The 144179-nt window shown below is 36.9% G+C and overlaps 3 protein-coding genes, 2 non-coding genes and 1 pseudogene across 7 annotated transcripts; 5 read left to right on the top strand and 1 right to left on the bottom strand.

The window, feature by feature from the left end:
• Nucleotides 1–37383: 37383 nt before the first annotated feature.
• On the top strand, nt 37384–37538 carry LOC129239935 (U2 spliceosomal RNA; annotated as a pseudogene).
• Nucleotides 37539–39656: 2118 nt separating this feature from the next.
• LOC129237744 (dolichyl-diphosphooligosaccharide--protein glycosyltransferase subunit STT3A) lies at nt 39657–45863 on the top strand. The gene is made up of 7 exons (XM_054872665.1): nt 39657–40101; nt 40446–40774; nt 40929–41318; nt 41551–41838; nt 43893–43997; nt 44057–44425; nt 44617–45863. Exons 1-7 carry the CDS (start codon nt 39990–39992, stop codon nt 45169–45171), a joined length of 2148 nt encoding a protein of 715 aa, XP_054728640.1. The 5' UTR covers nt 39657–39989; the 3' UTR covers nt 45172–45863.
• On the top strand, nt 41396–41477 carry LOC129239949 (small nucleolar RNA Me28S-U3344). The gene has a single exon (XR_008581986.1). It is a non-coding gene; the product is annotated as a small nucleolar RNA Me28S-U3344 (small nucleolar RNA).
• Nucleotides 44465–44546, top strand: LOC129239948 (small nucleolar RNA Me28S-U3344). Its single transcript, XR_008581985.1, has one exon. It is a non-coding gene; the product is annotated as a small nucleolar RNA Me28S-U3344 (small nucleolar RNA).
• Nucleotides 45864–62632: 16769 nt separating the features above from the next.
• On the bottom strand, nt 62633–95300 carry LOC129238563 (cystathionine beta-synthase). 3 transcript variants are annotated; one of them, XM_054873623.1, is made up of 6 exons: nt 95190–95300; nt 66763–66888; nt 66551–66657; nt 63311–64349; nt 63059–63246; nt 62633–62995 (listed from the first exon to the last, which is right to left on the bottom strand). In XM_054873623.1, exons 2-6 carry the CDS (start codon nt 66876–66878, stop codon nt 62889–62891), a joined length of 1557 nt encoding a protein of 518 aa, XP_054729598.1. In that variant the 5' UTR covers nt 66879–66888; nt 95190–95300; the 3' UTR covers nt 62633–62888. The 3 variants fall into 3 exon arrangements, with proteins under 3 accessions (XP_054729598.1, XP_054729600.1, XP_054729599.1); XM_054873625.1 differs by having other exon boundaries at nt 66763–66879; nt 95190–95272; XM_054873624.1 differs by lacking the exon at nt 95190–95300 and adding an exon at nt 94956–95148.
• Nucleotides 95301–104470: 9170 nt separating this feature from the next.
• On the top strand, nt 104471–104997 carry LOC129238162 (protein BUD31 homolog). The gene is made up of 2 exons (XM_054873197.1): nt 104471–104564; nt 104641–104997. The coding sequence occupies exons 1-2, from the start codon at nt 104471–104473 to the stop codon at nt 104979–104981; spliced, it is 435 nt and encodes a 144-aa protein (XP_054729172.1). The 3' UTR covers nt 104982–104997.
• Nucleotides 104998–144179: the final 39182 nt, after the last annotated feature.

The raw sequence follows: 144179 nt of genomic DNA on the forward strand, positions 1-144179 counted from the left end.
CTGCGGACCTTTTTATTGATAACGTCTCGTTCATATTTGAGCAGAAGGTATACATAAGATCCTCTAGCTGGAGCATAGGGTGTCTTGACGACTCGTTAGCATATTGCGTTTTAGGTAAGTAGGTTACTAGCTCGCCTACCCTAACGTGGTGATAGTTGAACTATCCGCACCTCCAAGCAGGTGTTTGTCTGTTTTGGTCCGCGAGTGGTATTTGATTTCCCACTTACCCTGCATGATCCTGAGCTTTCCCCGGCCCTCCGTCTGAGGACGCGTCCCATGGAAAACAGACAGCTCCACACTCCCCCATTTGGGGTAGTGAAAATCTACGAGTAAATGAAGGACATTCACAATTAATTAAGGCTGTTACGGTGAAAAGTGAACGTTACTGTGACTTTTTATGACCTGAATTAGAGGATATGGACTTGAACAATTTGCGACTTCAAGAGGAGGGTGCTGATAACCTCTCATCGCATGAAGCAATGACCTTATTGCTAACGAAATTCCCAGAACACATTTTAACACGAAACAACGGCGTTAAATGGCCGCCGAGATCTTTCGATTTGACATCATCGGACTTCTTTCTCTGAGGCTACTTGGAAAGTATTGTCTATGCCAAAAGGGACCGAGGCGATTCCTAAGCAGAAAAATGAATTCCTACACTTCATAGATGATCTACAGCCCGAACTATGCTAAACACCCATGGAAAATTGTTATTTACGCATCCTGTGTGGGTGACCGCCCTAGCCTCTCGGCATACAGTGGCAAACCTCCGAGTGTATTTCTGTCATGAAAAACCTTCTCATAAAAAATTATCAATATGAAACAGGATATTCACTTGAAGAGTCCTAGTTGGCATTTAACGGATATTTGGTGTCATATATAAAAGTCAAAGACTAACAAACATGACGAAAGATAACAAAATCGTTTCACTAAAGTTTGTTGCGCTTTTTTTATAAAAGAAAATCTACCGTCCTATTTAATCACCCTGTGATTATCAGACTCTTATTGATCCATCCTCGAATAGATATGTATGTCGGCTTACGATATCAGTAGAGAACGACCGAACTTCGGCCACAAAAGTTCTGTTCGATTTTGGCTCGGCTATGATTAAAAACGAGCCGAATTTTGACTGAAAATTTCTTTCAGCTTTTATTTTCGTTAATATTTTTCGAATAATGGAATCAAACAGAATTTTTTTAATTGCATTGAAATATCCTCTGTTCCTCGATCGAGTGTCACTATTCATAAAAATACTTGGATAATAAAATAATCTCTGTTTGTTTATTAATTGGGCTCTTTAAAACATTCTATTCGATTTCGGTTCGCCTTCGGCTGAAATTGGCCGCAGTTCAGTTCGGATTGGCCTTAACCCCTTAGCCTACACGATATCTACCAATTGCGCGAGCTATAATACGCAAGAAATTCGTTCGCGCGCCGTGCCATTCAACTGTTCAGCCGTGTACCCGAACTGGCGCAAAGTGTATACTTTTCGTAACATATATATTTCAATGCAACGAAAGGAATTGTGAAATAATAAACAATGTTTAGGTACAAATAGTAATTTTAAGATGTCTAGGAAGTAATCATAATCAATTGATCACAAAGTCTTTACCACGAGTCAGACTCGTTGTTTTCGCTTATGGCACAAATTCTTTACCACGAGTCAGACTCGTGGCTATAGGCTAAAGGGTTAAAACTCATTTTTCGGCCGTTCTATAGATATCAATCACATCACAGTCACTACCACTCAGCGTGTTTTAGGGCTTTAAGGTCTGCGCCCTGCTACATTGACTGTACAAAATTTTTCAACCCCTCTTGCACTTGCAGTTCTCCAATACTATATAACTTTAAAAGTTTATTTCCCGTATCCGCAATAGTTATTTTTAATTTTTCTTTCCAATTTCAATTATAAGGCTGCATTAGTTGAAGCTCTCTCTAAGCTTCCTGATCTTTCTTTGATGCGCAAAATCGAGCTTACCGCAGTTATGTGTCCCATTCACTCTCAGCTTGCTTTGAACTTAAATATGTATGGATGTGTGTGTACTGTTGCTCTGATCGCGATTTGTTCACGCACTCTGCTCAATTCCATATCTCCTTAACAACCTCCGCTCTGTGCCTTATTCTCTCTACCTCTTCACATATTTTCCTTCTATTTGAAGCTCAACTCGCTTGCTCCATGCTCAACATATAGCTCTCTTTTCTGTATACTGCCCGGCAACCGGCCTTTCTATGACTCTCAAGTCAGCTGCGCTGTTAGCGTAACTAAAATAGATATTGTTGCCCCGCATTTGCGCCTGCTCGTTGCTCTCTGCATGTGTTAAGTGATTTACCTGTTTACTTGTTGTTAGCAACGTCAAACAGCAAAGTAGATAGCTTCCCCGCACCTTGTTACGTGCCGCCTGCCCAGCTTCGTTCCGCCGTCTTCCAATTTCGCTGTGCCTCACTTGGCCTTTAAATTCTAGTCAGCAACTTTTTACGCGCGTTCTTCGATGATCCACTACTTGCTTGTGGGACATTTATTTTTCATTGCCTCTCTTTCCAACATTCTATTTTATACATTATTGTGCATGTGTGTGTTTTGCCATCCATAATTCTTTATGTACATACATATAATGGTGTGGATTTTGCAGCGTTGGCGACCTTTTTTGTGTGGCCCTCAATCTTCTTAACCGGCGCTTGGAAAATTTTTGCTTGTCATTTGCTATTCACAAGTGTTTCATAAATTGATTTTGCAGGCCGCTGTGGTGGAGACTGAGCGCCAACTCATACACGCATATTTTTTGCTCGCTATTGGTTCAATATAATTTATGTACATATAAATAAAGTGCGTTTCATAACTAAAGCACAGGGACGTATTGACAAGTTTCCACAATTCATTTGTTTCTTAATTTATTTCAATAATTTTTTAATGAAAATATTATAGTTCATTCTACTTCAAAGAACATATATAAAAAGCCAAGTTTCAAACTTTGTGCGAATGAAAATAAAAAAGAAAAATAAAAAACTTTCATGAAAATTTCAAAGAGTTAAAACTTTTCTTCAAAGTTTTAAGAAAAATGTTGAGTATACGGGATTATATCCCATTTAATTTCGGTTTGAAATGGTTCGATGCTGTTGCCTTTCATATAAAAAAATGTCGAGCATTCCTTAGACGCTCCGGAAAACAATCAACAAAAAATCAACAGAATTTTTCAGCAACTTTAAATTTGCACTTTATTAGGTTTTAGGTTCAACTGTCGCATCGCACATAGAGACAGCGATGCCACATCGACCACGAAATGGGTTCGTTGTGAGCTGCTTTTTATAAAGTTAATGAACTAATAATTAATTAAAGATTAATAAATTATAAATAAAATTAAAAAAATTCTATGAAAAAGTAATGGGAAAAAGTTCAAAAATTCAATGAAATTTTTTTTTATTAGGTGCGCAACTAAGTTCTCGCTGTTTTTTTGATGAAAATACAACTTCATTTTGAAAAAATGGTTACAAGTGAATCATTGAAAGTATTGCCCATCGCTGGCTACTTCTTTTTCCATCTTTCTGGTAGATCTCGTATACCGTCGCGGTAAACTGTTAATCTTTTGACGTTATCCACGGATCAAGCCATTTTTTGATGTCTTCATATGAATGGAACTGCTGGTCAGCTAGACTATGTGCCATCGATCGGAACAGGTGATAGTCGGACGGCGCAATATCTGGAGAATATGGTGGGTGGGGTAGGATTTCCCATTTCAGTGTTTCCAGGTAGATTTTAAGGGGTTTGGCAGCGTGAGCCCGAACGTTGTCATGCTGTAGAATCACTTTTCCATGTCTCTCCGCGTATTGCGGCCGCTTCTCGCGCAGTGCTCGGTTCAATCGCATCAATTGAAGTCGATACCGATCCCCAGTGATGGTTTCGCTTGGTTTTAACAGTTTATAATAAATAACACCAACTTGGTCCCACCATCGGGCATCCCGATGATTTTTTTTTTTTTTGATTGCTGCAATGAATCCATTTTTCATCACCCGTCACGATGCGATGAAGAGAACCCTTCCTTTTTTTGACGCTGGAGCAGTTGTTCATAGGCGAGAAGACGACGTTCAACATCACTTGGTTTTAACTCATAAGGAACCCAAGTCCCCTATTTCTGAATCATTTCCAAAGCATGCAATTGCTTGGAAATGGATTGGCGGGTAACTCCTAATACTAAAGTAAGCTCTTCTTGTGTTTTAGACTGATCCTCATTGAGCAATGTCTGCAATTCGGCGTCTTCGAAGGTTTTTGGCCATCTTTCGCGTGTACGGTCGTCAATATAAAAATCACCGTCTTTCAAGCGACGAAACCAATCTCGGCACGTTGTTTCACTTAAAACAGCATCTCCATAAACTTTTTGTAGCTCTCGATGCGCTTCAGCCGCAGTTTTTTCGAATGAAAATCAACACTTTCCGCAAATGACGATTATTCGGCACAAAATCAGACATTTTCACAAAGCCAAAAGTATATGACACCAAAACGAAATCACTAATGTGTCGAAGCAGTTTGTTTACCATAGGTCTAAGCTTGGTTTATGACGTTTAGGTTATCTTAGAAACGACTAGCACACACTGCTGGCGGCATCTATTGACAAACAGCGGGAACTTAGTTGCGCACCAATAATTTGCACAAAGTTCGAAACTTGGATTTATATGTTTTTGGCTGTTTGATTAGATATATTTTAATAAAAAAAAATTATTAAAAAAAAAAAAAAAATTTAAGAAAAGTAGTCAAAACAGTTCAAAATATCGCGTTTCTAATTAGTTGACCCCAGGTGTATGTTAAATTTTATGGCACACTTTGATTTTTATTGATTCTAGCAGCTTGCAAAAATTTGTTCGAAATTTCTGGAATAATGGAGTTAATGAGAAATCTAGGCAGCTTAAGAAATACTGAATTTTACAATCACTTGCTAAAATGATAATTTTTGTCAAGATACTCACCACGCAACTCCAAACAAAACTCGCAATTATGGCAGAGTGCGCGAAATAAATAGTTCAGTATTTGAAGATTTTCCAAAGCTCTGCAATTTCACACAAAAACTTATGCCATCAAATACTCCTCCTACTGCAATAAAATGCAAACTTCGACACAGCTCCGTTATTTCTGAATAGTTTCATCGTCTACGCTGTTTCATAAACTTTTTCAAGTATTTTCCAATTGCTTACAAATACCAGTCTACACGTATCTTTGTCTGTATGTATGTATGTATGTGGGCATTAATGTGCAAATTTTGCCGGCACCATAAATTATGCCAGCAATGGTTGGCATTCAAATGAGCGATTCTAACTGCTGCTGTTGCCACTTCTTTCACTATATTTTGTTGCACTTGGCTGCCATCTTCTTTATTAGCAAACAGTTATTTTCCGCATTGTTGTTGTTGTTGTTATTCAGGCCAACTTTGTTGCATTGCAGTGTCATTCAAAAACTTGAAGTACGCACGTCTCAGACACTTTACCAACATGTTTTATAGCGCTTTTAAGTACTTTCGTACAATTTTTCCAACATATTTTATTTGCTTTCAAAATCTTTGCTACATCCAAAATTGCGTGCTAAATTCTGTCTAAAATATTATACGAATTTTGCATATTTACTGATGCTTCGCCGAACAAAATTATGTGCTTTTAACACGTTCGTAGCAAAGTCAACAAAAAACCAAAGCTTCGGCACAAGCAAATACAACAACAAGAAGAGGGAAAATAATTAAAGCACTGCAAGCCGGAAAACTGTTTTTACCAAACTCATAGAAATTTGCAGCAATGTCTGCCAGTCACTCGCTTTCATTACATCTACTTTTTGTTTTTTTTTTTTTTTGAGAGGGGGGTTTTGGTTTTCTTTCTCTTCAAGGAAATTTCTACTTATCAAAAGTTTTAAATAATTTCTTGCTCGGCTAGTAAGTCAGTAAGTCCGTCAATCAGGCCGTTCGTTAGTCTGTCAACTGTTTCTTTTATGATTTTCGCTTTTTGCAGATTTGTTGCTTTTCGCAGAGAATGTGTTAAGGGGATTTGGGCGAAGGAAATGCAATTAAATGAGTGGAGAGGTAGATACTAAGTTTGGATGGAAGAGAAGTTCATAACGCTAGCGCACACTTCAAAAATATTTACAATATTATATAAAGGGTTTTCCAATAAGATAGAAGATTTTTTTAATAAAATGATCGGATGTTTTTTTTTCTTTTTTTCCTATTTGTGGCGTTCGACTTGATGTTGTTCCACAAATGGAGGGGCCTATAGTTTCAAGCCGACTCCAAACGGCAGATATTTTTTATGACGAGCTTTTTCATGGTGGAAATACATTCGGAGGTCTGTCATTGTCTGCCGAGGGGCGACCGCTATTAGATAAAACGTTGTCTTCTTTTTGGTCTTTCACCGAGATTCGAATCTAAGTTTTCGCTGAATTCTGAATGGTAGTCACGCACCAACCCATTCGGCTACGGCGGCCGCGGTATCTCGGATGTTTATTTCTTTACAAAGAGGAAGGTATGCCGTTAATAGTGGAAAATAACATCAGGCAATTGACCACCACGACCACGCTTACAGGACAATATCCTTTTTATGAAATTTATCATAACCGAATTGCAAAGTGGCTGCCCTATGTCCTCGTTAGCCTCACGAATTCCACCTTCGAGGTCTTAATCGACCCTGCGCTGTTGGCGTACACCTTCTCTTTCACGTGGCCCCAAAGAAAAACTCACAAGGTGTTAAATCACATGATCTCGGTGGCCAATTGTGATCACCTCTTCGAGAGATAACACGGTCCGGAAACTTCTCCCGTAAAAGATCAATGGTTTCGTTGCTTGTGTGGCACGTAGCGCCGTCTTGTTGAAAATAAACGTTGTCCAGATCAGCCAATTCCGGCCATAAGAAATCGTTAATCAGCTCTCGATGGCCACATATATTTAAATAACACCTGTTATTGGAAACCCCTTTATACGTCGGAGATGGACGCAAACATTTTTCATATCGCCCCTTTTTGCTTTTAATTTTTGCAGAGAATGTGTTAAAGGGATTTGTGTAAAGCAAATGAAATTAAATAAGCAGAGAAGGCTCTAAATTCCGGCGAAAGAGGAGTTTATAACCCTGTCGTCAGTTCATCCGATTATCGCGCCGAGAAAGGGCAGTTTCAAACTGAAAAGATCGGTTCGGAAGCTGACAAATAGCATTTAGGATGCAACAGTGCGGCTATCTGGAAGATTCCTGAAATTAGTTTTATCATTTTCACAGTCGAAAGTGAAAATTTGATCTCCACAAGCCGTATATGAATATAAGAATACCACATCTGCCACAGGGGCTGAGTTTGTAATTGAAATTTGAAAAAAAGGCGAGCCAAGAAGCACCGAGAGATTAGTAACCCTTAAAACACTCAGGCTGAAAAGCCCAATGCATTCAAAGCTCTGAATAGTAAAAGAGTAGATAGTAAAGAAGGAAAGGAGAGAAGTAGTAGAAGGAAAGAGATAGAATAGAATAGACACAGAGATAGCGAGTCCTGTAAGAATTTTACAGATTCTTTGGCAAATCTGAAAATATCCTCCAGTTTGAGTGAACGAATATTACTCTTTCTCATGACATTTGTACCCAGAGAAAACGCTTAGTGCTATCCGCCTCCTCTAAGCAAGACAAACAAATCAGGTCCTCAATGATTCCAATGGTGGTCATTTGCTGACCTTATGGGTTGTGTCCTGTGATAATACCGATAATCAATCCGAAGGTCTTTCCTTCCAAGTTTTAGAAAAAAGTTCGACAGTTCTCTGTTCGGGGTTGTCACAGAACACTTTGCAGGTGTGCCGCATTCTAGACTGCACCATCGCTCCTTATGTAAATTACATACATAATAGCTGATCCAATTCATGATTGCTGTAGAACTGATTCCGAGTATTGACTCTTCACTTTTACTGGGCATGCATCACAGCCTTGATGTCGTCTAAAATCATTGCTTCAGAACCCGCAGAAATGGAAAATTTAAAACAAGACAATTGAGCACTTTCTTTATAGATTGTCAGAAGTATCCAATCATTGCCGTCATCGGAGTCAAACCACCACCCATCCCAGACGACGAGCTTCAGCTGCCTCGTGAGACCCACGTAACTTTGGCTCAATTTCGTTTTGGATACTGCAGCAGATTAAACTCTTACTTATCCATAATCGACCCCGACATACTGAATATATGTCCGGCATGTGAAGGTACCACACGCGATACGTGGTTAGTATTCACATGCCCTCTTAAACCCACTCACCTAATACACCTCTTCCTTTGGAACTAACCTGTCAAAGCAAAATTTTTTATGGGCCTACCGTTAAATGAGATGCATAATGACGGTCGGTTACTACACCGCACTGGCAGGACTTGACGAACTTCTACAACAAAAACGACAACCAATAGACTATGGTACACACATTTTCGATGATTTCGAACAGAAAAGGTTCCCATGCTTCCTGTCTTTTCAAAACATTGAAATATTGCCTCGGCCGTCATTAGTAGTTCGAACGAAGAACAAAAATATAAGGATAAATGGATATGTTGATCAGAGACGAGATTGTCCTTAAAATTTAGCCGCCAAGCAGGCAACAGATGCAAGGCCAGATAAGAAAATAGACAACGCGACTTCCTGCAACCGCTACAACAGGACGATCTAGCAGCGAAAAGTAGTCGACAAAAAGACTTTGGGAGAGTGGCGAGCCGAGAATCGACAATTGATCGCACGATGAGTAGTGCTGCTCCGATACGAGTGTATTAAGTACAATTTCTATAGCTAAAACTTTATACCCAAAGTTTAAATTATATGCAGCTCAGAGACCCAATGATTACTAAATTACTGATTACTAACAGTTCAAAAGATTAGAAAGGTTGTTAAGAGTGAAGTGCTCAATGCTTCAGGCGTGAAAGTACCGCTTGGGGCTTAGGAAAATAACACGATATATTGACGACTATTCGAGAGATTTAGCGGCACCAATTTCGGTATCCCGCTAGAAGAGAATGGGAAGCTCTTAAAGACACATTTCCAAAAATATATAAATCCACAAGGAAACATCTCTCTTTTTGATGGCAACCCTGAAATCCAACGTGGAATCTCTCTTGCCAACAAGTACTACTTTGGACTAAGTTAGCAAATCCTCTCTCGACGAACAAAACTAACACTCTATAAGGTTCTCATTATGCCGGTTGTAACGCATCGATTAGAAGCTTGGACGATGACATCATACGATGAGGCGTCCCTTGGAATGTTTGAGAGAAAGATTCCGCGGAAGATTTTTGAACTTTTGTGCGTTGGTGACGGCGAGTATAGTAGGCGATGGAACAATGAGCTGTATGAGCTCTACGACAGCATAGACATAGCGCAGCGAATAAAGATCCAGCGGCTACGCTGGCTGGGTCCTGTCGTCCGAATGGATACAAACGCTCCGGCTCTGAAAGTATTCGATGCGATACAAGCTGGTGGTAGCAGAGGAAGAAGGAGGCCGCCTCTGCGTTGGAAAGGTGGTAGCAGAGGAAAAAGAAGACCTCCTCTGCATTTGTGGAGAAGAACTTGGCTTCCTTGGTGTTTTCAAGTGCCGCCGGTTTGCACGAGAAAGAAAAGACTGGCGTGCTTTGTTAAACTCGGCCAAAATCGCGTAAGCGGTTATTGCGCCAATTAAGAAGAAGAAGATGACAACCACTTAATTGAATAATATCCGGAAATTTTACTATCAGTTCTTAAAACTTGAACGTAAGTTTAGTCGAATTTTTAGTATGAGTCCGATACCAAAAGATATCGAGTACATCGTTCCGAAACTTTTGGGGCACTGATAACTTTCAACGGCCAGTACTTGGCGGTATGGAAACTACACTAACCTGCGGTGTCCGGTAAATAGTTTTATGACAAGGCCGAACCGGAAAATGTCGCACTTTCTTCTAAAACTTGGAAGAAAATACCCGCGGTTGATGGTCGGTATTATTACAGGACCACCATTGGAATACTTGAGAAACCGATTTGCCTGTCTTGCTTAGAAGAAGCATTTTCTCTGTGAATGTCTTGCCTTCGCTAGAGCAAGACTACGGATTTTGGGTTTCTATGGCATTAGAATGAAAAATATTCGTTCTCTCAAATTGGGGGTTATTTTAAAATTTGCCAAAGAATCTGGAAAATTCTCACAGGTCTTGCTATCTCTGCCTCTGTCTCTATTCTACCCTATTCTATCTCTTTCCTTCTGCTACTTCTCTCCTTTCCTCCTTTACCATCCACCCTTTGAATACAATGGGCTTTTTAGCCTGAGTGTTTTAGGAATTACCGAATCTCTCGGTGCTCTTGGCTCGACCTTTTCAGGTTGAACCTGCGTTGTAATCTCTTTATTGTTATAAGGCTTCTATTTATTTCAGCTTTATAGCTCGATGTGCCTTCAATGTATTGCAAATAACTGGCATTTCTCAAATTTATTGAACCCTGGCGGCCGCCGTAGCCGAATGGGTTGGTGCGTGATTACCATTCGGAGTTCACAGAGAGAACGTGGGTTCGAATCTCGGTGAAACACCAAAATTAAGAAACACATATTTCTAACAGCGGTCGCCCCTCGGCAGGCAATGGCAAACCACCGAGTGTATTTCTGCCATGAAAAAGCTCCGGCAATTCCAATTGCATAGTTTCACTACGCTTTCGACGTACCACTTCATAAGCCGTTTGAGAGCTGCGAGCGAACAAAAAAACAAATTACTTTTGAATTCTTAAAAATATTTCTTACTAATTTTCTAATGATATTCAGAAAAAAAAAATTCAAACCACGAGATGACACAGATAAAATCAACACTTCTTTAAATTTATCGCAATTTTAGCAACACAAAGCAGTTGCTAATCGCTCCACCAACTCTCCTCCGCCCTCGCCTTCCCGAAATCTTTGCGCATCCGCAAATATTTGGAAGAAAAAATTCTTCACTGATTATCAGCGCCAACGCACACGTCAGTGACAACGGGCAAATAAGAAAGTCATGAAGACATGAAGTGCACACAAAAAGAAAGAAGATTGAGAATGAGATAGAAAGAGACCAAACACACATAGAGCGATGATGGAAGTCAATACGAAAACAGACAGACAAACAACAACGCGAACTGGTTTTCGAAGACAAGTCTGAGACTACTGAGTTGGCTTAAAGACGATAGGTAACTCGTTATTGTTGAAGTTAGCTGTGCACTGGCGTATTGGTTGCTTGTCCCCGTTGTGCGGCGACAATTTACATATCTGTAAGTGAGTTTGTAAACTGGTATGGGAATTTTGCTTTTTCCCTTTTGCTTAAGAACCAACAAATAATAAATAAAAAAAATAAAAAAAAAACACATTCTGAAATTATCCAAATGAAGGCGGCTTAAAGCTGTGCGATCAACTAGAAGAGCGAATAAGATTTAAATTTTTCTACTTGGATTTCAAAGCAGCGGTTAGTAGTGCGAAGGAAAGTAGGTAAATACGAGTAGTTGCAAATGTGTGTAATTGGTTTAGTAATATAGCTTTGCTGCCGGAGGCATACATCATTTTGTGGCAGCTGGAGACCAACCTATTTTTTCGACGCGTTAGCAAAAAAAAAAGACAAAAAGTGATTAAAAATTGCTAACTTTGTGGGCACAGTGCGAATGAGAATTTGACGGCTTTGGCAGCGTAGTTAAGTTTATAGCAATTTAACTTTCACCGCGCGCAACAGCATCTGTGACACAAACAAACATAACTGGATAGCAAAAACAATAATGGCAAAACTATTGATGGTGGTAATAAAAAAGAAAAATGAATGGATCTCCCGTGTACCGTAAATGCTTAGTGCTAGTTAGTTAGATAGTTGGACGCAAGCGAGTGAGATATTCGTGCGAAGTTTTTTGATTTGAACTCTTAAGCACAAAACACGAACTATAGCAACTGATTTTCTTTCGCTCTTTCGTAATTTTTTAATTGCACATTCATGCCGCATATGCCGCTATTCGTAATAATAATTTTTTCCACATATTTAATTATTATTAATTTTTTTTCTTCGAAAATTACTGAGTTTTCTACAAGCTGCCATTTTCCAGCACACATTTTTCAATAATTAAGCTTCATCTTAAAAACAGCTGTGCATCAAAATCATTGCACACACACACACACACAGTTGCCACAATTGGCAAACACTTGTTTTGCGTGCATGCCCACATAACACAAACAATCCTGCCGCGCATTAGCACATCTGTTGCAATATCCTTGCTTTTTGCTGCGCGCTATTTTATTTACGAGCGCAATTTCGCATTCCAAATTGGTCTGCATGTATATATGTACCTTCGCAATTTTTACGTTTTCCACTTTTTTCACTCACTTACACACACATGCACACACACTCAAAAAACAAAGCACGCCCAAACTTACTTTATTGCGCACTATTCCCTACGAAATATTCCTGCTTTCCTGGTTTATTGCACAAACATCTCTGATTCGTTTGAATGAATTTGTTTAATACAATTTTTTCTTTGTAGTTGGCGAAAGCGCTACTTTGTGGCGTCCGCTTTCTTTTCCGCTTCCTTTTTCGTCAGCGCCACTTACACTGTATTTTTTTCCTTCCAATTTACTTTAACTTCTCTGTGTTTTTCACTACTGCACTGAACAATAATACATTTTTTTTTACTTTTTTCTTGCACAAATCCCAACTTGCAGTTGGGCACGCACTAAATTCCACAGTAAAACCGCTTTTTCTACTCCGTATCAAGTTTTAATTTTTCACCGTTCAAACGTTATTTCATTTCTAGTTTATCCGTCAAATATATGCGAATATTACACCTTCTGCGGTTTCCCGGCGACTGTGATTGCGTTACTGACTTTCGTTGGATGTTGCTGTTATTTCATCGCTGCCGTTGAGCTCCCCATCAATTTTCCCACATTTCCACCTTTCGAATTCGCCGTGCGAACATGTTGTACGTGCCGCGTCGAACTTGTTGCGTAGCTCAAGCCGACAGTGCTGTGCGTTACAAAATGATTAAAGCCAATAAGAATAGTATGCAAGTAATTCGATATGAAAAAACATGTGTAATGAAAAATTTTAATGTTAATAAAAAAATGTTGCCTTTATTTAAATTTAAATTAAAAAATTTGTTCTTTATTTAAAATAAATTTTCCTTACATAAAAAAGTTTTAAATTAAAAAAAAAAGTGCGTGCATCGTAGTACACATAACATAAGAGAAACTTTCAAGGCAAACAAAGAAAGAGAGAGAGACCCGAGAGAGAACGAGAGAGAGAGAGAGAAAGAAAGAATATATATCTAAACAAATTCACAACATTTGCAGAGAATACAAATAGGCAAAATTTACAATAAACGGAGAAGGGTCGACCGGTGTAGGTAAATGCCGGACACAAGCCGTGGCAACAACGCGCACTACTCCCAGCGTTTATCACCCGCACAAACGCAGCGATTCCAGGACCGCAGCAACGGCACAAATTACCGCAAGGCAATACCAATAAACCCGACGCCGGAATGGATAGCACTTTATAGTACGCACAAGCACTAGCCAGGAAACAGTAATAAGCGCCAAAAAGTAGGCACAAAAAAAACGCCAAAGAAATTGGGACCAAAAAACGTCCCAAACAGCAGGCACCAAGGAAATATAACGCCAAAAAGTAGGCACCAAAAATATGCTTCTTTTAAGTTTGCACCAACAAACAAGCGCCAAAAAGTAGGCAGCGTTACTTCTCACTAGAAATCAGCAACAACAAGGAAAAACTCAGGAAAAATAGCCTAAAATGTGTCTAAGATATATATAAGGTATAGCTCTCTCTCTCCTTTTCCTCTACGTTTTTCTCCCTCGCGGAATGAAAATGCCCAAAACGTTGCATGGCCTTGAAATTTTACTCTCAATTCCCGCTCGCCCATCGACGCCTAAGAAATTTCACTTCATAAAATTTGTTCTTAATTTACAAAAAATTTTCCTTATTTAAAAAAGTTTTAAATTAAAAAAATAAATTTAAATCGCTAAGAAAAAGGAGTTAATGATATAGAAATTATAAACCAGTAACCTAATTCTTAACTAATGACTTAAAAAATGTCGTCAGAAGAACCACAAAATTGAAGCGTGTATCAGCTATGTAAAGAGCGGTGGAAGAAAGCGCGAAATTTGACGTTTTTATAATGGCTATGTTAACTTTACCATCGAGATTCGAAAGCATTAAAGAATTTTTTTTTTTTTTTTGCAAAGCAGAGCTCTAGAAAGAAATTTAATGAAATTTTATTTTTGTTCTTTTTCAAATAAGACATGACGGACAACAACTTAACTCAAGAAATGGGAGAGGTATGCAGTTATTGTCCTTATATGCGCAAATTACACTGATTAAGATATCTCTAATTTTCTTAAGAGCGCCCATTCATTCGTTCATAGTGTTCACCATGAATCGGAAGCATCAGGCGGCTATGTAGAATTCATTGCAAAACGCAATGATACGAGGATCTTTCCGACACTGTTCGATATACAGAATTTATGCAACAAGTGCAAGCGAACATCGACGACGATCCTTTAAAATCAATGAGGGCGCATGCGAGGGTGCTTAATATTTTTGATAGTCTTATCCGTCGAGTTGTCCATGAAGATCTTTAGTATAAATCATATGTTATGCGCAGAAACAGTTGATATCGGAGCAGAGACGAGAACAGCGAGTTATTCAATCAAAACGACTCCTAAACAAAATTAAATATTCTGAAACGCCTGAGGTGTTATAGTTTTTTTTTTGACCAACACCAAAAGATGAACCTCCACAAATGGCAGATGGCTATGTTCTAATCAAGACTTCAAATTGGATGGCTGAAAAATTTCATGATCAAATAACACCTAACCTACGGCCGCCTAACTCTTCAAGTCCTAAACCCCCGGATTACTACGAATGAAGCGTAGTTGAGCATGAAACCGCTAAGCATCCTCATGACATCATTTGGTTTCCGGATCCGAGTTGAGGATACTATTGCAGCTAATGGAAATTTTATAGAATTTTCCTGAATAATTTTTTAGACATATGTATAATAAGTAGAAAATCATTAAATAAAAAAAAAATAAAATAAAAGCTAATTAGTTTTACTCTCAAGTTGACCTCAAATACTGTACATACTAAGCCGGGTCGATTTGTGGGGAGGCAAAAAAATCGCCCATTGCTCTGTGAAAATCATATTCTAGGGATCAAAATAAGAAACTTTGCCGAAGGAACCATACCTCTAAAACGAATTCTGATGTGCCCCAATTTGGGTCGAACTTCTTAGTTTCCTTTCTCATGTAAAGGCCAAAAATGGTGATATTTTGAAATGGTTGTATGGGGAACCCCCCAGGTGAGTTCCAGGGGGTGTGCCACTGGCATGGGTGGATCGGCCGTCCAAAGGTAGTGGGGGCCGGTCATATATTTGGGCTCGATTGGAGCACTCTAAATGGGTCAAAGTGGGATTTTTCGTTCGACCCAAATTGGGGGACATCAGAATTCGTTCTAGAGGTATGGTTCCTTCGGCAAAGTTTCTTATTTTGATCCCTAGAATACGATTTTCACAGAGTAATGAGCGATTTTTAAATCCTTGTACATACCCTATATATTATATAATTGGCGCTTACGCCCAATTTACAGTGTGTTTTTCTACACATGGAGTGAGCTACAGTTTTATGCCGCCTCCAAAGGTCAGATGTTTTTTTTTATGAGGAACTTTTTAGTGGCAGAAATACAATACAGTCTTACATATACTCCGCATATCAATATGTTAATTTCAACATTAAAATAATGTCCAACAGAGCCATCAAGAGTTTTACAAAAAGGGCTGAGAACAATATCAGCAACGCTATGGAAACGCATAGAAACTTTCAAGTACCGATAGTTGATGACGAAAATGAAAAGAGCAGAAAAAAATGTCTCGAAAAATTGCAGAACCAGATAAGGAGATAGACTGTTAATGTTTGCCTGAGTTTTTCTTCTAATAGGTAGTACACGTCTTGGTGTCGTTTTCCAAATGAAAGACCGCACAATTTTATGTTACTTCTAATGTTTTTTGTAAGACACTTTTTCACGGCTTAAATACACTTAGGCTACATAGATTTTTCATTATCTCCATTTTCATTAGCTCCTTTGAGACAAAATATTTTCGTGTACCCTAGTTCGAAACAGCTTAAACTGCTTAACAGCGAAACTGCTTAGTACAGAATAAGCCTGATAATTTTATTATTTTTTATGTTTACTTTTTCGCTATATTTGTTTTTCTGTTTTTGTCCTTTTTATACGAAAAAGTATACTTTTTCGCTCCAATTGTTTTTGGGGTTTTTTTATACAAAATGATTTATCCAAACATTACAAGGACAAGTGAAGAATACTGCGAATGATTTCATATTACTTTGCATGAAGTATTTACAGGGTAATATACCAAATATGTATTAGAACCATTCGTTGTTTTGTTTTGATATTCTTCGACATAGCAAATCCGAGGAGTTCTACTTAAGTTTTGCTATAATGCGTGAAGATGCATAAACTTTTGGATGCGTTTGCAAGCCTCATTCTAACAATGAATCACATCACAACTTTTCGGCCAAGTTCGACTGGGATTGAATTCAGAAAGCCGGCGGAATATGGTGGTTCAAAATGGTGTTGCATCACCAAAATAGAAGCTGATTGATCGGCACACAATTGTTTGTTAATTCACGTATGAGAAAATTAAAGAGTTTGTAGTAGCGGTTCTGCTTGTTGATGCTGATGTTGTAACTGTTGTGAATGTTGTTGCGCTTGTGAGAGCTACCAGACAAGTGGTGGGATGAGAAATGCTGATTAGTTGAATTGGAGTTTGGCATTGCTCATGCCATGAGTGAGGAGTTGTGGGTATAGAGTTAACGGCGGTTGCCAGGTGAGGTTGTACAGCTGATGACTTGCTCTTTATTTCACTTGCCGAGAACGGAACATTGTAGCTGAACTTAGCACTTGTTAGTTGCTTTTGCGCTGGTGAGCGGAGCCTCTCTTTGGGAGGAGAGCGCCCCACAGGCATTTTAAATGCTAAATTTTTTCACTAGTTGTTTTTATTATTTTTATGTTTTTATTTTGTTTGTATTTATATTTGCAAAACAAAGGTTGGGCTAAGATAGCACAAGATGTATTTTGTTGCAGTATTAAAGCGTCTATATCGCTGTATGTTTTTAAATATTGTACGATTGGTAGATTCACTACAAAACTTTCACAAAGCAAGAGCTAATAAAAGCACGTCTGCACCGAATCGATAAAACTTTGAAAAAAAAAAAATTCACGTACAGGTTATATATAGGCCAATGATTTCCAGAATTTAAGTTAATTCTAATAAACTTTATAATTGCAAAGTCGATTAAATTTGGTATTATCAATTTATAGGTCTCTTCTATTCGCCAATTCTCCGCTCGCAACGAAAATCGTCGCTAGCGAGTACAGTTATACCTCACCTCAAAACTGGTATAACTCGCTATTTTACAAACACGTGTAATTTTAGGCAGCTCTATTCCAGCGTTGCCGAGATATGTTCATTTATACCAGCTGCTTCACTTATTCGCCACTCGCTAACGTTTGGCGAAAAGAAGAGGCCTTATGCATAACTTATACTGCTTTACATCCTCGCTTGACGCTTTGTGAGTATTGACTGAGTTATACTCATACAATTTCTCTCACAGCCTTTTGTATGAAAAATCTTCCTCTTGTTCATTTAGATTTGAGTATATTTATCTGAAAATATCAATTATGATGCATTTAATATTTGTTTCAGTTTTGAATGAAACATAAAAATCTCACTTAGAGGTACTCTTCAAAGCAATACTTAGTTGCTACTTGGGCGTGGTATCTCTCCGCTGTCACCTTAACCTACTTTATATTTAAAACAAAAACTGGCCGAAAATATTTTTTCATTGTAGTATCATTTTTGGTATCATTTGGAAATTCATTTTTCCTATAATTTACACAACACTGACAGCAACCAAAACACCCGATCCTAATTCGTATCACGCAAGTTTGAAGCGAGCACGTTTTTTGCCACCGATTTTGTTTTGATACAATCGAACAATTGTTGCTGATGCTGATGCTTATGCCATTCTAGAGCTTTGCCGCGTTATCGCTTTTGTTGTTGTCATATTATTTTGTTGGCACGTCGGTTGTTGTGGTTCATTTTTGGCGGCACGCAAACACTTGTTGCAGATTTACTCCTCTTCTCGCTTCGTCGTCTTATGCTTTATTGAGGCCATATAAAATGGCAGACTACTTACCGGTGCACACACAAGAGGTGGCTATTGTTTGTAGTTGTTTTGCTATTAATGGGAGCGGGTGGTCATAACTATGGTGTTGCTGTAGTAGAATCAAGTTCTCCATGCGAGGCGGCGAAGTGAAAGAATGTGAAGAATATGGCAAATAGTGAGTGCTGTTGGGAGAATAAGCAAATACACGAGAGGGTTAAACGGAAGTGCAATTTTTAACGCCGACCACATTACAAGAATGCATTTGAAATGTAGAAGAGCGGGCATGAACGGGAATGGACGGCAGTAATGCTCGCTTAAACGCAGTAAAGTCACTTGATAATAGGATGCGCTGCCGCCGGATGGGCTAAGTCAGGATAACAAACAACGTTGCTGATTGTTTGGTGAGTGATGATCGCTCTCAGAGGCAAAGCGAATAGTTGGCAACAATAACAACAACAACAATAATAATGATTGCGGTGATATATGTATTGTATGTACGGTGCTGTCTGCGCACTTATTGTGACACAACGCCACTAGTGGGTAGGGCGGTAATTTGGTGATTATTTATTGAACAACTAGAACGTAAAAATAAGGGATTTGGAGAATATGGAGTAATTATTATTATTAAATAATTATCAGGTCATAATGCATTGCGACCATTAATGAGGTATACATATTTTGAGCACAAACCTTTAATAGGAGGCTGGCTGCTGATGTGGTGTAATTAAAGAGCCTTAAAACTTAAGGGGTTGCATACGTCCAGAACTAAAACAAAATCGATTTTTTTCGATATTTCAAAAGTATAGTACCTTAGGAATATACTGTGAAATTTTCGTGCGAAAATTCCCAATATTATAGCTTCTACAGCTCATTAACTAGGCAGCAAGGCAAATCTATTAAAGGTGGTAAAGCGAATCTATTAAAGGTGGTGTTGTTAAATCAGCTGATATATTTTTTTCATTCGCCTTGTCCATGTGGCTGTCAGCTCAGAATGAAGCAAGGCGAATTCATTATTTGTTTTCTAGTTTCTCAATACTTTGCTTTGTCATTCGAACGTATCGAACATTGTTGTTGGCCCAGTGCCACCACCTTTAATGAAAACGCCTTGGACTATAACTACAACTTTATTACAAGAATGTTTTACTTTTTACAGACTCATTAACATTTCAAAGAGAAATGATGCAGACCGTGGAGCAACTTTTTTTCATTGTACTTTAGGTCACGTGACTTTTTATATACTATTTTTTGTAAAGAAAAATTAAATTAAATTTTTTTATAAGGTTTAAGTACTAATAAACAATGATAAGAATTTTTTATATTTATTTCTTTTGTTATCCCTTCTAAAAACAGTTTTTCTTTTAGCGTATTTTCGGCGCTGCTCGACGTATGTAACCCCTTAAGGGGGCAGATAACTGTAAAATTTCGAAAAAATTTTTTTTTTTGTTTCATAAAATGTTAATATAATTCTTTAAGAATATGTCAAAACAAATTTTAGTACGTAAATTTAAATATTTCTTATATTATATTATCGTCAACCGTAACGACTCTATTTGTTGCGTTCGAGCAAGAGGAGAGGTATGGTTACGTTGCCGACTTTAGACGCGTTTTTCTCAAAACTATATTTTTCGAATTGGCATACACGATAACTCGAAAAGTTATTGACCGATTTCCCTGAAATTTTGCACACATCTTTTTTATGATATTACTTTTTATGTGAATTTAAAGTTTTTGAAAAATAATTTTTTCGAAGCAAAAATAGTAGGAAAATTCGCCCCAAAATTCATTTTTTTTTTTTTTTGAAGCATTTTATTCCGCGATTTTTTTTCCATTTTTTTTTATTTATATAGAAATTATGACATTAACAAACAAAACAGATTTTGATTTTTTGTATTCAGGTCACTTACGCCCATGCTCCAATGCCCGCCGATTGAGAAGCCCCGCTGCGACCTTCCTGGAAGAATTGAGTGTACATCCGCCATTTTAAATGATTAAAATAAATAAAAAAAAGTATATTATTTTAATGTATAAATAAACTGTATGCCAATTTTGAAAAAAAATATATTGACTTCTTCATTTTAAATAATTTTAATGAAAATTAGGGAAAAATATGGCCGTTTACAGGTATCTGTCCCCTTACTTGAAGTATTCCAAAAAACAAAATTCTTTACACATTTTAAGTGAAATAAAAGACTAATATCATTAATAGGAAAACTTTGAACAATAATTGTAATACGATATTAATATTGATAATTTCCTAATTGACAACAAAAGCGCCCAATCAAATCAAAGTATGCATAATTAATGCATGGAAAATATTATTAAAGACGTAAAAACCAATCACATGTTCTCGCATGTATCGTTTTGTTTAATTTTGTTTTGATTTTGTCTCACACAGTAATGATCAGAGAATTGCGATTATCGACAAAATCACACGTTCACTTAATTCTCGCTTTCAAGCTGATTTATTACCACAAAAGCGCCTTGTCGTGCTTGGCTAAGTTCCCGTAAAATTAACAGACGTGACAAGGCATACCAGTTCTTTCATAAAAAAGCACACACAAACAAAAACAAAAACAGCAATATAAAAATGAAAATATAAATATAAATAAAAACCCTAATAAAGAAGATGCTATTATCTTTAACAAACAATTCCTGTGAATACAAACAAGTAAATCGTTGAATGAGTAAAGCGAAACATTGTATTTCTGAGGCTAAAATTAGTTTTGCATTAACAAAATGAGAACTTATTTTTTTTTATTAGTTAGAATCATTAATAAGAATAATGAATCGATGAAAGATGTGAAATGAAAGAGAAAATGGTATTAACACTAAACCTACCATGACGGGTCAAATGACCCATTTTAAACTTTTTGTCAGAAGTTCTTAGAAATAGCATTATTAAATCGCCGTTTGCCTTCACGACTTTTATTAAAATATACATCGAAAGTATTTTTCAAGATTTACTCCTCTCTTGCTGATTGTTTGACCGAGAAATATTATATATGTGATCTGCTCTAACCACAGTAACGGGTCATTTGACCCTCTTTGGTAGGAATAGGAATACATAAAGTATCGGTAGGTTTAGTGTTAAAATGTTATTCTGCATTTGTGTATGACAATAAAAAGAGTCGAATTGCCAAATTTGCAACATTTGCAATAGGATTCAGACCAGCTGGGCATTTGTACGAGAATTGTATTGTATACGAGTATTTTGCACCCAATAATGAAAACACAGTAGAACATAAATGGAAATGGCTTTACTGCTTTGCAAAATATTCTGCTTAGAAGTCGATACACTTCTGCATTCGCTTGGGGACCAATTTTCAAAGAACTTTTGCCACTCAGAAGTGGATACCTCCAAAACAAGCTGGTTCAAGGCTTGAATAGCTTCTTCTGGCGTTGAAAAGCGTTGATCTCGCATTCCATCGTGACAACCCGTGGTCATACGTCATATGCCGATCTCAACCAACAGACCCCAATGTTCGATTATTTATCAAGTTTGCAAGAGGAGCTTCTTCGTCAGGATCTTCATCCAAGTCCATTGCTATATCTTCATAGCTATAGTCGAAATCTTCGTCATCAGATTCTGAATCAGAACTTTTAGAATCTGGCTGAAAGTCATTATAAACAATTGAATGATCTGAAAATCCCGTAGCTTCGTCTACACTCGATTTTTCGAGCTCGGCAGCAATGTCATCACGTGCTAAAAGTTTTCTAGACATCTTAAATTACATCTGTAAAACAAATAAATGAAAAAAAAATACAAAAGTAAAAAAGATAAATACATAAAAATATAAAATTAGAGTATGCCCACTGGTGGCCACTTGGACCCAATCTGTATTTTGACATTCTGGGACAACGTGACCACCGGTGGTCCCAAAAATAAATATCACAAAGTCACCCCAATTGCAAAAAAGCAATAAAACGAAGTAAACAAATTTTGGTCCCAGCTTGTCAACTAAAGCGCAACCCTTCGTCAGCACGCGGTCCACCGGTGCAGAAAACAAAATGACCACGGGTGGGCACGCGGGACTTAAAGTGTTAAGGGCTCAAACACCCCCTTTTGTGAGCCGAGACGTGAGAGTTCGCATTGTCTTCGCCTTCATCGGTTGGTTTTCCTTACTCCTCCGAAAAGTTCTGGCAAACAAATGCTTGTAAAGCGTTTTTCAGTAAGAGCGCTTCAACTTTTTTTTTGAATAAAACACAAACGGTTAGACTTTTTTAACTAATTTTTTTTTATTGTCGAGTTTGAACATATACATTTAAGTATGAAATTCGATTTCTCTTGCATGACCACCGCGTGCACGTTTTACGAAGTCCAATCGTTGAACCCAATTTTCGACCACTCTTTTGCATAAATCGGCCGAAATTCCAGCAATTTCGCGTTCAATATTGGCTCTGAGCTCACAAATCGTCGCCGGCTTGTTACTGTAGACCAATAACTTCACATAACCCCAAAGAAAATAGTCTAGAGGCGTCAAATCACACGAGCGCGGCGGCCATTCGACCGGTCCATTTCTGGAAATAATGCGCTCATCGAACTTACTCTTCAACAAATCAATTGTAGCGTGTGCTGTGTGGCTTGTGGCCCCGTCCTGTTGAAACCACATGTCGTCTAAGTCCATACCATTCAATTGCGGCCAAAAATAATCGTTTATCATGTGGCGGTATCGATTTCCATACACAGTAACGTGGCGATCGTTCTCGTCAACGAAAAAATATGGGCCAATTACGCCGCCGGCATGTAAACCGCACTAAACAGTGATTTTTTCGGGATGCAACGGTGCCTCATGAATCACGTGTGGATTGCTTTCTGCCCAGTAACGCATATTTTGCTTGTTGACAAAGCCATTGAGCCAAAAGTGAGCTTCATCACTGAAGATGATTTTTTGGAAAATTTATAAATTTTCATAAAAAATTTGCACGATTTACAATCGTTGCTCAAGTGTGTAGCGTTCCATGATGAAATGTATGCTAATGAAGTTTACAAATGACAAGCAAAAAATAAAAAATTTGCGTCGTTCGCCCTCCCTATCGGCAAAAAGTTGAAGCGCACCTATTGAATAACCCTATATATACAGTGGGTTCTGTTTTTATGCGGTAGATACGTTCCGCAAGAAACAGCATAAAAAAACAGCATAAAAAAAGCTACTAGTTCTATAGTAAAACTATGGATACGTTTCAAAAGTGCTAAAACCGCATAAATCTGAAATAATGTAATAAAATCGCATAAAAAAGGGCACTAGTCCCATATTATAACTATAGATACGTTCCATAGACCGCATGAATCTGAAATAATTAAATAAAATCGCATAAACAAAATATTGTATTTTTGAAAATTATATCTTTATTTAAGAAACGTCAGAATCGAAAAATAAATTTAAGTCAGAAATAGAATCAGACAATACCCACATGTTGCGCATTCGTTTAGGATTTGGCGTAAAATCACTTTCGTCACTTGAGGAAATGTACACGTCTCATCTAGATGGTTATGCAGGCGGTTCCATACTTGTAGGGTTAGCATTTCTGATGTAATCTGTGATGAGTTTTTGCTTAGCTGGTTTAGAATCTTGTTTATATGTACAATTCCCGATAGGTCGACATGCATTTTGTAATTTAAAAAAAAACCGCACTATTTCAAAACCGCATAAAAAAAAGCCGCATAAAAACAGAACCTACTGTATTGAATGTGTCCAAGTGTCTCTAATGTCCAAGAATGCCTCCATCCCGCTCGTTTGTAACATAACTATCAATTAATATCAATTGACGCACAGCACCGATTTTGTCTGACACAATTAACGTTTTCGAACGCCCTTACGAAACTCATCCTGCAAGGAACGACAACTACGTTGGAACTCGTTGTATGAGCGTTTCAGAGTACCTAAGTGCGATACTTCAACGCCAAAAGTGGAAGTAAGTTGATCAATGCACTCTTGATTTGATAATTTTTTGTTTCCTTGTTCACTCCTCTCGGGACTATAGGGCCTCGATCCCGGCGAATGGAAAAAGTAGTATTTGGTGAGGAAAAGAAGTTAAATCTGGATGAACCGAATGGATACAATTCCCATTACCAAAGCATAAGAAAGGAGAAGAGGTATTTGAGTCGACATCACAGCCGTGAAGATGATGTTATGGTATGGCGCGCAATATCGCACAATGGAGAGTTCGAATTCTAAACTCTACACTACAAAAGCAGCTCTGTGAAATCATCTTTTCCTGAGATTCGTCAAGCATTTGAACCTACTAATTGGATCTTGCAGCAGGATAATGCAGCTGTAAACACTCCAAGTGTGGTCTAAACTTGGATTTCGTTTCGAAACCTGCAATTGTTTTCAACTCCTCCTAATTCCTGCAGCTACGACAGAAATCATGCGTGTAAACGCCTAATCTCCTTGCGTGATTTCCTATGAGACAATGTCTTGTGAAGGCCTCTGTTAAGGTCATAATTTGAGGTCTACTCAATTTTATAATATTCTTGGGCAGACGTAGATTGAGTATTAGCACTAATCCATCTTTGGTTAGTGCGTCCAGAACAAGAAGCTTACAAGTTGCGAGAGGTACTCCCATAAAATTATTTATCTTTGGCATACAGGTACCTTCTCTTGCAAGTTGGTTAGCGCTACAGTTCCCTGGTATATCTCTGTGGCCTAGAACCCAGCATAAGATGATACGATATTGTTTGGCCATCTCATTAAGAGATTGGCGCCAATGTAAGACACTCCTTGATGTTATTTGGAATGCATCCAGGGCCCATAGGGCAGCTTGGCTGTCTGATAGAATGCAGATATATGTTGATGATATTCTGTTTATCTCTAACCATTATAAGGCTTTATGAATAGTGTTTATTTCCGCTTGAAAAACACTACAGTGATCCGGTAGTTTAAAGGATTCACTAATAGAAACCCCTTCGCAATATAGCCCTGATCCTATACCGGTGTCCATTTAAGATCCGTCCGTGTAGATCTTAACCCTGTGTGTTGGGTGATGGATCTTCTTCAAGTCATTCCAGTCTAGAAGGGATTTTCATTAAGAAATTCCTTTCGAAGCAGAGAATGGGACGGTGATAGTCGCAATCACTGGGTATATCCGTGTAGGAGTCTAACATGGTTGAATGTCCTTATGTGACAGTATTCCATTGTGAGTTCGCTCTGAGCCTTAAAGAGGAACAGGCCGCTGAGTATTTGCAGAAGAGATCTAGGGGTGGCAGATGTAATATGATATCGAAACCCATGGATGACGTGGTTTTCATGACGCCACATATTGCTAATTCCGCTGATCTTTGTACCTTATTCAATTAATTAGAATAGGTTTTTTCTGCATTACGTAACGCCAGACAACATATCCATATAGAAGAATGGGTCTGACGACAGCAGTGTAAAGCCAATGAGCAACCTTAGGTTTAATTCTCCAGGTCTTACCTAAAGCTCTCTTACAGGCATAAAAAGCTAGGTTCGCTTTCCTAACTCTTTCTAAGTTGTTAGACTTCCAAACCAATTTCCTATCTATGTTTAGTCCCAAGTACTTGGTTTCTTCCGAAATCACAAGAGCTTCCCCGATGAGCATAATTGGACTTAGCTGAGGGATTCTGTGCTTCCTAGTGATCAATATGAGTTGTGTTTTGCCTGGGTTGACTCCTAGACCACACTTTTCTGCCCACCTAGAAAGTATATATAGAGCATTTTGTATTCGGTCTCCTAATGTATACATAGATACAAATTTACCAGAGACAGCAATAACAACATCATCGGCGGTAGGCTATCAGCCTACTCACTAATCTCCTGAGTACCGATTCTTCTAGATTCGCTTCAATGATTCTGCTATTTAGCATTTTGTCAATGAAGCCTACGAGTACCAAGCTCAGTGAGTGCTGCAGTAATTGCCTTCCCTTCAACATTGTTAAGGGCCCCTTCAATATCAATATCACTTTTGATGTTAATAACTATTTTTTGCAATCATGAATTCTCCATGAAAATTTTACTTTTCTAAGCGTATAATGCCAATTCATTGCAAATGAATATACCCTACCTGAAGATATTGGTGTTCGACGTCGATCATATTTGACATTTCTGACCTAGTCAGTTGCAGTACGTAAACAGGCTAGCAATGGAGTGCGTAAAGAATAAAAAAACTATTTCCATCACTCAGAATTTTTTTTTATTTATTTTCTTAATTTAGTAAAAAATGTATTCAAAAACAAAAATGGGTGAATAAGTTTGCGCCAGCTTCTACATATGGCATACGTAACCACGATGTATTCCATCATCTTTGATACGTATGTATGTCGGCTTGTGTACGATAATCTATAATTAATTATAATATTTGAGCAAATTCATTAGACGTGCATTTGTATGTACATAAGTAGATACAGCACAAAGCTTCCAGCGAGGCTTTCGTAAAAAAAATCAATCAAAACGAACAATGAAGCGAAGCTTGTGATTATTACTACTTTTAACTCCAAAAATAAAATACCATTTATATGTACATATGTATGTATGCATCTTTGAAAAAAATTATTAACCACCCACGCTTCATTTGCTTTTGCTTAATTCTCTTTAAATGTTTTAATATTTTTATTATTGTTTTTTTTTTTGTCTTACTCACGTCAAAAATTAAAACTTTTTAACGATTCCACTCCATTTTTTTGTCTAAATACAGTGAAACCTCCCCTTGCGGACACCTCCAATAAGCGGACACTCCCCATAACCGGACAAAAACTGAGGAACCAAGCTTTATGTTGTGTTTTTAGAACGAATTCCACTCTAATAACCGGACGCGGACACTTTTTCTAATATTTTTTTGTTCTAATCACCTCTCGAAAGCGGACGCAGATCTCTCGGTAACGGACAAGCAAAATATATCACTGAACAAATGTGTAAAGAAAACAATAAAAACCTCTCATAAGCGGACGCGATACTCTAATCCACGGACAACAAAGATAGTAGATAGACAATAGTTCAAATAAAAGATATTAAAAGAATATGGATGGGCGGTGATAACGTCAACAAAAAGAAAAAGTTCTTAAACGCGGATGGCTCAAAAATTGACCATTTGAGTTTCGAATGGTTCGTTAAGGCCAGAAGCCAAAAGATACCAATATCGGGTATTATTATAAAGGAAAAAGCAAAAGAAATCGCTGGCCGATTAGGTATTCAAAATTTTCTGCGGCAAATGGAGAAATGGCGTAGGCGTCATAATGTGACTTTCAAAAGAATATGTGGGGAATCTTCCGAGGTTAATTTCGAGGATTGTGTGCCAATATGCTTGATAAAAGAATGGGCTGCCAGAAGAGACAAATTTTATTATTTTTGGACAATGCTACAACTCACCCTTGAGATATTAAACTAGATAACATAAAGTTGATCTTTTTAACTGCTAATACAACATCCGTTTGTCAGCCCCTCGATCAGGGTATAATACAAAATTTTAAGTGCCATTACAGATGCCATATAATCAAACATATTTTGACAAAATTAGGAGACATTCCAATGGACAGACTTTCAAAAACTTTTGACATTTTGGAGGCTGTTTTTTTATTAAATCTTCATGGGACAACGTAACGCCAGAAACAATTAAGAATTGAAGAGTTTTTGTTAATCGACGAAGTTGTTAATACAGAAGACAATAATATTGACGTTGTCATTGACGAAATTAATACGAGGAATTATCTGACGGAGAAAGCGAAGACTCAAATCATGTATGTGTCCAGGATGAATTTCAGATCAAGTCATATCCTGAAGCATTAGAACAACTGCGTCGCATTAAACAATTTCTAAGAGACGTATTACTGGATTCCAATACGCCAAGACTTTAGAATGTCATCTTGAAAACCTTTTTCTGAAACATAAACAGGAAAATCTACGACAGACTACGGTATATGAATTTTTGAAGCCTAAAATATAAATATGTTCAATCAAATATGTATATTCAAATGTGTAAATATATTCATTGTCCCCAATGTAAAAATGTACATACATATATATGTATATATTATTCAATAAATATGAAAAAAGCTGAACGTACCATAAAAAACATAAAAAAATTATTTGAAGAGGTGGGATAGTAATTTTAACCTAGATTTTTTTTTCAACCGGACACTCCCCATAAGCGGACGAAAATTGTGGAACCGTGACTGTCCGCTTGTGCGAGGTTTCACTGTATATATTTTTGTATGCCAATCATTTTTAAATGCTTTTAAAAAAGATTTTGCTATACTGTTTGTCATGTGATGCTGGTACAATATGCTACTTTTTTCCTTGATTTTCATTATTTGTGTAAAGCGCAATAAAAGAAATAAATAATTGGCGCATACACTTCTGTTAGGTGTTTGGTCGAGCTCCTCCTCCTATTTGTGGTGTGCGTCTCGATGTTGTTCCGCAAATGGAGGGACCTACAGTTTCAAGCCGACTTCGAACGTCGAACGGCTTTTTATGAGGAGCTTTTTCATGGCAGAAAAGCACTCGCATGCTTGCCATTGCCTGCCGAGGGGCCACCATTATTAGTAAACACTATTTTTTATAATTTTGGTACGGTGACCGCCTTAATGCGTAATACATTTGGTATTTTTATTCATTCCATCCAAAGCTCATTGGATAAAAGACATCGGAAATATACCAAAAATAAAGACATTGAAAAAATTTGTTGGCACTGGGGTCCTCTCGAGCATTTTCTTAATTGGCGCGATAACCGCTTACGCGATTTTGGCAAAGTTTATGCGAAAATATAATAAAGCCCCCCATTAACCAATTGATTAGACCTTAAGGGGGCAGATACCTGTAAACGGCCATAATTTTCCTGATTTTCATTAAAATTATTTAAAATGAAGAAATCAATATATTTCTTTCGAAATTGGCATACAGTTTATTTATACATTAAATTAATATAATTTTTTTTATTTTTATTGCAATCATTTAAAATGGCGGATGCACACTCAATTCTTCCAGGAAGGTCGCAGCGGGGCTTCTCAATCGGCGGGCATTGGAGCATCGGCGTAAGTGACCTGAATACAAAAAACAAAAAATTTGTTTGCTTATTAATGTCATAGTTTCTATTTATATGAATTAAAAAAAATGGAAAAAAAATTCGCGGTATAAGATGCTTCAAAAAGAAAAATGAATTTTGGGGCGAATTTTCCTACAACTTTTGCTTTGGAAAAATTATTTTTTCGCAATATTTTCGAAAACTTGTAAATTCACATAGAAAGTAATATTATAAAAAAAGATGTGTGCAAAATTTCAGGGAGATTGGTCAATAACTTTTCGAGTTATCGTCGCCAATTCGAAAAATATAGTTTTGAGAAAAACGCGTCTAAAGTCGGCAACGTAACTATACCTCTCCCAGCGCTCGAATGCAAAGAATAGAATCGTCACGGTTGACGATCTATAATATAAGAAATACTTAAATTTACTTACAAAATTTTTTTTTACATATTCCTAAAGGCTTATATTAACATTTTATGAAAAGAAAATTTTGTTTTTCGAAATTTTCCAGGTATCTGTCCCCTTAATAGTGTGACTTCAGATCTGGAAAGTAAACCGTCGGCCAGATATAACGATATCGTAGACAAAGCGCAAGATTTACTTCCTATAGACTTACACACACAGATATATAAGAATTTTAGGATTAAGGATACATTCAAGTCGCATTAATTCGAAGCTCGAGGGGCTCTTAAAATATTACGAGTTATCGAGTGTTTGAAATATTAAATGATACGAAATTTTTGAGAGAAAATAAATAAAACTTCGAATTATCAAGTGTTTTTATTTAACTGCTAATGTTTTACATATTCATAATGTGAATTAATTAATATTTGAAAAGAACGCATTTATACGGGTTTGCTTCGAAGCACATTACTGCTGCACAGACTTTTCAATAATTTTTTTAAAGAGAAAAAAGTGTCTGATATGCTATTTCATCAGTTTCGTTTTGTAGACAAAAGCTTTGTAAGTTATTGAATGAGGCTCTTGCTACCTTAACTGGCACCTCTGCCAAAGGTTCTGATGTATCGTTTTCATCCTGATCGTTGCTCTTTTCATTCGTATCTGTCGCAGATAAAATTTCGCCATTGGTTAATGATCCTGAGACAGTAACATCTTCATCCACTTGGACACAGTCAGAAAAACTCACACCGCTGATGTCAACTTCTGGTACCATTGATGGTTCTTAATCACCCATAATTATTTGCGAATTGTCCTGATCTACTTTTACGAAACCCGATTTTTTGAAGCCGTTGAGAATCGTTAGGGGTAAAATAGCTGCCAAAACCGTAATATTCATAGTTAGCTGCTTGTCGAGGTATTCCAAAACGATCTTAACAATTTCTTTGCGATACAACGTCTTTCAATTATGGATGATCCCTTGGTCCAATGGTTGCAGTTTGGAAGTTGTATTTGGCGGAAAGAAGTAGAGTTCTACGTTGGACAATGTAGGGGGACTGTTGTGGACAGTGTAATTGTCTAAAAATAGTAACATTTTTCTGTTTTGTCGTTTCATGTTTCCTTTAAATGTTAAAAGCCAATTGTTAAAAAGTTCTGTTATCACTCAAGCTTTTTTGTTAGCACAGTAATCAGTAGGAAACAATTTCACTCCTTTAAAACATCGCGGTTTCATTGCTTCTCCTATTACTAAGGGCTGAAGGTTTTCCGATCCATTCATATTTACCGCAAGTAGAACTGTCAACCTGTCTTTACTATGTTTTCCCCCATGACACTTCATCTTTAAGCGTTTGAAAAATAGGAAACTTTCATCAGTATTGAAATTGTCTCGGGCATCATAGTTTTCAATCAGTGTCTTCAATTATCTTCATCTTTAACAGTTCCACTTTCTCCACACACTTTTTAAACACGACTCCATTCCTCTTTTTGAAACTTGTAAGCCACCCTTCACTTGCCGTATATTTTTGTATGTTTAGAGTAGACGCGAACTCTTTTGCTTTTTCCTTTAACAAAGTTCCGCTAATAAATACTTTTTGTCATCTACACTGTCTAAGCCAAATGACCAGGCTTTCTTTGCTTCCTTTTTCAACATGGCTTTTCTTCTTTCCTCCTTCTACTTTTTCAATAAATCAAAAGGTATTTTCAGGAGAGTCCGAAAATTCAAAGTTCTTAATAGCACACCAAGAAACTTTGAAAATTTGAATTGTCGAGTGTTTGACCATATGATTTCGAATTACCGCGTCGTAGCAATGATTTTTTCGTTCGAATTACGGAGTGTGTAAAAACGTATGGACATAATTCGATATATAAAGAGATTTCGTAGGGGACTCGTGATAACTTTGAGTTCGAAATATCGAAATATCGCAGGTTTGAATTAACGAGAGTCGACTGTATATGCTGAGTAGAATAAGTAAGAGTAAGGCATTTGGTACAGCCTAGACTGTAATGACAAAAGTAGAAAATTACGCCCATCTGACCATGATGTGACAAATTATAATACATACAACGGTATTTCAAGATATTCCTTTTAGGCTGTTTTTTTATTATTATTGAAATTTTGCAAATTAGAGTTCATAGTAATTAAATGTTTTTATGCTACAAGTCGCTAAAACAAGGAAAAACCAGATTGAAAATATTTCCATCAACAAAATTTTGCCGAATTTCGCAAAAGTAGAGCAATGAAGACAAAACTCAGTAAAAGTACCTTTGCTAAAGAAGCAAACATACCAGGTAGTTCCATAAGTTTTGCAGTTCGATAAGAGAGACCATTGCTACTCGCCTATTTTCGTTTTTATTTTTGTTATGTTGGTACACTCTTCATATGAACGCATGTGAAATTTTATTTCAATCTTTGACAGATTACAAGCCACTTTGATTACAAGCCACAATATTTTCTACAATGGAAAAAATCAAGTATCGTGCGGTGATTGAATTTTTATTTTTGGAAGGTTTAAAAGCAACGGAAATGTATGAACGAATGCCATCAATTAGTACAATAAAGAGATGGGTTGCTGAATTTAAACGTGACCTTACAAGCCTTCAAGACCTTTCACGTCTCATCCAAAACATAGAAAAACCAGCAACAACACCAGAAATCGTAGAAAAAATACAGGATATCGTATTCCAACATCGTCGAGTGACTGAAAGAGGTTTAATAGAAGCACTAAGAATCTAATTGGGTAGTGTAACTAATATTTTGGGTGCCGCACTCGCTAACAATATAACAAAAGTATATTTGAATGCGACTTTCTCAGCGACATTTAGAGTGTTTTCGAAAAGATAATCTACCTTATGTGCGTCAATTTATAACTATGGATGAGACTTGGATATATCACCATGATCCTAAATCAAAACAAGACACTAAAGAGTGATGTGAACGTGGTTCTTCAGCTCCGAAACGAGTTCGCCTCCAGAAATCGGCCAAGAAGGTTTTAGCATCAGTTTTTTGGGATTCGAACGGAATTTTATTTGCGCATTACTTGCAAACTGGTAAACGAATAAATTCTGAATATTATTGTAACCTTCTAGACCAGCTGAAGGAAAAAATTCGTGAAAACAGGCTCAGTTTGCAAAAGAAAAAAAATATTTTTCTCCCAGGAGCATTTTGTTAATCGTTAAAATCCATGAATAAAAGTTCGAATTGTTCGAGTATCCAGTGAATTCTCCAGGTTTGACACTTAGCGACTTCCATTTGTTTCCAGACCCAAAAATGGCATGCATGGAAAGCGTTTTTCATCAAATGATGAGGTCATAACAGCTGTGGAAGTGTATTTTGCAGACTTTACAAATTCTCACTTCAGGGATGGATGGTATATTGATGCTCATGGCGACTATACTGAATAATAAAGTGCATTTCAAACCAGAAAATTGTGTTTTTCTTATCGAACCGCAAAATTTATTGAACAACCTAGTAGCGCTATATACCTGCAAAGAATACTAGGCAGGAAGTGAGGTTTCCAACCAAAAATCACACTCTGGTTTGACACTGTAATTGTGATCCCCATACTTATATATGGGTCCCTTGTTTCGTAGCCTGCGCTAGCTTATAGTTACAATAAAACCCAGCTCGGAAGGCTCAGCTGAACCAAACAACAGTACCACTATGAAGTCAACTTACTCGCCCATTTATTGTCAATAGATCTGCACATATGCAATCACCACAGTCGAGTTCAAAGAAAGAGGGAGCTGGATTCCTAGAACCTATGATCACAGACAGATCCGTCTGAAAGTACCACTATTTGCTAACACCACCACCAACTACTTATCACCAAGCCTTCACTTCATTAAAGATTTTCATTAGAACAGATGGGAGCAGGAGGTGAATCTTTAGTGATTTTCTCGTTGAAATCAACAGCGGTGGGTCCAAGATAAATTGCGGATCCAGACAAAGTTAGCGTAGTGCAGGCTGAATTGCTGGAAATTGGAGAAGCCTGCAAAGTCATTTCCAACATCTTGCAAGCTGGAGCCGAAAAAGCTTTTTCACAAGCTTCATATTTAGACTGCTATAAAAGATATAAACTCACGATATGTGCCATACGTGTAATGGGTGTGTAGAAGAACTCAAATCGCTCTGTGAATGGCTCGATATCATTATTGTATGAGTTCCAGCCCACAGGAACATCGAGGGTAGCGAGTAGACATGAACATGCTCGGCTAGGATCCTCCTTAAACTCGGCCGAGACAGAACCAGTAGCCGTACAAAGGCAGGTCTAGAGTTGGAAGTAGACATGCAAGGAACTGCTCGTGGATCAACTCGAGTTCATTCCAGTGCATCTCTGCGACTAATGCAAGATGAGTTCTTGTGTTTTTCGGACTGGTTCAAGATTCTATGTACTCAAATTAGAACTAGAATTGACTAGACGAAAAACGCTAATGATATATCATTTATTTATGGTCTCTGGCTTGCATATTTGAAGAAAGCCATGCATTTAAATCATTTGTACAAAGAAAGATAGGAGCAATTGAATTCCACTGATTTCAATTTTTGTGAAAAGAAAAACGGAAACTGGGACAAAATAATTTAGTTGCATCCAAGGCGCATTTATTAACGGTGGTGGCACTAGACCAACAACAATGTTTTGTGCATTTCATTGACACGGCAAAGTATTGAAAAAACTGAATTCGTCTTGTTTCATTCTGGGCTGACAGGCACATGGACATGGCGAAAGAAAAACAAACCAGCTGATTTACCATCTTTAATAGATTCGCCTTGGTTGTAACAGAAGTTTGACAGTTACATTGCAGGGTTGTGTAGCGCATGCGTAATTGCAGTTGAGGTATTCACCATAAAAGCAGTGATAAAAATCGTGAATGGCGCTTTGTTTTTAAGTTAATTTTAAATTAGCGAAAAGAAAAATTGTTTTTGCTTACCATAGATCGTTTTTATCATTAAAAAGCGTTCGAAAATATGCAAAAGCGGCACAACATAAAAATTGCCATACAAGTAAAATATGTAAACCTATCAAATACTGAAACCTGATAAATGTAGCCATTTTCAGGCATCAGAGATAGTTTTGAAGAAATCGTAGATAGTTCCTCGGAAAGGCAAGATGGCAAACCCAGTGAAGTTAATAACAATAGCAAATATGTAATAAAGCCAGAAAGAGAAGATTTTGATTTTGTAGATGATTTTTTGGCAGATGTAAAAAAGTGAACCAAGTCTTGATATTCATGAAGCGGATTTTGTACAAGGTAAATAAAATCAGAAAATTTAGCAAGAATGTAATCAAGAGATTCAATTTTATTCATTATAATTACAAATAACCAATTAAATTTGCATACAGTGGAAATATGTTCGATATTTGTGTGAGTGATTCGGAAGACTTTGCCGGAAAAACAATTATGCATAATGTCAACGCTTTAGAGAGCAAACATCGGGGCTCGTTTTGTTGCCGACTGTTCAATATAATTGGCACGCGGAAAGTGCTGGGTTGTTTCGGGCAATATTCGAAAGTTTCATCGATGACTTGCACATTTTGTCAACAAAATCCAGGGAATTCAAGAATAACCTGGCATCGCAAAATATTCAAATGAATAAAGTTAAGGTTATTTTGGAAAAACTGCATACTAAGCACAGGCACATCACAGGCTCGAGTGTTTATATAAGCGAAAAAAAAACAAAATATATTCGATATACAACTTTTTACGACTCAAGCTCCTATTATTATGGAGTTAAAAGGAAAAAACTTGGTTGAAAGTTCATGTTAACGCGTTGAGAGTTATAACAGTTTAATGGCTTCAAAATAACAAAACAAAAAAGACATTGTCATGGAACAACCTAAATCTATACATATATCTGACATATGAAAAATTGGAAACGTCTAATGACGATGAAAGCGAAAACGCAAATACCGAATATCAATTTTAAAACATTCAAAAATATTTTAACGTCATTCAAATTTTAAAATAAAACAAGTGACATATTTTTGTCTCTTAAACTTTATTGACTAAAAGCATGAAAAATCATTTTCAATGATTACGTCGTTTGCGTACTCGCCTGTAGATTTTTGACGTGATAACGTCTTATAATTCGATTTAACAGGCTGCACGCACGAAAAAATGTGTCGTTACCTTGCTCATTAGTGTTACCTTGCTCTTTAGTGTTACCTTGCTCATTAGTGTTACCTTGCTCATATGTAGTTACCTTGCTCATTGCCGTTACCTTGCTTATTGCATTGAATGACATGCAAGCGAAAGCACGGAACGAACGACAAAGCAAACAAAGCAAACGAACGGCAACGTTCGACATCATGCTCTCTCCTACTTAAGTGAGCGTATATATGTATGTATATGCGCATATGTAGATATATAAATTCACGTATTTGTATTTGCATATGCCTTCTTATTGATTATTATTAATTTGATTCACTTGAAGAATTTAAAATAAAACCAAGTTTGTTAAAAATACCTGTTGTTTTAATGTTATTATTATTAATTTTTTTATTATATATGAAGAAAAAAATGCATGGTAATATTTATATGCATAAGATATGTTGTCTATACTAATATTATAAAGAGGAAAACTTTGTTTGTTTGTAATGAAGAGGCTCAAAAACTACTGGACCGATTTTAAAAATTCTTTCACCATTCGAAAGCTACATCCTCCACGAGTAACATGGATTATATTTTATTTTGGAAATAGGGCTCGAGATATAGGTCAAAACGTGGACCCGGGTAACCTTCGGATGTGTATGTACAATATGGGTATCAAGCATTACGTCATACTTTAACTGAAAAATTCGACTTTTTTAGTTTCAGATGATTCTACGACGAATGCCGATTGGCACCGCAGAGCACCTCTCGAAAAACATATCTCCAAAAAAAACTCTGTCATGGGCTTATTTGTCAATATTTTATTATTAATATTTTTTAAAAACTTATTGAAAAGATGTACAATAACATGCAACTGATTTTATTAAAGTATCTTAAGCCATATTTCTGTAAAAAATTCAAAAAAAAGTGTTTTTTTTTAGCGCTAAACCCTACCACCCCTTTAAGTAATATGATCATTCTATTGTCAGAGATCAATAAGGAAACGTTGTAAAATTTTTAAGGGGCTATTTTTAATATTTGAAGGTTAGATAAAATCGTGAAAAAGGCTTCACGATTCACCAATGATTTTGAAATGAACTCAGCACAATATTTTTCAATAAGGTTCTATACAGAATTTAGATAAGGCAAATAAAAAATAATATTAATGACTACAAAAGCACAAAGAAAATTAAGTAGAAAGATAGATAGAAAATATTCCAGACCTATTGTCGCTGAAATATTCTACCGTTAAACGTGTGTTTATTGTACTCCAATCAAAGTGTTCATTGAACCAGTATCCGCGCACTGCAGCCCTGAATATTCGAAGGCTTCCTATATCATTATTAACACTAGAATTGCCGACCTATCAAAATAACCGGTTGTATCGATTGTTAGCAAGATTTTCTCTTTAAATCTCATTTAATATTTTATGATTTTTTTTTTATTTCATTTACTAATATTCTGGATTATTTTGACTTCCCACTTCCATTTTTATCAAATACTTATGGTGTGCGTCTTGATGTTGTTCCGCAAATGGAGGGACCTACATTTTTAAGCCGACTCCGAACGACTGATATTTTTTAATGAGGAGTTTTTTCGTGGCAAAAATACACTCGGAGGTTTGGCATTGCCTGCCGAGTGGTGACCGCTATTAGAAAAACTTTTTCTTCATTTGGTGTTTCACGGAGATTCGAACCTACGTTCTCCGAGTTCCGAATGGTACTGAAGCACAAACCCATTCACTTCTCGGTTGTATAGCTAAGATCAAAGTACCTATAGTATCTGTTCTTATCAGCTGAACATCTGATAGATTATCGGAGTGTTTTAGGTGGTTTTTCCACCTCTGTAACGGGTTGGCCCAGTATTACAGTACTAATGTGCCAAATAGGTTTTGTAATGAAAATAAAACTTTGAATATATCTGTTGGTGTGTTGGGTAAAAAAAATGTATGTGGTAAATTTACATTGAAAAAAATTTCTATAGCAAAAATTGTGGTGATCCAAATAATAACTAAACATGAGTAAGAAATAAGTAATATTACTACTTTTTATGCAAATAGTTGTATATATCATTTGCCTGCAATATTAGAATGAAATATTTTATTTTATTTAAAACTTTTCTTTCAACTTTTATATTTTGTAAACTACATATCGTAACGGTCAAAACTACCCGTTTGGTAGTGATAGGTATATAACAACTGTTGGTAGTTCTAGTGTTAAAGAAGCGCCAGAAATTAATCGTGAATTATACGAGTATATTCACTTATTCTATGTTCAGACATGCACTTCAACTATGCAATTAAGAAATTCAGACGATTATTAAATTGGGCAGATAATACCGAGTCTCACAGACTTTTATTGAGACTAATTTAAACGCTTCGAACATGCGTCGAAAAATCTTGTTTGTTAACAGTAAGAGTAGCCCCACCAGTGTCGGGCATATCACCAGTAATCTTCATCTAGCTCATCTAAAGGTAGGCCCAGGAAACATGCTGTTTCGATGGGTTGAGTCCAGAGGGAGAGGGGTGTTAGAAGAGTCGGTTTTAGGGGGCATGTGAAAAGGTGGTTAGTGTCGTGCGGGGTGCCTTCACATGCCGCACATATGTTTGGTATGTCGGGTTCGATTCTGGATAAGTAGGAGTTTAACCTGCTACAATATCCAGAACGTAATTGTGTCAGTGTAACACGTGTCTCACGAGGAACATGGAGCTCTTCATCTGCTATAGGTGGTGGTTGGACTCCGATTACGGCATTCACAGGACGGGAGCTTAAGAAGGTGGTGACGGACTCCAGGTGAATGTCGTTTATTGACTGTCTAAACACTGTCAGGTCCAGTAGATTACGGTCAGTTTTGTCCTGGATTTCGTCAGCGTAGTTTAAGAGACGTCTCCTGACGTGCCTGGGAGGCAGCTTAGGCTCAAGCAGTTGTCTGTAGGGGAGAAACCTGCGGTAACATCCCAGCAGGAACTGCTTGCTGAGCAGTTTGTTATGCTCCATTACTGGAAGCATTTGTGCCTCGTTTTGTCCTCGGGGACATCAGGAGGCACCCGGTCGCTGTCCGAATGGCAGAATTTTGGCATGTCTGTAGCTTTATCCACTGCGTGTTACTAATTCCAGGCGACCAGACAGGCGCTGCATAGGTTAGAACCGGCCGACCAATTGCCTTAAATGTCGATAGCAACAGTTCTTTGTCTTTGCCCCAAGTGCTACCGGCAAGCGATTTGAGGGTCTTGTGCCGATTTTGGACTTTAGTGGCAATTGCGGTTGTGTGCGCTGAGAAGGAGAGCAAACTGTCGAAAGTTACGCACAAAATTTTGGGGTTGTTTACCGTCGGAATTGGTGTATCTTCGACTTTTACCTTAAGTGACAGCTTGACCTCCTTTGTCCAGGTGGTAAAGAGGGTCGCCGTGGATTTATTGTGGGAAAGTTGGAGATTCCTCGCAGTGAAAAAGCGAGAAAGGTCGGTGAGGTAGTTGTTCACTTTGGAACACAGGCCATCGATGTCATTGCCCGACGCCATTATCGTACAGTCGTCAGCGTATGAGATCAGGGAGACTCCCGCTGGTGGTTGGGGGAGCTGCGAGAGGTAGAAGTTGAACAGCAACGGAGAAAGGACACCACCCTGCGGTACACCTTGCTTTATCTTCCTCTGCTTTGATGTTTGATCTCGAAAAATCGTCATTCCCATGGCAGCCGGTTCTACGTTACCGGAGTGACTCAAGTTTTTCCCGGCCAAGGGCTGCCGCCCCAGTAAACTAGCAGTCGAAAAATCTAACTCTATTTGCTGTCCGATTCAAGAAAAATTCATAAAATATTGAAAATTGTGTCACAACAAAACAATTCGTGTTAAATAAAATTAATGTAAATAGAGAATAAACACCTAATTCTTTCACTTTTAGAAACATTTTCAAATATATTAAATTTTTTACTGTGTGAGTTTTTTTTATTTCACCTAAACAAAAATACATCTGGCAGCACATTTTAACAACATTGCCGCATTTGACATTCCATACAATTGAAGTCTTGTATATTTCTGGGGCGTTTTGCCACGAAAGCGTAAATCAAATTTTTCAAACACAAAATTCGAGCTTATAATAGAAGAATTTAGGTATAGAATAATAATATTTGAACAGTTGCAGTGATGTTTAACAAAGTGATGCTAAAATATTAACGCGAATTTGCTATTTATAGTGAAAATTTGTGCATAAAATTCTTATTGCGGCAACGGCAACTGCGACGCGTCGCACAGCCGGCTTTTGTACGCTAAGTTGTTTTTGAGTAGGAGTGATTCTACTCTACGAAAGAATTGTATAAACCAGCGGTGATTTAATATTTTCTGAACACCATGACCTTGGAGACTGCTTCCGCGAGTGGCAGCCGGTCGAGGGTGGCGTTGGCCTGGGAGAAGCAGGAACATCTCATTAAATTGGCTGTTCTTATTTTGGCAGCTGTGCTCTGTAAGTACAGCTATTTAGTAGCGAAGCAAAGGGGAAATTTATTTACTTGGCTAATGGAACTTTATTTGATTTGCAAGTGGAAAGTTATCAAAACAAATATAAGCCTTTATGTTTAATTTATAAATGCGCTTTGGAAATATAAAAAATTTCATTGTTTTGTAATTCCACTCAATTTGCTATTGCTGTCATCTGGCATTCTCGCTCAAATAGTATGACACTCAATTCGCCTCGATGCCAGAGTGCTTTCCAAGGCGAATTGAGTACCTCATTCATTCTACATATCATTCTTGAGTACTTTCGTGTTTTGCTTTTTACTGGGATTCATTTCCATTTGTTCTTTACAGCGTTCGCTACACGTCTGTTCTCGGTGCTGCGTTTTGAAAGTGTCATTCATGAATTTGATCCATACTTCAATTACCGTACCACGCGGTTTCTGGCTGAACAAGGATTTTACAAATTTCACAATTGGTTTGATGACCGAGCATGGTATCCGCTGGGGCGCATTATTGGTGGCACCATTTATCCTGGGCTGATGGTGACAGCTGCAGCCCTTTACAGGCTAATGTGGTTGTTGAACATAACCATTGAGATTAGGAATGTGTGCGTGTTTCTGGCGCCCTTTTTCTCTTCACTGACCACACTTGTTACCTACGCGTTAACAAAGGAAATACATGTAAGTACCAAAGTAAGCGTTTATAAATTAGGTTATGTATGATAGGAGGTAGAAACACGTGGTTAGTCATATACCTTGTGAATTTTTGCGCATTTATGCCATTATTTAAAAAGAAAAGAAAAGTTGATTATATTTTTATACCTTTCCCTTGCAGAGTACTGGCGCCGGTTTGGTTGCAGCTGCGCTCATAGCAATAGTGCCCGGTTATATATCGCGTTCTGTAGCTGGCTCTTATGACAATGAGGGCATCGCTATCTTCTGCATGCTGCTAACCTACTATTTGTGGATTAAGGCAGTCAAAAGCGGCGCCATTTTTTGGTCTGCAATGTCAGCATTGGCATATTTCTACATGGTCTCCTCGTGGGGTGGTTATGTGTTCCTCATCAATTTGATACCATTGCACGTGTTGGCACTGATGATCACCGGCCGCTTCTCGCATCGCATTTATGTTGCCTACAGTACGCTGTATTGCGTAGGCACCATACTCTCGATGCAGATTTCTTTTGTCGGCTTTCAGCCAATACAAAGTTCCGAGCACATGTTGGTGAGTTGAATTCGTTACCTTTTTTCGTATTTATAAAATACATACATATACCTGTATGTGTAGGCATCTATTTCATGCATTTTAATGATGATCACTGTAATTTCTTGATAGGAAGAGTATGAAACGTACATGAGTACTAAACACTAAGCTGAGAAAAGCTGAAATTTCCACATTTTTTGCTCTGTGCATAAGCAAATACTATTAATATATTTTATTTTCTGCTTTATTTCAGGCACTTGGCACTTTCGGCTTATGCCAAATACACGCTTTCGTTGATTTCCTGCGGGCACGGCTGTCGAAAGAAAATTTCGAAGTACTGTTTAAAGCATTGGTGTCTGCCGTACTAACTGCAGTGCTTTTAATTGGCACTGTGCTGACAATCACTGGCAAAGTGTCGCCATGGACTGGTCGTTTTTATTCTCTGCTTGATCCTTCATACGCAAAGAATCACATTCCAATCATCGCGTCTGTGTCAGAGCATCAGCCCACATCATGGTCGTCATTCTACTTTGATTTGCAGGTATGTTATTGTTATTTTTTTTTAATAATGTTTTTAAATTTCATTTCATTTTATGTTCTTTATTTTAGTTATTTATTTTTAACTTTTTATTTTTTTATATCTTTTTTAATTTTGTACTTTATTTTTTTATACTTTTTTCTTTAATTAAAAACTTTTATACTTTATTTTAATCGTTTTTTACATTTTTATGTTTTAGTTTTTTATGTTTTTAAATTTTTTTAAATATTTTAGTTTTTTATGTTTTTAAATTTTTTTTAAAATTATTTAGATTTTTATGTTTTTAAAATTTTTTTAGTTTTTTATATTTTTTTATAAATAAAGTTATACATATAGTCTATTTTTTTATATTTTTTTAATTTTTTTTATTTTTTTGTTTTTTTTTTTATTAATATTTCTTTTATTATTATTATTTATTTATTTTTTTTTATTATTATTTTTATATAAAGGGGTTTTCAATAAGAGGTGTTATTTTGATATTCAAAATAAAAATGCATTTTTTTTAAATAAATTATCGATTATCGGATGTTTATTTCTTTATAGAGAGGAAGGTGTGCCGTTAATAGTGGATAATAACATCAGGCAAATGACCACCGTAGCCGAATGGGTTGGTGCGTGACTACCATTCGGAATTCATAGAGAGAACGTAGGTTCGAATCTCGGTGAAACACCAAAATTAAGAAAAACATTTTTCTAATAGCGGTCACCCCTCGGCAGGCAATGGCACACCTCCGAGTGTATTTCTGCCATGAAAAAGCTCATAAAAATATCTGCCGTTCGGAGTCGGCTTAAAACTGTAGGTCCCTCCATTTGTGGAACAACATCACGACGCGCACACCACAAATAGGAGGAGGAGCTCGGCCAAAACACCCAAAAAGGGTGTACGCGCCAATTATATATGTATATAAATGACCACCACGACCACGCTTACAGTACAATATCCTTTTCATGAAATTTCCCACAACCGAATTGCAAAGTGGCTGCCTATGTCTTCGTTAGCCTCACGAATTCCATCTTCGAGGTGTTGAATCGACCCTGGGCTGTTGGCGTAGACCTTCTCTTTTACGTGACCCCAAAAAAAAAGTCACAAGGTGTTAAATCATAAGATCTCGGTGGCCACTTGTGATCCCCTCTTCGAGAGATAACACGGTCCGGAAACTTTTTCGGTAAAAGATCAATGTTTCGTTACTTAAGTGGCACGTAGCGCCGTCTTGTTGAAAATAAACGTTGTCCAGATCAATACCATCCAATTCCGGCCATAAAAAATCGTTAATCATCTCTCGATAGCGCAATCCAATCACCTGTAACACCTGTTATTGGGAAACTCTTTATATTTCTTTTTATATTTGTTTTAATAATTCTTATTATAATCTTTTTTTATGTATTTTTATTTAATTTTTTTTTATATATTTTTATTATATTTATATATTTTTTTATTATATATTTTTTATTTTTATATATTTTTTTTATTATATATTTTTTATTTTTATATATATATATTTTTTATTTTTGATATTGCTTTTTATTTTTTATATATATTTTCATTTTTTTATATAATTTTTTATATATTTTTTTAATTTTTTTATAAATATATATTTTGTTTTTTTATATATATATATTTTATTTTTTTACATTTTTTTTTTATTTTTCATATATTTTTTATTTTTTTATATTTAGTTTTTATTTTTTTATATATTTTTTATTTTTATATATATTTTTTTTATTTTTTTATATATTTTTTATATATTTTTTTATATATATTTTTTATTTTTTATATTTTTTATATTTTGTTTTATTTATATATATATATTTTTTTTTTTTATTTTTTTATATAAATTTTTTTTATTATTATTGAATATCACATTTATGTTGATGACAAAAATTCTTGGATGAGTGCGCTTTAATGTCCGTAAACAAGGCAGGCGTGAATTTCGATTCACCTGTTGCAGTTTATCACAAATTGATTACCTCACACTTTGATCGCTGATGATATTTGGCTACATGAAAACTATTACTGGGATTATAAATTCAAATACATTTAATTTTCTTACTTCCAGATATTGGTATTTCTTTTCCCAGCCGGCTTGTACTTCTGCTTCTCCAAACTGACTGATTCTAATATCTTCATCATCCTCTATGGCGTAACCAGTATTTATTTTGCAGTAAGTCTTTAGCGGTTTTTAGTTTTTCCCCCGCTCTATATTTACGTTTTCTTCTGCAGGGCGTCATGGTGCGTTTAATGCTTGTGCTAGCGCCAGTTATGTGCGTTTTATCCGGCATAACCACATCGCATCTGTTATCGAAGTACATAAAATGTATAGACGCCGGCTCTTCGAAACCTATTGAAAGTAAGCGTCAATATAAGAAACTCGAACAGCAGAGCAGTGGCGTGAAGAGCGAAGTTGCTATCGGTTTTGTTGGCATAATCACTTTTATGCTCATTGTTTATACCTTCCATTGCACATGGGTCACATCGGAGGCATACTCATCGCCCAGTATTGTGCTTAGTGCACGCTCACACGATGGTGGACGTATCATATTCGATGATTTTCGGGAGGCCTACTACTGGTTGCAGATGAACACACCTGAGGTAAGTGGAATTTTATGATTTGATCGATTCGACGTCTGTTTTTCACATGATGAATACTTGAAATTCTTGATAGGAAGAGTATGAAACACGCATGAGTACTAAAAAACTAGCTGACTGTTGGTTCATGTTTAAATTATTCTGCATTTTGTTTGTGTCATTACACTAAAGTGTATTTTCCTCTCCTTATTTAGGATGCGCGCATCATGTCGTGGTGGGATTATGGCTATCAAATTACGGCAATGGCCAATCGTACCATACTGGTGGATAACAATACCTGGAATAATACGCATATATCACGCGTCGGTCAAGCGATGGCATCGTCTGAGGAGAAAGCATACGAAATCATGCGTGAATTAGACGTTGACTATGTGCTAGTAATCTTTGGTGGTTTGACCGGTTACTCATCGGACGATATAAACAAATTCTTGTGGATGGTACGCATCGGCGGTAGTACAGATCGCGGGGCGCACATCAAAGAGCGTGATTATTATGCCGCCAATGGCGAGTTCCGTGTCGACAAAGAGGGCTCACCAACGCTGCTCAATTGCCTCATGTATAAGATGTGTTACTATCGCTTTGGTCAGGTGTACACCGAAGGCGGCAAACCACCCGGTTACGATCGTGTGCGTGCTGCTGAAATTGGCAATAAAGACTTTGAGCTCGATGTATTGGAGGAAGCCTACACCACCGAACATTGGCTGGTGCGCATTTATAAGGTGAAGGACTTGCGAAATCGTGGTGTGTGAATACAGCGGCGTCTAAATAACAGTGCTCTAACCAGTGCAGTACTCACATAGTATTGAAAAAAAAAAAATCAAATAAAATATCTGATCCTTTAAGTTGTACGACAGTTTTGTGTATCTGATTGTTTTGGAATTGAAGTTACTATAAGCGGTGCTTATTTATTGTTTGAATGTACACTTTTTGAAATCCTTGAAAATGTGTCCGAACAAAACTACGTTAGAAACTTTTTGAAGAAGAAGGTGCAGTTACAAATCATAGAATCTACAAATGAATGTACATTTAACGAACAGAATCCTCAAAGTTAACTAAAAATCGCTAATATTTTATTCATTAGAATAGCCATTAGTTCGAGCGTAATGTTGATTTCACAAAAAAAGCTTTCCAATCAGCAAATTTTGTATAACTTTTTTTATGAACGGCGCTATTTTTACTTACCAATGCAATAAAAAGCATTAAATGAATCTTATTTTGGCAATACACATCATGGCCTGCGGCTCTCTATATTTTTAAGTTTAATGCGTAATTATTTCAATTATATAAATATATTTCCTTGCATTTATAGACACACTTTCATACAAAACTACAAATTGCAAAAGACTAATAGCACTAAAAAGATGGATTTAACAAAAATGGCCAATTGCATATGTTAAAATAAATGGAAAAAAATAAATTTTCTAAGATACAAATTGTAAAATTCTTGTTTACTTACTAAAAGGCAATGCTTGGACAGTTGTTATTGTAGCAGTTCAGCAAGCTTTGCCAGTGCGTTGTAGTTACCGGTCGTCATCGCCTATCTCATCTAACGGTGAGGCCAGGCAGCATGCTGTTTCGGCGGTTTGGATCCAAAGGGAGAATTGTTAAGTGAGTTCCAAGTGGGCATGTGGATAGGCGGTTAGCATCGTCCGACCGCCGTAGCCGAATAAGTTGGAGGTGATTACCATTCGTAGGTTCGAATCTCGGTGAAACATCAAAATGAAGGAAAACATTTTTCTAATAGCGGTCGCCCCTCGGCAGGCAATGGCAAACCTCCGAGTGGATTTCTGCCATGAAAAAGCTCATAAAAATATCTGCCATTCGAAGTCGGCTTGAAACTGTAGGTCCCTCCATTTGTGGAACAACATCAAGACGCACACCACAAATAGGAGGAGGAGCTCGGCCAAACACCCAAAAAGGATGTACGCTCCAATTATATATACATACTTATTGTAAAATGTAATATTGAATTCCGAATGCGTATTGCTGCCATAATTTCTTGAATCCTCAGTAAACGCCATTTACGGATTTCCTCTCAACTTTTTCTTATTAGCAGCCAATTTCGCAATTAAAAAAGTTATTTCTTCTCTTTGTATTTTCTTCGTATCGTTAATAATAACACCGGCAAACAAAAAAAAAAATTGTCTACACCAGGCGCTACCTATCTACGGGCATGTTTTTCGACCCGCTGAATACGAATTTAAAGTCAGTTTGAGCCGTCCAGCCTTCAATTTCGAGTAAATTGCAAAAACCCCAAAAAAAAAACAGCGAAAATGTGATGTTTTGGTAAAAAAAAACTTCAGATCTAAGGAAAGCATAATTCTTATGTATTTTGATCCGTTACATACTAATTTCGGTCGTACTTTAATCATAAACTTTTTTAATTCTAAAAAAATTTTAAAATATCTTTAAAAATTGCAAAAATCGGAGAAAATTAGGATTATTTTAGTATAAAGAGTTTTGTTGATCCGGATTTACGAAGATTTTCATGTAATTTAATCTGTTCGATCTGATTCTGCAATGAATTTGGCCCATAGTCCCTTCAAACATTCATAAAACTGCAAAAACCCGCCCTGGGTTAACGGCGTGTGTGCCGACATGGCAGGTACAAGTGATGAGTACTTTACTATGCAGGGATTCGGAAACTCAGGCGTCGTCATCCAGCGACTGGAGCTCTTCAGTAGTAGAAAACTTGGTTACTGGAGAGTATACTATTACAAGAAGCAATTCCCATCTATGCAATAAGAGTCCTGATCTATTTTGTTACGTTTGTGGGGAGTTTGAGCCGGTAAAAAACCGCAGAACGTTTTCAGATAGATTAAAACGAAATTATGAAGGATGCTGTTGCATTCAAATTACAAATTTGGCTACAGACTGGGTCCCACACTTTGTTTGTGGTCGATGTAATATTACGTTGACACGATGCACAGTGGTCCGGCGGCCGGACAAAATTCAATTTTTCAACATTTTTGAAATAAAAATTTGATAATGCAGATGTTTTCTTAAATATTCAAGGCAGATTTTCTGAAAATATTACTTAATTTAAAAAATTTTTCATTGTAATAGTTTTTTGACTTTAAACATGAAATTGTATGCAAATCGTACTTCATACAAGAGTTTCATTTTCATGCCTGCAAATAAATATTACCATTTGATTGTTAACCAAATATTGAAAAAAACAAAGATAATTGAATATATTAACGGAAACAGTAATAATTCTCTTAAGTTGTGGTACAAAATCCAATTTTTTTTTTGAAATTTCAAAATTTTTCGAAATTTTTTTTTTAAAGAGCATTTTTTCGAGTGGTCCACATCGGTCCACTTGAAATCAACATGAGTGATGTAGCCACATATTTCAGCTATGATCTCAAAGTGAAACCTGTTGCCCAAAGTTGCGCAAATTAAAAATAATGTAGCTTTTGTGCATTTACCCACTGACAAAACGTTACATATGGCTTATGCAATTTTGTGTAAAAGACAGAAAAAGACATCACAGACCACATCAGCATTAAGAGACAACTAAAAAAAAAAAAAATTTTATTAAAAAAACAAAATTTTTTTTAATATTATTACAATATTAATATGATATATGTATACAATAAAATTATATATAATAATATAACATTTTTATCTGTCACTGGAGGAACGGGCATAAGCCGATTAGAATATTAACGAACATCTGAGAATTGCTTGTAATAATAAAATCAAAATGACGTATAGTTTTGAAAAAAAGGAGTTATTTATTTTTTTGCGTTCTTCAGAAAAACAAAGTTTTGAGTCAAAGAAGTTAGAATTACAAGATTGCGTTTATTAAATGCTTTGCTGTGTTCATCAGATGTAGTTATAATATCAAAAACTAAGGTTCCGAAAAACAAGCCAAAACCATTTTCAAAAAAGGTTCTTGCGCTTTTAAATTTGAAAAATGATCCAAACTCAGAAAACAGCTCATCAGAAACCGAGGATTCTGAATCATAAAAAAAATTAAAAATGAAAAACAAAAAAACTACTAAATATCCAAAAAAATTTAAAAACTAAAACAAAAAAAAAAAAATTAAAAATTAAAAATAAAAAAAAATTAAAAATTAAAAAAAAAATTAAAAATAAAAAAAAAAAATTAAAAAAGAAATTAAAAATAAAAAAAATCTAAAAACAAAAAAAAAATGAGGAGAGAATAACCTTGCCGTAAACCTCCACGTGGTACTCTCTGGGGTCGTGAAAAATGTAAAAATGAACTCACCAGCTAATTACGGAAGTAAAAAGGTATTTATAGTATTCAATGAATTTAAAATTTGCTAAAACTAAGGTCATATTCGTCATCACTGATCCTTAAAACCCCTAAATATATATTTTCAGGTTAATTAAATGAAAACAGTTATTGTTGATGAATCCGAAGCTCTTGAAGAGATGGAAGTAGAAAAAAAAGTGCCAATGGAGGAGGAAGAGGAAGATGAAATTTCTGAAGATGAAAATCTCAAAGACGAAGATTTCATGCCAGATGGGGAAACGAAAGACCCTGAAACATTTACTCGAGAAGAACTAAATGATCTCATACGAGATTTAAATTTGCCTAAGGATGAAGCTGAATTACTGGCATCAAGGCTAAAAAATAAAAATATGTTAGCTAAAAAGGTAACGGCTTACTTTTATTGGAATAGAGAAGAGGAGTTCCGGAAGTTTTTCCGATGAGAGCTGGGTGGTGTACTGTTCCAATGTTAAAGGCTTGGTTGATGAATTAAAACCTAATATCTATAAAGACGATGAGTGGAGACTCTTTATAGATTCATCAACTAGAAGTCTCAAAGCAGTCTTGCTTCACATTGGAAACATATTAGCACCAATTCCTATAGCCTATTCGACGAAGCTTGAGGAGACCTATGAAAATTTAGAAATTGTATTGGATAAGATAAAGTATTCAGAACACCAATGGCAAATCTGCGGGGATCTCAAAATGCAACACTTCTTTTAGGCCAACAATCAGGATTCACAAAATATCCTTGCTTTCTATGTTTGTGGGATAGCAGAGACAGAAAGAATCACTATGTAAAAACCGAATGGCCTACGAAAGTGCAATTAAGTGTTGGTACTCAAAACGTAATACTATTAATGGTGTTAATTCAGCCTTCAAACTATCTGCTACCGCCACTTCACACCAAATTAGGTCTCATGAAACAATATGTCAAAGCACTGGACAAGGATGGTGATTGTTTTCAGTACTTGAGAGAAAAGTTTCCGGCGATATGTGATGCCAAATTAAAAGAGGGAATTTTTAATGGACCCCAAATTAGAACTCTATTTCAGGATGCTAATTTTATACGTAAAATTAACCCTCTAGTGCATATAACCGCCTACAGGCGGGCAACACTTAAAAGCAAAAAAAAAAATAAACTAAAAACACGAAGTGCTTTTTTGTTTGTCATGCAGCTTACACGATTCATATTCTTCAGTTTACCCTTGATCGTGAAAGCTGCATGTGCTCATATTACAAAAATTTTGCAAGTGGAATTAAAAGAAGTGATCAAATAACCGAGAAAAGTATTTTTCTGAGAAGGTGTTTTTGTGAGACTTCCTAAGAAGTGCCCTATTGGAATATTGAGTTAAAAAAATATTTGGTAAGTAGATTGAGAAGTGTAGAGTGAGATAAAGTGCTCTCCAAGTTTTTTTTTTTGTACATTGTGCCACTGTGTGCTTCACGCTGCAACCGTCTACAGGAGGCCGTATGCAGTGCGTTCAAAAAAAAAGTTCAGTTATTTTGAACTTCAAGTTCACATATTATGCTGATTTATATTTTTTATCACTAGAAAAATGTCGCGGTGGGGACGCAAACGCAAATACGACTTGTCGAAGATGTCAGATGAGGAGTTCAACGACTTTATGGACTTTTGCGAAAACAGTGATGAGGAAATTGAAGGCGATGATTTCGATAGTGACAAAGACGTGAATGACCCAGATTTTGTGGTCCCCAATCAAAATGATTCCTTTCTACAAGAAACAGCAAACAACATTTCTGTATCTGATCTTTCTCTTTCCCTTGCTGTACCAACTGGTCCACAAGAAAATCTAAAAAGCATGTCTGTACCGGTTTCACAAGGAGAAATTGAAATTACAGGAACAGACGAATTTTCGGGATGGGGTATACCAACTTCTTCAGCGCACTTTGAATGCGATGTTACTAATCTTCGAAACAATATGAAAGAGTTTCAAAACTTACTGTGGCGTAAAAATCATCTTCAAATAAATGTTAAAGAGTTGACGTTTCATAACCCGAATCTTGAAGAGTTTTTTCACTTAAAAACACCCTATGACTGCTTCGCATACTTTTTTAATACAGAGCTATTGGAACTGATTTGTGACGAAACCAATCTCTATGCTCGTTAGAAGAAAATAAATTCAACTTTCGTCTGCACAGTGCAAGAAATACGAAAATATATTGGCATACTGATATTTATGTCTATATATCGTTTTCCGAATGTGCGATCATATTGGGGCAGACATTCTTTTCAACCAATAAAAAATGCCATGCCAGTAAATCGATTCGAAGAAATTCGGAGCTACATACATTTCGCTGATGGATCGAAACGACCATCTAGAGACCACGCTGACTATGATATCTTGTACCTTGTTCGACCTATTATCAAACATATGAATGTTCGATTTTCCTCTGTGCCAATGTCCCAGCGTTTGAGCGTCGACGAACAAATGTGCGGCACGAAAATGTCTAAAACAAATATCAAGCAGTATATGCCGAAAAAGCCTCATAAATGGGGTTTCAAAATATTCTCCATTTGTGACATCAAAGGTTTTTCTTATAGTTTTGAATTATTTACAGGCGCTGCCGATAACGTCCGTGAAGAAGGAATGCCTGATTTGGGAGCCGTTTCAAATATTGTTGTCCGTTTGTCAAGAAACATACCAGACTTTTCAAACCACATAGTGTATTTCGATAATTACTTTACGTCGCTTGGACTATTGGTTTACCTTCGAAGTCGTGGAATTTATTCGCTTGGAACTTATCGAGCCAACCGTGTGAAAAACTGTAAACTATCTACCGATGAGCAGCTAGTGGTGAAAAAAGTTCCTCGTGGATATTCGGAGGAATTCGTTGCCACCGCATTTGGAGTAGATATTTCTACTGTTGTTTGGCGTCAACATATGCAGGTGTACAGCCATTTAACTCGAATAATCCGAGCGACCGAAACACATTGTCCCGTCGCTATAACCGCAATAGAAAACAGTATGAATATGTGAGCTGTCCAAACATTGTCAAAGAATACAACCGGCACATGGGCGGAGTGGACTTGATGGACAGTCTAATTGGTCGCTACAAAATTCGCATGAAGACTGGTAAATGGCCATCTCGTATATTTCACCATGTTATCGACTTGGCAATAGTGAATGCTTACGTTTTATACCATCGCATCAATCGTGAAAAACATCAGCGTGTCGAGCTTCCACGATTTCGGGAAGAAATCGCCGAAACTTTCCTGCTCATATCGGAAACGAAAAAATTAGGTCGCCCCACTACTGCAGAAAAACCTGCCGAAGAAGTACCAAAGGGAAGCAAGTTACTGTACCTACCACCACCCAATATAAGGTATAATTGTCTCAATCATTGGCCAAATTTCTGCGATAAAAGTCGTAAACGTCAATGTCGTAACAAGCCATGTAAATCGGAGACTCAAGTTTATTGCGAAAAATGCAACATACCACTTTGCATGTCTGTCAAAAAATCATGTTTTAAGGAATTTCATCTATACTAATATTATAAAGAGGAAAACTTTGTTTGTTTGTAATGAATAGGCTCAAAAACTACTGGACCGATTTTAAAAATTCTTTCACCATTCGAAAGCTACATCATCCACGAGTAACATGGATTATATTTTATTTTGGAAATAGGGCTCGAGATATAGGTTAAAACGTGGACCCGGGTAACCTTCGGATGTGTATGTACAATATGGGTATCAAATGGAAGCTGTTGGTGAATGCTTTAGCATTATATAATATTAGTGTAGATATTTACTCAAAAACAAATAGAAAAACAAAAAATATTGTTTATGCCAAAGCGCTTTAATAAAGAATAAAGAAATAAATAATATGAAAATCATATTTTTTCTGTTCTAAACCATATCTATTCTATTTTAGGGTGCCCAGCGAAGGGGGCCGGGTTTGCTAGTGCTGAATAAAGGACATTTTTGAAGATATGGTGGGAAGTTATTTCTAAGTAAATGTATATGTAAATATATTCGTTCTTCTTAGACTTTGAACCAAACTTAACAATTTGTATACTATTTTATATATTACTTAAATTTTTATAAATAAACGTTTTCTGTTTACTTGTTTAAGTGGTATTGTATTTTTAGTAATTTTTTTTTAAGCTACCTGAATAAGACCGTCCAGAGGCGGGATGCTAATTTCTAGGGCCACAGAGCGAATTCGGGTCGTACAAATAAAAATAATATTATATTTGTGTTTTATGGCCTCTAATTAGTACAAAACATAATTTTATTATAAAAAATCTTTTCTATGCACTAGAGGGTTAATGATGCGGAGAGAGCAGCTTGGGTAAGTTTAAAAAATGTGTGTCGCAACTTTTTAGGAAATTATAAAAGTGAAAATTACAGGACAATAGTCGAAGAATTAGTGACAAATTACAAATAATTAGGATGCTTAATGAATCTAAAATAACACTTTCTAGCTTCTCACATGGACTACTTTCCTGAGAATCTTGGTGAGTACACTGAAAGAACAGGAAGAACGCTTTCATCAAGACATAAGTGAAATGGAGACTAGGTATCAAGGAAATTGGAATATCAACATGATGGCAGACTATTTCTGGACACTCAAAAGATATATAGCAAAAGATAATAACAAACGAACGAGAAATCCTCTCTGTAGATCATTTGAAAATAAAAGAGTTCGATACCACCGGGCAACAGTTTGAAAGTTAGGAAAATCATTCTTCTAATTCTTTTTATACGTCATTTTCATAGATTTTACAATTTTTTTGCATTTTAAGATTTTAATCTTGTATTTTGTTAATAAACAGTACAATAAATTTATTTAATTGTGTTTAAAAGATTTTTTTCCATTTTTTCAGCAGCGATTTTCGCTATTTTATCCATTTGTTGCTATTTTTGCTATTTTATTCGAATTTTCGCTATTTTTTGGGGGTTTTTGCAATTTACTCGAAATTGAAGGCTGGACGGCCCAAAGTGACTTGAAATTCGTATTCAGCGGGTCGAAAAACATGCCCGTAGATAGGTGGCGCCCGGTGTACAGACAACTTTGTCTTTTTGCGTGCCAGTGTAATTAAACAAATCAAAAATACCGAAATATTCCACCAAAATAATTTCTATGAAGAAAAACCTTTCACAACAGTATTGACAGCTGATTGTCAATTTTGCAGGTAATCTGCCGTATGTGAACGGGTAGATTAATTTTGTGGATTTATTGGTAGTTTATGCATATGTGAACGTGGTTTATGTGATCATGAATCGTTTAACGCCAGAGCAACGCCTTCAAATTGTGGAAATTTTCTTTGAAAAAAAAAATAAATATATTCCCGAAGTTCATAGAACACTGGCGGCATCATCGGATCTTACTTCCATCGAATTGCGGACGGAGCTGCCGTTGTGGTGAGTGGCGAGCGCCCTCGTGTCATGCTAGCTGAATTTTAGTTCCTAAAATTAATCATCTAAGCATCGATGCTGTTTAATTCCAGCAAGACGGCACAACTTCTCATACAGCGAGCTTAACAATCGATTTATTGCAATACGGCCAGATTTATTGGGGAAAGTAACGGCGGCTGATATATGGTATGATATTAATTCCACTAAAAATATGCACTTATTTATGGATTTTTTTTGGAAAGATGATTCATGTAAATTTATTTATCCAATTAGTATACTGTAAACTCATATTTCAAAAATATTTTCAAAAATTTTCACAAGAAAATATACAAAATTGAGCCGTTGACAGCAGATCTACACAGACGTCTCGAAAAAAAGGCAATTTGCCGTGGACAGTTTTTCTCAGCATTGGATCATCTGAAATCAAAAAATCAAAAAGTTTTCATTAGGTAATCAATTGTCCGAGGTAACCCTGTCGAGTTTTTATTAAAAAAATTTTTTTTTAACATTTTAAGTAGAAGTGCGATTTTTAGACGATAAATCGCATAATATTCTTTATTGTAAAATAAATAAAAATTGAAAAAAAACCTCCCAGGGTTACCTCGGTAATTATGTAGAGAAAGTGTGTACAAAATTTCAGGAAGATCGGTCGAGTAGATTCAGAGAAAAAGTGTCCACCGACTTGAAAAACGTCGTTTTCCAGAAAATCGATTTAAAGTTCGACCATAGCAGGTAGCCAAGTCGGAGCGGCCAACGGTTATAATGCTCTAACTTTGTGAGTTTTGCACCGATTGACTTAAAATTTGGACACAACATTCTTGAGATTATGTATATTCATTTTCTCAAATAAACTAAAATCGATTTTTTTTTACCCTAAAATACAAATCTGAAATTGAAAATGAGCCTGGTAAACAATTTAGCACCAAACTATTCGCAGGGTTTTGCATAGTGCTAGTTATCATGGGAGCAATGTTAGGAAAAACTCCTTCGTGAGTAGTGTCAAACGGAGTAAACGAATTTAATTCGCCAAAGATCATGAAAAATATGACCAAACGTTTTGGAACCAAATCATATTTTCTGATGAGTGTAAGTTCAGTATCTGTGGATCTGATGGCCGTGAAAAAGTTTGGAGAAAAGTTAACGCGGGATTGGATCCAAACAATATGACCGGCACTGTGAAGCATGTAGGGGGCTCTGTGAGGGTTTGGAGATGTATGACTGCAAACAGGGTTGGAAACTTGGTATTTATCGAAAATATTATGGACCGATATGGGTATTTAAATATTTTGAAAAATAATTTAAAAAAAGCGCTACGAAATTAGGCCTTGGAGGAACGTTTATCTTCCAGCAGGATAATGACCCAAAGCACACATCCAACATTGCACGAGAGTAGCTGTTATACAATGTGCGAAAACAGCTGAAAACACCGCCGTAGTCCCCGGACACCAACCCAATCGAACATTTATGGGAACATTTAAAGCGGCAAATACCTAAACATCCGATTAGAAATAAGGAACAACTGAAAAACGTCCTTCAAGAGGAATGGAATAAAATACCACCAGCTGTAACTGAAAAATTGGTGAAATCAATGCCATCACGACTTTTTTTTTTTTTACCCTTTATTGTTGTTTCTATTTCAACTTAAAATATTTACAATTTTTCTTTATTTTTGGGTTTCAACAGTATTTAGAAGCCAATACCACTATATACATTTATCTAAGAAAAAAAAAAATTAACTCGTTATTTAATTATTTAATGAATAAATATATTCATAAAATTGTGACACCATTTACATCTGCAGGTCAGTTGGTCGTTTGCGCTTAAGTCTCCTCGTCTCGGTTTCCTCTTTTAATGGAAGTTGCCGAATTTCCCTGTTAGAATGTTCTAGTAGTCGGTTTGTGTGTCTTAAGCTGTTGTTGCGTATTTCTTCATAGACTGTTTTTACTTTAAGTTCTCGATGGATATTATCATTTAGTATATACCACTCTGCTTTTGATATTATACGGAGTATCTTATTTTGCGTTTGTTGTATAATTTTTATATTTGTTCTGCTCGCAGTTCCCCAAAGCTCTGAACCATATTTCCATATTGGTGTTATAATTACTTTGTATGTATATTAGTATCTTATGTTCTAGTGAGAGCGTTGAATTTTTTTCCAAAAGCCAATGAAGTTGTTTAAACCTAGTCTTGATTTCGCGTCGTTTTTGTCCAATGTGTAACTTCCAGTTAAGTTTATTGTCTATAATCATACCCAAGTATTTTGCCCTTGTGTCGTGGTGGATTTGTTTATTCTTTATGAATATTGGATTGTATTGTCTTTTTCTCTTGTTAGTGTATGTGACGTGGGCGGTTTTATCTACGTTTATTTTGATTCCCCATTTCTCGAACCATTGAGTGGTGTTGTCAAGTAATTCCTGAAGTTTATAAGCAGCCGTTTTTGGATCTTTGTCTGATGCTAACAAGACAGTGTCGTCTGCAAATGTTGCTATTAGAGAATTCTTAGTTGCCGGTGTAGGGATATCAGCTGTGTAAAGAAGGTAAAGAAGCGGCCACGACTTAAAACGATTGTAAAGTCTAATAGTTAACCTACCAAATACTAATTACAATAAATTGATTTCACAAATTAATAACACTGCACAACAGCATTTCTGATGATTGGGTTATGATACATGTTTTTAGTCCAATTTTTAATGACAATTTCAAATCTGTAACTGAAATTCCTGTATCAGCTCTACCTATATGACTCTATATGACACATTTGACTTTTTGTAATAAAACACTATAGATTTAAAGATTATTTTATTTTATTGCCTTCTTAAGTTTAAAAAAAAATTCTTTTATATGATGTCCTTGCTGAAGTTGAAGGCATAGAACTGTTGTTAATGCTCCAACAATAGTCGGCCATCATGTGTGTGTTCCAGTAACCTTGATAGCGTTCCTCCATCGTACGAAGGTCCTGGTGGAATCGCTTGCCCTGTTCTTTACATCCAACCCTTTGGAAGTGACCCATTAGTTGTTCGACGTGCTGAGAGTAGTCAGAACTTTTCTTATTTCCTAAGAAATTTTGAACAAGCCAAACAAACTCATTTTATGCCATTTTCTCAATCACTGTCATAGTGTCTATGAAATTTGAGTCTTTTATTACCGACCTTATCTGTGGCCCGTCAAAAATACCCGCTTTTATCTTTTCTGCACTCAATTTTGGAAACTTTTTAGACAGAAAAAGAAAACAATTTCCATTTTTGTCAAGAGCTTTAACAAATTGTTTTATAAGCCCCAGTTTTATATGTAACGGAGTTAAAATTATACGATCCCTTGATACTAAAGGTGGGTTTATCACGTTCTGTTGTCCTGGTACTAACGCTTCCCGAGCAGGCCAATCTTTTTTAATCCAATGTTGATTTTTAGCTCTACTATCCCATAAGCAAAGAAAACAGGGAAACTTTGTGTAACCACCTTGTTGACCGAAAAGAAAGTTTACCATTTTTAAATCGACACATATAACCCAATTGTGTTCCGCATATTTAATTTTGAGTCCAATTTGTTCCCATTATGTAAGAGAACACATTTAAAACTCCGTTTTGATGAATCTATAAATAAACGCCACTCACCAGAAACGTAATTTTGTAATCCCATTGCAGCCATTAAACCAGGTACATTTTTACAAAACACAAAGTCATCTTCTTCAGCAAAATATTTAAGGAAAGTTTGTTCTCTTCTGCGATAGTAAGAAATTTTAGTTTCTTTTGTGACTAAGTTTCTTTCTTTTAATCTAGACGCCAAAATTTCTGAACCAGTCTTTGACAGTCCCAGATCTCTAATGGTCGTTTAAATCTTCTTCTTCGTTTAAATCATCTTGGTTAAATGGTTTTGGTGTTCCCAGGTCACAATCAAAGTCATTAACGCTATTGTCTGTTTTTGCCTCAAAATGTAAAGGTTCTTCCTGTGAAGCACCAGGTTGAGGTTCAGATGACATCGTAGGGCTCAAAATACGTCTATGTGCCGATGGTATGGAAGGATATTCCCATTTGCCTCGATTTTTCGGTTAATGCCAGTTATTTTTACCATACAAAAATAACAGTCGTCGTGGTGGTTCACAGGTTCAATCCAGATCATAGTAATTTCGTATCTAAATTTATTTCTTTTCTTATTCGTCCACAAACGTATAAACTCAACGCACATTTTGCATACCTTTTGTGGAATCCAAGGCTTATTTTTCATTTCCATTGGGTGACCGGAGTAATTTTTGTACGCCTCATTTGCGAACGATGTCACATTCAAACGGGTTTCTTGAAACATATACTCTCCGCAAATAAAACAAAAACTATTCCGGTCATTTATACAAACTCGTCTTGACGATGCCATAACAAATAATATTAAGAAAACTTAATATTTGTTTAAATATTCGTCAATTAACACTGAAATATAGTGATTTTTTTGTGATAGCTATAACTCGTAAACAAGAGCTGTTACAAAAAAAATGAGGGTATATTTAGAATCAGCGTTGTCAAATTAGTAAACATCAAGTATCAAAAGTCATTCATCAGACAAAAAGTGCGATTTTGTTTTTTTGTGTAATATGATGAACTGTATAGGTACATACTTTTGAAACATGAATTTTTATAAAGTTTAATATAAAAAGCTATAATTTGGTTGTCATTATTTGGATTAAATATGATTTTTGTATTTCATTCATGTAAATAAAACACAATTTTGTTATAACTTCGGTTGTTTGAAGGAATCGATTGGGGGAAAATTGAAAACGTGTCCGGTGTATACTTACTTCTGTTACTAACTGTACGCTTGTTCATATAAAAAATTATCCAGTAACTTCCCGGTAACTTAATTTCCGAGAATTCCGGACGCATGACGTAAAAACAAAAAAAAAAAAAAAAAAATAAAGCAAATAAAATGCAAACACAACACAACAATTTGTTCCATTTCATCATCGCTGACAGATGAAATATATTCCATTAGTATTTTTATTCTTGTTATTACAGGTTTCTTCATATTTTCTTTGCTTCCATCTATGCACGTATGTATGTAAAGGGTGATCAATTTAGAGGGATCGGATTTTAAATTGAAATAAAATTAATCCCTTTCGAATGTTGGCCGCAACTGCGCCGTAATTCAGTCATACGTAAACACCAATTTTGAATGACTCGCAGGAGGACTGCGGCCGGTATCTCGTGAATAACTTTAGTAATGTTGGCTTCCAATGCTTTAATCGAAGCTGGTTTATCCACAAATCATTTAGACTTTACTTACCCTCACAAATAAAAGTCCAAAGGCATGATATCACACGATCTTGGTGGCCAATCTACTGGTGCGAGACGAGAAATAAATTGTTCACCGAAACGACGACGCAGTAAGTGCATTGTTTCGCGGGATGTATGGCAAGTAGCGCCGCCTACTGTGGGAATCAAATGTCGTGGGGATCACGAGTTTCATGGCACGATAGCGTTCGTCAATCACTGTTACATTAGCGTCAGACTCGTCTCCCAAGAAAATATGGGCCGATGATTTCTTCAGCCCATAGGCCGTACCAAACGATTGTTTACAATGATTGTATGTAATGGCTGTTCTTGAATGGTTTCGGGTTGCTCTTCTGCCCAAATATGGCAATTCTGCTTATTGACGTAGTCATTAAGCCAAAAATGGGCCTTATCGCTGAACACCATAGGTTGGTTGCGTAAGTCTTTCCATGATAAAATGTCCATGAATACTGATAAAATTATGCATTTAGTTTCATAGTAGTCACGCGTGGTCTGTTAAAGAAATTGTATTGGAAAAAGTACCTCCAATCTGATCACCCTTTACAAATATAAAATAAAGAAGATACCTTCAAGGCTTTCGATTTATATTTCGGAAATTGCAGCGACGATGACTGGAGGCTTTGGTTCAGAAGTTAGTACATACCCTTATATCATTGACCGATTCCTATTTAAATTTGCTTTCATATAAACAGTATGCATTTTATCTAAAACATATTGGGTAGTCGAAAAAGTCTTTTCGTATTTCTGATCAAACTTCAACACATTTTTTTTTTTATTTATAATGAACTTTATTAAACCAAATATGTACCATTTTGATCGATCACCTTTTGCCATTTTTCTTTGAGAGACATTATTCCATTAGTGTAAAACGTTTGTGGTTTCTCGGCGAAAAATGCGACAAGTAATTTTCACAGGCTTCTCTTGAAGCCAACTTTACTCCATTAAGGGAATTCTGCATTGACCGAAACAAATGGTAGTCCGATGTCAGGGCTATATGGTGGATGCATCAAAAGTTCCCAGCCAAGCTCTCCCAGTTTTTGCAGAGTCATCAAAGTTGTGTGGCCTAGCGTTGTCCTGATGGAAGACGACGCCCTTTCTGCTGACCAGTTCTGGCTGTTTTTTTCGATTGCTTGCTTCAATCTCATCAGTTGTTGACAGTAAAGTGTAGAATCAATCGTTCGAGCAGGCTGAAGCAGGAGCAGATCATAGTGGATGATTCCTTTCCAATCCCACCAAACACACAGCATAACCTTTCGAGGCGTCAATCCTGGCTTTGCGCCCATTTGTTGAGCTTCACCACCCTTGCACCATGATCTTTTTCGCACGTTATTGTCGTATTTGATCCACTTTTCGTCTCCTGTTACCATTCGCTTTAGAAATGGTTCGATTTCATTTCGTTTCAGCAAAGAATCGCAGATGTTAATTCGGTCCATTCATGTGGTACCCAAACATCGAGCTTCTTTTTGTAACAGCCTTTTTTAAATGGTTCAAAACCGTTTGATGATGAATGTTTAGTGCCTTGGTGATGTAATGGCAGCTTATGTGACGGTCCTGGTCAATCTTTTCCATAATTCCGTCGACTTTTTCAACTATAGGTCGACCGGAGCGGTGTGCATCTTTCACATCGAAATTTCCAGAACGGAAGCGAGCGAACCATTGTTGTGCCACACGAACTGATACAGCATCGTCTCCGTAAACTTCACAAATTTCATTAGTGGCTTACGTGGCATTCTTCCTTTTTTTATACAAAAATTTCAAAAAATAGCAAATTTCTTCATTATTTTCACTCATTTTTGAACAGCTATAACTTTTTTTCAACTTCTCCGAATTTATTTTTTTTTTGGTTAAATAAAGCTTAAAATGTCACCTTTCTAACACCATATGATATGACACAATGTGATTGGTAGCACTGGAGATAGATGACTCCAACGACATCTATTGACAAAATACGAAAAGACTTTTTCGACTACCCAATATTTACTTACATTCTGTGTTTTAATAACGATTTTTATTTAAATTTAGAATTTTGACTGAATTCGCCAATTTTAATTCATTTTTATATTTATTTTGCGATCAGCTGTTTTTCTCACTTGCAAATTCTTACAAGTAAAAATTTCTCCAGTAAAACTTGCAACTTCCTCTCAGGTTAGGTTAGGTTAGGTTGATATGGTTGCGCAGGGAATGGGCACACTTGGACGAAGAAGGATTCGTCCTTTGTGATGCCATTATGGAGGTGTGAGGCGGGAGAGACCGATGGGATACAGGGAGAGGGCGGGGAGAGATGGTGCTGGGATAACTTCCTCTCAAAGTGAAATGCCATTTCATTCCAACAATTTTTCTGTTTTGTATTACCATTTTGTCTAATAACGGTTGCCCCTCGGCAGGCAATGGCAAACCTTCGAGTGTATTTCTGCCATGAAAATAGCTTCTCATAATAAACCATCTGTGGTCGGAGTCGTTTTAAAACTGTTGGTCACTCCATTTATGAAAAAATATAAAGAAGCAAACCATAAATTGGAGGAGGAGCTCGTCCAAACACCCACAAAAAGGGTGTAAGCGCCAATTATATATTACATATCCATATATACTTGATATGGGTGCAAGGGCATAGTGAGATACCAGGAAATTGTAAGGCGCACAAATCACCTCGCTCTTGGTATGGAGATTGCAGGTATACCCCTTTCAACCTGCAAACGAGATGGGTTGATAATTTGATAGTCACTTCAGCCAACACGGGATATGTTGATAGTCAGTTCTGTGCCGTTACAAAAAGAATTTGACTGAAATGACCGAAATGGGACGTCAGGCGCTACTCAATCGATCAACGAAAAACGTCTGCATGTTAGTTGCATTGATCATTGCGTATGTCTGCATTTTTCTTTTTTATTATAATTCTCAAGCTTTAAAAAAAACACCCGATACAACAAATAGATTCTTACTCCAAATAATCAATCATATATTTTTTCGAATGCTAAATCTCCTTGAGAAATCAATGTTTAGTGTTGAGAAAAAATATTTTTAAATTGAAAAAGTGACGTTTTTACATATTTTAGAGATGGAGAAATTATTTGCTTAAATTACATACAGTATTTTTAATATTTTTAAATAAAATAAAAGTACATTTGATTCGTCTTCTCAACTAACCTCTAACATTACAGCTCATTTTATCAAACCATAACTAAATTTTTTTCTTTTTATCCTGCAAAAAGAGTTAAAGGCCATTTTAAGTTACGCACAGTTTATCGGAGCGGTTGGTAAAGTTCACTGTATTGGTTAGTTGAGAAAAGGGTTCAAAGTGTTCGTAAGTGTTACAAAGACAAGCCTTTTGCTTTTCAAGAGATTTTTTCTTTATTCTTAAAATAAAACAAGTCAAGTCAGTAGGGTTTCATTGAATATCGATTAGTTTGTCTGGCTCATGGCTTTTGCCAGCTTTGAAAAGATTTTTTTTAACGCTACAACATTGACACTATTTTGGAAATAGACAATGTTTTACAAAACTACGGACAATCAGCTCTGAAAATAGTTCGAAATATTCATTTTAATTAATGTATGTGCGGGTATGCTTTATGGGTCTCCCTGACCATTAGTGCCATTTGTGTGGGCATCACCGCTAGCAATGAACGCGAGCACATCCATTTTGGTGGCAACTGCTTTAACGACCTCTTTATCGCCTTCATAAAAAGGTAAACGTGAATATGAAAATCGCATATTTTTATGAACGCCCGGAAACTCACCTTCATTATCCACAATTAACGCACAGGGATCGAGTTCCAGAATGCGCGATAATTTCCCCAAAATGGCATTGGAGGGCAAACGTATAATGCGTTTGTTAATAGCTTTGACGGCAGGTGCGTCTTGCTGGCGATTCATGCTCACGATCTGGTTGAGTAGTGTTTCTTGTACCAAAGCGCCCAAAATTGTGCTGTGATATGCATACAAATTTTAGTTATTTTGCAATCGCATTCATCTTTCGGCTTTTCACTCACCTATCCTCGGCGTCGACGAAGGCGACGTTCTCCACCTTGTGTTCCTTCATTGCCTCGATCGCTTCCGCAATGCTCGCATCCGAATTGAGCACCACAGGCTTTTTGAAGTTCAACTCACTCACCGGTGTATTCCACCACCAATGGTTGTGTTCGTTCACCACTGGCTTGAAGTCGCGCGCCTCCATCCAATTATCCGACACAAATTTCGTTATATAATTTCGTATACCATCGGGTAGTATGACTACACAACGTTGACCCTCTTTCAGTTGCTTGGCGACTTGTAGCGCGGCATACATTGCACCGCCACTTGAGCCACCGCACAGCAACGCTTCTTCGGCATTCAGACGTTTCGCCATCGTGAAGCACTGTTTATCGTTCACTTTAATCCAGGAGTCTATCACATTGTAATCATTGACGGTGGGTGTGAAATCATAGCCAATGCCTTCAACTTCATAGAAGGACACATTCGATTTATTCAGCTCTGCGGGCTGCGCCAACATCGAGCCAAATGGATCGACAGCAATCACTTTACAGTCGGGCAATTCCTCCTTGATTTTGCGACCAATGCCCGAAACCGTGCCACAAGTCCCCGCACACACAACTACTGCATCCACTTTCTTATCTGTCTGCCATATTATTTCGGCACCGGTGCCGTCGTAGTGTGCGAGTGGGTTGCCGGAATTGCGGTACTGATCCAAGACAATCGCATTGGGGATTTCTTTCTCAAGGCGCTGTGCCACACAAATCAAACCTTCGGGACTGTCGTAGGGCGCTTCGGTGGGTGTGCGTATAATTTTGGCGCCTAAGGCACGTAGTGCCGAAACTTTCTCGTTCGACATTTTCTCCGGCATTACGATGATGCAATTGTAGCCCTTGACTGCGGCTCCCATGGCTATGCCGATGCCTGTGTTGCCCGAAGTTGGTTCGATGATTGTGCAACCAGGTTTGAGCAAACCCTTTTCCTCAGCGTCTAGTACCATGCGATAGCCGATGCGGTCCTTTACTGAGCCTCCAGGATTTAAGAATTCGCATTTGGCATCTGGGTTAATGAAGAAAAAATATTTATTGAGAAAGTTTTAAGGAATCAGCGAGTCATAATAACAAAATTAATAATATCAGGACATATACAGTTATAGCAGGTATTTAGGCCGAGCTTCTTCACCAATGTTGGCTGTGATGTTGTCCCCAAAAACAAGAACTCAAAGATCTTATTTACATTGACTCCGCATACCGCATAAAGAGTTTATGAAAATCTTTACCTTTTTTAATTTTTAGATCTTATTTACATTATTATACTAGCTGACCCGACGAACTTTGTTCCGCCCTAGAGGCAATAAAAAAGCAGATTTTTGATTTTCTTAAGTTAATTTTTTTATTAATCAACTATTTTAATGAAGCTTTAATAGATTGCACTCTTCAGTTAAGCACCTTGTGATACACGACATTTTTTGTTTTATTATCAGGTGCAAAAACAAACAACGCAGATGGTTTCCCGACCCGTGAACATGCCACATACATATAATTGACCATGTGAGAAACATTGATTTTCTAGATTCAGACCACAAACTTTCAAGTATTGGCCCTGTGATTTGTTAATGGTCATGGCGAATGCAAGACGCATCGGAAATTGAAGTCTTTTAAACTCAAGCGAGAGATCGGTTATGATCATCGGGATCCTCGGGATCCTCGGAATGAGAACTTTCTTCCCCTTCGAATTTTCCTTTGAGTATCGTCGCGTAAATCACATTGTTCATCAATTTATTTACCACCAAACGCGTACTGTTGCAAAGTTTTGGTGGGCTTATGTTTCGAAGCATGATTACTACGGAGCCAACTTTTAGATTGTGCGGTGGTAAGCCAGGCACATCCAAGGAGTTTAAAAATTTAATTGAATAGTTGGTGGCTTCATCTTCATTTGTTACACAGTCAATGGATTTGAATGAATGCGTTGTTCCAATGATATCATTTCGAATTATGTAGTTTAAGTCATCTACATCTTAGCCAAAGTCATCTACAGCCGCTTAAATTGGTCGCTCACTCAACCATTCATTATTTTTGTAGTTATTAATGATGTTTGGGAATACTTTATTGATAAGTTCGTCTTTCGATGAGACAAAGTTACAGAAATTCTGAGGAAATGAAATCAATCCCCTCGATTCGTCGACAGGTACTCGACCATTATCGATAGTTAGTAATTGCTCAGAGAAATCTTGAGTAGATATATCATTAAGTAATGCAACTCTCATGTTTGTTGTCAGCTGAAGTTTCTTCACACAGCGCCATAGACTCGATGATTTGAGGCAAGAGTTTATTTCTTCAGCAGCCGTTGATCTTGGAATTACTGGCAGTGTTTGGCGGAAGTCGCCAGACAGTAAAATCATTGCGCCCCCAAAAAATTCAACAATGGCAATTTCACTCTTCCACTAAGGCAGCACAATCCGGGCGTTTCTCCGGAAAACTTCAATGCGCCACAATACTCGCAAACAACGTTCATTGGCCCAATGCAAACGCTAGGATGCAAGCAGTAATCAGTGAATCGAAACGCTGCTCGATTCAAATCAGCACTTCATAATTCTCTTCTTGTGCGTCGAATATGATCTACTTTTTTATCTTTGTTATTTGCTCGACGATTTCGCATTGCCAACCGAGCCGTTTCACGCGCTGCCTCGCTTTGCTCGTGTGATTGAGAAGCACGAAGTCGAGCCATACTAACGCGGCGCTCTTTACGGGCAATTCCTTGTGCTTCTTCAGTCGTTTCATTAGCAATGTTTCGTATCCTTCTTGCATTACGGCTTTGTCGGGAAAGATTCGATCGTCTTGGTCGCAGCATTGATAATGATGATTCAAAGAGAATACAAATTACTGTGATAATATATTTCTGACAAAATTTATATTATCAAATTTTCTACTTAACCATAGACAAAATTACGTTTAGCTGTCATTTGCGTTTTTTTATTCCATATCATATGCGTTTTTGTTACACCACATTTTAAAGTGACTTCACGGAAACGCGTTCGAATGGGATAAAAAGTATCCTATGTCCGTCTCCTGGTCCTAAGCTACCTCTCCACCAATTTTCAGCCAAATCGGTTCAGCCGTTTTCGAGTTATAAATAGTGTAACTAACATGACTTTCATTTATATATACAGATATTTTTATTAAGGCTTCTATCCAACACTGCGCCCATGAGTTAGAGCTTTGGATACAAATAAACTAAATAGTTGCTGCCTCTGTACTTACACATTTCGCATTTGATGCCCTCTGCTTTGGGTATGGCATTCAGTTTAACCAGTGGTGTGCAGCCAATAACCTCTAAAATATTTGGCGTCAGCTTCTGACGGTGAGCGCTGAAAGTTTTCAGAACATACAAGTATTTTTTATATAGAATCCAAGTATAATAATTTACAACAAAAAAAAAAAAAAACAAATGAGTAGATTGTGAGTGCACTTACATGGGACGTTGGGTATGTGGTGTCTTTTCCTTTGTGCCCAAATGCCAAGTGCATTTCGAGGGCAATCCGGGATCCACAAAGTCCTTTGGGCGTTCGTAAGGTTTATTAGCAGGCATTCTAATTTATCTGTGAAAAGAAGAAAACATATGAAAATAAGATTAGCTGTGAAAAGCAAATGGTCACATTTTTTTTTTCGAAAAAATTGAGTGTGTCACCTTCGTGTCATCAGAGGTCAATTCTAAATGGTATATCATAATTTGTGTGCTCTAAAAGCTTGAAAAAATTAGGGAAATCATTCGCAGAAGACTAATCATTTTCCACCACAATGAAGCGAGATCTCATACAAGTGACTATTTTAGCATGGATGGGTCGTTCGCTACACCGTCCTGCTTTGGTACCAAATAACTTTAATACTTTAAAAGCAAAACGCGCGGTCGATCCATGCTTTTCGACGCTTGCAGTAGCGGGTGATGCGTTCAAAACATATACTTTGGTGGTACATTAATCGGATTGACGAGATCGAGCCAAAAACTGGTTAAAATACATGAAAACATGTATTGATGTCTATAGACAATATTTTGGTGAATAAAACTTAAGCAGCAATCTTCGTATTGTTGAGGTCAATCAGTTGCGAATTAATAAGCTTAAATCTTCTCATCATTCTTTCCAATGACGATAATTTTTTTTAATTACTTGTGCAATAAAATAGGCTCCGCTATAACAAATACTGGAGATGTCAATGAAGACGTGCAGCATAGGGTTAACTCGGCATGGTTGAAACGGAAAGCCCCAATAGGGGTGCTACTATCTGAGAAAAGAATGCCACTTCACCTAAAGGGAAAAAATACATAAAGCCGCCAAGCGTCCCACTTTGTTGTATGGGGGCGAATGCTGGTCTATAAAAAAGTCACACGAAAGAAAACTTGAAACGGCAGATATGAAAATGTTGAGATGGTCAGCTTTGGTCACAATGCTGGACAAAGTGCCTAATCGATTCACTCGTGAAAGTCGAGCAAACTGAGAAAAAAGTGCAAGAAAGTCATCTTCGCTGGTATGCGCATGTCCCGAAGAAGCCTGAATCAGATATGACAATAAACGTGTTAAACATCGTCATGGCGCCAAGGAAGCCAGGTCAACCACAGCATACGTGGACGAAGCAAATAGAAAGTGATATGAAACTGGCGAACCTAAACACCGAGACGACGAAGCTGGAGATCACGTACTAGGAAAGCTGACCCCAAGTGAAATGGGATAAAAGCATGAAGAAGAAGAAGTAGAAGTGCAATAAATTAAATATTTTACAAAAATAATACGACTCGCAGCACTGTCGTCCTATGCAACTTCAGCGAAGAAATCTTTGATCAGATCAAACTGATCACAACCTCTTTCAGAAAGTTATACATTAATTGTACATTCTTAACGGTGGTAATTTTTAGCATTCCAATGGGGTCAGCGTATTCCAAAATCTCTTGTCGACGTGCACCTATTGTTGGGCAGATTGGAAAATGTCTAGGCGCTGCGTTTCTCGCGCAGAACGGACAAGAGTCGCTCAATGATCATTATTATACTCGTATAACAGTATGGCCAAGCCAATCCGCAGATGAGTAAAAGGTCTTAGTGCACGGAGGTGCATGTTTGGGTCGTAGACTGGCCTCTTTCTGTACGGGTTGGTTGCAGAGTAGTGGTGGGTGTACATTGCTCAGTCCATAGTTAGTGAAATTAATTTTTGTCTTGTCACTTTATTCCTTGCCCTTTTTCAAAGTTTTCCAAGATTTCTTCAAAACATTCAGCGTTTAACCAGCATATTCAAAATTTTTCGGGATATGTTGTTTAGCAGCCCATTGAATTTTAGTCGATTTTTGGCAATTTTTTTTTTGACGGTGTTGCTGCCATAAAAAAAATTCGAGCATCTACTTTGTATGGCAAAAAACGTGACATCTCAGAGAAAAAAATGTCAAAAATCTATGCTATTTTGTATTCACTTGGAACTTGTACTTTTATGTACTAAACTTCAATGGACTATTAAACTGCATAGCCAGAAAAATTCTCAAAAATCTGTTGTGTTGATGAAATTACGTCGAATGTTCGAAATTTTGCATTATGTGGTTTTTGTTGTAGAATTAACAATTAACAAATGTTTCTAAAAAAAATAGTAATAAGGGGTACAAATTAACAGCGCTTAGGACAAACCTGACCGACATCCAGAGCGTGCTTAAATTCAGGAGGGAACACTTCTCGAACTTGTTAAATAGTGATAACTGCGCATGTGAAGATCGGGGTATCGGGACGTTGACGACAGAACTCGCGATCCTCTAAACGATCATGATGAGGTGGTAATAGCGATAACGCGCCTAAAGAACAATAAAGCCGCGGGAGGCGACGGACTGCCGGCTGAGCTATTCAAACATGGCGGCGAGAAGCTGGTAAAGTGCATGCATCAGCTTCTATGCAAAATATGGTCGAATTTAAGTGTGCTCTGCCCAATCCATAAGAAGGTTGATACTGCAATCTGTGCCAATAATCGCGGGATTAGTCTTCTAAATATCGCCTATAGGATTATGGTGAGCGTATTGCCCAATCCATAAGAAGGTTGATACTGCAATCTGTGCCAATAATCGCGGGATTAGTCTTCTAAATATCGCCTATAGGATTATGGTGAGCGTATTGTGTGAAAGATTGAAGCCCACTATCAATCAACTGATGGGACCTTATCCACCAGTTATTTACAATACGACAAGTCTTGAAAAAGACCCATGAAAAGAGAATCGACACACACCGCAAAACTAATACGGCTATGCAAAATGACGTTGCTCAATACCAGCCGCACCATTAGAATTGGGAAGGAGCTCTTCGAGCGGTTTGATACCAAACGAGGTTTCAGACAGGGTGACTTTCTGTCTTGTGACTTCTTTAACCTGATGCTGGAAAATATCGTACGAGCCGCAGTCGATATCCGATGAGGCGTCACTTGGAGTATTTGAGAGAAAGATTCTGCGGAAGATTTTATGCTGTAACTCAATGGAGCTAATATTGTTTTTTTACTAGAACCTGAACAATATTTAAAATAATGTCAATATTAGTCCCAAAACAAGAAATACAGATACCCAATGCACTGCTCTCGGGCTCAACTATAGTCTCACATATAAAAAGAGAGACAGAACACAGATGTTAAAATTTCTATCTTACTGTTTCTGTCCTTGCGCACATAATTGGAAGACCAAGCAAGGAATCTAATTTACGGATATTCAGTCAATAAAAAAAGTGCGTGTAAATAAATCAACTGCCGTGGCTGAGTAAGCCCACTGTGATCTAATGACTTTTTACTCCATCTGTGCTTGAAGTTATTTGACATTACGGCTACGGTTCAAAATCAAGTATTACTCAGCAATTGGGCCACGGACTGCGGTTTAAGTGTAAACCCGAGCAAAACTGAACTGATGCTATTCACTAAGAAAACTAAGATACCAAACTTTAATCACCCAAAACTAAACGGCGTTAGTCTTACGCTAACCCAGCAGGCAAAATACCTAGGTGTTATCTTAGATCCCAAACTCAAAGAAAGCGAATATAGCACTTTACATGTGTAAGAGAATGTTGGGTAAAAAAGAACAGCGTGTATCTTAACTACAGGAGCGCTTAGCAACAGTCCTACTGAAGCGCTCAATGTACTAATTCATTTATTACCATTAGACTTACATATAAAAACAATCGCTACTTGCAGCGCGGTGAGACTCAGAGGCATAGGAAGCTGGACAATAAGGTCGTACGGTCACAGCAAGATCCCTGTAGGAGGACCCTCGCTGCTCAAAAACAGATCAGACTACACAGTCCTCGACCTTAACTTCTAGAAAGACTTTACGGTACGTTTTCCACCGAGAGCCGAATGGGGCAAAGGAAAGGTGATTGGAAGATATGATATTGAAATATACTCTGACGGTTCTAAGATGAGCTGCGGTGTGAGAGCTGGCTTCCATTTGGAGCCACTCAACCAATCTCAGTCAATTCGACTTGCCGACTATGCTAGCGTGTTCCAGGTAGAACTTTTAGCGATCAGAGAAGCATGAAAATCACTAAAACTCTATAAGAAAGTTGGTGCAAGAGTAGCTATCTTTTCAGACAGTCAAACAGCTATTAAGGTCTTAGACTCCAACTCCATTTCATCCAAACTGGTCTTACAGTGTAGAGAGGGGCTGGAATTGCTTAGTCATTGGCTTGAAACTACTCTGATATGGGTTCCCGGTCATAGGAACATACGGGGTAATGAGATAGCGGATGAGCTAGCAAGAAAAGATTCGACACTAGACTTACCAGAGGTGGGGGCAGTCTCCACCCCACTCAACACAATAAAAGCATCCATTGCTTCGCACTATCATGCTTTAGCCGAAAGAAGATGGATGCAATGAACTACATGTATTACAACAAAAAGCACATGACCGTCGTACAACATCCAAAGGACGAATCACCTGTTAGGATGTTCTCGACCAGACATTTCACACATCACTGCAACCCTTACAGGTCACTGGAAGGTAGGGGATTATACAGTCAGATTCAACCTCCCCTTCAATCCCAACTGCAGAAGCTGTCAAGCGGAAGGGGTGAAGGAAAGTATTTTCCACTACTTATGTGAATGTCCAGGGCTTGCTAGGGCACGACTTCGCTCCTTCGGTAAGCCTTTCTTACAGCAAATTAATGAGATCTGAGACATCGAGTTAAAGAATTTGCTGCTATACCTGGACCTCACTAAATGGGTCTGACTTAGAAAACAAAAAAAAGACATCATCACACGAGGACAGCGGTAGTAAAACGGTGCTGGTCACTAATTAGGTTATTTCAGTAGAAATACTCAACCACTTCAACAACGGCTCAAATAATATTTTATAACTTTTGCTCTTTAAAATTCGTTCATTTAATTTTAGATAAGCAGCAAATGTGGGCATGTCCGGAAAGTTGACGCACTTTTGTGAGCAAAAAAAAAAAACAAATATTTTGACATATGTATGTATGTGTACATAATTTTTGCCTAATCATTTATTTAAATATTTTATCAGCAAAAATTCTAAATTTAAATCAAAGTCCATCCAATAATCAATTCATCAGTTTGTGCCCGGGTACTCCATTAGCTATTAAATAATGCCTTAGCAGAAGATAGAAGACATTTAAATATTTGTATGTAGATATCGTTAGTGACCAAATTATAATACGCGCACGTGTTTCTGTATTTATTGTTTTTGAGTAACTTTTTTAAATAAAAAAATAAATAATTGCCGTTTACATTTCTGTTCTTCCTATTGTTGACGTCTTGATGTTGTTTCCCTCGGCAGGCAATGGAAACCGCCGAGAGTATTTCTGCCATAAAAAACTCCTCAAAAAGAATACATTTTTTATTAAATAAAAAATAAAATGATTTTGAGTTATGGAAATCTTTATTTTGACCTTTGTATACTGCAATTGTTTCGTTCACAATTGACGTCATTTGATTGCCTGATACGACGACGGATTGATATTGACATCATTTGATTTGTATCAACTAATAAATGGGGAAATACCACACCGTATAACGCAAAAAAAAGTAATACTGCGAAGATGTAATGCAATTTTTGAAGAGCGATAAAAGACTATCTCGAATAGGCCAACAAAGTTCGGCAGATCTCAAAGTATTTGAGAGTGTCTTGGCTGCGCTTGCACAGAAAAAACTATTACTAACAAAAAAATATATAAAAACAAAATAATAGAAAATATGTACTATGAAGCTTCGGCCTTCTAAAACTCGCATTTCCTATAACTGGAACTAAATCGAGTGGAAAGAGGTTTTAGAGAGTAATTTCAGTCCCATAACTTGAACTTCTCGAACTTGCGCATATTCTGGCCAGAAGTCGTTACGAATAACAGACTATGGGAAAGTTAGAAAAAGGAAATGCCGATGGATTGGCCACGTCCTGCGCAGACCAATGGTTGACGTAACGAAAATGGCCATTGGATGTATTTTGCAGGGCAGCCGTAGGCCAGAACTGCCATCACATGCTGGAGAAGGCAGACCGAACTCGAAATTGCAGCCCAAAACAAGAGCTGGGAGAGATAAAATAAATTGGGAAATTTTTATAACGGCCCTATATAGGGTTAGTTTTTTTCAACATATTGGGGAAGTACTTTTTTAAAAAGCGAATTTTTGTTTTTTATGTTTCTTCTCTGTATAACCTTTGCTAATCAGTTTATTAAGCATAATGCAGTAGATTCGGATTTGAGCGGATTGGAAAGTGATGATGAGAGTTCAGTGGAGGAAATTATTTATGTTTGAAAATGAATGACGCTAGCACTGACGGCCCCTTTAAGGCTTTGAATCTCTTTTTAATGAAAACTCCTTCGTGTCATTGCCTAAAAAATCCAGAGCTAACAAATGCGATGATTATCGGCTTATTAGTTTAGTGAGTCTAATGGCTTCAAAATATTTTCAAGATCCTTCAGAATCGCTAATTTACAAAATATGAACAATCAATGGGTCGTACACAATTTGGATTCAAACAAGCGATGGGAATCCGTTGTTCAGTCTTCATCAAGTCCTCGTACAGTACCGTAAAGATGTCCAGAAAAATATTTTTTTATGCTTCAATGACTATGAAAAGGTTTTTGATGGGCTAGGTAGGTAGGTAGGTAGGTGAAATGGTTGAAGTGCCGGTCGGACATTCCTCAAGTAGCACTAAAGCTCCGTTTTGATACCATTATGAGACCTCCAACAGGCAGATATCTAGAGCAAGCCAGAGCTGTTGATGTAATGGAGAAAATTGATGGGATTTAGGTTGGCGCACTGCCCCTGGCCGTTGAAGAAAGGAGCACCCAGTGATCTTAATCGTCTAGCAGCCAAACCCGGACATTAACAGTGCTCAATAGTCTCCTTCTCTGAAAGGTCCCACAACTTTTGCAATGGGGGTTATATGGTAACCCTAGCTTTTCCGCATGTGTGCCGATCGTCCAGTGCTACAGCTACGAGTTTAGAAATTGAATGGTTTGGAGTACTCGCAAAGGCCTGAGTCTTCCATCTGTTGTACTAAGGTCTCAGGGTTTTCGAAAAGCAGCTTCAGAAATGAAGCTCCATCTTTTCTGCGCTTTCCTGATAAATAATTTGTGCAGTTCCTCTTTAAAAACTTTGACTATCGGTGAAGTCCCACGTTCCCTAAGCATTTTGCATGCCTGCAAGATCACAAAGACTTTTGCTTGAAAAATACTAGCAGTGTTTGGCAGTTTCAAGGAGATAGATAACTTGGCTGATTTAGAGAAAAGCCCCGCTCCGACTCCCGATTCCATCTTGGAACCGTCAGTGAAGACAGAGGTGCAAGCTGCGGTGCAGATTTTCCCCTCGATCCAATCCCGCCTATTTGGAAAGATTACCCTAGCACGACCCTCAAACTTCAGTTTGTGGATAGAGAGATCTGTTCGAAGTTCGGAGAAATACGGTGTTAACTACCCAAAATGCTACCATGTCCCTTGAGAGATTGCCTCCAGAGGCCAACCTCCTTTAACCTGATTACACAAAACTTTTTGACACTGATGAAATGAAAAAGAAAAAGGTGCATTTTCCACTTGCATTGCGGCCAAACTGCCAACGTGAGAATACAAAATGATGTGACGAGTGATATTGCAATCAAGAATGGGAGGGAGTCCCAAAAAGCCAAATTCATGTTTTTTTCAAAAAATTCTTAACAAATCATCAATTCAAACATTTATGTATAACAATCTGATCCAAAGAATATCGCGATTTATGTTAAGTACCTGGGGTGTTTGCTTAGCGAAATATGGGCAAACGACAGAGACAGAGACAAATTTGCTGTTGGATTGAAACAGCGGTAAGCTTTTGTAATTACAGGAAAGTTGGTTCCAATAAAAGCGCCGCAAACCGCATATTTTGGTCATATTATTCGTAGTTCTAAATATGAGTTTTTGCAACTGATTGTGCAAGGTAAAATCGAAGGCAAGGGAGGAATTGGAAGAGAGCAAATATCTTGGCTACGTAATATAGGAGAGTGGACAGGCTTAAGAACTATTGGGCAGTTGGTTGAAGCAGCGCGAAGCAAAGATAATTACTATAATATTAAATCTAATGTTTTCTAGTTTTGTTAAATGTAAAAAGAAGAAAAAGTTATTAATCATAGTTTTATTAAAATTAATGAGCAACTTATTTCTGTGATCGCTTATATTCTGTAGACATTGTGGACATTGAAGGAACTTTTGACAATGCCACCTTTCACTCTATGTGCTCTTCTATCAGAAGTTATGCTATTCAAAACACTGCTTACCATGGATAGAGAAAGCAATGAAGGAGTCAAGGTTGAGGTTAAGAAGGGTTGCCCACAAGGCGGCGTACTCTCTCCCTTACTTTGGTGCTTTGTTGTCGACTCTCTTCTTAATGATCTGCAGGGAACATTCAAGCCTACGCAGACGATGTGTGCGTATTAATCTCAGGAAGATCACTTGAAGTTATATGCAATAACGCAGGTAGCTCTAAATAAGATTGAGTATTGGTCTTTCGGTGAATCCTACAAAAAGTACCTTAGTGCTTTTCACTAGGAAACGCAATATGGAAGGCCTGTTAATACCCACATTGAAAGGGGTAACACTGCAACTGTCTTCTGAGGCTAAATACTTGGCAGTAATCCTGGATAGTAAGCTTATCTGGAAGAAGCACGTCGAGCAGAAGGTCTCTCGAACACTAAAAGTCTTCTGGCAGTGTAAGAGAACATTTGGCCAGACGTGGGGTCCAATGGTTAATTCCAGAGTGAAACTCCTAAACAGGCTACCGAGAAATGTGTGCTTGGGTATCACAGATGCCATGAGTACGACATCTGGTGATGCCCTTAATGCCTTTCTGAGCTTGCAACCTCTAGGTCTTCAAATTCGAAAGGAAGCGATGAAGGCGGCGTATAGGTTCAAGTTAAACGGAGTCTAGGGAAATGAAGAAAGCATTGGCCACTGTGAGATATACCACCAGTTGTCGGAGCACTGCATACTGTTCTCGATGCCAGTGGACAATCGGGTGCCTGTCGTTAGCTTCGGGAGGAAGTATGAAGTTTTGATCCCAGATAGAGATTAATAGTTAACTCCAGAGAACCTATTAACGGGATATCAGCACACTGTCTACACCGACGGACCCAAAATCACTCCTATGCCACAGGTCAGATGGCCACGGTATTCCTTACGGAAGTCTATGCCATCTTGAATGCGGCGTACTGGCTAATTGTGAAAAAGTGGCGGGGCAAAAGTATTGGAACTTGTAGTGACAGTCAAGCTGCACTGCAAATCCTTGCTTACCACGCTGCTCTTCGAAGTTAGTCGGTGAATGTAAGGCAAAACTGAACAGTGTTGCAAAACACAACAAAGTTAGTCTTATTTGGATGCCTGGTTATTGTGGTATTGCAGGGAACGAGTTAGTTGATAAATTGGCAAATGAAGGCTCTGCAGGTATACCACTAGGCCCTGAACCCTTTCTAGGTGTCAATTCCGCATCGATTCAACTATGGATTGACGACTTTATGAGGTCTACCCACAGAGATCGTTTTGGTCTGAGTTGAACTCATGCAGAGTAACCAAGTGATTTGTGAAAGATCCAAACAGGAAAACAGCGACCTTTCTCCTAAAAGTCAGCAGAAGGGACCTGAAAGTACTTGTGGGTGTAATCACAGGGCACAACGGTCGTAGACAGCTCGATATGCCTATCCTGTCTTGAGGAGCACGACACTGTAGATCATTTTATCTGTAGCTGTCCGGCGTTTTCCAGAATCAGACTTAGGATATTGGGTTGCGATGTACTAGGTAGGGATAAGGTTTATACTCATCCTCTTCCGGGACTCTTAAGATTCATCAATGAATCCAAGAGATTTGTAGAAGAGTGACCTCAAGCTAATTTATCCCTCTTACCACCCACTTTTTATCTTTCCTATCTCTATTCTTTCTACTGAAATCTATCCGTGTGTAGTACAATGGTCTGCTGACTGAGTGCTTGGACTTGTCTAACCCCTACACATTGCAGTCTCCATAAGTCGCACATTCTCAGTGGCTAATGGTGATTCGAGTTATAGAAGTTTGCCTGTGTTACTAAGTAGTGCCACAGAACACTGCCACTGCGAGAAGTAGATAAAAGATGAATTGCCAGCATAACGCAGCGTTTACATGACGCCCATTTCCCAAAAGGCAAGATTCACTAAATATTGCATAAATAATAGTTTTGATAAATATGAAATAATTTCCCTCCTAAATTATGTTGTGTTTTTCTTTCTGCGCTAATGAACACTCAAATATAACAACTATAAAGTTATCAAGACTTCAATGGTAGATTTATTGCTTAAGAACACCTGCAAGATGCATCTTTTTTTGTTCTTTAAATGGGTATAATAATTTCGGCACCCATTATACAGGGTGGCTGATGAAAGCCGCTACCAAAAAAAAATTGAATAACTTTTTTTCTTTTTAAGTTATCTGTTCCATTTTTATTTTAATTTGCAGATTGATCTTTAAAATTTATTAAAATAGATAACTGGGACACGCAAACAAGAATTTGGATAGTCCGCCGCTATCACGCACTGGAGTCCGTAGTTTTGGTACAGAGAGAGTACAGGCGGATGTTTGGCGGCGATCCCCCGAGCAGATGGACCATAATGAGACTGGTGAATAATTTTGCTGAGCAAGGAACAGTCGCAAGAAGGCCTTATCATCGAAACCCACCAGTTCGGACGGAGGAAACGATCGCTGCTGTAGCTGCAGCTATACAAAGCAATCCAAGGGTTTCAACAAGAAGCTTATCTGCTCAACTTGGTGTCAGCCGACAGTCTTTGCAAACAATAATGCACAAAGATTTAGACTTATTTCCCTACAAAATTCAAATGGTTAACAAACTGAATGCAGCAGACTTGCCATTCGCTTGGAATTTTGCCAGAAGATCCTGCAAATGGTGGAAGAAGACCAAAACATGTTAAACTGCCTTTTCATGTCTGATGAGGCCCATTTCGATTTAAACGGCAATGTGAACAAACAAAATTGTCGAATATGGAGTACTTCTAACCCACAGATACTCCACGAGACGGAATTGCATCCTCTTCGCGTGACAGTGTGGTGTGCGGTTTCTTCACGCTGTATTGTCGGGCCTTATTTTTTTGAAGAAAATGGTTACACCGTTACGGTTACTGGAGACCGTTATTTAAAAATGCTGAAAGAATTTTTCTACCCAGAACTACGCCGAAAGAGAATTCCTTTCAACTCTGTGTGGTTTCAACAAGATGGGTCAACGTCTCACATAGCCCAGACTGTTATGACAGAGTTGCGACGAAAATTTCCCAATAAACTGATTTCAAGAAACTCCGAATTTCGTTAGCCCCCCAGGTCGCCTGACCTTACTGCACCTGACTTTTTCTTGTGGGGTTTATGTAAACAAGAAGTTTATAAAACAAAGCCAACAAATTTGGATGAACTAAAACAATCCATTCGGGCAACAATTGCGCCTATTCCTGTCGCAACTCTCAAAGCAGCAATGAACAACTTTTTACTAAGATGCCGCACTTGTGTCAACGAACATGGGGGGCATTTAAATTCAATTATTTTTAAAACTAGTTAAGCTACATTTAATAAAATTTAATGACCTTCAACTTGAAAAAAAAAAATAAATGAATTCCATACACTAAAAAAAAAGTTATTTGAGTTTCTTAATGTAGCAAAATTCATCAGCCACCCTGTATATACATAAGCTGCAATAGAAGCTAGAGCACAGCTGCTTGCTACAAGCCTGCCTATGACACTAAGAATAGATAATTGACACTGAATGAAATGGAAAAGTTAATTACATTTTAGCTGTTAATTTTTTTTAGTTCTTTTTTTATCTATGATTGTCTTATCGGAATGGAGGCAACCTAGAAATGTGTTTGTGTTCTAGTCAATCAATCATTGATATCGCATTACTTAATTTCTATTACACACATACACACATAAGTACTGACTCTTTAAATACCGGCAAATTACCAGGAGGGCTTGGTGAATATTTCTTAAATGTTCTTTTAGTTGTTACAAATTAAGTTATATTATTTATGAATTTCTCAATATTTTTCCACATTTAAAACTTTCAGTCATCTTCGAAACTATGTGGTACTTTTCAATTTTCTGCTGGGGATTGTCTAAAGCTATGTAGGTATACTCATACATTTATATGCCCCCTTTCATTACCTTTACAACTCTCGCTTAAGGCCATGCAAGGATTCTTCGAAAACGAGCGAAAAGTTTTCGAGTTTGTTCTAATTAATACCAGTAAAATCGCGCGATCAATTCGAAAATCCACATAATTTCTGTTATGTGGCTTTCGAGATATCAACCAAATACCGGTTTTGGATTAAAGAAGGAAAGATAGATCATACAAATTTGTAATATGTGAAGAATTCGCCAACTGATTAAAACAAAGAATGTATCATATTAAAGGAAATTAAATGCGCCATTTACGCTCGTGCTTATTTTTTCAGTAAAATTAATAGTTTTTTGGAAATTTACAAATATCAAAATAAAAAAAAAATCGCCCAAGAACTGAACCATTCGTGTAAAATCGGTCGCTGCGTTTGAAAATCCACTAAAAAAAAGACGCTTTCGTGTATTATATATTTCTTAAATATGAAGCGGAAATGTTCATATTTTGAAATACAAAAGTGTTTAAAAGATTAAAAAAAAAATGATTTAAATAAAAGATTAAAAAACAAAACTAATCAATAAAATAAATTAAGAAAAATATTTAGTTAAAAAATAAAAAAAAAATTATTTACTTAAAAAATTTTGAATAACTTTTTTTTTTAATTTAATTAAATATTTTTTTTTTCAGTTTTGAATTAAATAATTTTGTTTTTTAATTTTTAAAATTGCTTTATAGATTAATTTTTTTATTTGAAGAATAAATTTAAAAAAAGTAGATATTTAATTAAAAATTAAAAAAAAATATATTTAATTAATTATGAGAGGATTTTTCATGACAGAAATAGATCCGGAGGTTTGCCTTTGCCTACCGAGGGACGACCGCTATTAAAAAAAAACTTTTTCTTCCTTTTGGCCTTTCACCGAGATTCGAACTTACATTCTCTCTGAATTCCGAATAGCAGTCACGCACCAACCCATTCGGCTACGGCGGTGAGCAAATACCCTTCAAATAATATACTGTGTGTTTAAATTTGTCAAGTTTCGGCTGAGTTATTTGCTTAAACCGAATTTGCAAAAAATTTAAAATAGCATCAAAAGTCTCATTACTCGTATTTCCATTCGGTTGATGTAAGGACTGCTCATAAAACCAATTCTGAAATAAAAATAATCAGACTTGGCAACTGTACTAATAGATAGTCTATAGCAGAGCTCCTTTTTGTTAAGAGATAAATTTCGTATGCATACAACAAAGTGAAGGAGTAGCCCGAGCTAAGCCTCTCATGGTAAATATTTTCTCAGAGTTGGAATCATAGATAATCAAATTTCACGATTTTTCTATAATGAGCATCAGCTATACTTTTTGAAAAAAAATTTTCAATTAATCTACGAACAACTAATGACGTTTAGGGCAATGCTTTAATGATTCTTATCAATTTCGTGCGACTAATTGATTTAGTGATGTGAAGAATAAAACCCGTGCACGTCGCTCGAAAACAACCGAAAATATTGCTATTGTAGCTGAAAGTGTTGAAGAAAACCCAGGTTTGTCCATTCCTCGTCGTTCTTTGGAATTAGGCATTCCACAAACGTCATTACACCGTATTTTGCATAAGGATTTGGGTCTTAAGGCTTATACAGTCCAGTTAACACAACTCAAGCCGGCCGATCATCAACATCGTCGTGTCTTTGCTGATTGAGTCGTTGAAATGCATGAAAATGCTCTGGAATTCCATCGAAAAATCATCTTGAGTGATGAGGCCCAGTTATACCTCGCCAATGAGCAAAATTGTCGGATCTGGGGCTCAGAAAATCCAAGAGTTATTGTTGAAAAGCCTCTCTATCCTTAACGTGTTACTGTTTGGTGCGGTTTATGGTCCGGCGGAGTCATTGGACGTACCTTCGAAAATGAAGCTGGAGCAACAGTTAAGGTGAATGGATTGGGCTATGGAGAGATGATTAACGATTTCTTATGGCCGAATGGTGTTGGATGGTGTTGATCTGGACAACGTTTATTTTCAACAAGACGGCGCTACATACCACACAAGCAACGAAACCATTGATCTTTTACGGGAATAACACCTCTTATTGGAAAACCCATTATATTATTATATTATATTATACTAATATACATACAGATATGTACACTATATACATATTTGTGTATTTTTGATAAAAAAACTTATGCATGTGACTTTAAGAGGCTTTGCTTTGGGGTCAATTAATTCTGCTCTATCACAGAAAGATTTTGTATTTTAATCAACTTTTATTAAGATGATTCTTAACTAAATTTGCGGACTGAGCCAATTTGACTCATTTCAAATTCTATTGATGTATAACTGAAATATAATTTTTTAAATTCAAAAGTGAAATGTTATTTTTTAAATACAAAAGTGTTGGTTTCTAGTTACATAATGAAATATAGGTAAACGTAGGTTACTCTCCTCCGTCGACCCTCTCATTTCGCATATTCGAATGTGGTGTACCATTTCTACGACTATGATCCAATTGTCTTACAAAATGATTTTATACGAGCACATCGTGTGAACAGAACTTTTTTGGTGAAATGATATACATAATTTTATAGAAACAATTTTTAGCAACAAAAATTTAGTTCTCCAGGGTAATTTTAATATTTATTTGAAAAAGGTACTTCAATTGATATTTATAATATTTTACATCTAATATTATATTACATAAGGTTGCTTTTATGGGAAAAAATCAGAAAAATTGTCTTTTGCTAAGAAAACTAAACAAAATAAGGGAAGGCCAATCAGATAATGAATCGGATGCAATTGATGCGGAACTACAAATGTGATAAGGAATTTAAAATAGTAGTGAAGAAGAGTATGTTGTTGTTGTTGTAGCATTTTTTGTCTTTGCCCCAAGTGCTGCCGGCAAGCGATTTGAGGAACTTGTTGCGATTTTGGATTTTAGTGGCAATAGCGGTTGTATGAAGGAGAGAAGGATTAAAAAGGATAATTCGCTATTATACTAATAATAATTTTCGCTTTCAGAATCAGAAATAACCCTCGCGCTTCTTTTTCTAGGAGCAACATACATAACAAAGATCCTCTTCTTCAGAGGTACGGTACACTAGACTGGGTTAGTTTACTGGAGCGGCAGCCCTTGGTCGCGAGAAATTCGAGTCATTCCGGTAACGTAGAATCGGCTGCCATCGGAATGGGAAAAATATGATTTTGCTTATTGACATAACCGCTTAAGAGGAAATGCGCCGCGTCGCTCCTGACGACACAAAGACGTCCTCTTCATTGTTAAGATTGTGGATGGCTTGACAGTAAATGCGACTGACGGTCAGCAGGCATTAACTGATGACCTGTGTGCACTTTGTTCAGAAACTTCAACTTAAGTCTTCACTCAAATTTCTTTTAGCGCCCGTCTGGTGATACCCAAGCAAGGCAGCCACGACCTGCATATTATCGGTCGAACGACCAGTCTGGTGGCGGCCCTGCTCCGCAAGATCTTATATAGTTCCACTCTGTTCGGGTGGAGCAACTATGCGCCGGAATGCTGCCACAGCTGGCGTGACACGATTAGGAAATCGACTTCGATTTCCACGCTCTACCAAAATCACCGACCGATTGTTGGTAAAAAAAATTATTCCACAGCACTCGAATGCTTGCTTATTGAAATACTACAGCGGTGTAGCTCACAAGTGCCAGATATGATTTGCAAAAATTACAATATTAATTAAATAGTTAATTAGAAAGTAATTGGCTTGAATTTTATCCTTGTTTGAACCAATTTGTGTTGAGCATCTCAATACAGTCACATTACAAAAACTTTCAAGACATCAAATAGGATATTGGCAAAAAAGGAGATCATCAGCTCCAAATCAATTCCGTTAGCTTTAAAACTGCCATTTTCTTTTTTTAATAAAATAAATTTTTATAAGGTAAGAGTTTGGTATTATTCTTAGTAAAAGTTATCGTTCGTTCAATTAGCAAAAAATATGAGCAAAGGGGCTTGCCTGGCACATTTTTGCGACCTTTTCTGTTTCAGATTTATTTACTGAACTTACATATCCGCATTTGTTTAATTTCTAATTACCTAGTAATAACACCAGTTAAATATTTAAAGGCAAAAAAATGATTCAAAGCTGTGGATTGCTCGGATTATGCACAACACTGTACTTACAGTGACTTTTGACGCATAATTAAAGAAACCTTACACGTTTAAGCAAATAGTGACAAATATCATATGCGTAGTTGTCTGTGTGCATATGTATGTGTGAGTATATATATATAAATGTATATGTATGTATTGTATATACCCTCAAGCGATGGTTCGAACTATTGAGAAACGTTTTATTCGTTTTCCACTGAACCATCTTGTCAAACAATCAAATTGCAGCTAATTTACATTGCACACGGCGTTAAAAAACTACAGCACAGAGACTTTATGACCAGTCTTGACAGTTTATTTGTTCCTTATTTAATTTAAAAAATTTTTCTAATAATTCCTAAGAACTTGACTCATACAAAAACTATACAAATGCACGTATCTAACTTTATTAATATTAAAAAAAAATTCAACAAATTTCCAAAAAAAATTCACACTTTTTAATTATAGTTTTTAGAAAAATTTTGAGTATGCAGTTTTATAGCGCATTCAGTTTCGGTGCAATAAAGCGCAAGACTCAAATTACTCAAAACTTGCATAGATTTTTGACAACTGTTTTCGCTAGCGGTTTTGTGGAAAATCAGAAATTTTTTTATAAGGAAGAAGTATCCAACAATGTCGACACACGAAAAAAAAAACAATTCCAACAATCAACCTTGACTTTTGAGCGACTTCCAACCTGCACTTTATTATATTAAAATTTAATTTAAATTCTAAATAAAAAGCTACAAATTTTGATGAAAATTTGTCGAATTCGCTGTCCCGACTTAAATTCGCAGGAGGAAATGGCAATGAATCGTGTGACCGATCCTGGTGGTGTTCCCTGAGGAAGAGTGACGACAACATCAATAAACAGGAACTCAACGATGGTACACCTTACAACAGACAGGACGAAATGTAGGTAGACCACGAACCACCTGGCACCGTTCAACGGAGGCTAAAATGAGGTCTTTCTATAAGAATGAACTTAAAGCCCTTGCAAAAAACCGTGTTCGATGGCGAAGAGGAGTTGTCGACGCCCTATGCTTCAACTAGGAGTTAGAGGATCCTATTGTCCAAAGTGTGAAACTTGTGTTAATACGATCTTTGTTATGAAATGAAGTGGATTTTTATAAAAAAAATTTAATTATTAGCGCAACTAAGTTCTCGCTGTTTGTCAATAGATGCCGCCAGCAGTCTGTGCTAGTCGATTCTAACATACCCTAAACGTCATAAACCAAGCTTAGACATATGGTAAACAAACTGCTTCGACACATTAGTGATTGTGTTTTGGTGTCATATACTTTTGGTTTTGTGAAAATGTTTGATTTTGTGCCGAATAATCGTCATTTGCGGGAAGCGGCGGGTGAGGCACATCGAGAGCTACAAAAAGTTTATGGAGATGCTGCTTTAAGTGAAACACCGTGCCAAGATTGGTTCCGTCGTTTCAAAGACGGTGATTTTAATGTTGACGACCGTCCGCGTGAAGGAAGGCCAAAAACCTTTGAAGACGCTTAATTGGAGGCATTGCTCAATGAGGATCCGTGCCAAACGCAAGAAGAGCTTGCTTCAGTATTAGGAGTTACCCGCCAATCCATTTCCAAGCGATTGCATGCTTTGGAAATGATTCAGAAATAGGGGGCTTGGGTTCCTTATGAGTTAAAACCTAGGGATGTTGAACGTCGTTTTTTCGCCTGTGAACAACAGCATCAAAAAAGGAAGGGATTTCTTCATCACATCGTGATGGGTGATGAAAAATGGATTCATTACAGCAATCCAAAGAAAAGAAAGTCATGGAGACTGCCCGATCATGCTTCTAAGTCGTCGCCTCGGCCGAATATTCACGCTGCGAAGGTTATGCTATATATTTGGTGGGACCAAGTTGGTGTTATTTATTATGAACTGTTAAAACCAAGCGAAACCATCAACGGGGATCGGTATCGACTTCAATTGATGCGATAGAGCCGAGCACTGCACGAGAAGCGGCCGCAATACGATTTGGGTTTTACGCTGCCTAGAGCCCTGTTTTTCTTCACGATTGAGTCTTATTATATAAAACATAAAATTTTTCTAAGATTTTGGGTAGTAGGAATTACTTTTAAGTCAGTGCTTGTACTTAATAAAAGAAACTTAACAAAGTGAGTAAAAAATGAAATGAAATATTTACACATTCTTGCACAATATTTTTATAGTAAAATGGAAACCATCTCTAAGCATTTCTTCAGTGGTAGTTCAAACTCGAATTTCATCTTCACTTTAGTGTTGATATTTAGTGATAGTGAAAAACAAGTTACATCATCACTAAACCCTTGGTGGTAGTGAAAATTAAAATTGCACTACCGCTAAATATTTAGTGAAAATGAAAATCTTTGGTGATACTTAATATTTTTCAATAACATAAAACTGCTTTTTGAAGAATAAAAGTAAGATTATATGAGCTGAATCCAGTAGAAGGAAATGTTTTCAAATCAATCAGAGTTTTGAGTAGAAGCTTCTAATCACACCGCAAACAAAAGTAGGAAAACATAATTGGTTTTTATTTGCAATTTTTTCAAAATTATCGTCAGTGAGATTTTGGGTGGTCGATCAATTGAAAATTGAGCCAAAGCAAAAAAGTCTTTTCACCGGCTTAGAGGAAGGAGGAGGTGTATTGTATTCTAAAAATATTTTTTTTTTACAATAGGAAAACGGTGCAAACCATCAAAGCTCTATCATCCCTACTCAAAACTCAAAAGTACTTCGATTGCTTTAGTTTCGCCATGGGAGTCTATATATATGTTTTTCATCTAAAAAAGGAAATTATTTACAGAAATTTCGCAGTTGGGTTTTTTTTTATCGAATACCTGCGGACTCTTCATCGAGTTCGAGAAACTTTTTAGTATTAGCACTTACGAAAGACTGCAAATTACTTTCCTCTCCTACCGGTTGTCTTTTAAACTACAGCACATATTCTTTAACTTTATCTCAGTAGGACTTCCATGCAGGATTTAATAAAATTTTAATTTGATATCGAGAATGATGGTTGCTGCAATAATGGCATACCAGAAGTCAGAGTGCAAACGAAATTATTGTTCAAACCTTTGCAGTAACTTTGATAGCATTTCAATATTAATTTCTGTAAGAAATTTTAAGTTTTCAGAGGCTCGGCGCGTTGCATTTTTGAAGTGAAAACTTCTTTAGAATCGTTGGGAGTGATTTGAGAAAAAGTGAAACGAAAAAAGCGACACTCTTGGCTACGAATATTACATATAAACGTAGCGACGGACTAAATAACTTTTAGGCCAGCGCCGACAGCATGGCGCGATAGCCGAGCGGCTAGCAATGTGAGCTTCCGATCCAAAATTCTTGGTTCGAATCACAAGAAAAAAAATTTTTTTATACAGTTATTTTATTTTATTTTATGATATGTTTATGAGGAGCTTTTTTCATGGCAGAAATACACTTGGTGTTTTGCCATTGCCTGCTGAGGGGTGAGCGCTATTAGAAAAATAGTTTTCCTTAATTTTGGTGTTTTCACCGAGATTCGAACTGACGTTCTCTCTGTGAATTCTGAATAGTAGTCACGCACCAACCCATTCGGCTACGGCGTTTGTTTAATTTTACTGATGCAAAAATGAGGAAAAATATATGAATAGAGTTTGCTTACTGTTTACACATTTTCCAAAGGTGACGGAGAACCAAAAAAAAAAGTCGATTTTCAAACAAATACGAGTGCATATGTGTAATTGTGTTAGAGTTTCGGTCACGCCCCAGCAAAACCTGCGTGCATATGTGTTTGTAACATTCAAAAAAATGTAATTGTGTTAGAGTTTCGGTCACGCAGGTTTTGCTGGGGACGCTCATAATAGCAACCGCGTGTGTATTAAAATTTAAAAAAAATAATGCAGAAAAGTGTCGTGAATATCGACAGAAAAAAAAAATCAATAAATAGCATCACGGAATTCATTCACGAAAATTTAATAAAGTATACACCAGAAGTATCGCGGATACTTAGAAAAGATTACAATAAAGTTCCAATGATTTTAAGTGGCGGTTTTAACGTAAATTTTGCATTCGACACAGCGGTTCCTTTAATTGACGTTCTCAATACAACATTCAATTTAAAAATGTGTAACAATCGCACTGAATCGACAACACGATCAAAAACAACAATTGACGCGGTATTTCAAAGATATGTTGACAACATCGAAACCAAAGCATTTGTATCATATTTTAGCTATCATAAGCCACTCGTATCATTTGTTGAAATTGAAAGCATTCAGGATGTATAATAATAAAATGAAGAAAATAAAATATGAACTTTATAGCAATATTATAATGAACCTATAATTATCCCGCTCCTAATGCTGCTTTCGCCTCATTCTCTCTCAGTTTGTTTTACGGAAGGTTTCACTTCTATCGCGTCTAACCGTTAGACTGGTATTTTTTTATTTTGATGGACATTAAAAGCGCGTATAAAATAACCAAAGAACATATTTCTTATTTTCTTTGAAGGAAGTCTATAGCTGATGCCATAGGTTGCAGTATTCAATTTCTTCCCCATTAAAAGTAGTTGTGGTAGCTGTTTCTGACTTCAAGAATTTCGAGAATGCTAAGTAAATGAGTCTGTTGTTGACTCCGAGCAGTTGTGATAACTAATATCCGACATAAAAAAAAAAAATTATCTATCACTAAAGGTTTCGTTATAATGAAATCTTTTTTCAGTATCACTAAAAGTTTAATGCTAGTTAATATTTTTTTTTTATTCGCTATTATTAAATTTTCGGTGACAATGGATTTTGCATTTTAACTAGCACTGAATTTGCACAATGGTAGTGCTAAATGCTCAACCCTGCACTCTACTCTGTCTTATCATCAATCCTTCCATCCAACTTCCCGCAGCTTTGCCTATAAGGCCACTTACTTATCAAGAGTTCACAAGTTTTCGCAACGCCTATTCAGATAAATAACTGGAAAGCATTAACACTTCCTAGTAAAATTCACTAGCAGTAGTAATTGGCATAGAAAATTGCTAATTAGTCGTCGTTCTAAATTCACTACAATGACGCCAGTTCAGCATCGCTGGTTTTTACTGCTGGGCGTGCACAAGCATACATACATGCATATTACCAGCATCATATTACCATCATAATGAAAAAGTTGTTATTTGCTACATTTAATTTATTAACATTAACTTACTAAGAGGCAGGACAGGAAAATGTGTGCCTATGCATTCATTAGTTTTATGGAGCGTGACTGCTCTTGCATTTTAAGTAAATAGTTTTAGATTTTTTAGCATCATTTGAAGTTATGTGAAATTGTGACTTATGGATGATAAATATAAATGCTGCTGTTAAAAATAAGTCTAGCTTAAGATGAGTAATCTTTTTTTAACTCATATGACTATTCACATGAGATCAAAACCTATAAAAGCGTTTTTGTTGCGAGTGCGTGACATCGTTTGTTTTTTGGACTCATAATACATTTAGACGATCTTAATGCAATTGAGTAGGCAGTAACATTTTGCAAATTCTTAATAACTTTAGCCAAAACATATTTATATCAAACTAAAAAATAAAAATTGCTGAGACAATATATCAGGTTTTAAGCACCCAGAGCACTATTGGGCTTTTACAATTGCAAGCATGAGCTCAATGGTTCCTAAGAATTACGATGGGCATTCTGACAGGGTATTGCAGGCAGAACTATCAAGAGTATGGAACTGCTATCAAGAGCGAAACTGCAAGGCACATAAACGAGTAAACTGATGTAAAGGGGTTTCCAATAACAGGTGCTATCTATCGCTATCGAGAGATTATTACCGATTTTTTATGGCCGGAATTGAATGGTATTGATCTGGACAACGTTTATTTTCAACAAGATGGCGCTACGTGCCACACAAGCAACGAAAGCATTGATCTTTTACGGGAAAAAGTTTCCGGACCGTGTTATCTCTCGAAGAGGTGATCACAACTGGCCATCGAGATCTTGTGATTTAACACTTTGTGACTTTTTTTCTTTAGGGCCACGTGAACGAGAAGGTCTACGCCAACAGCCCAGGGTCGATTCAAGACTTCAAAGATGGAATTCGTGAGGCCAACGAGGACATAGGGAAAATTTCATGAAAAGGATATTGTACTGTAAGCGTGGTCGTGGTGGTCATTTGCCTGATGTTATTTTCTACTATTCACGGTATATCTTCCTCTTTATAATGAAATAAACATCCGATCATTTATATTAAAAAATTTATGTTTTCTTTGAATATTAAAATAACACTTCTTATTGGAAAACCCTTTATAAATGCAATAGATTCCTGGGTGTTCATTTAAGGGGTTACATGGGGTTCGTCGGGTAAAAAAGGCCTATTTCCAATATTTTTTTTTTATGTAAAAAATTATTTATTTAAATCAAACTTTTTTCTGTCTTATACATATTTAAAGAATAATTTCTGAAATTTTCGAAAAAAAAATTTTTTAACTCCTCCATTGTGACGTCGTTTTCGGTGGCCCCTCGAAAAAAAGGTGCGTCCGCGTTGTCAGCATAACTACTGACAGGCTCATCAAAAATGAAAAAAACAAAAATAAGTCCTTGAACGAAGGAAAGAAAAAAAAGTAAAAATGGGTATGGACATTTTTGCAAAAAAAATGAAAATTTCGGTCGAATTTGCTTGACATTTTGTTTTTTTTTAAATAGTTGTAATTGAAAAAAAAAAAAACAAAATCCTTCGTTCAAGTACGAGTAAATTGTATTTCGAACACTTGTGTAAAATTTCATAGGTCGGTTGAGTAGTTTTCGAGAACCTTTGACAACCGACTTTGAAAACACGGTTCCGAGAAAAACGCGTTTAAAGTTGTGAGTAACAATAAAAGTGGCTTGGAGCGCACACATTCCAAAAGCTGTTTCTCCGAATTTATTATTCGGATCGACTTGAAAATTTGAATAATATTCCTGAAAAGTTATAGAAATTAATAAGAAAAAAAAAATAAATCGATTTTTTGAACCAACGAAACCCATGTAACCCCTTCATAAATTCATCATATTCCAGAAATTAGAGTCGATACTAAAACTTCTTGCGGAAGTAGAAAAAAACATTTTCTAAATCCTTGAAGGGCCAATGAAAAGTACACAGTAAATTTGCTTTCGTTTATTAAGGAAGTTAACATTGAATATATGCACTGCCTTACACGTCAGTGATCTCACAGACCACAATTTAAATATATGTAAATGAAAGTAAAAAAAAATCCGCGAAGGTGGTCTAATGAATCTTAAGGACGCAGTGCTTGCGTACAATGTTCGTTTCTCAACGACAGATGGTTCTATGTCACCAAAACGACCCAGATTCATAACAGCTCACGGACTGTAACTTCAGTAGAGTCCCCCAAAAGTGTATGGAGAATATTTTATGCTGTTAAAATACCAACAACATGCCAGCCTCATGCCACTTTCCCCAACAATGTTATCGAAACTATGAACTCAAAATATTGAGAATAACTTATCGATGTCTTCGATGAGAATAAACTTAAATATATATTTTGTTTCATTTGTTGTCTATCCATGTGTGTATGGGAAATATTTTATGCTGCTACAACAACAAACCAGCAGAGAGAGCAGCAGCTTTGGAGAGAAAAAGTCTTATAAAAAAATTTAAGGATAGGCAAACATCAAAACTTCCGCAGAGCTTTCATTGAAAGAAGGAATTATAAGCTACAATATTTTTTTTTGTTTCTGTTGTTTTCTGTTTGCCTATCTGTTGTCTATGCATCAGTGTGTTATTACTCGTTCGAATTCTAATAAACAAGCTACCGAAGCGCACGTGCCTAAATATGTATACATATGTAAATACACACGTGGGCTTGTACGAGGATGTGTGTGCTTATGTACACTGGAAGAAAAAGTCTCATGTGAAATTAACGTTTCTGCGTGATTAATTTCACATTTCGCCAAAAAACGTAAAGCTATATCAGGCAAAGCTAAAATTATACCATGGAGAAAGCAAAATATTACCTAACATCAATGTGGAAATTTTTTCCACTCAAAGCGATTTCAAATTACGGATTACAATTATTTTAACTAATTATATTGTGATTTTTCGAGGGAAAATGATTTAACATGCTTCTTCGTTAATAATTCAAAAAAGGGTCGTTAACTTTTATGAAATAAAAGGAGGAGGATATATAAGTATACAATAAGTTGTTTAAAAAATAGTTGAGATATCAATAGATATCATACATTTATGGACTTTTTTGACGTGATAACGTCTTATAATTCGATTTAGCCGGCTGCACGCACGAAAAAATGTGTCGTTATCTTGCTCAATGGTCGTTATCTTGCTCATTCGTCGTTATCTTGCTCAATCGTCGTTACCTTGCTCATTGGTCGCTACCTTGCTTGAACTGCAAGCGAAACGAACGACAAAGAGCACAATCGGCCCCGCATTCGGCAACGTTCGACATCTGGCTCTCTTCTACTTGAATGAGCATATATATGTACATATGTATTGTCGCATGTGTATATAAATTCACTTATTTGTATTTGCATATGCCTTCTTCCTGTGTGCATGGTAATGAACCATTTCTCTGTTGAGAATAGGTCGATGATAGGAAAAGTAGGAAATGAAAGCGAGTGTTTCGAGTGTAATGTGTCTTGAAAAAGGCAAATCGATGATGTTGCCTCTTAGTGTTGTTGACTTATTAACGTCTGATGCACAATCAAAATTGAACATATCTTTCATGAATTTGATAAATGTTTCGTCATTTTTCACTTTTGTGTAAATGTAACTTGACCTATTCCATTACGATTCCATTTACCTCCTTCCCTATATCCATACAAAATATCTATCACACAAATAAAATTAAAATTTTGTTTTGAAAATTGCAACCATTCCATCAGTATTTTCTTATGACGTTGTCACGTTAAACTATCGTCAGTAAACCGACTTTGCAGACAACCTATTTTTTTAATATAAAAAGTTAGAGGGTTCAGGAACTATAAAAATGCAATTTTAAGTTGTATTCAACGATACCTGTAAACTATATAGGTATTAGGTATACGAATATACCTAATTTGTCGGTTACGGTTGCGAACAATCCATCTCTTATCTGCATCATTAAATATTTTATTTGGCGCAGATCTGCCCTTATCTTCTCTCCTGTTTTCGTGGCGACACCTTTCTATAATGTGCTGGACAGTTGTGAAACTCATAGCAACAATTTCTGCAATTTTTCGTTGGCTTTTGCCCTCTTTATAATGACGAATAACGTCTTCCCTTCTTTCAAGTGAGGTCTGTTTTCCCTATTTTAAAAATTAGATTTTTTTCAACTTTTCTTTACAACAATTTTTTGAGAATGATTTAAGACGCTAAACTAAACAGAAAAAAATACATTTCACAGTTATTGCATTCTCAGAGAAACTAAAAAATACACTGCATCATTTAAGCTGTGAGCATATTTTGCTGAGAAAACTATTTGTTTCTACATATATTTTTTCAACAAGCTTTGTTTTTGTTATTGATCTTTCTGCAGTGGTAAATAGTACATACATATCTCATTACACGCTAGGTCCAAGGGGACCTTTTTCTACTTACATTCCCTCAAGGGATAAGTGGGCGTGCAACATTTGGCGGCAAGGCATAGCAAACATGTTCACGGATGGCTCGAAATTGGACGGAAGGGTTGGTGGGGGAGTATTCTGTAAGGAGCCCCCCATCAAACTTAAATTTAGGCTCCCGGACCACTGTAGTGTTTTCCAAGCGGAGGTATCCGCAATTAAGGAAGCGGTCCACGGTTGCTTAATTCGGTAATTACCGTTAAGGAAGTAAATATTTACTCCGATACCCAATCGGCAATTAGGGCCTTAGGCTCGCTGTTTGTGCGTTCGAGATTGGTCGGAGAATGTCTGGCTTCTCTCTCGATTGCATCCGAATACTTCGTCATCAGACACATTTGGGTTCCCGGGCACAGCGGCATAGAGAGAAACTGCTGGGCTGATGAGCTGGCTAGACAGGGAACTTTGGAGACGGTTTTGTCGCGAAATGAGAGAATTGGGGTCCCCTGAGACCCTGTGGTCTGCTCCTGGGCCTTGAGTCAACTCAGCGAGCGCTGGGCTAGTGCCCGAACGTGCAAGGTCGCGAGATCCTTCTGGCCACGGGTAGATCGGAGACGCTCAAGGGAACTCCTAAGGCTGACAAAGCCCCAGCTCTCGAATTTGGTGGGCATCCTTACGGGACATTGTCCGTTAGGTGTTCATGCCGTGAGACTTGGGATTGCCTCAAGTCCGTTCTGCAGAAACTGTCTGGAGGACGAGGTGGAATCATCTCAACACCTTCTTCTCAGCTGTCCTGCTCTCGTCTGGCAAAGACTTAGACATCTGGGCTCTCACTTTTTCGCTACGCCTGCGGATATAGCCGGTGTAAATATCATAAATTTGGTGAAGTTCATCAGTAGCTTGTTACGGCTAACTACGAACGCAAATCAGCCACCGTCGGCGTCGTCGTAAAATGTATGGTCATCGTCGTCTCTAATCCCAAGGCTCCTTCTTCCTTCTTCCTTCCCTTCTCCTTTCTCCGCTCCCATGTATGGCACCACAACGGACGAATTTTTTAATATTTGTCCAAGTGAGCCCTTAGCTAGGGCAGCCATTTAACCTAACCTAACCTATCTCATTAAGAGTCGTTTACATTTTTTTTTATCAAATTTAATAAACATCGAGTAATTTTCTTTTTTCTAAAAAAGTATTACCAGCATCAAATAAGCTGTGAGTCACTGTATATTAAAATAAAATATATTTATTACCACAAAAAAATTTTATCAAAAAAAAATTTTCATAATTTATAAAAAAACATTTGTTTTTTAATTTATTAAATAAATAACAATAACATGCTGAAATGATTTTAATTTCATATGAACATGTTTTTAATGCAATTTCAAAGTCCCTCTTACATAAGTAACACACAAATATTATACCTATTATATTAATTATAACATACGCGTATATGTGTGTATGTACAATACATGCGTATTGTTATGATAAATTTAAGTATTTGATGAAATGGAGAAATTCAAAATTTTTCATATGTGCCGAAAATCTTAAGCAAAAAATTTTAATTTTACGGTGGTTTTGGGCATTTTTTTTCGTTCAGTGTACACACAGAAGAGGAATACACTTATGTGTATAAATAATGTAAAAAAACTGCCACGTCCACTTCTGTTAGGTGTTTGGCCGAGCTCCCCCACCTATTTGTGGGCTGCATCTTGATGTTGTTCCACAATTCGAAGGACCTACAGCTTTAAGCCGACTCCGAGCGGCAAACGGTTTTGTCTGAGGAGCTTTTTCATGGCAGAAATACGCTCGGAGGTTTGCCATTGCCTGCCGAGGGGCGACCGCTATGAGAAAAAAATATTTCTATCATTTTGCTGTTTCATGATGCACGGAGATTCGAACCTACGCACTCCCGAATGGCAGTCACGCACCAACACAATCGGATACGCCGCTCGCAAATATAAATAGTGGATATATGTATGTATAAATGTATGTCTGAGGAAAAAGGCACACATAAACAACGACATGGATGCGTAGTTTATGAAACCGGCCACGTTGCATTGTTGTATGCCGCATGTATGTATATATATAGCATATACATATGTACATATACATGTGTACAAACATGTATCGCTTTGAGGAGGTCGAATGGCGGCGGCGAGTGTGACAAGTAAAAGTTGAAAACGTGTTGATACTGAATCTTTGGAGGCAAAAATACAACTTTTTGGATGAAACTACGCACGAAAAAATTTAACAAACTACATAAATACATATATACATATATATTTGTATGTATCTCTAAAGTGCACTACAGCATAAGTAGCATTAGTTTTTTTTTTTACTTTTTTACAAGAAAAAATCAAATTCTACTGCATTTGCTTACACTTTACGTGTATGTACATATTTACTTTATGTATGTGAGTCTCCTTTTCTTTCAATTTTCATTTTTTCATACACAAATCCGTTGTTTTTTCTACTTATCGCCTGTTTTTTCAGGCGGCTCTTTGCTTGAAATCACTTGCGAATTTTCACAATGCTACATACATAGGCATTCATACAAATACATTCTTCCAGAGAAGTACGAATGTAGTTTTTAATTTTTAGTTTTTGTTTTTTAATTTGGCATAATCGTTCACACAAACCTTTTTAGTAAAAAATTATCGTCCAAAATTCACTTTGCAAACTGACGTCCAAATAAACGATGTCTTCAATAGCGACTGACAAATATTCTAATGAGCAACAATACAAAATACGCTTTTTCTACCACAAAATTCAGTTACATACATATATACAAACATGTATGCTAGTGCGCTAGAAGTACTCGCACGCCGGTCGTATTGACTGGCAGAGCGAATAAATTCCACTCCACAAAATGAGTGAGGCGGACTTTGCCGAGGCATCAGCAATCAAGCCGGCTCTGTGGTTAGTATATTTAGGTAGAAGAGAGGAAATAGAGCACACATACAAATGCATACATACACACTAAATACATGGCTATATGTATGTTTAAGTATACTTGTAAGTATTTATAAAAATATGTGTGGACATGAAAAAATGGGTATAAGAGAGTGCAACAAGCAATGGAGAGCGATGTGGCTACCCAACCCAGTAGGAAATTCTGAAGAAAAAATTTAAATTTTACTCAAGTCAAATCATAATATTGCACGTACAAGTGTTGAGTGTTTTTTTTTCTTGAATTTGAGATATTATTTGCTATAGTATTTGCGGTCGCCGTAGCCGAATGCGTTGGTGCGTGACTACCATTCGGAATTCACAGAGAGAACATAGGTTCGAATCTCAGTGAAATACCAAAATTAAGAAAAACATTTTTCAAATAGCGATCGCCCTCGCAGGCAATGGCAAACCTCCGAGTGTTCGGAGTCGGCCTAAAAAGTTAGGTCACTCCATTTGTGGAACAACATCAAGACGCACACCACAAATAGGATATATATATATATATATATATTAGGGCGGGTCGATTTAAAAATCGCTCATTGCTCTGTGAAAATCGTATTCTAGGGATCAAAATAAGAAACTTTGCCGAAGGAACTATACCTCTAAAATGAATTCTGATGTCCCCCAATTTGGGTCGAACGAAAAATCCCACTTTGACCCATTTAGAGTGCTCCAATCGAGTCCAAATGTATGACCGACCCCCACTAACTTTGGACGGCCGATCCACCCATGCCAGTGGCACACCCCCTGAGTTCCAGGACTCGATGGGAGCACTCTAAATGGGTCAAAGTGGGATTTTTCGTTCGACCCAAATTGGGGGACATCAGAATTCGTTTTAGAGGTGGGTTCCCCATACAATCATTTCAAAATATCACCATTTTTGACCTTTACATGAAAAAATCAGCTAAATGGCTATGTTTTTTCTTTATTTTTATTTATTTATAATAATATCTATTTTTTCTCTTAAGAAATGTATTTAATTAAAAATAATATAATTATATATACCTAATAATATATATATTATATATAGGTATAATTAAAAATAAAAATAAAAAAAATTAATTTAAGTAATATAAGTTATAGAAAAGAAACTAAAAAGTTCGACCCAAATTGGGGGACATCAGAACTCGTTTTAGAGGTATGGTTCCTTCGGAAAAGTTTCTTATTTTGATCCCTAGAATACGATTTTCACAGAGCAATGAGCGATTTTTAAATCGACCCGCCCTAATATATATACATATATATTTGCAATATTATGTACTTAACCCTTAGAGTTCGGAGTCTATTTTATAACATAAAGGACGCAGTTACCCCACTTGGGTCCCCCAAACTGAAAACTTCCCATATAATTATAAATAAATTAATAATAGAATGCCACTAATAAGTTTTTATACAGGATTTAAAATAATACTCGACTAGTTGAAGGGAAAAAGAGATAAAGAAATTATTTACGAAGTTATTAAAGAAAAACTAATCTTGGGGGACGACCTAAAGTCCCTCACTCCGTACTCTAAGTTTTAAAGTAGAGTCCAACAAAGCAGTTCTTACTCGAGGTTTTGTCGTCGTTTTCATTGCGGAAGGATTTTTACGTGGTGGGTCCCAAACTCAGCACATAACCAGATATCCTGGGATGCTTCGCCTTCTCACATTAGCTCACTTTGAAACGGATGTTCGGGAGCTACCCAGAGTATACTTGAGCTAGTCCCGGAAGTTGTGAGCTGCTTGGATCGTACGCAGAAGAATTATCCTGACCACTCCAAAGTGAGTGGCAGTCAGGGACTTTCGCCACTTGCGTGGACTTCTACATATGGAAGCAACGGAAGTTGTAAAAGACTTCGTTTATTTACGAACCAACATTAACACCGAAATCCAGCGTAGAATTTCTCTTGCCAACAAATACTACTTTGGACTTAGCAATGGAGTAGTAAATTTCTCTCTCGACGGCAACTAACACCTTACAAGGCTCTCATAATTCCCGTCTTATTGTATGGCGCCGAAGCTTGGACGATGACAACATACGATGAGGTGTCCTTTGGAGTGTTTGAGAGGAAAATTCTGCGAACGATTTTTGGACCTTTGCACGTTGGTGACGGTGAGTATCGCAGACGATGGAACGATGAGCTATATTAGCTTTACGACGACATAGACATAGCGCAGCGAATAAAGATCCAGCGGCTACGCTGGCTGGGTTACATATGTCGTCCGAATGGCTACAAACGCTCCGGCTCTGAAAGTAATCGATGTGGTACCAGCTGGTGGCGGCAGAGGAAGAGTAAGACCTCCTCTACTTTGGAGAAAAACTTGGCTTCACTTGAACTTTCCAACTGGCGTCGGTTACCACGGGAAATAATCAACTGGCGCGCTTTGTTAAGGGATTAGGGGTATTCAGAATTTTCAAAAGAATTGGATTTTGATTTGCATTTTCTTAAAGTATAATATCCTAAAAATATTGTGTGAAAATTTGGAGTGAATCCGACAAATACTTTTCGAGTTATTCAACAATTAACAAAGGGCGCTCCGGAGCGTTCGAGAGCAAGCAGCTGGCAGCAGTTGCAAGCAACCGATGCTTTCCATTTCAATTCAACCGGGCTATTCGGGTCATGTTCTTCGATTTCGATGTAACTCAAATATGTTGTTCTCTGGCCAAAATAATGAGCCACGTATTTTTTTGTTCGCCCGAAAAAATTTTTTTTCAAGAGTTATCGGCAATTTTGTTTTTCGGCTCAAAATCGATTTTTTTTAATTATATAAGAAAAAAATTTGTTTAAATGCCCATAACTTAGTCAAATATGAACCGATTTTAATAATTCTGGGTTCAAAATGATCGTCATTACTTACACGAGCGACTTAATGCAGAAACAATTGCAAAAAAGTAGTTCAAAATTTTTTATTTAGCAAAAAAGAAAAAAAATTGAAATTTTTTCGAAATTCAATATTTCAAAAAGTGTATTTTTTGTTTTTGTATAACTTTTCCCAAATCAAGAAGGCACCTCAAACTTCAATTGAGTTGAATGCCCAGTAGCTAAAATGAGTTGTTTTTGAGTAATGAATTTTTCAGTAAAAACCTGTTTCGCACTTTTTGTTTTTTGGAAAATAAAAAATTTTCAACTACTTTTTTGCAATTGTTTCTTCATTAAGTCGCTCGTGTAAGTAATGACGATCATTTTGAACCCAGAATTATTAAAATCGGTTCATTTTTGACTAAGTTATGGGCATTTAAAAAAAAAAAATTTCTTATATAATTAAAAAAAATCGATTTTGAGCCGAAAAACAAAATTGCCGATAACTCTTGAAAAAAAATTTTTTCGGGCGAACAAAAAAATACGTGGCTCATTATTTTGGCCAGAGAACAACATATTTGAGTTACATCGAAATCGAAGAACATGACCCGAATAGCCCGGTTGAATTGAAATGGAAAGCATCAACCGACATTTACTGCACGTATGAAAGTGGCAGTTAAGCGCGCTACCGATAATACTCGAGAAGGTAGAATGCTACGTAGGCAAAAACAAATCGATGTTTTACAAGCTGCTATGACGGCTGAAGAACTACTATATGACCCAGGAATAGATGGCACAGTGTAAGTCATTAAATAATTCGTATAACTCTACATAAATCGATAGCAAAACTTTAAATCCGTTTTTCTCAAAACTATGTTTTTTGAACTGGTGATTACTGTAACTTAAGGGGTTATATACCTTGTGGTCCGGTGAAATTAGCGAAAGTTGGGTTTTTTTTAAAGATATGTAGCAATAATTTTATTGTATAAAAGTTTTTATTATTGGATATTACAATGTTTAAAGAGAAAAAAAAGGCTTTGTTTGTGTAAAAATATTTAAAAATGGCGAAGTTATGGCGTTTTCCCCCAAGACCCTTTTTTTGGAAGAGGCTTGCGGTGGACGCGATTCAAGTCCACCAAGTCAACTGAAATCAAAAAATTGAAAAGATTTCATTAGTATAGGGTTATATCTTCTTAGTGAACGATCAATATATTAAATATTTTGATTTTTGTGAAAATAGGAACATGTTTTTAAAAAACTCTACTTCTACAGTCCTAAAATTGGCATTAAAAAATGCATATCTGCAAAATAAAAATTTATACATAAAAAGTTGATCGTTCACTAAGAGGCGACATCAATTACGAACAATTTAAAAAAAAAATTATAAAAATCGGTTGAATACTTTTTTTGCAATCGCGTCCACCGCAAGAGCATTTTTGGAAAAACACGTTTTTGAGATAATCGCGTTTAAAGTTTCAAGTGCCGCATGAGGCCGTACGCTCAGGACGTGACGACGCACAATTTAAAACGCTGTAACTTTCGATCTATTGCTCAGATCTCTATGAAATTTTTGGAAAATGTTCTCAAGGGATTGTACTTTACGATAAAGAAATAAAATTTATTTTGATTTTTTTGAAAAACACAAGGTATATAACCCCTTAAAAACCGCTTGGTAGATTTCAAAAAAAATTTATGCTGCTTTTGAAAAACAAAAAACTCGGTCCTGATCGAATTTCGATTCAATTTTTGAAACAATTAATTGCCGGTTTTTTTCTCGAAAATCTGAAAAATATTTCCCGAGGCCGCCACATTGTTAATTTAAAAAAAAAAAACTTCGATCAGGCACAAGATTATCTGTTAATAAAACTAATTTCTTTCATCCCATTGACTTTAGATGAATCTCCAAGGACTTGTGATGATCACCGTAAGGGACTTCTGGCGGAACGGGCTCCACACAAACAGCGATAATTTTTACAATTATTATTTTCTTTTTTTTGAAATTTTGTTAGCGACAAGCCGAAACATGATGTACTATATTATGCCATCTTTTTACTTTAAATAAAGCGACTGACTTATTAAAAATCAACATTTTCTCGGGCTTCTGACTACCCCTAACCCCTTAAACTCGGTGAAAATCGGGTTCGCGGTTATGGCTCCAATTAAGAAGAAGTCAAGAATCCAACAAAAGCTATACCGAATTTTCGTTTTCAAAGTAAAGGCTGGTCTCTCAAAAGAAGTGTTCGTTTGTCTAAACAGGGCTAAGTTTTATTAGCAGCTCAAACGGGCATAGTTATCCAAGTAGGTAAAGGAAATTTTCGGGAGGAAAGAGATAAGAATAATAAATATGAAATAAAAATCGCTACGTGCTAATATGGATCCACCTTTCGGCACAGCTCACCAACTGTCCAATACGGACAGAAGTGGTGGTCTGCAAATTACCTGTGTGGTCGACCATCGTCAGTGATATTTCGACATCAAATCTCCAAGCACAGAGGAACGATACATACGAACAAAAGCACAAATAACCCAATAAGCCAAACTTATACCATCTTAAATGCGTATAAGGTAAACAAATTTATATTTAAGTAAATAATACAAATTTATTTATAAGTTATAGGGACTACAAATATTTCCCACATTTGTACACAGATATCCTGGGATTTTTATTCAACCCTATTGTTCATTCTTTTACACATTTGGAAAGGCTAAAACTTTTGCAGTTACGTGCCGAAATTTCTCGCAAATCAGAGCAAATCTGAGCTAGTTAGAGCACTTTTACTGGAAGGTAATATGTCAAAGTTTCAGGCCAATCAGAGCAAAATTGAAGGATTTACAGTATTTTTCCGAGGAGATTTCACAGTTTTGTTCTTTGCCAACCAATTTTCAAGATTCTATTTGGAAAGGCTGATGCTTGTGCAATTACGTGCCGAAATTTCATGCCAATCAGAGCAAAGCTGAGCGAGTTAGATCATCTTTACCGAGGAGATTTCACAGTTTTGTTGTTTTTTTTTGTACTTTTACTAGCACAGCAATTGAACGTTTTCGAAGTTTTTATCAGCGTACGGGTGTTAGTTTCGGTAAGGAAATATATCCATATAAAGCGGCTTAAAACTAACGCTGTAGTTGTGGCTTCGTATTCACGTATGGCTTACCACGACGTTTGCTTCAAATGTATTCTCATTCCACAAACATGTTTATAATTATCTATTTGTCGTTGTGAAATAATTTATAACTTTGCGTTAATCAGAAATTAATCGGAGAGAGTTTTGTTATCAGCCGTAGCCGAATGGGTTGGTGCGTGACTATTATTCGGAATTCACAGAACATAGGTTCGAATCTCCGTGAAACACAAAAATGAAGGAAACCTTTTTTCTAATAACGGTCGCTCCTCGGGCAATGGCAAACCTCCGAGTGTATTTCTGCCATGAAAAAGATCTTATAAAAATATCGGCCGTTCGGAGTCGGCTTGAAACTGTAGGTCGCTAATATTCTTGAAAATAGGACCCTTGAGCGTCAATACACCGCTGGTAGCGGTCCTTGCCCTGCAGGAAACATTTTTTAAATTCATCCGCCGGAATCGCATTCAATTCGGCTGTCACAGTTTTTTGGCTCGTGTGCCACTCCGCACTCTCTCTCATGCCCTCAGGATCGTACTCAAAGCACCAGGTTTCATCTCCTGTGATACAATTGCCTAAAGTATTATCCTGTTCGTCACTTTCCAATACTTCACGACTCTTTTCCACACGCAATTGCTTTTGTTCATCAGTCAAAACCTTTGGAACCAATTTGGCACACACTTTGCGCATTTCAAGTTTTCCGGTCACGATTTCCCGCACATTGTAATAAGTTAAATTTAACTCTTCACTGATCTCACGTAGACTAGCACGACGAATGTTCAAAAATTCACGAACCCGGTTCACATCTTCGTCTGTTTGCGTCGTCGAAGGCCTTCCAGATCGCTGTTCGTCTTCGACGTCCTCCCGGCCTTCCTTGAACGACTTGTGCCACCGTTTTACCTGGGCACTGGACAGAGATTGGTCCCTGTAAGCCTCCTTGAGTAGCCCAATGGTTTCGGTACTCGTTTTGTTTAGCTTTACGCAAAATTTGATCGAGTAACGTTGCTCCAACGATCGCTGCATTTTCGCCACTGCAAAATCCTAACACACTTTTAAAATAGCTTTCACGCGCGGAGCGATGTTGACTGCACCGCTGCTGCCAGCGAACTGGGACCGGTTTCTAGTGGAAGGTCCAACGATCATTTTCCCCCACCAGCCGATTCGGAAGGCTCATTACTTTTCAATCAAACCCTGTATATACTTGTATACATATAAACAGTTTTTTCACGTCTGTGCTCTTATTAGTCTGCAGCGAAAACTAAATAGGATTTGTATCGGAATAAGTAGCTGAATTGATGGAATCCTGTCTTCTCCACAACCCTCAAGCTTAGTATTACAAGGTATGAAATTTGTATTTCTCGTCCAAGTGGGCCCTTGCATGGGTAACCATGGAAACTAACCCATTGGGATAGGGTCTTGTTCCGCAAGCAAGCTAGAGCTTTTAACCAATTGGGTTGTGCTATATACACCGAAATATAATATATATGAACGCATTTTATTCAAATGTGGCTGAAATGTCAGATTTTTAATTTCGTGGTCCTATGTAGCTAAAGTCAAATATACTTATATGTATATATATTTGGCGCTGGTACAGCTGCACTAATGATTTCGTCATTTGTAAAAACCAAGGATTTCTTTAGGTTTTTCCAGTGTGTGGCGAGCCTGTATTTTCAAGTGTCTCAAACCTGTATTGTTGTCGCATCATCACCCGCCTACCTGATAAAATTCATGAAAATTGAAAAAGGTTAAAAAAAACAATTGAATTATCAGCGAGTGAAACTTAAACAGGGTTCAGGAACGGAATACGAAAACCGCTACTTTATTTTTATCGATTTTGACATGTGTACTTTGACAAGGCACCTTAATAATAGAAAACAAACGAACAAAACAATCAAAACGAAGAGAAATTACATGTTTATAAATATTTAGTGATTATATTGTGATTTAAAGATGATAAAAATACCTCCAAATGCAGTTTTTTTGCGTTTTTATGCGGATGACCTTGTGGCAAGAAAGTGTGTGTGGTCTTCTTCTTTTTAGTTCCACAATCGTGGTGGATCATAGCTTCATGAACATTTTTTTTCCTTTTTATTCTATTCATGGCTTCAACTCTCCAGTTGTGTACGTTCATTTCCTTAAGATTTGATTTGACAGCATCTACCCATCTCTAGCGTCGGCGCCCTCGTTTTCTTCCTCCAATCGGTGTTAACATAAAATCTTTCCTAGCATTTCACTCTTTCAACCTGCGCAGTACCTGTCCCATCCGTTGGGTTTTGATAAAACATAAAATGTACAGATTGTCTTTGAAGGATTTCCTTGATTTCACTGTTGTACCGAATGCGGTAGGTGACATCCATTGTTTTTATTGGACCATACATTTTCCTTATGACAGGCACATTTTCCTTATGAAGCACATCAACTGATGAATATCATTTGTTTTCAGCGTCCATATTTCTGCGCCATATACATATAATGAAGGGTCATATCAGTGTTTTGTTTTATTTTCAGTGCTCTGGACAAATCTTTTGATTTAAATTGTTTTATGTTAACATAATAGGCCTTTATTGCAGGTTGGATTCTGTCGTTAATAGCTACCGCCGAGTCTTTATCTGCTGATAGTGAGTGTGTATGTGTGTGCATAAGTTCCTGTGTTTGGAAGTTTCTATTGTTTTCGTATACTCTTCCCCGTGACAAGCAATTAACGTCCCTCTCTTTTCTTTGCATATTCGCGGAGCCTGACGACACAGCGAATTCGGAAAGCCCAACCTCTTGTTCTATTATCCTTGAAGTGAATGTATATAAGCAGAGGTGCAGGCGCACAGAGTATTCAGTATTGAGTTAAGTGATCTACGAGTAAGACCTGAAGTAAAGCGATTGTTTTATTTTAGAAAACGTAACAATTTCGAAAAAATAGTTTGGTGAAACTATAGAGAATAAAGTGTAATTAAAAGAGTTACGTAACATTTTTTGAATATTGATATTGGTACCGAAACGCGTCAATTAGGATCCACACCGAATAAAGTAGATAATTACCACATTTTATAAAAGACTTTATTCTTGCAAATTACAAATATGCCAAAAGTGCGTAGAAGTCGCAAGCCACCACCGGACGGATGGGAATTGATTGAACCAACGCTGGAAGAATTGGAACAAAAAATGCGTGAAGGTAATATATATTTTATACTCCGCTAGCACGCGATAGTTCAAAGTATGGTATTTATTGAAGCTTTCTCTAATTTCAGCTGAAACTGAGCCACATGAAGGCAAACGTATCACCGAGTCACTTTGGCCAATCTTCAAAATACACCACCAGAAGTCTCGCTACATTTACGATTTGTTCTATCGGCGCAAAGCTATTAGCCGTGAATTGTACGACTATTGTCTGAAAGAGAAAATTGCCGATGCGAATTTGATTGCAAAATGGAAAAAATCTGGTTATGAAAATTTATGTTGTTTGCGTTGTATTCAAACACGAGATACAAACTTTGGCACGAATTGTATTTGCCGCGTACCAAAATCCAAACTGGAAGAAGGACGTATTGTGGAGTGCGTGCATTGTGGTTGCCGTGGTTGTTCGGGCTAGTGTAGGAATAATTAACGTTAAACGTCTTGCGATTTCAAGATTTTTAGTAAATAGTGCATCTGTAGTAATTAATACAACATTATACTTAATTTATATACTTATATATATATATATATATATACCTATATATATCATTCATTACATAATAATTGGACCGAACAGGTGACTTATTTTAACAAATACAATAAAAAAACGTTCCGCCTAAAAATTTGTGTTATTTTCATTTTTATAGACCTGCATATGTATGCAATTACCAATATAACCTGTTTGTTAAAGGGTTTGGGGTATTAATTTCTAGTTCTTAATTCATGATATGCCGTCCATTATCTCTTCCCAAGTACTTTCTTCTAAAAGGGTTTGTTTCATAATTACCATGACGACCAACTAAAGCACTATTTGTCTTCAGAAAGTTAGTGAGATGCCAGTGTCAAATTAACAAATATTTCCCCACTATGTGTTGCAGTCCTTTTGGGCAAAAAACTTTTAAAAAAATTTCTTAAAATAATAATAATAATAGTGTAGATCTTTGACAGATATCCGAGCTTCGGCTGTAAAGTAAGGTGCGTGACTTCCTCTTGTCCTACGGTTTTCTGCCGATTCCGAACGGGTGAATATTTTTACTACACGTCTTTACTTGACACAAACAGCCAGATTCCACATGTTTTGCGTCTGCAGGCCGCATTGACTGTTCAATATTATTTTTGTATGGATTCGTGTTTTACATTCAGATTTAAAGTATATGTTTATAGGTACAGCCTGTCTAACAAAAGCGTGACCGTCATGGCTTGGAAACTATTTGACAAATTCTGCGCACGTTGTGGAAGTAATCAGCTCCAAATCAGCCGAATTTGCTTTAAAACTTTTTGAGCGCCCATATTAGTTTCCCTTTAAGTTTTTGCTTAAACCCTTTCAAAAGGATTGGCATTAGGCGATTGGGAAGGCTAATCCAACATATCCATTCCATTTTGTTGTTTACATCTCTTCGATACTTAGGATCGTTATCCTCGTGTAAAATCCAAGGTTAGTTAGTTATTTCAAATATCTTGGCAGCTGATGAGCTGCCTTAATATGAGCCTTAACGGAATGCGTAACAGTTCGTTGAAATCGTCGATTATCAGCAGTGCATCAATACCCACGTCTGCAACTCTTCGCCCAAAAGGAAGACTCATCCGTGAATATTACGCTTACCCAATTCCGTTCTGCATTTGCCTTAGTCCATGAAAGTCTTCTTTTCATGCATGCTAATGACAGCAGCGGTTTTTTTAATCAATCCAGAATTTGTGGTATTCTGCACGTAAGTGTCTTCAAATCGTCTATTTGTATATATTAACACCATTTTTCCTTAGAGCTGGTTCAGCTCCACGCGACGATAAGGTCGGACTTGTCACAAACAAATCAAGGATCTTCCGATCTTGTTTTGTACAGCAGCATATACATTTTTTTTATAACTGAGCTCTAAGTTCGAATTGTTCCGGTCGCGCTTATATTAGATAGATTGTGTGTGTATTTTAAGTAGGAATAAGCGAGTAAAAGTATGTAATTTTATAAAATAAATTGTATACAGCTTCGTAAAGTTGGTGTTAAGATGTAAGAAAACTGAGGTACTCATTTTCTACACAGAAATGTTTGGGTTCGTTGCAAATTTCCATTGGTCTTCTTATTAAATTTTCTTTTTTTCCGTAAATTATGGTTTTTTATGTGCTAAGTTTTTACAAATAATGAGGTAATTAAGCTGTTGTTACCTGCCCCAAAATCTGAATTTACATTTTGAGGTCTCGCTCGCCGATAATTCAATGGTTTTGAACCTTTCCGTTTTTATATACATATTTGGGGCTGGTAACAGCTCCACTAAAGACCTCGCCATTTGTAAAAACCAAGGATTTCTTTATGTTTTCCCAGTGTGTCCCAGGTCTGTATTTTCAAGTGTGTCAATCCTTTATTGTTGTCGCATTAGCACTCGCCCACCTGATAAAATTCGTGAAAATGGAAAAGGGTGCAAAACGATTGAATTATCGGCGAGCGAAACCTGTTATCTGTAAAATGTAGATCTCTGTTTTCAAAGAGAGCCTTTGTCTCCAATAAATATTAATTAGTTGATACTTTCCTGGGAGTATTGAGCGTGTTTGCATTTTCAAACTATTGCTGCTTGTTCAATATTTATTAAACCACAATGAAAATTAAAAAAAAGAAAAATAATCAATAAAACTCCGAAGTAGAAATATTCCGTTGCTGGTTTGCGTATAATAGAATGTAACGTAGAATATGATGCAGCGCCATATTCAAAGTTACAGGCATACATACATATTAAGGATGATCAGATTCGAGGAACTTTTTCCAATGGGGGTTTTTTGACAGATCACGCGTGACTACTCTCAAACTAAATATATGATTTTTTCAGTATTCACTGGCATTTCATGGTGGAAAGACTTACGCCTCAACAAAGTTTACAATTCGTACAATTGTATTACGAAAATCGACGCTCTGCGAAAAGTGTTCTTTCCGCACTCGTTCGCTCATATATCTTCAAAGACGAGGCTGGCGCCAAGACAACAGTGAATGGCAAACGTTATTGGGCCATGATAAACGACTTTTTGATGCCATAAACTAAAGTCTATGATCTCATTTGGTCCCAGCAAGACGGCACTGCTTGCCATACAGCTCATGAAAGAATGGATTTACTGCGTCGTCGTTTCGGTGCGCAATTTATTTCTCGTCTCTGACCAGAGGATTGGCCAACAAGATAGTGTGATATCACATATTTGGAATTTTATTTGTGGGGGTATGTAAGGACTAGTTGCTTTTGATTGGGGCATTGGAAGCCAACAATACTAAAGTAACGACATACCGACCGAAGACCTCCAGCGAGTCATTCAAATTGTTTACTGACGGCCGAATTACTACGCAGTTGCGGCCAATATTTGAGGCCATTATCTTTAAAAAATAAAATGGTTCTACACAAAAATATTGGTTCCAATAATAATAATAATAAACAGAATACCGACTGTGAGAGTAGTAGCAGAGCAAAATTAGCGGTAGCTGGGGTGCACATGAATAACTAATTTCGTTTTCAACTTCTTTACTATTATAACAACTGCAAAGAGCATTTAAAATTTCTTGTGAGCTACCAGCAATAACGAAACGTTGCTTGACGGAACACAGTTGATCCCGAGTTTTGCGCTACCTGCTCCGCTGCTCAACTGTTGAAGTTCAGAGCAGTAGCAAATTATGAATGAGATAGTTTTTGAAGTGAAAACTTCTTTGGAATCGTTGGGAGTGATTTGAGACTCGATGAAACGAAAAAGCGACACTACGAACCGTTATATTATATGTTGATATACGTATATGTGTGTGGCTGCGTATTGCTGAGCCACGCTAGTTTAGTGAGTATTGTAGTTTGTATACTACACTGCCTATTACTTGCTTTGGTGTTTAGTTCAAGCGTCATACGAATGTATGTTTGTATGTATGCTAGTACGTATGTGTGCGCGCCTGCGTATTACGGAGCCACGGTGAGCGAGAAGGCATTATGTATACCTATACTACACTACCTAATACTTGCTTAGACCAAGCGTATTTTAGCTATCATAAGCCACTCGTATCATTTGTTGAAATTGAAAACATTGAGGATGAATAATAATAAAATGAAGAAAATAAAATATGAACTTTACAGCAATATTACCTATAATGAACCTATAATTATCCCGCTCCTAATGCTGCTTTCGTCTCATTCTCTCTCAGTTTGATTTACGGAAGGTTTCACTTCTATCGCGTCTAACCGTTAGACTGGTATTATTTTATTCAGAATGTCGTTTGGAGGACGGAAAATTTTATTGAAGAAGGGACATATGTAGTATGTATGTATATGTGCAATTTCATTAACATTTACGAATAAATACAGACATGTATGTTGTTGTTGTTATTGTTGTTGTAGTGGTTGAGTATTCCTGCTGAAATATGCGTAATGAGCGACTAGCGCCGTTTTAGTACCACTGTTCTTGTGAAATGTCTTTTCCTTTTGTTTAGGTCAGCTCCATTTCGTGAGATCCAATTATAACAGCAAGCTTTTTATCTCTATGGCTGAGATTTCATTAATCTGCTGTAAGAAGGGTTTACCGAAGGAGCGAAGTCTTGCTCTTGCTAGACCTGAACACTCGCATAAATAGTGGAAGAGACTTTCTTTCACCCCTTCCGCTTCATAGCTTCAGATCTGCAGATGGGATTGAAAGGAAGGTTAAGTTTGGCTGCATGATCGCCTACTTTCCGGTGACCTGTAAGGGTTGCAGGTATACGTGAAATGTCTGGCGGAGAGCATCCTAACAGGCAATTCGTTCTCTGGATGACCATGTTTTTCTTGTAGTACTGCATGCATTTATTTGCATCCATTTTCTATCGGCTAAAGCATAGTAGTGCGAAGCAATGGACGTTTTTATGTGTTAAAAGGGGTAGCGACCGCCACCGCCTCTGTCTAGTGCCGAACCTTTTCTTGCTAGCTCATCTGCTATCTCATTACCCTCTATGTTCCTATGACCGCAAACCCATATCAGGCTAATATGAAGCCAATGATCGAGCAGCTCTAGTTCCGTTTTGCACTGTAAAACTAGCTTGGATGAAATGGAATTGGAATTTAAGGTCATAATAGATGTTTGTCTGTCTGAAAGGATAGGTACTCTTGCACCAATTACTTTGTAGAGATTTGCCAGCTGACACGCTGGCATAGTCAGGAAGTCGGATTGATTTGGATATGTTGAGCGTCTTCGAATAGAGGCCAGCTCCAACATCACAGTGTAGATTTCAATGTCGACTGTAGCAATCACTTTTCCTTTCCTCCATTCCGCTCTCGGTGGAAAACGTACCGTAACATCTTTCTTGAAGTTAAGGTCGGGGATTGTGAAGTCCGATTTGTTTTTGAGCGGTGAGGGTCACTGTAGGCATATCTTGCTGTTGTCGTACGACCTTGTTGCCCAGCTTCCTATATCTTTGAGTCTGACCGCGCTGTATGTAGCGATTGTCTTTGTGTGTAAGTCCAATGGTAGTAGGTATGTTAGCACATTAAGCACTTCAGTTGGACTGGTGCTAAGCGCTCCTGTGGTTAGGATACACGTTGATCTTAGTACCTTGTTCAGGTAGATTTGGTTATATTTCTTTTCCATAGCGGGCCAGCAGACTAGTGCCACATATGTTAGTATTGGTCTTACAATGGCTGTGTAGGGCCAATTGGATAGCTTAAGTTGAAGACCCCATTTTTTTATCCAAAATTCTCTTACACGTATAAAGTGCTATTTTAGCTTTCTTCGCCCCGTATTCCACATTGGCCCTGCAGCTGAGTTTGGGATCAAGGTTATATTTTTCTTGTTGTGCTAGCGTGAGACTAAAGCCGTTTAGTTTTGGTAGATTAGAGTTTGGTGTCTTGGTTTTCTTAGTGAAACGCATCAGTTCAGTTTTACCTCAATCTTACGTTGAGGAAATCGATTCGTTTGAGTAGAATACTTCGCTTAACATGGAATACGCAAAATTTTTTATTAGAAATGTGTTAGATTTGAAAAACTGGACTTTGGACTCTAAGCTGCAATATCTTGGGTTTGGGAATAAGTTCATAGCGTTTTTATATTTTCTTTTATTTTACAACGATTTGTTTGTTATTTGGTAAAGAGTAAGTATTCATTCGATAGAGCTGTTTCGGCTCTACACAATTACGAAAATTGTATTTTTGAGTTATTTAATTTTTTATGAGTTTTCGACACCTGCTTTTCTTTGGTTTTCAACGAGGTTAAAACCCTGCCGAAGTAGCCCGGGATATTGGCGGCGTGTATGGGGATGGTGTCATAGGCAAGTCTACAGCACGAAACGGCTTACAAAATTCAAAAATGGCGACTTTGACGTCGAGGACACGTCCCGTAGCGGAAGGCCTTCTAAATTCGATGAAAAACGTGTGAAATCATATTTGAAGGAGAACGGTCACTAAACCAGTCGTGAATTGGTAGACAAATGAGCTGCGATCTTTAAATGGTTCTCAATCACCTTCATTCAATGCGATTTATCGAAAAATTGGGAGCCCAGGAGCCTGGGTGCCCTAGGAGCTCAATGAAACAAACAAAGAAAGTCGCCTTTAAATTGCTTCTCAGCATCTCGCGCGCCATAGAGCAATAAGCGGTCATAAATAACACTTTTTGTACCGAATCGTCACGGGAGATGAGTAGCTGCAAGAGAGTCAAGCCGGATCTTCATCCAAAGAAGATTATGATATGTGTTTGGGGCACTGGGAAATGCTCGAAAAGAATGCCATGCTCAACCAGGGGCTCTACACTTTCCAGCTACACCGGACGAATTAGGCTATTTGCCTGAAAAGACCTGATCGACATGGTTAAACCATACGCCTTTACGACAATGCCAGGCCCCATGTCGCACAAGTCGTCAAAGCCGGACTCCAAAAGCTCGAATGGGAGTTTCTTCAGCATCCGCCGTATTCTCCGGGCCTTGCATCAAGATTACCATCTTTTCTGCTCGCTGTCAAACCATATGAAAGGTGTTACCTTAAATAACAAAGAGGGTTTTTAAAAACTGACTCACCAACAGCTTTGACATTTGTAGGTGATTTTTGGCGGAACGGCATCAACAAATTGGTTGAGATGTGAGAAGAGGCTGTAAATGGCAATGACGTCATCGGTGAAAACGCTACAAACTTATTCCCCGACCTAATATTGTTTACATTGAATATTTTAATGCTTATTCATTCTTCAAAAAATAACTTTAATGCACTTAATTTAACTTAAAATGATCTTTGTTTTTGATATTTCGAAAGTAGAAAGTAAGCCAGAAAGTAGCGAAATTGAAAGAAATAACACAAATCTGTTGAGACGTTCGCTTACACACAAAACATCAGTTTATTTTTATATACATAAACGTATAAATATGTGTATATGTAGATACGAAAGTGTTATGGCCCTATTTGAAAACCCACCATGAACCCTCTTCCTAGCCTGTGTTCCGCCACCACAAAGCTAAAGATACCAGCACAACAGCTGTCTCCATACTTTAATTTTGACATAACTACACACGCTATGCTCTAATTTAAAACTTAATTACCAATTCGTAATCATTTCCCCATTTTACGCTCTAATTTCACTTTAATGCCAACGTCTACTAGCGTTGACGATCGACTTACAAACTTACTATATATTTCGTAAACGTACAAATGTCTGAGCTTTTGTGCAAATACCGCATAATCTCTCCGAATCCACTGTCGTCCAAAGCAAACAACGAAATTTTCATGTTGAAATTTTCATTAGGCAAAAATACATAACTTTCCTTCTCCAATAATCAACAGCCCTTTCCGCTGATTCCCCAAACAAATGACCCAAGCATTGTGTGAAAAATATCTTACACAAAGCTTTTGCTTTAAAACTATGTAAGTGTATTTGGACACATAAATTCACGTACACATAACTATACTTCTATACTTGCTTGTTCCAGTTGACTGGTTGGCGCCTATAAATATGCTAGCATCAGCGCAATTAAAAATCCATTTATAATTATTCTCCTCCATACTCCTGTATCTCATTAAGAGTTTTTTGTCTGCTTACGTCGCTGTTTGCTCATTGGTCAAGAGCGTTTACGGTGGGGATGGAAGGAGATTAAATATTATTTGTAATCGTGATTATCTAACTTTTCGTTTTTGTTTTACTTAATCTCTCAAAATTTGTGTTTCGTTGTCATATTCTGACCTTAAACAATTTTAATGATGCTGCTTTCGGTTATTTTGGGTTGTGGATTAACATTTATTTGCATTGTCGTAACTACGGTTTGCAGCCAGTGCCAGGTCAATGGGATTGAAAAATTCTTAATTGAGGGATGTTACTTTTTTCCCTGCATAAAAATGAATGAAATGCCAAAAAATGACGCAAAATCCTTAACGACTTTGAGTTACTTAGTTTAGTTAATTTATTGCTTCCCATTTAAATGATTCAAAGAACTATTGAAATATTTTGATGATAGTGGGGGAAATTTAGAGGCTTTCTGAGGTGGGAAGCCATATTACTCAGTAAACAGTCTCATCAAGTTTGAGAGGGACAAGAATTTTTCAAAAACTCAAATATGAATCGACATGTGGGCAAAAAGTAGGGTGAATTTGGTTGTAAAATGAAAAATCTTTATTTATTCTTGTAAATCAATTTCATCCCCTTCAAAATAATCCTATCTCGATGAAATACACTTATGCCAACGATTTTTCCAATCCCCGAAACATGCCAAATAGTCCATTTCCGGTATAGCCATCAGTACCTTCTTCGATTCAGCTTTTATCTCCTCAATCGACTCGAAACGCGTTCCCCGGAGTGGTCTCTTGAGTTTTGGGAATAGCCAGAAGTCACACGGAGCCAAATCAGGCGAGTACGGTGGTTGCGGAACGATATGCGTGGAATTTTTGGCGAAATGGTCACGAAGAACGAGCGGTGCATTATCGTGATGCAAAAACCAAGAGTTGTTGGCCCATAATTCTGGTCTTTTTAGACGAATTGCTTCACGTAAACGACGCATAACGCTCAAATAATATTCCTTATTATGTTCCAAGTTTTCATTTGTATACACTGAAGCTTCACTTAAAATATAATATAATATATTCAAAACGTTATTTGAATATGATGATAATAGATTGCCTCATATACTATCAAAAAAGATTTTAGAAAAACAGATATTTTGGGTTGAAGAAATTAGTAATCTAGCACAAAAGTTAAATATAACATGTAACTGGGGCACTTCAAATAAAAGAGAGTGGAACAGAAATATAATTTCAATAATAGAAAATCTTCATGATTCGAATATTCGAACTTTATGGGAAAGGGCACACCAAAGCACCCGATTATATAAGGAATTAGACCATAACAACGCCAGAAGCTATTTAAACGATAATACTGGAATCTATAAAATTATGTGGATTATGAAAGCCAGATGTGATTTAATATACTTGGGAAGCCAAAGAGATTTAAATTGCACTTTATGTAACTTAAATGAATTAGAAGACATCACACATTTCTTAGGAAAATGCCCGATACTTAAAAGAATTCGTCAAAGATTTTTTGGAAAATATAGTTTAAACCGAGATGAAATCATAGATATTTTAAATGCTGTTGGCCCTTCTGGATATAATAACTTATTTAAGTTCATCACTGGTGCTATAGAATATAGAAAATTAATTTTAAGCGAATTCAATACATAGTACCATAGTAACATATGTAAAATGTAAGATTTTCTTTTTTCTTTTTTCTTCCGACAAACGACCTAGTATCACTGTCGTACGTTCTACTGTTAATGATTAAAAACGAAATGTAATGTTTATTTTAAGAAAGTCGAACAATAAATAATAATAATAATAATAAATATTCCTTCTTAACAGTTTGGCCAGGTGGAAGGAATTCATAGTGCACCACACCACGAAAATCGAAAAAAACTGTCATCATGACCTTTATTTTTGAACGACTTTGACGTGCTCTTTTCGGTCTGGCCTCGCCTTTAGCACGATATTCGCTTGATTGGTCGGTTGTTTCAGGGTCGTAAGCATAAATCCAAGTCTCATCTCCTGCAATGATGCATTTGAGCTTGTCCTGATAGTCTGAAAGCATTGTTTCACACACATCAACGCGACGACTTTTTTCCAAGAAATTGATAGTTTTCGGTACCAAACGAGATTTGTTTTTTCGTTATCCCAAATGGTCTTTCAAAATGGTTTCCACAGATCCTTCTGATATTCCGATCATATCAGTAAGGTCTTTAACAGTCAACCGACGATTTTTGAGCACTAACTCCTTCACTTTATTGACGTGTTGATCATCTGTTGACGTCGATGGTCGTCCGGAGCGCTCCAAGTCATCAACACGTTCTCGACCCTCTTTGAAGTCTTTGTACCACATATAAAATTTTTTCTGCGACATGGTCGAATCAACAAATGCCTACTGCATGCTAAACGTTTCCGCAGCCGAAATTTCATTCCGCAAACAAAATTTGATGGCACTTCTCTGCTCAATCAAATCAGACATTGTAAAAATCGAAAAATGCACTCTTGGTCGTTTGGTAAACACAAGCGTAAATATATTACTGATAATGACATTCACATAAAAGTTGGCCCAGATGTTATTAACAGTGCTGCCAACTCATGAAAAAAATAACTAGAGCGAAATTTTAATCCCGCGAAGTTTGACAAATAAATTCACCTTACTTTTTGCCCAGAGTATTTAATGCCATTGCAAAGGATTCAGTGACTTGCTGCCCTGGGCATAACTGGAGAAATGAAAACCACTCCAAAAGCAGCTCTAGAAATAATACTTAGCAAACCGCCTATCGACCTTATGGCGGAAAATCTTGCAGCAAAACCCGCGAGAATCTTCGGATATAGCTGAATAGGAAAGAGGAGTACAGGTTTCACAGACTAGATAACTCCGCGCTTTAATTGGGAGAGAAGGTTTCACACTACAAGTGAAGAGAAAGGATAACACAAGCGCATGAGGAGTGGCTGTAGGACTTCTCACATTTACACAGATGGCTATAAAACTTTAATTGGAGTGGGAGCGAGTATCTACTGTTCAAAACTAGGGACTAGGTAGCCAACCAAGCTACCAGATGAGATCAATATTTTCCAAGCAGACGTTTTTGCTATTGGGAAAGCCGCCGAGCTAAGCTACACCAAAACTGAAAATAACTCAATAACGCAATAACCTAATTTTGTATTAAGTCCAAAAAGGTTCAACTGAGCAGGGAAGCGATAGAAAGACTAGTCGCGAATAGAAGACTGCCCATGGACTGGGTGCCGGATCACAAAGGCATCGTAGGAAACGAAATAGTAGATGAGATAGCTAAAACTGCTGTTAACCTCCCTTTTGAGCAAGAGAACGACATACAAAAATCGGTAAATATAATTTAAAACGAAATAGATGACTGCATGAAAAAGCAAGCAGGCGCTAGATGGACTAATCTGACCACATGCAAAACTGCAAAAGTTATGTGTAGAACTAACGACAAAAAACTGACTCAGTTCGTACTTACGCTCTCGCGAAAAGACTGCAGAACTATCATAGGTATGCTGACAGGTCATAATCTATTGGCTGCGTATGCGCGCAAGAGAGGGATTGCTAGTAACGACATATGCAAGAAGTGCAGCGAGGATATAGAGGAAACTTTAGAACGCCTTCTGAGCGGCATTATCAAAAACATGCTCGAAATGTCTGTGAGCCCCACAGTTTGAGGGTTTTTTGCTGATTAGATTTGCTAAAAGCGTTGACATCCTACATGATGTCTACTTTAAATCTTAATAAAGGTCAGTCTCTATCTGGTATCACTAGGGACCAAAAGGCCTATGCGTGGCTTAATGCCACCAAAGTTAACCTAACTTAAATATGATTCAAGAAAGATGACTATAAAACCACTTTACATTTTTGAACTGATCTTGCATTAGATCATTTTTGTCATAATCTTTGTTTAAATTAGAAAATTTTAAATTTTTATACATATTTGTTTTTATAATGAAGTTTTATCATCATGCATAGCTCTATAGCCGGGTGTGAGCTTTAGCTTCCTCGATCCATTGCCATACTACGCTAGTTGGTCGCTTCTTAGATGGTCCTCGACGCCGTTTAACCATCTTTTCCGCGGTCGCCCTCTTGGCTTTTCACCATACATGCGTGCATGCAAAACTTTTCTAGGTATTCATTCATCTGACATTCTGCAGACTTGTCCTAGCTATCAGATGCGCTGCTATTTAACAACACCTTAGGAATTTCTCTAACTCGTTAGAGTTCGCCATTTTCTTCTCGTACTAGTCCCAGTACTCTACTTCTTCTTAACAATGTGCTTAGTTGTGTGATTGTAGCTGCTTCCAGTGTCCATGTTTCACATTCATAAGTTGAATGAAATTTATATTTAAATAAACAAATTACCATTTATTTTAATTTAACTTTTTCTTTGGCGCGACAGCCAACCCCATCCAAAGCTTCGCTTGCGTTTTCATTAGGGAAGAAGTGTTAGGTGGCGGGTCCCAAACCCGGCGCACAACTAAATATCCTAGGCTGATATTAGATCGCTCCCAAACGTACGCTCGGAAGCTATCCAAAGGATACTTAGATAAAGCCCGGAAGTTGTTAGCTGCTTGAATTGTATGCAGATGAATCACCCTGGCCACTTCTGCATAAATGGCATATTTTCAATTTCGCCGTGCAATTTGACACTTAGGTTTGTTCGCGGTTATCTGACTTTATTATTCTAAAGTGATAAATATTTTGTAAAAAAGGGGCATGGTGAACACTGCACATCGGATAATAGAGCTCTCATAAAACGTATGAGCGACAATAGTAAATCCCTTGACAAAAAAGTGGAAAATAATGATTTATTCTCGTATAAATGGTATATCTTCTTCTTGGTTGGTAACCACTTAAGTCAGTTTGACCGAGTTTGACAAAGCGTGCGAATTGGACACACCGAGTGAAGCCAAGTCCTTCTCTACTTGATTTTTCCAACGCAAAGAAAGCCTTCCTCTGCTACCATCAGTTGGTACCGCATCGATTAGTTTCAGAGGCGAAGTGTTTGTATGCATTCGGACGGCATGACATATCGATCCCAGCCGCTGGACCTTTATTCACTGTACTATGTTTATGCCGCCGTAAGTTCATACACATACAGCTCTTTGTTTCATCACTTGCCATAATCGCCGTCGCCAACGTGCAAAAGTCAAAAAATCTTCCGCAGAATTTTTCTCTGAAACTCTATACTAATTCTCTCAATTTTGTTAATAAACCGACCCGACTTGCTGGATCAAAAAAATTGCAAAAAACCCAATGCCAGGAAAAACAGATATAGTATGTATTCATGTTGGTTGGGCTATAGTGCTCAAAAGCTATAACGGTCGAAATGGAAATTAAATAAATCTTGAAAATCGCGGTCTGGAAGCTTGTAGGAAAGCAACTCAACGAAACACAGCCCTCTGGTTGTGTTAGCAGAAAATACCACTGTTGTCAAAAAACACATTCACTTTTAATAGACACTCCTGATTTTTTTTGCCGCAAACGATACACTGGGGTAAGTTTTACCCCAATTCATAAACTTTTTTCCACAAACACAAAGTTTTAATTTACACCTTTTATTGTAAGTATTTAGATAAAACAAATTTGAAATGGTTGTTTAATTTAATTTATTCAAAGATATCAGATAATATAATAACATATTTGGATTTTATTCACACAAAGAAAAAGTTTATTACAAATACTCTTTGCGTTCTAAAGGAAAAAATATATCGGAAAACTATCATGAACTCTAAAAACTATATAAACTAAAAATGAAGTAGTAAGAATTCAAAAAAATAGCAAATTCATAAAAATTAGTTAGTACATTAAATAAAGTAAAGCGAGGAGGAACATTTTTTATCTACTCCTTACTCTTATTTTATCGCCAACTACTGAGGACTTACCGTATAAATTCGAAGAGTAAAATAGATGGTGCTAAATAGAGCCGCCGGCGGCCGCCGTAGCCGAATGGGTTGGTGCGTGATCACCATTCGGAATTCACTGAGAGGTCGTTGGTTCGAATCTCGGTGGAAGCAAAATTAATAAAAACATTTTTCTAATAGCGGTCGCCCCTCGGCAGGCAATGGCAAACCTCCGAGTGTATTTCTGCCATGAAAAAGCTCCTCATAAAAATATCTGCCGTTCGGAATCGGCTTGAAACTGTAGGTCCCTCCATTTGTGGAACAACACCAAGACGCACACCACAAATAGGAGGAGGAGCTCGGCCAAACACCTAACAGAAGTGTACGCGCCAATTATTTATTTATTTATTTATTTAAATAGAGCTAACGGTATATTTCTAGATGTTCGAAATACACAAACCACAACTTTTATGAGAAGCAGAAATATACTCGGAGGTTTGCCATTGCCTGCCGAGGGGCGACCGCTATTAGAGGAAAAGCAGTTTGTCAGCTGCTCCTTTAGCGACGCAACTACCAATGTTGTTTGTGGTTGACTACCATTTGGTGGTTCCGAGTTCACTATCCACTGTGAGTATGAGACGTTAAACTGTAGGAAATTTCTTCCTAATCTATCGCTCCTCGACCGGTAATGTCAAGTTCGGTCATTGTCGGCCATTGGAAGTTGGCTTAACATTGTTGGTACCACCAATTGTAGAACAACAAAACACATATAATAAGCGATGTAAACACCAATTGAATATGAAACCGAATTTATATAATTTTAGATAGCTACGATATTCTATCTAGTTGGAAAAATTTGAGTTCATCTCTGAAGCGCAATCCCATCTTTTTCGACAATTTCCGGGACTACGCCGGCCGAATTGTTTTAGAGTCCACAAATCAAATTAGGTTTAAAGATTTTTAAGAGTATTTACGTTTAGTATTGCCTTAATATTTTAGAGCCCTATGAATTTACGTTTATCATTCGATGCACGGCATCTCAATGCATTCGTTTTGCCCACTTTCCACAACAATTAATTCTCTGAGGTTATTCGTGTTTGTTATTGCGCGACACTCTCGAGGAGCAAAAACCACTTTCTATAAGTCCTTCACAATGTTTTTTATGTAATAATAAGACATAGACGCGTGCACGATGGAAATATTTGAAGAGGCACCCTTGGAGTGGTTGAGAGAAAGTTTCTTTAGCAGATTTACGGACGTTTGTGTAGTAGTGACGGTGTTAGAACGTTGAGCTGTATGAGCTTGAGAATAAACACCTGGTGCAGCCAACAAAGATTCAGCGACTAGGTTATATCGCGAAATTAATAAAAACTCTTCACACCTCAAAATATTCGCTGATGTACCTGCAGTTGGTAATAAAGAAAAAGCAAAACCTTAGTTTCAGTTGGAAAATACATGGCTACACTTGAAAAAAACGTGTCTTGGTGTTTATAATTGTCACACTAAATCGAACTAAACCAAAAGGCCTTAGGCGGTTACTGCACCAGTAAAGGTGAAGAAGAGTTAGATGACGAGTTGACTTTCTTGTATTGAGTTGCAACCTCCGCCCACAGAACCACCCAATATTGCTAGTTATCGTAAGTAGTAAATTATTATTGTAATTGAAATTTACATGACATTAGGTGTTTAAGTTTATATTTATATTTGCTTATGTGTATATTTGTGAGTATCCAAAAGCTTATGTATGCATATCTTTTCGGTCGGTTGCCTTTATCTACTCAAACAAGTGTACTTAAAGGATTTTATACATACATAGTCGTAAAGTTTTACAACAACACAACGCCACATGTGACTACATAAGTCATGTAGCTTGCATGTGCAACAACGACAACCACAGTAGCCACTAAATATTCCACAATGATCATAGAAAACAAGGGCAACAACTATGTAATTGTAGTACGTAACAGAACTGTCACAAATTACATGTAAGATTACAATTGCACATACTCTTATATATATGTATATAAATATGTACGTGCTACAAATGCATACCACAAACAAAACCCTGCAGTAAGACATAGTAGTTATCAACTACTTTACTCCTTCTTGGATTTGGTCCATCTTAAAATTTTTTGTTCAATGCTACCAACTGGTTTTTTTAAATGATTTTACCAAATCAATTAGAGCGCGTATGCATCAGCATTATACCAGTTAATGAGCTAGTTCATAACAGACTAAAACTAATCCAATTTGTGTCAAAAATCACCAGTTAGGGACTAGTTGAAAAAGTATATAAAAACTGGTTAATAAAAGCTTCAAACGTAGTTTAATATGAAATAAAAAATTACAAAAATTTCTTGTTAATATTATTTTATTTTTATATAACGCATATCAGCGTTTAAAAACTTCCAACATTTTTTAAGGCGTTTGCTGCTGCTTAAACTTATAAGTATGCTTCTGAGAATTTATCAATCGCAGTCGAAGTAAAAGCAAACAACGATCGTTGAAAGACTGCGAAGTACCACGGCAGTAAAGCAGCTTATACAGTTTTTGGTTTGATTGACTTCAACTTTAAGGAAATTCCGACCGCGGCCAACGTAGCCGAATGGATTGGTGCGTGACTACCATTTGAAAATGCTCAGGTTCGAAACCTAATAGCGATCGCTTCTCGTCAGATAATGACAAACCTCCAAGTATATTTCTGCTTCTCATAAAAAACCATTTGCCGTTCGAAGGTAGCGTAAAACTGTAGGAAAGCATCAAGACGCACGCCACAAATTGGAGGAATAGCTCCAGAAAAAGGGTGCAAGCCCTAAATACATATATATATATTATACATATGCATATATACCAGGGCGGTTCAATAAGTACTCGTGTTGAAGACACCATTTTTTGAAAATTTCTTTTTATTTTTCAACATGGTCCCCTTTTAGAGAAATACACTTCTCCCAATGGTGCGGCAATTTTTTAACCCCTCCAAAAAATAGTATTTGTCGAGCTCTCCAAAATACACCTCTTTCTCGGCGATGACTTCCTTGTTTAAACTAAATTTTTTTCCCACGAGCCATTTCTTCGAGATACAGAACAAGAAATAGGCGCAGGATGAATGTGCTTGTGCGTTATCGTAGTGAAACAGATTCTTCCTTTTCGTCAAATGCGGCCGGGTCTCCTTAAATTTTTTTTAAAGCGATCCAATAACTCACTGTAGCAACTGATACAATTCTGGTCACTCTGCAACTAGTATGACTACCTCCGTCAAATACTCGCACCAGTTCATGAACCAGAATACATTCTGAATAGTTAGATTTTTCATTACTGGGATACGAATACACTCAAAAAATATTTTACGTGCTTCAATAACAATAACAATTTCAATATATGTATGTACGTACATGCACGTAGGTGGTGCAATTTCTTCGGGTAGAGCGCAGCATTTAAGTGCATAACTATTGAAAGTTTCAGGAATTTCGAAATTCGGTAATCTTGCTAGTGCTCCGCTGCATAACAAATGAAAATTTCCGTAATTTCATTTCACAGTTGTGGCATGTTGCAGTCAAAGCCGCAGCGTGTGCTGTACTTTGTCGTTATTTGTTTTGCTTTCACATTAAATAAAGTTTTTGAGAACTTTTTTCGAAGCGGAAAGGCTACAAATTTAGCGATTGCACTCAACAAAGTGCCAGAAAGTGTCCACAACTTTTTGTTGCATGCTGCATGCAACATTGTGACGTGCACCGAATGATATAATATTGCGATAGCTGCACTTCAAGGTAAGTTCGGTATTTGAAATTGATATGACACTGAATATTGAAATTCGCAACTTTGCAATTTTTACCGCACGTTGCGAGAGCAACTTTTTATGGAGAACGTGGAAATTTATTTTTACATAAACACACATACACCATGATATAAAATGATATTTTATACTTACGAAAAACATATAAAATTCAGCATCAATATTTAGAAGGAATTTTATAATCAATATCCATTCGCTAGAACCAGATTAAAATGATTAGCAGCTTTACAATATGAGAAGTTCGAATAGCTCTCGGGGATAAGCTCCAAAGTTTACTTAGATTCGCAAACGACGCAGACGTATTATAAGATGTCTACTACAAAGAAACTTAAGGGGTCGGGTCATCTGGAGCGATAAAAAATCGATTTTTGTTTTATTATTTTATTTAATCAGTTAACTATTGTAGAAGATGTGTACAAAATTTTAGCGACAAAGCTCCAAAATTGTAGAAGTTATAGCGTTTCGAATTTGCTCTAGTTGAGTGGTAGCGAGTTCGTGCCGCAGGTGTAATGGATAGTCGTGTTACTTTTTCAAAAAAAAAAGAAACTAACATTTCGATGCTTTTTCGAATGTTGTTGTTTCGCGATTCATTTGTCAAGCTTTTGAAGCATGCATATTCAGTCGGTTGATAACAATTTGACATTTATTGCTGTAGTATATCTAGTACGGAAGCACGTATCCTATACGCGGAAAATCGGAAAATGAACGTACTGCGACGCCACGTAAACGGAAATTTAACGGTAATCAGCACAAAAATGATGAAAAGGTATTACGTGAAAGCTCAATCTCCAAAAAGTTGAATACTTCGAACTCGAAAGATGTGATCGTCGATGTAACTCATGTGTATCGAGTTATCGAATTTCTGTCGGTTTTTGGTGCCATCGCTGAGTTTCTCGTTTGCAAAAGTTGCAAGAGCAAAGTGAAATTTGCAGAAAGTGGACATCAAGGTTTGGGTTTCAAAATTGGCATCATCTGTTCGTGCGGAACAAATTACATCTTTTTGGGACCTCTAATTCACACAGCATTTGAAATCAACAGATGAATTGTGTTTGTCATGCGGCTTCTTGGGATAGGTCATGAATCATGATCTTTGTCAAGGACTTTGAGATCACGCGTATAAAAAAATAGTAGGTCATATACACTCAGCGGCAACAACATTGTTTGAGAAATTCAGCAAAAAAGCGGTCCAAGAAGAAAAGAAAGAGAATGAAGAAAATGGAAGGCCTGATACAGATTTTAAAGTGTCTGGAGATGAATCGTGGAAAAAACGAGGATTTACGTCATTATACGGTGTTACAACGCTAATTGGTAGCTGCAGTGGTAAAGTTATAGACCTGATAGTGAAAAGTTCTTTTTGTCAAGTTTGTTTGAATTGTAAATCCAGCGAAGGAACTGATGAGTATCAAGAATGGCATGAACAGCACAAAGAAAACTGCACTTCAAATCACCAAGAAACAGCAGGCAAAACGGAAGTAGATTCTATTAATGAAATGTTTGTGAGTTCGATAGAGAAATTCGGAGTGAAATACGTCAACTACATTGGTGACGGTGATTCTAAAACTTTTTCAAGTATCGTAAAGAATAATCCTTATGATGATGAATCACCCGTTGTTAAAAGCGAATGTGTGGGTCACGTTCAAAAAAGTATGGGCACTCGTTTTCGCAACATTAAGAAGAAAGAAAAACTCGGCGGGAAAGGAAGACTCACAATATGTTACGGATATATATTACGGATTAGCCATTAGGAGGAATGTCAACTCTGTCAGAGATATGAAAAAGGCAATTATGGCAACTCTGTACCATTTCACTTCGACAGACAAGAATCCTCAACATGGAAGTTGTCCTGCGGGCGCTGAAAGCTGGTGTGAATGGCAAAGAGCTAAAGCTATGCGAAAACTAGCAACTTTCACCATATGTGGCCATATGTGGAAAAGTACATTCTTCCGATCTATGAAGATCTTTCGAAAGTCGATCTCCTGGTACGGTGTATGGGCGGACACACTCAAAATGCCAATTAATCTTTTAACGCCACAGTGTAGCGTATAGCTCCAAAACATTTGAATTCGGGCCCAAAAGTTGTCCAAATTGCTGCGATTATTGCTGCAGGCATTTTTAACGAAGGTTATTCGGCTGTTTTGACATTGATGAGACTACTTGACTTGACAATCGGACAACAGTGCAAAATTTTTGCCGACAAAACGGACGAAAGCCGAATCGAATGCGCAGAGCAACGTCACAGCGATTGCACTAAAGAAGCTCGAATTGCTATGGAACAATTTTTATTCTTTCTTTCATAGGAGTTTACGCCACGAATGAACGAAAATGATATCTATGTATGTATAATTGCATTTTTAGTGCTTAGACAGTGTTTGCTTGTTCTTAACTAATGTATGTACATACTTTTCTTGGTGTCCGAATTTTCATTAGAACCTGGCTATAAATAATAAGAATTTTTGCAAAAATAATGCTTGAAACATTAACATCTATTAATAAAATGGCGCATTTGAATAAAGTTGTAGTTGTAAGAAATTTTAAATTGATTTCTATAGTTCTTATTCTGAAGAAGTTGTTGAAGAAAACAATATTTTCTAATACACTAATATTATAGCATGGCAAGAAGAAAAATAAAATAAAACCATAATTTCGAAAAAAAAACAATTTTAGAAAAAAGACAAGAATAGCAACAAAGTTACAATGCCTTCAAAAATACCTGAGTAGAAAATGACTTCCCTATCATTTTTTGAAGCTTTATAGGGAGAGAAAAGGGGTGTTAGGTGGCAGAGTTAGGAATTAAAAACTAAATTAAAAAATATTAGGTGCGTAACTAAGTTCCCGCTGTTTGTCAACAGATGCCGCCAGCATCACGTCAGAAACCAAGCTTAGACATATGGTAAACAAACTGCTCCGACACATTAGTGATTTGGTTTTGGTATCACATACTTTTGGTTTTGTCTGATTTTGTGCCGAATAAAATCGTCATTTGCGGGAAGCGGCGGCTGAAGCGCATCGAGAGCTACAAAAAGTTTATGGAGATGCTGCTTTAAGTGAAACAACGTACCGACATTGGTTCCATCGCTTCAAAGACGGTGATTTTAATGTTGACGACCGTCCGCGTGAAGGAAGGCCAAAAACCTTTGAAGACGCTGAATTGGAGGCATTGTTCAACAAGGATCCGTGTCAAACGCAAGAAGAGTTTGCTTCAGTATTAGGAGTTACCCACCATTTCCAAGCGATTGTATTCTTTGGGAATGATTTAGAAACAGGGGACTTGGGTTCCTTATGAGTTAAAACCAAGGGATGTTGAACGCCGTTTTTTCGCCTGTGAACAACTACTCCAGCGCCAAAAAAGGAAGCAAAGTAATCGTGACGGCTGATGAAACGTAGATTCATTGCAGCAATTCAAAGAAAGCATCCCGGGGATGCTTCTACGTCGACGCCTCGGCCGAATATTTACGCTGCGAACGTTATGCTATGTATTTGGTGGAACCAAGTTGGTGTTATTTATTATAAACTGTTAAAACCAAGCGAAACTATCACTGGGGATCGGTATCGACTTCAATTGATGCGATTGAGCCGAGCACTGCGCGAGAAGCGGCCGCAATACACGGAGAGGCATGAAAAAGGTATTCTACAGTATGACAACGCTCGGCCTCACGTTGCTAAGCCCGATAAAACCTACCTGAAAACACTGAAATGGGGAATCCTACCTCAAACGCCATATTCTCTAGATATTGCGCTGTCCGATTATCACCTGTTCCGATCGATGGCACATAGTCTAGCTGACCAGTAGTTCCATTCATATGAAGACATCAAAAAATGGCTTGATCTGTGGATAGCCTCAAAAGATGAACAGTTTTACCGCGACGGTATACGAGATCTAGCAGAAAGATGGGGAAAAAGTAGTAGCCAGCGATGGGCAATACTTTCAATGATTGTAACCATTTTTTCAGAATAAAGTTGTATTTTCGTCAAAAAAAAAAAAAACAGCGAGAACTTAGTTGCAGGCCTAATACTCGTAATTACAACTGATTAAAATTTATTTTAATTACTATTTTAAAGAAGATAGTGCGATTTTATTTCAAATAATAAAGCGCGCCAGTCGTTTCTTTCTCATCCTACCCATCCCCAGTAAGAAAATCCAAGTGAACCTTCCCCATCTGACCGCTCCAACGTAGAGGAAGTCTTTCTCTTCTTCTGCTACAACCAGCTGGTACCGCAACGAATACTTTCAGAGCATTTGGATTCGGACGACATGACCCAGCCAACGTAGCGGATGGATCTTTATTCGCTGCGCTATGTCTATGCCGTCGTAAAGCTCATACAGCTCATCGTTCCATCGCCTGCGATATTCGCCGTTGCCAACGTGCAAAGGTCCAAAAATCTTGCGCAGAATCTTTCTCTCAAATACTCCAAGGGACGCCTCATCGAATGTTGGCATCGTACAAGCGAACGATGTTTTCCTTAGAGGTCACCCGGAGGTCAGGATAAGTCACCGAACGGGATTATCAGTTTCTTTAAGCAGAAACCATGCAGTATCGCCATGGTCTCACTGGACTTGTCCGGCGTAGCACCGTCTTGTTGAAACCAGGTGCATCTAGGGAAGGAAAAGGAAGGATAAGGATAGAGAATAATCGTTCAGCATACGCCTATAAGAGATACCGTCCACAGAAATATTGACCAAATATTTCACTGGTTCTCAATGTACACCAAACCGTCTCTTTGGGACTTTGTGGCTGTTGGTGATTTAATAGTGGGTTCTGTTCTTTACGTAACGAACTACGGCCATTTGGCTTAGTTATAGTATATTTCCATTAAATGGAAAATGGGCTTCACCACTCCAAAATATAGTTTTAACTGTTCCGTTCCGTAGTACCGTAGATCGTTGTTTCATTGTGTCAGCTCATATGGGCTTACGGGGGCGTACGTTTACGTTGGGGAGTGTGAGCACTATAACGAAGCTGATGCGCTCAGCGGTTAGGGAGAAACTTTAAATTTCAAGCCTAGTTTTGCCACCGGGCACCCTGTGTTTAACGCAGTGTATGTATGTATAAATATTTTACAAATATTTTGTATAGATTTTAATATCTTTAATGAAATTATTTTAATAACTTCTAGCAAAATTGCATTTTATTTCAAAACATTTTCCTTGTCAGCGCAGGATTTATTTTTTAAGACATTTTGAACGTTGCTCAATTGATTGCTGAATCTATTGGCTTACATATAAACTCTTCTACATACTTATATATATTATATATAAATTATTATTTACTATTACATCAACACATATTTTACAACAACTCGGTTCTTAGGCTCATATCTCAAATTTCAAAGTAATAAATTGATTTGCTTTTTATAAACATAGGTTATACAAAATACCAAATTCTTAAGAGATACGTACATACGTAATACCAAATTATATTTGTCAAGCACTAAATACATTTCCCCATCCATTCGTTTAACATTTTATTGCAATCATTGTTGTCAACACCTCAAATAGTACGAAACTGCGCCAATTGCCGCTTTGACCTCCTGTTTCATTATTTGAGCTAATTGGGAGAATGCTCTCTTCGATTTGACAATTTGCCGACGATAAAATTGTTTTCTCTTTCTGTTTAACTCTTTACTGAAGTGCCTTCTGTAACTGATGGCAGCTAGTAGTTGATTCCACTTAGGAGATGTTTCGTTTAATTTGGGTGCGTCAGCGGCGGTGTCAACATCCTCATCACTACTATTGCCCGATGAACCATTGGCTGGCTCAAAATTCTTGGTGATCCTTTTCTCCACATACTTCGACTCCTTCTCGGATATGTTGCCCTGAACCAACTTCATTTGTTCTCCGCCAAATTTATCCATTTGTTGTTTAGTTGTTTCTTGTTTTTCTCGTGAGCCGAAATTTTGATATGACATAGGATCATCATAGGCACCCTTTCGCTGGATTGGATGCAAAGTGAAGAATCCGTTGAATTTACCCATTTTTTATTTTATGTAAATACAAACAGTGTGCAGACTATCAACATTGATATTCCTCTGTTCAACTTTGAGCTGTTGATATTTTTCTTTCACCTGTAATTACTTGTATCAGAATTTGTTTGTGTCTATTGTTACTCAAACGGTTATTTTGCTTGAACAGTTTGCGCCTCGAGGCGATATTCGTATTGTTTGCGTTGTTGTTTTCGAGTAAAGTCAGTTGTATGCCAAGGATGCCATTAAGTTTTAATGGATATGAAATAATTATTATGATACTAATCGATATTAGTAGTTGTTAGTTGACTTTTTTACAACATAAATATTCGTGGAAAAGTCTCCTAAAGAAGAAAAAAATATATTTTTTAAAATTAAAAGTATAGGTATGAAAGTTCTTTAATCGAGGAACCCGTTTAATGACATTGGAAAATAAATTTTTAATTTAATGCAAAGTTTCGGTCGCCGTAGCCGGATGGGTTTGTGCGCGACTACCATTCTAAACCCCGAGCACGAAACACTACTTGATAGAAACAAGTATTTTCTAATAGCTGCCGACCCTCGGCAGACAATGTACAACTTCATATAGTACTTCTGCCATAAAAAGGTGTCTCATAGAAAACCATCTGCCGTTTTGAGATGGCATATAACTGTGGGTCCCTTCTTCAGTGAAAAACGCATACTACAAATAAGAAAATGAGCTCAACAGTATACCTAAAAAGAGTATTATATCGATCTTTGGCATTTATTCTGAAGGTTTCATAACAAGTCAAAAATTACTGATTGCAAGATTACACAGATTAAACTACATTTGTGAGAGCAAAATTTGTCATGACCTAATTTTAGGCAATCTCTCTCATAGAATTTGCCAGAGGGCCCCAAAGTAGCGAACTTTTTTAAGCAAAAATGAGTTAAGTTAGTTAAGCATAATAGAAAAAAGTGTTACTATTTAAAAAATAGAATTAAAAAAAAACTCAAAAATTACGTAAAGCCAAGAACTGATGCTGATCCAGAACGGAGTGGCGGTGTAGAGCTTTAAGGGTAAACTGCTATATTTTCCAAACCGTAACAAGGACGTGCATATGAGACGTAAACTAACAATCTACGAAATATAGCAACGATTTTATGTTTATTACGGCGCAGGCGATTTTTACGAGGGGGGAGTTTCTGGTGTGTAATGATGAATTCAGATTTCATCAACGGTGACAACTCGATGCAAAAATTCCCTCGGATCTCGCTTAAATTGCTCCAAACACTGCTTCGAAGTTAACAGCCGCATCCACTTGTCGCCCATCGTCATAAAATCGCTGAATATATAAGTAAAATGAGTGACATTGTGATAAGATCACTTCATATTATTAAGTTTTGACCACATTCTTGTTTTTTTTGTTTGTTGGGACAACTAGCAAGTGCTGCACTCAGACATTAATTAATTACGTTGTATGATACTACACTCCCTTTTAATTTTCTTTAAATCTACCTGATCTCTGAAGAAATCTGAGTAGATCTTGTAGTGCCAAGAAGCGCAGATGGTCGCTTCTTAACACATCAGTGCCAAAGACCAGAAATGATTCTAGAGAAGGCGGGGCACACAGGAAGTGGTCCGCCGTCTTATCCTCCTCTTCACAAGCTGGGCAGAGTACACTGTCTGAGGTGCCCACCCTTTCCATGTGCTTCACCCACAGAAAGTGGCCCGCCATCAGCCCAACCAGCTGTCTGCACTCCCTTCTGCTTAATGACAGAAGGATTTGCGACAGTCGATCGGACATGACAGGTATCATCAGCTTAGTCCATCTGCAGCCTCTCTCAGCCTGCCGAGCACGTTTGGCAGTTGTTGACAGAATTAAAAGCCAAACGCACCAGGGAACATAGCGAAAAGGCAACTCGCAGGTGCATCTTGCATATACACATACATAGACCAAACAAAGGGTTCAACCTACATAAAAGAAGGAATGCGGATTGAAGATATTTCAATGCTTCTCAAAGCAGACCACTTATGTTAAATGCCAATAAATTCGGAGACGTGTCAAAAATGTGCAGTGTGCACTCTGAACGAGGAAGAAAATGTGAAGCATTTTTTTGGAAGATCTCCTATACTCGCTGAGTTTAGAAATACTTATTTAGAAAATTCAGAATTAACAGAACAAGAAATTATAAGTGTATACGAGGGGTGTCTTTTATACTTCGGGGTTAGAGAACAAAAACAAATTTTAATCATCGAAAATCACTTTATTGGTTTTCAAAATATTCTCCATGAAGATCTATACACTTTTGCATGAGTTTGAACCAATTGTCGAAGCACTTTTGCCACTCTGAATGAGATACCTCCAAAACATGCATTCTGAATGCCGCAACCGCTTCTTCAGGTGTCGAAAAACGTTGACCTCTCAGTTTGTTTTTTACGTACGGGAATAAAAAGAAGTCATTCGGTGCCAAGTCAGGACTATACGGCGGATGACCCATTAATTCGATGTTTTGGATGCTCAAAAATGCAGTTGTTTGAGCCGATGTGTGAGAGCTCGCATTGTCCTGGTGAAGAGTGATCCGTCTTTGGCGATTGGTTTTCCTAATTTCTTGGAAGACAACTGGCAAACAAATGGTTGTGTACCACTCAGAATTTACTGTTCTGCGTTGTTCTAGTGGTACGGTTGCGACATGTCCAGTTTTTCCGAAAAAACAGGCGACCATTTGCTTGGAAGTGCTTCGTGCGCGAACAACTTTTGTTGGATTTGGCTCATCTTGAAACACCCATACAGTCAACTGCTGTCTACTTTCGGGCTCATACGCGTAAATCTATGATTCATCACTTGTCACGATGTCATAGACGTGTTTCGAAGCCCCGTGATCGTATTTTTTGAGCATTTCCTTCGATCAATCGACACGAGCCTTTTTTTGAGCGATTGACAAATTGTGTGGGATCCAACGCGAACAAATTTTTTTGACAGTCAAATGTTTATGCAATATTGAATGTATGCTGGTCCTACTAATACCTAAGATTGTCTCAATCTCACGATAGGTCACATTACGATCTTGCAATATCAGTTCGCGCACAGCATCAATGGTTTTCGGGACAACAACTGATTTTGGACGACGTTCACGAAATTCGTCTTGGAGTGAACTACGACCACGATTGAATTCACCATACCATCGATAAACACTGGCCCTTGATGGAGCTTCATCGCCAAAAAATTAATTAAGTTCATCCATGCAATGTTGCTGAGTTAATCCACGTCGAAAGTTGTAAAAAATAATCGCACGAAAATGTTCACGATTTAATTCCATTTTTGGACCGAGAAGAATCTTTTAAGTTACTGTAAACAACACAAATAGCGCTGGTATTTCAAAACGTTCTGAGTACGTAAAAGCCAAAAAATGTCAAACTTTGCGATACAGCTGTCAGTTGCAACACCAGGGTTGCCAAATCCTGCCAAATAAAAGGCACCCTTCGTAAAATGGAGAAAACGGGGAAAATTGTAGAAAAGTTTTAGATTTATTTATATTGGACAATGACAGACGACAAGTTGTCATATCTTATGAACATATATCATATTAATTAATATTATAAAAAAAATTAAGGAAAAGTTGTGAATTTCTGAAAAATGAATATACTCGAATATAACTACTACGACTAATTTTTTTTTTTCAAATTAATTTCAACTATTTTTCTACCAAATTTGTTTTGATATTTTGATTTTCTCCATATAATGCACTATACAAACCGGGTGTGACAAAAATTACTCCCTTACGCTACTTCATCCTATGAGTGATTGTATTCAAATAATTCAAGTATTTCGGATATAGCTGTTAACTCTTCTTGAGTATAATAAGAAGTAATTGAAAAAATTGAAACAAATTTATAATTTTGAGATTTATTTATTTTTTGAATGATTCCTAGTTATACTTGTCGAAAATTTTGCTGAGAGCTTTTTTAAATATCTTTGTTTTTTTAACAATTTTGCAAAGTTTTTTTACAATTTTTTGCGCTAAAATATGTTTTTCAGTCATTTTGGAAAAGCAGGATCGCACCTCATACTTTTTTCTATTTTTTTATTGAGACTATGTTATATTTAAATATGTAAAAGTTTCATCAAAAATTTATAAATTTTTCTCCAATAAAATTTTTTCTTAAGAATATTTTATATAGCAAACGAAAAAATAAATTGTAATAATGTTAAAAAGAACAGTAGATATTTAAAAAATCCATTCCAAAATTTTATAGAATGAATAAATCTCAAAATTATAAAATTAAAACAAGTCTTATTTTCCCTTCATATTATATGCAAGCCTACAGGTAAATAAATTGTTAGAAGAATTAACGACAACGCGTGAAATATTTAGATCAGTTGATATCGAATCGCTCATAATGCTTGGCGAAGTCTGTTTTTTTCTTTTTTAAGCAAGAACAATTTTGCTGTACTGCTTATGCTACATTTTTAATGAGAATAAATTACTTTTTAATTAAAAATATATTTTTTTTATTACAAAATACGTTTACTTTATTAAAAAATGTGTATCTTAAAGAAAAAATTAAAATTTACAATGAAATAGGCATCCAAAATTGGATTCCTCTGGCTTAAAAACAGGAAAAATACTATTTTTCCAAAGGAGACTCAAAACAATAGCGTAACAGTCCACCTAGCGTAAGTTTTAGCCAAAACTAAACTTCATGAATTAAATCCCCGCCATCAAAAACAGCAAGTCTGGATAAATTTCCAGAAGAATTCCTGAAAAAATATACAATTTCATCGAATTTGACAAACTTTAAATACTGATAAAAAAAACTCTTTCTATAGGCTAAAATGCTAGAAATATCATAAAAATTGTGATTTTGTTATGTGAGGTGTAATCTTTCATCAACTTTTGGTTGCATGAAATGCTTTAGAATCTGGTCACACTGTATTATTAGACCGCTGGCTTGCTTTTTTTAAAACACCCTTTTAAAATACAAACGATACTAAAAAGCGCGGTCGTTGCCATTAGTTTTAATTTGGCGTTCATACAATTTAACTTATATACGTAGCTATGTATGTAAATATAATATATGAGTATGCAAATATACGTAGAATATGCATGTAGGTGCTGGTTTTCGGCACCCTTTCTGAAGATAGCAATTATTTATGTAAATTCTGAAAGCAAATACTGTTTTTCGCATGCGAGTGACAATAAATCGTAAACTCTTCAATCAATTGTCCTTCCCCATCTCCCTCCTCCTCGCCTACCTTAAATTGTTTTAGCTGCTATCGAATGCGAGTTAAAAGTTATTTATTGCTCTCATTTTTTACCATCACCACTGATCATTCGTTTTTGTCAACTTTTCTCTATTCATTTCTCTATCAACTTCTGTCCGCTGGTATTTTGCGACTGTTGCTGAACTTTAGTTTGATTATCCTTCGTTTTTTGTGAGCACCGTTTTCGTACTCGTTTTTGCTGGGGTTTTGATTTGTGTTTGGTTTTACAAAGTTTTTAAGGCGAATACATTTATTACTTACATACCATTCCGTTTTCATTTTCCACCTTACACCCTTCCATACTTCTATTGTATGTTTTTGCTTTTGTTTTTTTACCTACTTGTTATGGTATTTTTATTGTTGCTCACTTTCATTTATTCAAATTGTGTTGCAGACATTGTACTCAATCAATAAAAAATGTTTCTTTTCTTACTAAATTTTTAGCTTCTTTGGCAATGCGAAATGCGAATAGTTCGCAAAGTACGCTGGTATATAAAAATAGAGGATGATGCATTTTAGCAAGAGTTTTTAATTTTTAGTCAATAACAGCTCATTTATTTCAAATTATATTTTCTTCATAAGCAGGTTTCAATATTAAGTTTTCTCATGCAAAAATTATCCAGTAGCTCAATTTCCGAGAATTCGCTCTCAAAGAGAAAAATATTAGGAAAAAACCAATAATAATTTGCAAGTTTCGCGAACAACTGATAAAATTGTTCCCGCCAACAACGGAGAAAGTCTGTATTTTAAAGTCGTTGGTCGATTACTTCAAAAAGTGATATATGTATAAGTATGTACATAAATATATAAATATATTTGAAGTGCTATGAAAAGGATATGAAAGGCTGAAAATTACTACACTCATGATGGAAAGAATAATGAGAAGCCGCCTATCGTGGTACCGTTACTTTGCGCTCAGCGAATTTGACAATTAGTTACGAGGTTTTAGCTCCAGTATGGCCAGATTACCATTTTCGTAACTTGATTTAGCATTTTTTTTTTGTTATTTAGTCTCGGAGTTTTAGATCTTTCTTCATGACATTTTTCTAGCCTGTTCTAATTAAAAGTAGTGATTATAATTTTGTAAAATATAAATATTTTAAAAATTAGTTCAATAATTCACTCAGTTTTGTTTAGCTTTACTTTTTTTTAACATCTGGTGGCATGGCCCCCGATTGCAGGTGTTGTTAGTGTTCTTCTGCTTTGAGCAGTCAAGTCACTGTTGCCTAGCTTTGGATATAAAAACGCACTAAAATGCCCATTTAAAGAAAATAAAACACTAAATTTTTATTGAATTACTTAAAGAACTTTGTATGCGTGACAAACTGCCTTTACAATGTGCTTTTTTTTTAAATAAATGTGTTATGCTTATGTACAATTTAATTTATGAGTTTTTTTGTTAAGCGAGACTCTTTGTTAAGGGAGGAACAACTTTTTTGCTATATTTGAGGTTATGCAACTAGATAAGGTACTCTTTTTGTAAAAATGTCAGTATGGTTTCTTTAGTATTTTCTGGTATTATGTGGCTTATTTTTACAATAAATACACCTCTTGATGCCCTATGTCCCACTAAGGATTCATGGCCGGAAGAAACGATTACACCTCTATAGTTGTAATCGCGTTCAGTAAATTCAAACGCTTTTTAAAATGTGTAAAAAGGATTTCAATCTTAAAAAGAGTTGAGAGAAGAAGATTTAATATTCTTGCATAACCTTCAAAGGAGCGAAAAATTAAATTCACACTTTCAAAATATCAAATTTTATAAGAACCAACTAATTTTCATTAGCACTAAAATCTTCTCAGAGTGGCTTTTTTTAACCTTTTTTTGTATAATAATACAGTTTTTTTTTAACTTAAAGTTTCGGTATCGTTAAATTAAAAAAAAAGAAACAAACACGAAACTTCAAAATTTTCGCATTTTCGGCATAAAAAAGCACTAAATTTATTGCGAAGAGCAAATGGTTGGTAATACTGCACAATTCGGTAGAACGTGACGTCACGCGCTCTCTGATGGGCGCAATTTTCTTTCTATCATTCTTGTATTACATTGCCTTATAATTAGATTTCATTGAAGTAAGGAAATGAGGAATTTCATTACTTATTTTTGTTATTAATTGTAGTGGTTTTGTTTTTTTATTTCGTTTCTAATACATATTGTTTTCGTAACTCAGTTACATATATGTATATACATTCGACCAAGTTTTTCACTAATAGGTACGAAGACTTTTGAAATCGTGATCAAGTAAAAAGTATTAAGCGCTGTTTTGCTTTATTTCAGGCTTGAAACTATTATCAAAGCACCAGGCCAGTATAACGAATGCACGACATTTTATTTTAGATATAGGGAGAAAACGAAAGATTGTCACGAAAGGAATTCATCAACAATTTACGAAAATTTTGAGCAACTTCAAACTTGGCTATACAAAAAACGTAATCTTCTAATTTTATTTTTGAATAATTTTTTTTACTAAATAAATAGGCAATGATTTTGATTGATGAAAATCTTTATTGCGGCCTTTACGCTGTCGATTGCTTGCCTGTCGGTTTCTATAGTGTAGCTGTCTAGTTAAGAAGTGTCAAATATGATTGACGTACGATGCCCATTATGAATATTATAAATATTTCAATGGGATGATTAATTTTGCGCCACCTTGAACAAGTACCATATGATCAGAAAGTAGCGGCAATGTGTAATTAAAACAATACAGAGTTAAATTTCAGGCAAATTTATTTTATCTCCTTCAAAATATGACCCGTCTGAAGCAACACACATGTGCCAACGTTTAACCCAGTCCTCCATGCAGCCCTGATAGGCCGACGAAGGGATGGCCTTCAGCTCCTTCGTCGCATTATCTTTGATCTCCTCTATCGACTTAAATCTTCTTCTACGAAGTGGTAACTTCAACTTGGGAAACAAAAAGAAGTCGCACGGGGTCATATCATATGAATTATGTGCTTGCACGATGGTATTTACTTTGTGTTTGGTCAAATAATCCAGCACAATTTGGGTTCGGTGCGATGGCGCGTTATCATCATGCAAAGTCCAAGAATTGTTTGCGCACATTGCCGGCCGGCCAGGCAGACACTAATGATCCGATGGTGCTAAAAAGTGACAGATGTGTATTTTACAGTCTTACCAACGTAAGAAAATAAAAATGGACCGGTTCCCACGTTGGCGGTTCGCTTAAATTAAACATTCCCGGTACTTTTTGAACATAGGGTATAAAACCAACTCAATTTTATTTGTAGCGAGCTTGAAAAGCCGTAAGTTACAATAAAAATTTCGGGAATATTTTGAAAAATGTTTCCTGTACATATTTATTTAACCTTACCACAAGACTCCGCAAACAAAACAAGAAAAAGGGGGTGACTTCCGAAAAAAGGTCAGGTAATTTTAACTTGGAAAAACAAAATCAATGAGCGTAGCAACCGCCGTTGTTGACCTCTTTAATCACGCGAAAAGGCAGGATAAATAGGTATACACATACATACATACATACATACATACAAATGTACCTTCGTATATTTTAATATGGTTACTTTTTTCACCTTTTCGGAGGTTGTTTTCTTTTTCTTTACGCTGTTACTTTTCTATGATGCTTGCAATTTGTTTGTTTGTTTGTTAACAGTAATAGAAACCCCGCCAGTGTAGGTCATATTACCGGTCGTCTTCGTCTAGCTCATCTAAAGGTAGGCCCAGGAAACATGCAGTTTTGACAGGTTGGGTCCAGAGGGAAGAACGTAATTGTGCCAGTGTTACACGTGTCTCACGAGGAAGCTGGAGCTCTTCATCTGCTATAGGTGGTGGTTGGACTCCGATTACGGCATTCACAGGACGGGAGCTTAAGAAGGTGGTGACGATCTCCCGGTGAATGTGGTTTATTGACTGTTTAAACACTGTCAGTCCCAGTAGATTACGGTCAGTTTTGTCCAAGATTTCGTAGGCGTAGTTTAAGAGGTGTCTCCTGACGTGCCTGGGAGGCGGCTCAGACTCAAGCAGGTGTCTGCAGAGGTGAAACTTGCGGTAACATCCCAACAGGAACTGCTTGCTGAGCAGTTTGTTATGCTCCATTACTGGGAGCATTTGTGCCTCGTTGTGAAAATGTTGAACAGGGAGCATCAGGAGGCAACCGGTCGCTGTCCGAATGGCAGTATTTTGGCATTTCTGTAGCTTTATCCACTGCGTGTTACTAGTTTCAGGCGACCAGACAGGCGCAGCATAGTTCAGAACCGGCCGACCAATTGCCTTCAATGTCGATAGCAACAGTTCTTTGTCTTTGTCCCAAGTGCTGCCGGCAAGCGATTTGAGGGCCTTGTTGCGATTTTGGACTTTAGTGGCAATTGCGGTTGTGTGCGCTGAGAAGGAGAGCAAACTATCGAAGGTTAAACTCAAAATGTTGGGGTTGTTTACCGTCGGAATTGGTGTGTCGTCAACTTTTACAGGAATGACTCGGGTTTTTCCCGACCAAGGGCTGCCACCCCAGTAAACTAGCACTGTCTAGTGAACAGCATGATGCTTGCAATATTTTTTGGTGGTGTTCGCACACACAAATCTAAACACAGTTTGAACCCTGTAAATAGTAACTCTGCGCTTGGATTGTTGGCAAAGCCACACTATTTTTCAAAGAGGATTTTCTCCTTTTGAGGCTTTAAGAGAAACTTTACTAGCAAATTTTTTAGAAGTTTACTAAATACACATACATATACAGCTATGTAGTATCCTCTATATGAATTGTTATTTCATAGGACATTAACTGATATTTGTACATAACTATGCTGTGAATCACTTCTCTCTAAAATCGGATAATAAGTCACGTTAACTTGTTACTGCTCTATTTTTGCGTTGGACAATGAAATAACGCAGTTCTATTTCAGAAATAGTTAAGATAATTAAAGCTATTTGTTCCATAAATTCTTGTTCAATATAATTCCAGATATTTATATTTGTTTCTTTTATTTGAAATTTGGAGAAGGACCTGCTTACTTGCCATGAAATGAATTAGCACAGACAAAAATATGCTTAAAAGAAAGAAAGTTCGGAAGCACCTGCGCAAAAGACAACAAGGACACGGCCATCGTTAAGAAAAGTAAATGTGACCCTTTTAAGTCTTCTCGAGCGATTTCGCTGGAAATAAATGTGAAATATAGGCTGAATATATCAAGCAGAGTTATGCAAATACGCCCCATTGAAAATAAATTGTATGGGTGTGTCAGCAGAAAAAAAACGCTACTGCAGAAAAAATATCAATATTTGCCTTTCGCAAATGCCCATAGAAGCAAAGACATAAAATTTTTACCAAGCATGTTGAGGGTAACTTGAACGTTTGGAAATCTTTTTTATAGGAAGGTGGTTGGACTTATAGTGAGCATAAATGGCAATATGGATTAGTTTGCTTATCTCGATATTCTCAAAAATACGATGGAGCCATATTTCATGGAGTCCATGCCACTGAACTGATGACTAACGCATCATAACGAGCCTCAGCATGCAGTAAAAGTGGTGAAGTGGATTCTTCTGGATTGACCAGCACAAAGCCTTGACCTTAACCCCATTGGAAATCTGTGGAACGATATTAAATGCACAAAATTATGCGCAGTCAAAGTAGGGGTCCAAAAAAAAGAGGGTGTACTGGCATGCATGATTCCAACCTTCCTGGTGATCTGAAAAATAAAAATCAAACGGATTCCTAATTATTATAGATGCCGCTATCGAATGAGCCTTGGACAAGTTAAGCAAAATACGGCGCCTGTTTGAAAAAAAAATATTTTTTCAACAATTCCGATTTTTTTTAAACGGTGAAAATTTTATTTCACGTTCGGGACCTGCCAATTGGCCACCCAGATCGTGCGATATACCGCCTTTAGATTATTTTTTGTGGGACTATGTTAAAGCTTATGTCTACTCAGACAAGCCTGCTTCAATTAACGCATTGGAAGACAACACTAAAGCATTTATATGAGAGATACCGGCCGAAACATTGGAAAGAGTATGCCAAAATTGGACTAAGCGGATGGACCATTTGAAGCGCAGTCGCGGTCAACATTTGCATGAAATTATCGTCAAACATTAAATTATATGGACTGTACTATCGATTTAAATAAAAATTTCATACATTTTTCTGAATTTTACTTGTGTCTTTTTGAAAAACTTTCCTATAGCTCTTAAAAAATCCCTCTTTAGAATACTCCCTTAATGAGTAAAGAATACCTTTAATGCAATTTTTTTCAGTAATCAGTAAAAAAAATACTTTCCCTTCAAGTTTTTCAGAAATCAGTAAAAACTATTTTTTTGAAATTTTTTCCTGTACTCAGTAAAAAATATTTTTACTGACCTTTTTTCAGCAGTTAGTATAAGCTTAGTGGCAATGAAAACTAAATAGCAAAAAAATATTTTTACTGACCTTTTTTTCAGCAGTCAGTATAAGCTTAGTGGCAATGAAAACTAAATAGCAAAATCAGTTAAAAATTATATTTACTGAATTTTTACTGTTTGTTACTGCAAAGTGCCCATCTACAGAATACAGAAAGCAGGGAACTATATTCCTTTAGAGAGATGCCAAAGTTAATAGAAAGTTAACTTCGCAGTTTTAAAAAATAATGGATAATCAACAAAATATTAATTAGGTAAGAAATAGATACTCAAAGTTAAATAATTTGAAATAACTAATTTCTGTTTTGCTTGTTTTGCTTGTTTTGCTTGAATTATTATATATTTTTTTTGTGATAATCTCAATCGCAAGAATAGATTTGTGTAAAAATAACTGTTAACTAGGCCATCAGAACATGTTGTCACTACAAATAAAAAAAATTAACGAGTCTTTAACAAGCCTAATAATGATCATTTAAACTAAATTTTTAAACCAAAAAAAATTTTCAAATATTTTGGTTACCACTTCTTTTTCTTCTTCTTGATTGAGTTTAGCGTTTTTGTTTTATCTTTTTTGCCATTTCTTTCTCGTTCCGACCACTGTCAGTTAGCGTCACTTGATTTTCCTCCTACCTTTGCCCCCTACTCAAAAAAGTCAGCCTTTGCCATTCAAAATCGGCTGGCAGCTTTAGTTTGAAGAATAGGACGAGCTCTTCCTCCTATTTGTGGTGTGCGTCTTGATGTTGTTCCACAAATGGAGGGACCTACTGTTTCAAGCCGACTTCGAACGGCAGATATTTTAATGAGGAGCTTTTTCATGGCAGAAATACACTCGGAGGTTTGTAATGGCCTGCCGAGGGGCGACCGCTATTAGAAAAATGTTTTTATTAATTTTGGTTTCACCGAGATGCGAACCAACGTTCTCTCTGTGAATTTCGAATGGTAATCACGCACCAACCCATTCTGCTACGGCGGCCGCCATTACATTGGGCACATTCAAAAACAAACATAAAAAGCGACAGTAAATATTTTAAAGTTTAACTACAAAGAAGAGATTGATTTGTTTTTGATGCAACAGCAACAATTGATGATTTTTTACCTAATTTCTGCATACTGCCAGACTTTTTGAAATTATGTCAAAAGCCAGCAGCATTTAATTCATTACGTACCAATTTTTTTATAATTTCCATAATAAAGTGCAAGTTTAGACATTCAAAATCCGCGTTGATGTTTGACAATTTTTTTTTATACTTTCATTGACCATTTTCTTTCAAGTAAAATAATTCCGAGCATGTGCTTTATATGAAGGAAAATTCTGAAATTTCAAAGTTTTTAGTTCAACAAATAAAATTAGTCGAAATTTAATGAATTTCACATGTACATACATATATCACTAAGTTAAGTACATACACAAACATACATATATCGTTTGCTACCTGAAAATATAATATTGACTGCATTGATCGGAACAGATGGTAATCCGAAGGTGCAAAATCTGGGGAATAAAGAGGTGGGGCAAGATTTCCCAATTCAGTTCCTGTAAATATTTTTGGCGTTGTCATGCATCAAAATTAGTTTGTCATGTCTACCGTCCCATTCCGGCCACTTTTCTTTGAGAGCTCGATTCAAACGCATTAGCTGCAGTCGGTAACGATCGCCAGGGATGGTTTCAGATGGTTTAAAGAGTTCATAATAGATGACACCCTTCTGATCCCACCAGAAGCACAGCATAACCTTTGAAGCATGAATATTTTTTTTCGCTATCGATGGACCTGGCAGCGATTCTCCCGGCAGGCTGCAACATTTTCGACGCTTAGAGTTATCATAATAGATCCATTTTAGATCGCCAATGACTACGTGTTGGAGAAAACTTTTTCTTTTCTGTCGTTCAAGAAGCATCTTACACATCATCAGTTAGCTGTTTTCTGCCCGGTCACGACTTAGCTCGTGTTTTTATACCCAAACGTTGTTGACCGATCACGAGCTAACTCGTGTACTTGCATTAGCTCTTTCAATTAAAAGTTATATAAAACATGTGTCCAAAATTTCATTTCATTCATTATGTATAAAAATATTTATATTTATAACGAGTTAAAACTTTCGAAGAGCGAGTGATGCAGCGGTTTGGCGAAATAACGGCTGAGATGGCGAATTTGAGGAAAGCTATGAAAATAATGGAAGAACGTGTGGAAGAATAATCTGAGGCACAAATTGAGCTGAATGATCAACTATAGAGTGAAATTGCGCTACTTAAGACTCAGCTGGACGAGTGCCAAAGTTAAGCTGTCTCCACCGATCTCATCATCAACGGCCTGCCGCACATGTATGGTGAGAATATTGAACATATTTTTGATAACCTGTGTCATTCTCTCAATATGACTGCGCCACAAGTTTGATCCGCATTTCGACTGCGTAAGCAGAGCTACTCTACTGTGTCTGCTGTTATTATTAAGCTATCATCTTCTGCTAATCGCTTAAGAGTATTAAAATCAGTGGCTAACTATTGCAAAGCCAAAAAGCGGCCACTATTACTCTGCGTTGCTGGACTCAAATCACAAGGGATATTACACCTATACGAGTGTCTCACAAAAAACAATCGCGAACTAATGTGTTTTGCAATGCTGCTCAGCAGAGAACAAAAATTCCCAGCTGGTTTCTCAATTAATGGTTATGTGTATGTACGTGTGTTCGCCCTAAATGCAAAGCGGTTAAGGTGCTTAACATTGACTGTGGTCACCATCTGACCGTTAATCGGCTCTAACCGATTTTGAAGGAATCAGCTTATACGCTAACGTAACTGGGGTTATGACAGTGGTTTGCTTACGAAAAAGCTGATATTGCGTTGGTGAAAAAAATTAACGCAACCTTAACTTATTTACTTCGTTGTCGACTAATTTGACAAGCGCTTGAATACGTTTGAAATGAGTAAAACGAAATTCCGCTGCCGAATTCCTAATGACGTGGCAGCTAAATTTACTCTTACACTTTGGCATCGTATGACCAACTCTTTATTGTTCATTATCGATAACTGCTTATAGTATACGAAGGGTGCCTTTTATATTTCGGGATTAGAAAACAAAAACAAATTTTAATCATCGAAAATCACTTTATTGTTTTTCAAAATATTCTCCATGAAGATCTATACACTTTCGCATGCGTTTGAACCAATTGTCGAAGCACTTTTGCCACTCTGAATGAGGTACCTCCAAAACATGCATTCTGAATGCCGCAACCGCTTCTTCAGGTGTCGAAAAACGTTAACCTCTCAGTTTATTTTTTTACGTACGGGAATAAAAAGAAGTCATTCGGTGCCAAGTCAGGACTATACGGCGGATGACCCATTAATTCGATGTTTTGGGTGCTCAAAAATGCAGTTGTTTGAGCCGATGTGTGAGAGCTCGTATTGTCCTGGTGAAGAGTGATCCGTCTTTGGCGATTGGTTTTCCTAATTTCTTGGAAGACAACTGGCAAACAAATGGTTGTGTACCACTCAGAATTACTGTTCTGCGTTGTTCTAGTGGTACGGTTGCGACATGTCCAGTTTTTCCGAAAAAACAGGCGACCATTTGCTGGAGGTGCTTCGTGCGCGAACAACTTTTGTTGGATTTGGGTCATCTTGAAACACCCATACAGTCGACTGCTGTTTACTTTCGGGCTCATACGCGTAAATCTATGATTCATCACCTGCCACGATGTCATAGACGTGTTTCGAAGCCCCGCGATCGTATTTTTTGAGCATTTTCTTCGACCAATGGACACGACCTTTTTTTGAGCGATTGACAAATTGTGTGGGATCTAACGCGAACAAATTTTTTTGACAGTCAAATGTTTATGCAATATTGAATGTATGCTGGTCCCACTAATGCCTAAGATTGTCTCAATCTCACTATAGGTCACATGACGATCTTGCAATATCAGTTCGCGCACAGCATCAATGGTTTTCGGAACAACAACTGATTTTGGACGACCTTCACGAAATTCGTCTTGGAGTGAACTACGACCACGATTGAATTCACCATACCATCGATAAACACTGGTCCTTGATGGAGCTTCATCGCTAAAAAATGAATTAAGTTCATCCATGCAATGTTGCTGAGTTAATCCACGCCGAAAGTTGTAAAAAAATAATCGCACGAAAATGTTCACGATTTAATTCCATTTTTGGACCGAGAAGAATCTTTTAAGTTACCGTAAACAACACAAATAGCGCTGGTATTTCAAAACGTTCTGACTGCATAAAAGCCAAAAAATGTCAAGCTTTGCGATACAGCTGTCAGTTGCCAGATTGCAACACCAGGGTTGCCAAATCCTGCCAAATCAAAGGCACCCATCGTATGCTATAAAATGCGAGACAAAGTCAGGACACTTGAAAAAAAACGTTGATTGTTAATTGTTTTTGTTTTGAAAAATTATGCAGGAGATACTTTTGAAAAAATTATGGCGAAGA

Source organism: Anastrepha obliqua, chromosome 2, assembly GCF_027943255.1.
Source record: "Anastrepha obliqua isolate idAnaObli1 chromosome 2, idAnaObli1_1.0, whole genome shotgun sequence".
Classification (NCBI taxonomy): Eukaryota; Metazoa; Arthropoda; class Insecta; order Diptera; family Tephritidae; genus Anastrepha; species Anastrepha obliqua.

Coding starts and splice junctions, on each gene's coding strand:
- LOC129237744 (XM_054872665.1), top strand. CDS start 39,990: ATGACCTTGGAGACTGCTTCCGCGAGTGGCAGCCGGTCGAGGGTGGCG. Junction 40,102..40,445: donor TATTTTGGCAGCTGTGCTCT/GTAAGTACAGCT, acceptor TGTTCTTTACAG/CGTTCGCTACACGTCTGTTC. Junction 40,775..40,928: donor CGTTAACAAAGGAAATACAT/GTAAGTACCAAA, acceptor TTTCCCTTGCAG/AGTACTGGCGCCGGTTTGGT.
- LOC129238563 (XM_054873623.1), bottom strand. CDS start 66,878: ATGCCTGCTAATAAACCTTACGAACGCCCAAAGGACTTTGTGGATCCC. Junction 64,350..66,550: donor GGGCATCAAATGCGAAATGT/GTAAGTACAGAG, acceptor TCATTAACCCAG/ATGCCAAATGCGAATTCTTA. Junction 63,247..63,310: donor TTCGTCGACGCCGAGGATAG/GTGAGTGAAAAG, acceptor TGCATATCACAG/CACAATTTTGGGCGCTTTGG.
- LOC129238162 (XM_054873197.1), top strand. CDS start 104,471: ATGCCAAAAGTGCGTAGAAGTCGCAAGCCACCACCGGACGGATGGGAA. Junction 104,565..104,640: donor GGAACAAAAAATGCGTGAAG/GTAATATATATT, acceptor CTCTAATTTCAG/CTGAAACTGAGCCACATGAA.